Source organism: Lepisosteus platostomus, chromosome 3 (assembly GCF_059453375.1).
Source record: "Lepisosteus platostomus isolate fLepPlt1 chromosome 3, fLepPlt1.hap1, whole genome shotgun sequence".
Taxonomy (NCBI): Eukaryota; Metazoa; Chordata; class Actinopteri; order Semionotiformes; family Lepisosteidae; genus Lepisosteus; species Lepisosteus platostomus.
This window is the reverse complement of record NC_142613.1, coordinates 58,648,254-58,770,149: the sequence shown is the minus strand read 5'-3', so window position 1 is coordinate 58,770,149 and position 121,896 is coordinate 58,648,254. Positions and strand designations below refer to the sequence as shown.

General features: G+C 39.1%; 5 protein-coding genes across 13 annotated transcripts; 3 read left to right on the top strand and 2 right to left on the bottom strand.

Annotated features, from left to right (window-relative positions):
- The first annotated feature begins 2,449 nt into the window (after positions 1-2,449).
- Positions 2,450-76,202, top strand: rock2a (rho-associated, coiled-coil containing protein kinase 2a). Of its 6 annotated transcripts, none has more exons than XM_088626194.1 (35): positions 2,450-3,408; positions 31,530-31,611; positions 33,681-33,781; positions 34,485-34,622; positions 35,215-35,475; positions 36,865-37,009; positions 38,682-38,820; positions 45,140-45,231; positions 48,785-48,944; positions 49,611-49,674; positions 50,095-50,106; positions 50,781-50,869; positions 51,741-51,789; positions 52,930-53,065; positions 53,456-53,547; positions 54,139-54,385; positions 55,006-55,112; positions 55,450-55,609; positions 57,220-57,380; positions 58,228-58,412; positions 58,962-59,031; positions 60,705-60,808; positions 61,829-62,015; positions 62,475-62,568; positions 63,067-63,161; positions 64,157-64,348; positions 64,858-65,026; positions 65,625-65,807; positions 67,119-67,192; positions 67,283-67,371; positions 67,529-67,607; positions 68,060-68,327; positions 69,114-69,327; positions 72,730-72,819; positions 74,712-76,202. In XM_088626194.1, exons 1-34 carry the CDS (start codon positions 3,310-3,312, stop codon positions 72,803-72,805), a joined length of 4,413 nt encoding a protein of 1,470 aa, XP_088482320.1. In that variant the 5' UTR covers positions 2,450-3,309; the 3' UTR covers positions 72,806-72,819; positions 74,712-76,202. The 6 variants fall into 6 exon arrangements, with proteins under 6 accessions (XP_088482320.1, XP_088482321.1, XP_088482323.1 ...); XM_088626197.1 differs by lacking the exon at positions 72,730-72,819 and adding an exon at positions 72,189-72,252 and having other exon boundaries at positions 2,451-3,408; XM_088626199.1 differs by lacking the exon at positions 2,450-3,408 and adding an exon at positions 10,173-10,221.
- An 881-nt stretch (positions 76,203-77,083) lies between these two features.
- Positions 77,084-84,741, bottom strand: slc66a3 (solute carrier family 66 member 3). Its single transcript, XM_088626201.1, has 7 exons — positions 84,440-84,741; positions 80,857-80,939; positions 80,265-80,334; positions 79,846-79,903; positions 79,387-79,507; positions 79,125-79,166; positions 77,084-78,895 (listed from the first exon to the last, which is right to left on the bottom strand). The coding sequence occupies exons 1-7, from the start codon at positions 84,583-84,585 to the stop codon at positions 78,804-78,806; spliced, it is 612 nt and encodes a 203-aa protein (XP_088482327.1). The 5' UTR covers positions 84,586-84,741; the 3' UTR covers positions 77,084-78,803.
- Positions 84,742-94,255: 9,514 nt separating this feature from the next.
- Positions 94,256-95,249, top strand: LOC148675155 (delta-type opioid receptor-like). The gene is made up of 2 exons (XM_088623471.1): positions 94,256-94,669; positions 95,154-95,249. The coding sequence occupies exons 1-2, from the start codon at positions 94,256-94,258 to the stop codon at positions 95,247-95,249; spliced, it is 510 nt and encodes a 169-aa protein (XP_088479597.1).
- Positions 95,250-95,675: 426 nt separating this feature from the next.
- On the bottom strand, positions 95,676-111,019 carry cimip5 (ciliary microtubule inner protein 5). Of its 3 annotated transcripts, none has more exons than XM_088626193.1 (4): positions 110,856-111,019; positions 98,350-98,481; positions 97,657-97,696; positions 95,676-97,213 (listed from the first exon to the last, which is right to left on the bottom strand). In XM_088626193.1, the coding sequence occupies exons 1-4, from the start codon at positions 110,903-110,905 to the stop codon at positions 97,022-97,024; spliced, it is 414 nt and encodes a 137-aa protein (XP_088482319.1). In that variant the 5' UTR covers positions 110,906-111,019; the 3' UTR covers positions 95,676-97,021. The 3 variants fall into 3 exon arrangements, with proteins under 3 accessions (XP_088482319.1, XP_088482318.1, XP_088482317.1); XM_088626192.1 differs by lacking the exon at positions 110,856-111,019 and adding an exon at positions 99,112-99,247; XM_088626191.1 differs by lacking the exon at positions 110,856-111,019 and having other exon boundaries at positions 98,350-98,951.
- Positions 103,235-107,441, top strand: LOC148675154 (uncharacterized). 2 transcript variants are annotated; one of them, XR_015935458.1, is made up of 3 exons: positions 103,235-103,390; positions 103,773-104,827; positions 105,341-107,441. XR_015935458.1 is itself a non-coding variant. In XM_088626190.1 (2 exons), the coding sequence occupies exon 2, from the start codon at positions 103,775-103,777 to the stop codon at positions 104,774-104,776; it is 1,002 nt and encodes a 333-aa protein (XP_088482316.1). In that variant the 5' UTR covers positions 103,235-103,390; positions 103,773-103,774; the 3' UTR covers positions 104,777-107,441. The 2 variants fall into 2 exon arrangements, 1 of the variants encoding a protein (XP_088482316.1); XM_088626190.1 differs by having other exon boundaries at positions 103,773-107,441.
- Positions 111,020-121,896: the final 10,877 nt, after the last annotated feature.

Sequence of the window (121,896 nt, the reverse complement as noted above, 5' to 3'; positions counted from 1 at the left end):
TCTTTAATCTACATTAACACAACTGCTCAGGTTGTGTTACTTTCTTATTTACTCTCTTAGTTGAACTGGACAACTCTCGTATTCACCATTATGTCAATGACACCATTGTATACTCACCTGGACCTATGTTATAATGTGTAATGATTAGGTTTGCCAAAATTCATAAAGTTTTCTGTAAACATTTTTTTTTGCTCAATTCTGATTAAACTAAATGTTTTCTATTCAATAAAAATCATGCTAACCCCTCTTTTAGTAATGATATATATATCAGACTTATACAGACTACTGTATAAGTCTTTCCCAGTCTACATTGAGAAAGTTGAAATCTCAATTTAGCGGGGTGCCACAGGGATTTGTACTAGGACAAATTCTCTTCCCAATTTATATAAATGATCTAGATTCTGGTATAGTTAATAAACTAGTCAGTTTTGAAGATGACACAAAACGAGGCAGATTAACTTACACTTTAGTGGCAGCAAATAAAATAATTAAATAAAATTGAAGAGCGGGCAAACAGACGGTTATTCAATGTGAACACGGTTTCTGCATGGATGCTGATGACAAACTACTCTTGAAGTAGGATAGTTTTGAAACCATGAATCATTTGCAGACAGAGCTAAACAGGCGAATAGATCAATTTGCACCAGTGGTTGAAGAGCTGAGTTAGAATGAATACTAGTGAACACAACAGTCCCCCAGTACCAGACTGGGAACCACTGCCTTAGGGTCCCCCATCCCAGTACTTACCAGTCCAGCCTATACTCAGGGATTGGACACAATCACGTTACAAGGTGGTACGTCTGTGGTGAAATTATAGGATAAAATCAAACAAAATGTTAAGACACAGATCTTGTCTAAGTAACACCTTAAGAAATGGCTTGATGTGATTCATAAAGCTATGGTGCACCGCAGTACCGACCAGGCCCGGTTTGCATGTATGATCTGATAAGCCCAGGCTATGAGGTGGTAGCGCTGCACTCAAAACACAGCGGGACATAAAAAAGTAAAATTGTTATTATAATAATAACAACAACAACATTGCTTTATTAACCCTTTACAATTTCTTGCATTAGGAATTATCTTTTCACATACCCCAGCTTGCTCTCCATGAGACACACAGACAGGGAGAGAGCCTGGGGTCAGAGCGCAGGGTCAGCCATTGTACAGCGCCCCTGGAGTAGGTGGGGTTAAGGGCCTTGCTCAGGGGCCTAACGGAGTAGGATTCCTCTGCCAGCTGCGGAATATATATATATATTATAAACCTGCTTATAAAATCAATGGAAATGACACATCTTTTTATTTTTCCAGGGATTAGAAGTTGCATCATCGTTATTTTTAAAACTCAACAAAGTTTATCCTGCCTGCTTTGGGAGGACTAGTGACTAAACCTACATGTCCTATTATGGAGTGTCTAGAAGTTTGCTGATCGCCCTAGGACCTTAAGAACGTACACTTTCCTTCTTTCAATTTCTGTTACTATCTGTTATTATGAAGTATTCAGTGAGGGTGTGGGCTATCCTAAGGGTTACAATGAGGACCTGCTCTAATATCTTATATCTTGAGATCAGATTTAAAGATGCATACTGTACTGTCCATAACCATATAGCAATCAGAGTAGTCTGATCTCAGGATTTGAAATAGTCATTTTCCCATGGTGTTAAAAGACTTAGCCTTGAGATTGTTTGAGATGCCTTTAACTCAAAGCAGTGTTTATGATTGTAATGCATGTATAGTCTAGCAGTCATTTCTTCAAAGCACCAATGTGTTGGGAATAACCAGAAGCAGCAATTTTTCATTTTGTTTTTATTGTCAGATTTCTTTCGATTAGCTGTATAACTTGCAGTGCAATTTTATCAGTACAGCATATGACATATTTTTGCGCGTTTCTGCCCGTTAGGAATGAATTCCTGAACATTTTTACATAGTCTAGTTTTGTGAGAAAACTCGCGTTTTAAGTATAAAACGTCGGAAATAGACCCATCACATATCATAAAATGCTTATTCCTTCTCTTTGTGACGCAGCAAGCTGAGGTTTGTCCCGGACACAAAGAGCACAAAGCAGAACAACGCTTTGGGCAGGACACCAGGATATCATACGAACTCCACACAGAAGGCACCCTCTCATCGCTGTGAGATAGTCAACGGGCCACCTGTTTCATACAAATGAACAGGGCCAAAAAAAAAACCTCTGACGGCAGTTATCTGATACTTGTTTAAAAGATCCCGACACAATTTTTTTTAAAATAGGATCACCCCTCTCATGATTTTTGACAAATAAGGCTTTGCTTTATATAGACTGACGCATTGTATCGCGTATCTAGAGTTGGTAGCGGCGGTGGTATGGGAAAACGACGAGCCAGCACCACTAGCGAAGTTCATTATAAATATAGACGCCGCCGGAACATTAGCGATGCTCGGTTGCAGCTCAGGCACCGAAGTTTAGTGAATGAGTAAGGCGAGTGGCATTCTCGGTGCACAGCAGGAATGCCTTTCCATAGACGAGCCGTGTGAGCGCTGCATGGACAGAGGAGGGTTGTGGGTAAACGAGGCTGTCTGCGTGCGTGTTGATGTCAGAGGGGAGAGAGAGGGAGTACTTGGAATTGGAAAGAGTATGGAGGACAGGAGGAGGTAGTTACACCAACTGACATCATGTAGAAACAAATTACATTGAAAAGTTGAGAGGAAAAAAAAAGGGACTTTTCCTACAGTTGAGGCGCATCCGTCTGTGCCCGAAGGGATCGCGCTGAACTACAAGGAAGGCGATCGGCTTCTTGGACTGGTTTCTCTCTGCGAGGATGTGGACGGAGTTTGCACTTTATTCTGTGGAAAGGAAAGAGGGGTGGATTTTTAATGCTCCGGGTTGTTTTTGAACTGGAGAAATTTGAAATTGACGGGAGAGGCAGACCAGACCGCTCAAAAAGGGGGGTGGAGGTGGGGAGGGTGAAGAAAACGCCCTGTTTCTGATATTTTACTAAGTATTAAGTTACTTTATCGAGCCGGCATAGTAAATAACTCATTAAAAATGGAACGGGAACTTTTGCTTTCGTTGGGCTGAAGGACTTTCCGATACACGCTGCGGTGTTTGTGGAAGTATTACTTTATTTCTTCTTGGGATTTTTTTTCCCACCCTGTGCAGAGCGAGTCTGAAGTTTCCCAAGGCGGCCTCTCTGAGGCTTGCTTTTTAGGCCCACGGGCATTGCCCGAGAACAAAAAGACGGATCCGAGAGGATCTTCATGTAAACCGACTTTTTAAAGAAAACGGGCTCTCAACGTTTCTGCAAAGGGGCTGACTTTGAGAAAGCCGTAAAAATGTCGGCCGGGGCGGAAAGGCGGATGGAAAACCGGCTGAAAAAACTGGAAGCCATGATCAAAGATCCTAGATCTTTGATCAACTTGGAAAGTTTACTGGTAAGTTTGCTGTATTATCATATTAATATTTAATCGCTCCTCGACGTCTCGCGCGCGGTAGCGGGGCACGAGCACAATTAGATCAGCCAGCAGTGTTTTTTTCTACTGAAGCGATCGAGCTGTGAAACTGCGGAATGACACACCTCGTTAGAAAAAAAAATGTTACTCTTTAAATCCATTTTTACACAATGTGAATCTGAGCACCTTTAAATGCATGGTGCATATTTATCTGCCTTTAACAACGTTCCCATGTACACCTGTATTTGGATTATGTAAGGACTAAGTACTGTTCCAGATCTTTTTTTTTTTAAATATCACGATCGCAAGCAAGCATGTGTGCCGTAAATAATCGATAAATAATCACTAGTTTAGGCTGCTTTGCTAGATGTGTATTCAAATACTCCCTTTTGTGAAAACGTTATTTTCAGTGCGTACTTTTGCAAGCTACCTGCAATACTGCATGTAATCGTTCGCATATAAACAACGCCGTTAATGAGCACTGTTAGGTCAGTAGCATAAGATATTTGCTGTACATTTCCGCTTTACGTGTAAACCGTGTAGTTGACTGTGTATAGTGCCACTTTATTAGAAAGGCTGGTTTACCAGGAGCGAGAAATAAAACGCATAATAGCACCTTAGCACAGATAGAAGACCAGGTTTGGAAATCCTTGTTCAATTTCAGTAAGTGCACAACGATCTAGAAAAAGGGCACTCGGTGCACGCGCATGATCCTGTAATGTGAGGTCTTGAATTGCAGTGTATTGTGTTATACAGAGTTAACAGGCCTAATAAAAACGATTGGAGATAGTACGCTTCAGGTCAAGAGTGTTCCCGGGGTGAGGTGTGTGTATATATATGTACTTAGTCATCAAGGGAGAGCCGTCGTGATGGCAAGACTGTGCTGGGAAAGTTGGTTACCTCGGGGCATTGTCTGGTTTACTTGAGTTCATCATAATGCGACATTCGAGGACAGTGGCGCTTGTAGCATCGATACTCCGTGCGCCTAGACAGATGTGCCTGTCGTGCCCGCGTTTGTTTGGAAATGTGTGTTCGGCATAACACCGCACAACACGAAAATAGAGTGACAACCATATATTAAACCAATTCTGTAAAGATTTGTGAAATTTCGGTGGCGATAGAAGTCAACATCCTGAATGCGCTGACATACTAAGGCTTTTCGATGAAAGTGGCTGGAATTTGTCGGAATACACGGCAGCCTGTGGTTTATTTTGGAATGAAGTAGAAATTCAGGCATATGAAAATGCCGCTGATGAAGAATTTGAACCAAGAGTGAGTGGGAGTGAAGCAGAATGTCCGGTGTTGTTGGGTTTTCGATGATGCATCAGAGCGCTCAGTACTCCCACCCTTATCACAGGTACAGGAGTGGGTACCGCTAGTGCTGGTCAGCCCGTTGACTTTGTCCACTGAAGCTAGTAAATTTCGTAGTAAAAATTGCCTGCTGATGTGTCAAAGGTTAACGTCTCTCTTTTGTATGTCTTTGACGCCAAATTTAAATGTTGAAAAGTCTATAGAAATTGGGAGAGTGTATTCTCAATTGTCAACAGCTCGAACTAGTGACAGTGGTAATGTAGAAGAAGGCTTGTACCGGCAGTGAATTTTTCCACTGATGTTTCCACTTTAAGCTATAATGCCTTTTTAAAAAGACATTTATGGAGAAGAACTGCTTGCATTTGCTGAATATCCCTGAAAGAGCATTCCTCCTACAGCAGTCATAACATGGTTAAGTGGTAGGAACTATCTAGCAGCCATATCACCCTGCAACTCACAATTGGTAACCCACTGAAGCTAAGCGGATGTGAGCCTGGTCAGTACCTGGATAGGAGACCTCCTGGGAAAAACTAAGGTTGCTGCTGGAAGAGGTGTTAGTGGGGCCAGCAGGGGGCACTTACGCTGTGGTCCATGTGGGTCCTAATGCCCCAGTATAGTGATGGGGACACTTCGGATGAGACGTAAAACCGAGGTCCTGACTCTCTGTGGTCATTAAAAATCCCAGGGCGTTTCTCGAAAAGAGTAGGGGTGTAACCCCGGTGTTCTGGCCAAATTTCCCATTGGCCCTTACCAATCATGGCCTCCTAATAATCCCCCTCTATGAATTGGCTACATTACTCTGCTCTCCTCCCCACTGATAGCTGGTGTGTGGTGAGTGTTCTGGCTCACTATGGCTGCTGTCGCATCATCCAGGTGGATGCTGTACATTGGTGGTGGTGGAGGGGAGTCCCCATTACCTGTAAAGCGCTTTGAGTGGAGTGTCCAGAAACGCGCTATATAAGTGTAAGCAATTATTATTATTATTATTATTATTATCATCTAGTAAAACATTGTCCTTGAAAATGTTAAGTTATTATTTGGTCATCAGACTGTACGAAGGCAGTCAAATGGTGAAAATTATACACCAGCACTTTGTGTCAGTGCAGAACATCATGTAAAGTACAATTAGAACCATACCTTGACCTCACGTAGTGATTCCTTTACCTTTAACCAGGTTGAGAGCAGGAGTACATTCACCCTGATGCTCAGAAGTGCATCTAATTTCCAATAAATTCTCACTTAACTTCTGTTATCGTTTTTATGTTCTTTGGAAAATGCACCTCATTGCTCTTAGCTGCTTTGATGAAAGACAAATTTCTATGTTTTACACACAAACTTCAAAATCATAGAAACATTGCAAGTAAGCATTCTGTTAATTAATAAAAGGTTACATAACAGACATTAGTCCTTACATACTGTATTTCACACCACGCCTTTGGGAATCCACAAGTCTGCACTTGAATTCTGTGAATTTACTTCCCCCACAGCAGCCCCAGTTCACAATTGATTTCCTTTATGTTGTGCTTATCATCCTACAAAACCTAAAGTTCCTGATAGGAGGGGACCCCTACTGGTCAGCACCCAACTGGGTGTCGTGTGGCAGCCGTCATACACCAGCAGAACCACTACAGTTCTTATTAAGGGGGTGTTAACTGCAGGTAGGCCAGGTGGTGCAACTCCCTAGAATGGAAGCTAGCTAGGATGCCAGAGTTCATTCTTATCACCATTCTTATAAACCGTGCCAGAGGATCTTTAATGACCAACTAGTGTGGACCTCAGCTTAACGTCTCATCTGAAGGCTGGCACCTCTTTGCCCTCCTCTCTTGATGCAGTCGCATCAGTGGTCCAGAGAATGTGGTGGCCACCTTTTGGTCCATGGAGTGTGTGCCACTTGTAAAGGTCACAGGTGGCACAGTGGCACAGTGTTGAGCATTGCTGGCTCATGGTGCTGAGGCCCCCGGTTCAATTCAGTTCCAGACAACGGGGTGCTGTCCGCATGGAGTTTATCCGCGTGTTCAAGTGTGTTTCCTCCTACAGTTAAAAGGCATGCTGGTAGGTTAATTGGCTTCTGGGAAGCTTGGCCTTAGATGTAAGTGTGTGAATGTGCCGTCCAGAATTCCCCCACCTTGCGCCCGTTGCTTTATGGCACAGACTTTGGTTCCCCCACGACCCTGTATTAGATAAATAGGTGAGAAAATGGATAGATGTAAAATCCGTTAGTACACGAATGGAACATATTATTTTTTCTCCAGTTATTTTCTTTGCAGGGAATATACTTAAGTCGCCTTCAGCTGGCTGTAGGTGCTGAGGTGCTGTAGCAGCTTGTAGAGAAACGATTGCAAAAGAAGGTCTTGGAGAAAGCCTATGGATTCTTTTGGTCTCGCAATTAGGATGATTTGATGATTCAAATATTTTATTTTGTCATCTTAAAGGGATTACCAAATAGCCAACCATCCTTTTAGGCATTAAATAAACAAGGGGCATTAGTCAGCTGGTGAGAAGCAGCATTCCTACCTCAGTTGTTCATCTTCCTTATGACACAGGCCAGAGCATTCTTCATTCTTTGTGAAAAACCCTTCAGCCAAACTCCAGCGTACAGCTCTTCAGGAAGCAAGATGTCACAGTGGGGTAAAGGGGGTAAGAAATGTTTTCAGTCGAATGAGCCCGAAGCAGCTGATGGATGTCAAACCCTTTGGCCCAGTCGCAGATTCAGCTTTGGCTGCTTTTTGAAGTTGGAATTTTTATAGCTTTTTAATCAAAATATGTTATTTGTAGACCCCCCCCCCCCCCCCGGACAGCATGACAAGATTTTCAGTACATGTTGGAGGCGGGTTGAAAATTCCTCTGTCACGTTGCATTAGAATTCAAAAGTGAACATGAGAAATAAAATAAAATCAGTTTCTTTTCCAAGCACACCGTGGAGACAGATCCCAGGTTGGACCCATTTTGTAATTTTAATCATGTCAGAGAGCACTTGATGGCTAAGAGAACATGAGATTTGGAAGACTTGGATTTAATTCTGATCAAATCCTCCCTGTTTCTCAAGGCCCTGTTTCTTTAGTGCATCAATAGCTCTGTTTACTAGTGAACCAAAGCAGTTTTAGGAACGTCCGAGCATTTGCCTGTGTCCAAATCACCTTGTAAAGCACAGTTATAAGCCCTCATTCTTCACTAACACTAATTTCAAACAAAATTTTTAATCTAACGATTCCAGGGTTGGAGATCCAAGATAACAAGCATTAAGGTGGAGGTGGTGATTTGTGTTTTTTCTGTCTTCGTGGGAAATCCAGGACACAACAGCTATACACTGTTGTACTGACATAATTTAGGAACACTTTACACTTCTTGAGATGCAACTTTTAACCTCGCATACTGAAAGGGAAAAATAAGTGACTGCTCTGCATTTTCCAGCTCCTTTAGGATATAAGGGCGCAGAACTACATGTTAAACAAACAAAGCTACAGATGACATTTTCCTGCCTTTCTGTAAACGGGTTGATTGACATGATAATTTCTCATTGGAATTTTAAAAGGCATCCAAAGAGGCCATTGTCAGGAAAAAAACAGTTGTCAGTATTAAAAGTAGTACTTTACTGACTGCCTGTGGTTAGTAAATTTTACATTAGTAATGTACTCTGAATAGCTTTAAGGCCAAACATATTTCATTAATGTCAACGTGATTGACATGTGCTTTCTTTGTGGAACAAAGTGACATTTATAATTTAGTGAAAGGTAATACAATTTAAATAGAAATATAATGTAAATTGGTCATAATAAAATAGGCAGTATGGTGGCAGTGTGGTTAGCAATGCTGCCTCATAGTACTGGGGCCCTGGGTTCATTTTCTGGGGTGCTATCTGTGTGGAGCTTGTACGGTAGGTTCTCCCTGTGCTCTTCTGTGTTTCCTCCGGGTGCTTCAGTTTCCTCCCGTAATCCAAAGACATACTTTTTTTTTTTTTTTTTTTTCCGACATACTGGTGGGTTAATGGGCTTTTTGGAACATTGATATAGCACATAAAGATGTGAGTGTGTGTGCCCTGCAGTGGACTGGCATCTCATCCAGGGTGTGACCCACTTTGTGGCCATTTCTTGCCAGAATAAGCTTCAGCTCCCCCATGCCCCTGTATCAGATAAAGTGGTTAGAAGGGTGGATATGCTATAGCTTGTATGTTTCAGGTATAGCCTGAAAAAGAACAGTGACCACTTCTTTTCCAGGTGTTTCATGCTGGTGGCGTTTTCTTAATGCATTGCATTTCAAAAATCAATTAGCACATTTGACGGCTTTATACCAGAATGGCTGGCATCATGGCAGTGTCTCATATTTTATTTAATTGAATACAAAATGATTCTCCAGTATGCACTTTGGGTGGGGTGGGGGGGATCTCAAGTAACCTATCTGAAGGTTCTCATTTTAGTTTTGGGATTAAAAAAAAAGTTTTCTCAACAGATATTAAAATGTATGTTGCATTTGCAGTATATCTTTCTAGGTTATGGTTGTTTTAGATTGTTTGTATTGTTAATCAGATTTTGAAGAACCAAGGCACCATAATCTATCACAGCTGCTGCAATTAATTAGCAATTATTACATTAATTTGCATTGAAAGATTTCCACACATCATAATGAAATATTTCAAGACGAGAAGCCAAATTAATATAGGCCCCCTAGTTATGGAGACAAATTATGATTTCTTTTCATTGAATTAAGTTGTAGTACAACTTGGGACATTAAAAAGTTATGTTTCATGCAGACGTTACGCATGACTGCAGTCTAGCTGTGCTCGCTAAATTGCTTCCTTGAGAATGAAAGAACAGATGCAAACAAGAGGAGGGCATTTGGTAATTAGTAGCTAATTGATCCGTGGATCTCATGCAGCTGTTTCTCAAAATAAGTTGGAGTGTGGGTAGCCTGTCCTCTACTCCCACAACTGTTGGTGTAAAGAAACGCCTCCTGTTTTTAGTTTTTTAAAGGCACTTCCATGTAGTACCCAATGGTGTGACTGTCAGATCTTGTGTTCGCACTGATTCTCCATACTGCTCTCTGTAAAAGCAGAATGCCAGTCAGCGATGCGCATAGATGCCATCGGTGGAAGTACCTAGGGTACAGTTGTGGTTTGGCACAGATGGTAGTGGGATTAGTGCAGGCCAATAGCTCTGCTTCTGTCTGTGCTAGAGGGAAAAATGCCACACAGTCTCAGCCAATGTGTGTATGGCATATATACTGTGTCCTGTGCGGCCTGTAATTATTCATCAGTCCCAGCTCCCCCAGGATGAACCACAGCCTGGCCCAGCCAGGAGATATCACTTGTCCCATCGGTCTCCCACCACTGCCAAGCTGGAGGAGTGTAGAGTAGTGGAGGAGTTTATTGCCTGTGTACGTGTACATTGGAATCCTTATTTGTGCCATTGTCTCAGGGCATACACAGTCCAGCAGACGACAGAGAATGACGGACAATACCACACGATGTAGACAGGACATTACAAAACGGTATGTAATAAATAGTAACAGCCAGAACAATTAATACGTTGTAGAGTGAGGCACACCATCATCTCTGCAAACTCTGACTGAATGTGTTGGTGTGTAGCCAAATGTTATGTAATGCTTCTGTACCTATAATTTTAAAATTAAGTCATTTATACATAAATTGGTTTTTAATTATGTTCTGTGCTAAAAATAACAGTAATGCCATTACAGATACCCTAGTAAAGCCATCTTGTTGCTCTTATGTAAGAAATGGTACTCCTGGGAACACATTGAACCCAGGCTATAATTGCCTCTGTTAGTGCCAATTCCCACAGCACTCTTTTTCATAGTGCTGAGAGAGACATTGCTGTACTCATATTGGATCCCCTTTATAAAACACTGTTTTAAAAATCTTTTTCTTGATAAAATTACCATATTTTAAAACAAATGAAGTTAGTGGCCTGGTGTACAACCTGGTACAACCAGCTTGCCTGGAAAATGGTGCATATCTGTCTTATCTGTTTTATCAGTCGCACTGGGATTGAGTACATTCCAAAGGGTGATTTCCTCTCTGTCTTGAAAAACAAAAATGCAGCGTGGAGATTGTCTGAGACTTGTACTCATTTTCAGAAGATGATCACCCTCATGGACTGCATTTTTTTCTGCAGCTATCTCATTTTACTGGTGTATTAGGCTAATCAGCAGTAAGGAAAATAAATTCTGTTCATACTGAGAATCACAGCTCAGAATAATATGAAATCTCCAGTCTTTTCTCAGCATTTATAGTCTCTTTTGGCAGTCTTTTGGAATCCATTATGTGTTAAAGTTTTGAATAATTATTGCTGTGTCATGATACCTCCAGTGTAGTTTTTTTCTGATTTTATGCAAGGTAAAGTAATTTTCTTCTTGCACTTTGAACTCTTGAGCCTTGCTCTTACTTTAGGCTGCAAAAAGGATAGGTTGAATATATCTACTTATGTCTCAACAGGTGTGACTATGCTGTCTTGTTAAACATGGCTTCATCCATATTCACATTATCACAAAAACACTTCTGCTGTTTTAGTCTGGCCTATTTTTTCATGTTGCACAGTCTGATGGCTCTCTGTTTCAAAGATGTTACAAGTTAAATCTTTCACTCTAAATCTGGGGAAGAAAAAATTATTTGTACTATAGTAAAACTAAGAAATGTCAGGCTGGGTAGTGATTCATCAGGGGCTCTGATGTCCCTGAAAGATGGGACTTTCAGTCGCAAGGTGAATTGGGGATGTGTAGAAATCTTTATTAGGGATGTTTTAGGTAAAGACTGCTTGGTATATGTAATTGTTGTGGAAGCAGTGCTTTTACACTGAAATAAAATATGTTCTTAACAGCCTTGTGTACCGTGAGATCAAGCTTTTCACATCCCCATAATAAAGGGAACTGTCCACTTTGTCTTAAACAAGATCTGAATTCTACACAGGTCCCTCCTGCATGAATATTTTTAAGTTATGAAGTTGAGTTACCAATTTAAGAAAAAATATATTTATTTTGTACTAAGTTTAACCTAATGGGATACAAAGGGAGGATGGCATTTAAGACTGAGAGCAAGGGGTTCTTCTTTACACAAAGGGTTGTGGGAGTATGGCACAGGCTTCCTAGCTATGTTGGAGCTGATACTCTGACTTCTTCAAGAAACAGCTCATTGGGATTCTTGGGTCAATTAACTACTGACAAGCAGTTCATCTAGGTGTGTAATTGGGCTTTTGTGCATTTGTATGCTTTACAGTTTTTACTCTAACATCACAAAGTCCAGTTTCTGATAGTGTCTGTAGGGTCTGTGTCTTTAGTCTATCAGTTCTCAACCGTGTTGTATCATTTGTATGTTTTGTACTGTGTCAGGTTGTGCTACTACATGTATGCAGATACGATTTTTATCTTTTAAGTCTGGAACAAAGTGTCAGACCTACAATCTACATTTCACCTGTTCCTGCTGCAAAATAATTTTATAGCCATGTTCCCAGCGTTATTGAATTCTCTTTTTAAGTAGCCGAACAAGCCTGCTAAGCAGGCTCTTTACCCTTGACATTATCTTCCTACGCAGCCTCCCTGGATGCTGTCAAATGCCTGACAGGAAATTGAAATCACATCCTGAATTTAAGAGAAAAAAAACAACGAAAAATGCACCAGAAACACTCTTATCTATGTTTCTCCTGAGATGTGAGCAAGGAGGTTGCACAGGCCTTCAAATAAATTTGTTAATTTATTTGTCCAGTTTATTATTTTTGGCCATTTTAATTGTAATAGAAAATTTCTTTGGTTACACTGGAGCTGAGTTTATGAAAGGGGCAAGGGGAAGAAGTTTTATTTTTCCATTAAGGTTTTTAAAAGTCAAAACTTTTCTTCAGCAAAGTTAGGTTTACATTGAAGTGTCAACCTGAAAGGAATCTCTCAAGACACCAGAGAAGCCTTGTCTGGTAATCTACGCTTGAGGGAATTGGAGGTACTTACCAGGCTTCGGATTTATAGTGTTTTCTGTTCTGGAAACTATAAAAGCAGTTGCATTTTTTTTTGTGCATTCCAAATGCTGAAAGAAAAATATGACTGTTTCCCCATCCTTAACCTATAGGCCTGTTTATTGTATTTAATCAGGCTGCAGTGATGATGAGAAGCGGTGAAGGCTGTCTCAGAGTGTGGAGGTGTATGTGAACCTTCATAGGAGTTACAGCCCAGCATACTGTGTCTTTGGGAGGCTGTTAAAAATGAATGAACAATTAATGCCTGGATACAGCTGTGGCTTGTGCATTTATAGTACAAGATTTTGTCCCCCAACTGTGACGTGGTTGGGGTCTCTGCTCATTTGGGCTTCAGAAGAAGGATTTACAGTATGTTCCTGCAGGTAACTGGAGAACTTGTATGTCTTCCCTTGTGGAACAGCAGACCCTGGATGTTCAGCATGTGCTCCTTTTGAAGGGACTCTTTGATTGTTCGTAGGACGAGGAGCTTTAGTCGTATTGAGTTATTTGTGTGAGAAGCTCGAGGCCTTGTTTGGAGCGTGACTTGAATGGGTGAGAGTACAACACCCTCCCCACCACAAAGTGAAAAGAGCTGAGGAGCTCATGGCAGGGGTAGGCATAGAGGTGAGGGAGGGCTGGGAACAGGGGGAAAAGTATTTTTACCTGGGTGGTTATTGTGGGAGGGATAGGGATTAGGGTTTGGGGTTCGTCTACTCGTTATACCATGGTTAATGTTCTTTATTGTTTTCTTTTTTTTTTTGCTGGTGAAAGTAAAAAAGTGTGCACATAAAATTGGGTCGATATAGCGAAAAAGTGTTGTCCTCCCCTCTTGAATTTCTTTCAAGAGTCCTATTAAAATGACAAAAGGGAAATCATCTTGGGCCACATACTAATACAATTAACCACCAGGGTAAATTGCAGCACTTTGTTTCAGAAAAGGAAGAAAACTCTGTATGATATTCAAAAAGAAATACCTAAGGGGAGACCTAAATTGCTGTTACACCAAAAATGATTAATCTGTCACTTCTCACCTGCATTGTTTCATTTGAAAATACAGGTGTAAGATGAAACAGCTGACTAATGCCTCGTGAATACAGCTCTTTGACTTAAATAGAACAAAAATAACTAGGAACAAGAGCAGGGCACCTGTATGTAGGAGCTGAATTGCTGATGAATACATTATCTTGTACTTGACTGTTTTTTTTAAATAGGTCTATGCTTTATACTGTAGTCGGTGGCTGCTTTATCAGTTAATGTCAAAATACAAAGGCAAGTGGAATTAATGTGAAATAAAACCTATTAGGTTCCTGGAATGTACAGGGTTTAGAGGGGCTATTACTATTTTAGTTAAGGAAAATCTACTTTCAGCACATTCAAGCCCACTTTTAAAACTACAAAAGTCAGCTGAAGCAGAATGTTGGTTTGCAAAGGGGGAAGAGGTTTGGATTTTGTTTTTAAATGAGAGTCAGCCGGAAATGTGGGTATTTTACTTGCCCTTGATTTCTCCTATTTGTATTATTGAATGTTTCCGAGAACTGTAGGTCAGGAAAAATTGGGGAGTTCTTCATTAGCAGTGGTGTTCTTCCAATTCAGAGTTTTTAAATGCCTTTTGTCAATCAATTAAATGCCTTGGGGCAACCTTGTGAAAGGTGCTATATAAAAATTAAATTGAATTGAATTCAAGTTTTTTTTTCTCAAAGGTTTGTCCCACAACATGTGCAGGTTCTTGCCTGTCAGAAGACTAGTTTGTGGAAATTTGGATCATGTAGTTCATGTGGGATAGATGGAGTTTTCCCTGGGATGGGAAAGCAAGTTAAAACACTTCTAATATATTTTTAAGACGTGGCTGCTCTCATTAAAGGGGGATTTGGGGTTTAGAAAGAATCAGCATTGATGAGTGTATTTCAAACCACAATAGAAGTAAAATGTACAAAGTAACTTCTAAAACCTCCAATTTACATCTCAAAATAGACAACATTTCCAGATAGTGTGCAGCACCATGTTCTCCGAATCGGAACGAGACGGACAAACCTCCGTTGATGTGTTGCGGCTTTATTCCTTTGTAAACAAGCAGGGAATCTATCTTTTTTTAATCCAAAAGAAATATTGATTTTGAGGCGGTTTTGGAGATGGATACTACTTGTTAACTCTGCAATGCAGAGACATTTCGGCGGTGAAATGTCTGCTGCACAGCTTGTATTAAATCGCTCGTACATTCATTACATTAGTCATTAAGGTGACTAGAGAGCAGGAAGGGCTGCAAGTATCAATGAATTTGTTTTGTTACTGAAACTTAATAACCGGTCTGAAAAAGTGGGACTGCAGTTCCCCTTTAATAACAAAGCTTCCTTTCATTTGTGTCCCAAGTTTCATTCCCAAAGAATCCCAAAGTGTTTTACACATAAGAAAGGACCCACTTTACCCACTATTCAAGTGGGGCCCCACTACACTGCAGGTCAGATGGAGGGCTTCACAGGTTGAATGAATGGGGATGTTTAAAGAGGTCAGATTGTGCAAGCCCGGTGTGGAATTCAGCCAGAACTCCAGAGTAAACACCCCTGCTCTTAGACAAGGCCGTGTGACCCTTAATGGCTAAGTAACCAGGACCTTGGGTCTGAAAAATCCTTCCTTACCACCATGCTGGGACATTGGACTGGAATGTCATACCCAGAGGGGAGAGAGCCACCTGTTGGTCCACAAAAACTGCTTAAAGCAGCAGCCAGAATTTCCTTTTAAGTTAAAAATCTTTAGCTCACCATATGAGCGTTATACCTTTTATATTTGAAAGGATCTGAAAGTATTTGTATGTATGCATAGATACAAGATCCATCTTCTACTACTTTGGCCCCCCTGTGCAGTTTAATCTAAGATTTTAGCAGGGATATGAAACACACTGTAATGTTTTGCTCATTTGTATAAAGAAACTACTTTTGACTTACTCCAGTAGTTCTATGAATTTTGATTGTGTTTTCCAAGATCAGATTTCTTATTCTGAGAGAAGATTCTGTTATATCTTAGGAGGAGGTGAACAGAGTGATGAAACCAATTCATAGATGGGGATTATAAGGAGGCCATGATTGGTAAGGGCCAATGGGAAATTTGGCCAGGATGCTGTGGTTACACTCCTACTCTTTTCGAGAGACGCCCTGGGATTTTGAATGACCATAGAGTCAGGACCTCGGTTTTACGTGTCATCCGAAGGACAGTGCCTTTTTACAGTACAGTGTCCCTGTCATTATAAAGGAGCATTAGGACCCACACAGACTGCAGAGTGACGCCCCCCTACTGGGCAGTCTAACACCTCTTTCAGCAGTAACCTTAGTTTTTCCAGGAGGTCTGCTATACAGGTACTGGCTAGGCTCACACCTGTTAGCTTCAGGGGTTGCCAGATGGGAGCAGGATGATATAGCTGCTGGCTTCTTATGTATGAAGACTACTTGGGATCTGTTTTTGAAATTCCTATAAACTTTGAATTCGAACTCACTTACAAATACTATAGGTATTCTGCATATTTTGTGCACAGTACTACCTCGTTAGGCTTCAGAGACCCTGAGGTGTCTTTTGATTGCCTTTCCCTGAAGATGTGCACTGTTGGGGCTCTGTAGAAGCAACTATCTTTAAAATACTTGTGGCGTATAGTAACCATCTAACTGAAGTGAAGATGGGCCAATGTGTATTGCATTTCAGGGAAATGCAGTTTATATCTTAGGAAGTGACACAGCAGAAAAGGTCAGAAGACACCAGGGACTTTATTATTTCAGTGCTTAAAGCAGTTTGCTTTAACTCAGGGCTCTCAAAATAGGGCCTGATGCAAGAGGTATCTGGGGAGACAAGATATGCAGTCTGCTATTCTTACTGCTGCATCAGTTTTAGTGTTCATATACCTATTTTCAACAGAGTGCTATTGGAGTCTTCACTGCAGCAATATCTGTTTATATCACAGTGTTACTGAAAATTGTGCTAAAACACTGAACTTGTCTTGTACAGGACCTGGAAAAAATATGTGATGACTTCAGTTTTATCACCCATAAAGAAATAAAAGCCAGTTTCACGGGTTTTAACTCAACCTGAAGTCCTAGACTATGACCTGTGTCATAAAAATCACCATCTCGTATGATTATAACAGCGTTTCTACATTTACCCTGTACTTTTTTAGTTTGATTAGCCCTCCAGGAAGTTTAGCAATCATGTTTATGCTCCTTTTAAACCATTTTTAGAAGCCTTTTAAATTACAGTCTTAAAAATGTTAGTGAATTGTTTGAATTCATGTGGCAAATTCTTCAAAGTTGTGGATCTTAATTCATATAGGAGGCATAATACAACTGTCAGTCAAGCCTTTGAGGAAGAGGAAAAAACTGGCACTGAATGTGCTTCTCAGACACGAGAAACACCATTTATGTGGATCAAGCAGGAAAAGTCCTCCTTTTTTCTAGGTTTTTGTGAGTTCTCGGTACAATGTGCGGATTTCTCACATTTTGAAAGAATTTACACCACTATTTGGACAGCTCCGATACTCATCTCAGATCAACAACCGGTACAGAATTTAGCTACTGTCCCTTCGATGGCTTGGTTATCAGACACACAGAAGACACCCTGTTAATAATTAGGTTCTCTTCTCATACACAGAAGGATCAGCCTTGTGAAGCTTTGAGAATCACAAAGGATGACCTCAGTCTTTTTGCGTAAGCGGTACTCGTTTCCGATGAGCTGCAAACTGACTGAGGGGAGGGGAAGGAAACGGTTGCACTCAGACCCTTTTTAGGTTCCTTCACTGTAAACAGAAATATCCATTTAAAAAGTCTGTCCTTTTCCGCGTAGAAGGATAACTTGTGAAGAGTAAGACTACCACCACTTCTGTGCTCCATTTTGGAATCTTCTGTTTACAAAGGTTTAAAGACCTCCATCAGTCTACTTTGCAAATGCACTGTTCTAAACCAGTGTTTCCTCTGTAGCGTTTGTAAGATTACTGTTATACATATGATACAGTAGAAACCTTGTAAGAAGGAAAGCAGCCCTTGATACTCTGCCTGAACAATTTGAATATGGAGATGGAGAAACAGCTTCTTTTAGCAATTGATATCTGACTGCTTTACCCTTAGCTTTCACAAGTGTATCTTCTGATATATTATGCAAGACGATGGAGGACATTGGATGTCGGTGAAATGGCATTTGTGATCACCTTCCTGTAAGCATGCAGCTCGTGCATTGTTCCTTTTTTCTCAAACAGTCCTCGACTGCTTGTAAAAATAGGTTACCCATTATCATGATTTAGCCTGGATATGAAGACATTAGTTATTTACAGCAACTACTGTGCTAACTTTGGCACTGACGTATGAGCAGTTTTTAACCAATCCCACCAGAGTGTGGGATGGTGGTAAGATTATTTTTATGTGATTCTGACCACTAGGGCTGCCCTGCCAGGTAGTTTAGCTTTTCATGTTTACATTTTCCATTTGTCAGAACTCAGAATCCTGCTAAAGGCTTCATTAATGTCATAAGGAGAATGGGAGAAGTATTTCTCGACTAATGCGTGCGTTTAAACATGTAAAATGTTAAGAATGGACTGTTTTATCCTTCATTTAAAAATGTAAGTCTGTTGAGAACAAATTCTGATTTGCAGTGGTGGTCTGGAGAATATCTCTTTGTACATCTGCGCATTTACTGGACGAATCTGTGTGATGTGCTTTGCTCCAGGGTACCACAAGCATTTGAAACCACAGAGCTCTGATCTGGAGTCCCTAACCCCATCTCCATTCTGATGGGGCTGTTCTGCCATCGCTTTTTATTTTGTACAACAGAACCTCGTTTCAGCCTCGCATTCTTTTTGGAGTCTTAGCGCTATTGTAGAAGGTACGGCTGACAACTTATCATAAACTTAGCATCCGCCAATAATGGGCTGTATTACGTCTCTTGTTTTTTTTCAGGGTTTGATTAATCAGTGTAATACCGGGAGTGCAGAGAGGCTGTTGAATGCAAAGCTTGGCTACTTATTATAAGATAATGTCTTTTAGATGAATGCTGAAGGTGCACATTAGAATAATATTTCATGGAGTAAAAAATAAGAGGCCATTTCACGTTTTGGAGTTGGGGAAAAATCTACTGCCAGGCTGGAGCTCTCATGAATGTTTGGGTCAGCTAAACCTTTTTGTACCAGTGCGTTATAGGGATCCCTCAACACTCTTGAGTTTCTGATTTTGGTAAAACTACCTTGTATAGAAAAATGAGGGAAAATAGTGTAATCTGGTATGTGCTGAATATTTTCAGAAACCCAAGCCAGAAGCAACCGTTCGTTTTTTCTTATTAAAAGATCTACTTTTTTGCTTGCTTTTCGTCTGCTGGTTTCAAAACTAGAGATAAGCGATCTGTATCTTAATATTTTTACAACACGCATGCGCCTGAACTTTTGGTCCAATGTTGTGCATGTTCCTGCAGAAGCCAGAAAGTACCCGTTTTTAGTTATAAAGTGTGTTTGGGAGTTTTTGGTCATTGTCCAGAAGTGCCTTGTATACGAATGGGAAGCAACTCGTGCAATTAAGACTCCACGTCCAGGCAATCATTTATTATACTAAATGACAAGTCAAAAAGAGAGGAGGCGCATTATTTACTTTAGTGATTCAGTGAGTGTGAATACAATGCGTTTACACAAGTCAAAAACAAACACAGGATCATGTCTGGCAATAAAAGTTTGGTGGCTCCACATACCAATCATGCTGGTGCACAGGTTTCTTTTACTGACAGACTTGCAGCAGTTTCATAGAGTGTATTTCTCTTTCTCAAAAATGTTTTCGCTCTCAGGCATTCAAAAGGCTTGTGATAGCCATAGCGCCACTAATCAGAGTGGTCTCCTGAAATTCTTTGTCTCTTGTCTGCAGTGTGCACCTCGCCAGATAAGCTGAGACCGGGGCTCTTTGTAGGCCTGATCTCCACCAAGACACTGGAGCAATGTACATATACTGATACTCGTAGCAGGGAACAAACCAAACGAGCTAGATGGGACGGGCTCTCCCCACCTCATAAGTAAATCTTCTAGTTTGGTAATGTGTGATTCCTCCTGGGAGATGTTGTTCTTCTGACTCCTGCTGATTGAAGAACCATGACAATTCTACCAGAAATATTATACTAGCCGTAAGGTTTTTCACAGCTGTGGCTAAACAAGCCCCCTTTTCCAGCTTTGCTCCAGGTCCGGTAACACTGGACATGTGGCACCCTTTCTGTATCTTTTCTGCACTTTCATTGCATTAAACGTATTGCGTACACTTCCTTACTGGAGAGTGTTGTATTGTACTGCCGAGATCTGTTGGTGAAATGTTATTTTGTGTATCTTTCTTACCCCACTGTTGTTCAATAATTGTATTGTTATATGCAACATGAATAAATGCAATGAGAACTGTTATAAACAACAACGTTGGTTACACAATGGATGTGTAATTTCAGAAAAAATGTGTTTATGAGCATGGGACTGGGGGCCGTTTATGACAACCTCTTCCAGAGTGCTGTAATGTAGGCAGAACCAACACACAAAAACACCAGTGAAGCTGGTGTAACAAGAAAAAACAAGAATCGGAAAGGACTGATGAGAAACCTAGTGGTCAAACCTCTTCCAGATTGGGTAGTCATGAATGCAAGACTGTAGCAGCTGTGCGCTTTTAGTCCAGAAGTCAACTGCAGTTATGAGCAGTCTGTCATGAGATGTGGGGGCTGTTTCTGTGACCAAGGGAGTCCACAGCCATCTATTTCAGAACGTGCTATAGAAGGGTTCAGTGGAAGGTCAGATAGTTTTCCATTTAAATAATGAAGGGGTGTTAACGGTAGGCAAATCGAAATGTTTGTTTTGTTTCAGGCTCATTTCCATCTTACGGTTTTCTGGTGTTAATGTAATCCTTTATAGGGCTAAAAGCAAAACGGGAGCGCTATTCAGCTGTTGTGGAGTATTTTTTTTTTAGATAGCCATTATTTTGGACCCTCTGAAGGATTCTGTACGCCCTTTCAAGGACATGTCATGCCATAGCTATTGCTGTACAGCACCAGCTGGCAGAAGCTCAGGCGGTTATTTTTAGGACCTCGAACAACACCAAGCCCCTCAGCTGAGGAGCGGCTCGTGTGACCACAGCAGCCCCCCACAGCTTTGTGTTCCCGTGTCCCGCAAGAGGTGGCCTCGCTGGGCCCAGCCGCCCGAGAGCCAGCCTCGCGCATGGACAGCGCAGTCACTCGAGCTGCAAAGAGCACCAGCTGCTTAGGACTTTGAGTAGAAACAGATGTAAAAAAAACCCAATTATCTGATTTATTGCTGGGATTACATTTAGCGAAATAGAACTTGCTGGTGGTGTTACTGTGGTTACGCAACACAGGCGTTACCAGGGAAAACAAAGTGCGAATAATTCTAATGTTCTGTATTTAGTGCCCTAAGCGGTAATGGAGTACTTTTTGTTGTTATATTGAGAATATTGTAAATTCAGTCCGTGCTGAAGACAAAAATACAGAGCCCTGTATCAACTAAGCCCCCTTAAATCTGTGTGCAGAGAGAGCGTACAGATATTTCAAAGCCTCCAGATCAGGTGTGAGGAATTTGAGTAACTTGATGTTTAAATACTTCAGCCCCACAAGTTTGGCATATTTAGCTTATCAGCCACTGATTATTCCTCACAGCAGCCTGATAACCTGTTGTCAAGATGCGTGGTTGATAACACTCTTTCCACTGAACTGTCAAGATCTGAAACGGAACGTACAGTGCAGTGCTAGACAGTGATTTGGGAAGATGCTGACAATTCACGTCTAACCATTGGGTTAAAAATTAATATTTTATTTGAAGTGTTTGAGTTTAAAATCTTGTTCAATTTTTAGATAGAAGATTTTTGTTTTTGCCTCTGTGTCAGCGGGGTCCTACAGAGAGCCTTGGCTGAGTAATCTCAGCTAACACCTTTGGGGGGCACTGTCCCCATGGTGCCCTGCTGCTTGGGTAAGCCCGGTCACACGTCGGACTCAAGCCTGTGATCATGGGGCTCAGCCTGCTAATGGTTGGGCATCTTCAGCAGCTGAATCACTGAAAGGCACCAGTTTTATTTTTCTCTGTTTAGCTATACATTGTATCACACTGTTGCTGTATTTCAGTTTCATTTCAGCTACAGCAATGAGTATAGTCCATTTGCTTCTTCAAATTCTGAACATAAGAAAGGTTACAAAACGGTTTGGCTCTTTTAGGCCACCTCACAGCTAATTTGAGCATCTCATCCAGCCATTTTTGGGGAAAAAAAAGGAGTGTATTGGCTTTAGCAACATGGCTGGGTAGTTTGTCTCATACCTCCACAACTGTTTGGGTAAAGATAGGACTCCTGTTCTTGGATTTAAATGCACTTTCACAAATTTTCATTTGTGCCATCTGATTTCTGTCTCACTCTTCATCTTGAAGATGTCCACTGGGCTGGCTGTGACAGTGCCTTTGCAGATTTTGAATACTTGGATCAAGCCCCTCATTCTTTAGAAGATTAAAAAGGTTCAGTTTCTTCAACCTGTGAGTGTACTTAAACCCTGGATAATTTGCTTTATTTTCTCTGGATGGATTCCAGAACAGCAATGTCTTGCTTGTAACATGGTGACCAAATTTGAACACAGGATTCTAAATATTGTACATTGAACGTATATCATTCCATATTGACTTTTGGGTTAAGTAACTTTCTTCATCTTAAAATGCTGTCTTAACTCTTGGAACTGCCAAACAGGTGCCTGTGAGATTGTAGTGTGTAGTGTGATTGTAGAATGCCAATGAGAAGTATGTAATCTCTTAGGGACAGAAAAAGTGTATTCACAGTCATCGGTAGTGAAATTAATGGACGGATAAAATCTGTAATGACTGCAGATATGCATTAGAAAATGTGTTTAACGCAGTAACTTTTTTAAATGCCGTGATTTAAAAAAAATGATTAAGGGTTAATTTGATAATCCCTCATGCTGAAAAATGGTTAAGGATGATGTTTCCTATCTAAAACAAATTCTGGGAAGTGAAGGTTTCTGTTAATAGGCTGCAACAGGGTTCAGCACAGTGTAAGTAAAGGAGATAAACAAACATATTCTGATGTCACATTGTGAGCGTACAGTATGTAAGTAAGTGTTGTCCCTTTAAGGGTGACAGTTTTTCAGAAGATTTCTAGTTCAAATTAAGATGTTGTATGAGTCTTTTAATGTGATTGTCGTAGTTGCAGTTTCTAGGCAACATTATTCCAAAGTGGGAAAAAACTCCTCCCTTCTTTGCGACAGGGATGTGCTTAGCATACAGGAGAAGCTGCAGTGAAACGCTTTGAACGTTTTGTCTTAAAGCCAGTTATCCAGAAGCCACAAGATGTGGTTTAGAAATACTGAAGCACATTTTTCCTAATGTGACCAGATTCTATATTTTAATCGGCAAATGTCTGAATAGTCAGTTTTGTTTTCAGTACAACTCAGTAGTTAGGCTTTCTGACTGTGACGGTAATTGTGCCACTCTCACCACAGATGCAGATCCATGAAGACTTTGAATTCGTAGGCTGCTTCGATACGAACAAATATGTTTAATACTGCTTCTCTTAGTTTTTTAGAAGGCAATTTATTGTAGAATTTTGTTGTCTTGGCTTATAGTAAATTGTGAAATAGGTCTCCTTGTGTGAATAAAACACTTTGAACCTTGCTGCTGTAGTCAATGTACTGTAATTGTATACGGTCTAAGCACTGAAATAATTGTTATGTGGTCTTGAGCAGCAAATACATTTAAGCTCTAGTTCAAAAATAGAGCTTCTCTAATTGCTCTCATTGCATCTGTATTTGAAATGGAATAGCACTGTGTGTAGTTGTGCAAATTATAGTATTGCAGGGCTCAGTGTGCCTCAGCTTACTGTCCTGACACACTGGTACAGAGCAAATATGATTTCACTAACAGATTTTATTTATTTACATTATTTGATGAGAGTTATCTTAACGTGTAGAAATGCACATACATATTAATGTCTTTTTTCAAAATTAAAAGCATTCTTTTTGCCAACTGCGTGATGGATCACAGTGTTTTTGGTTCACTTTTAATTTATTCTCCTTGAAATGCAGCGGACTATATCACAAAGAAGTCGCAGTACACATTCTTCATGAGGTAGATACGAGCAGGTCTTAAATTTTGTTTAATACAGGGCTGTCTTCTGTCATTTCCAAAGTCTGGCTCTGTGTACTGTTTCCTTTGACCACATTGGGCAGTCTAATTATGCCTTCCTGTGTGGTTTAACATGGAAACATTGTTGCTCAAACCCTCCAAGCATTCTTTTTTATTGTACTTGGCTCTGAATTTCATGATAATGATTTGCATAGGAAGTTATTTACAATTTTTTAAGCTATTGCTAAGAATGTTTAAAGGCTGGATCTTTTGAGAAATATTTTCAGACAAAATGAAAATGACCATCTGATGCCAACATTCTTACAGTATCTGTTTTTGTTTCAGAATTGTTGTTATTCTAAGATAAGGAGTGTCTGATGGTACTGGTTAATAGGATTAAAAAGTAACTTTTGTTTGGTAAGCAGTTTAACAATGGGATATTTGGCAGGAGGTGTAATTAAAGGCAAGGAATTAAAAGTTGACTTCAAGATCTTCATCATGATCTTGAATATTATAGTGAACTCAGGACAGGCTACTGAGAGACACTTTGGTTTAATAACACCAAATAAGTTTTAAGTTGCTTTCGCATGTGCTTTGGTGCTCATCCAGTCATTGGAATATGTGAAGTGGAGTGATGATAATTCTTGTTACATTGCTTGGACTCTGAAAATGTTGTGCTATTTTTATGTCAAATTATCTTTCTAAATATTTTTGTAAATTTTTCCAAGTATTCAGCAAATTGTGCCATATCAAATTCCTCATGATTCAGAGAGCCAGCAACTCTGACTTATCTTTAGGATATCCTTTCTTGGTCTGAATAGTTGTTGTACAGTATGTTTGGGGAAAAAGACTTTTGGTATCTACTGTTAGAAAGAGCATCATACACAATTAGCAGCTTCCTTCAGTGGAGATTCGGATGCTGTGACTGAGTGGCCAGAGCTGAGGAATGCTGGAATCGCAGGCCTCCCTCACTCATCTAGTCTTCAGCTCACTTCGAGGGGAAAGGTCACAAGATTTGATGTCTGCTGGGAGAAGGGGGGACCCTGTGTCGTGTGTGTGCTTTACTTAAAATACCGTCATGGTTTGTTTTTAAATGTTCACACCTTAGTGTTTAAACAAGAAGGAGGGTATTTCTTTTTAGATACTTTATGGCATCTGGAAACCGCTAGTGATCAGTGGCCTGGCGTGTAGTTCTTTTATTTACCTTACAGTAGGCTGTGATGAAAGAAGGCAACAAAACGAAAAGGAAAGTATACAAGCCTAGGCAAAGTTCAGTAAATACTAGATCATGCTTTTGATTTCTCATAAACGCCTTATCTTTGCTGATAGAAACAGGTCTCAGAAGAGAAAAGCCTGTTGCGCTGTATACAGTTCCTTTCAGTCGCTCCTACTTGTGTGTAATGCAAGACTGTCATTGCTTGTCTTGGCTGTTCATGTTTATCCTTTACAAATCCAGACGTTTTAGGTAACCACAAGGCAGGTTTAGGGCGAGAGGCGGTTCTGCACCCTGGACAGGACGCCAGAGACCTGCGGGGTTCACACATAGTGTAGAGCTGCTGGATAACCTAGACAACATGGCTTTACTGTAGGAGGAAGACCACTTAGACTCAGTAGGAACCTGCAGACTGCACACAGAGCAGGTGCCCCAGTACAGAATCAGACCCAGGGCCCAAGAGCTGTGAGGCAGCAGCTCTAACGGCCATTCAGGAGCCATCCTCCTCATCGTCCTCAGGGGCGGAGAGGTGGCTCTGTGGCTAAGGATCTGCGCCTGTGACTGGAAGGTTGCCGGTTCAAATCCCGCGGCCGGCAGAGGAATCCTACTCCGTTGGGCCCCTGAGCAAGGCCCTTAACCCCAACTGCTCCAGGGGCACCGTACAATGGCAGACCCTGCGCTCTGACCCCAAGCTTCTCTCCCTGTCTGTGTGTCTCATGGAGAGCAAGCTGGGGTATGTGAAAAGACGAATTCCTAATGCAAGAAATTGTATAGGGCTAATAAAGAAACATTATTATTACATCATTATTTCCCCAGAATAAACATACAGTCAAGCCTTCGCTGCCATTTTTGCCTGATTTCTAGGGTTTTCTGTCGCTGAGCTAAATGTATCCAGTAGTACTATTCTACCTTTGTATGACCAAACATTGTTAGATTATGTATGGAAGAATGATTTCCACATCTGTTTTACAGTAAGAGCCACAACTGCCCAAAATAATGCATTTTATAATTTTTATATTTTATATTAATATGCAATTAAATGATGGTCTGTGTAATGATTTACGCTGTTTCAGTAATTTCATTGGGTTCATAAAAACATCAAATAGAGAATGCAAGTGTAGTGTCAGTCTTAATTTTTCTGTTGTATAAATTATGTTGGCTTTACACGTATGCATTTTCATTGTACTGTATATGGAATTGATTGTAAGTGGGGGGAAAAAAAGACAATGTATGGTCTATGGAACCAGATGTTCCCCCTTTGGGGATTTTATGTTTGTCAACACACAGACATCCTGACCTTATAAGTGATGATTTATTTGGAAAAAGTCTTATGCATTTTCAGTCGAGGATTTTTAATTCAAAGCTGTTCTCTATCATTTATTTCCTTGTTTTGCAATTGTGCCTGTATGCTTTTGACCTACGATTATCCAAAATATTTCTCCTAGCTTGGCATCGCTATTTCAACTCTCTGCTGTAGATGATGGGAAAACCTGGGCCTTTTCTCCTGGTCATAGTGTCTCTGTTATTGATGATATATACTGATGACAATGAAAATGTACCAGTTCTGATTTGCTCTCCGGAGCCCAGTAACAGAGGAACACGGAATCTGTTGTGTATTATAAATAACGAGCACTTTGGTTAGCTGTCTTGTTGTGGTGTTGATTTTCTGGAACAGACATCTATTTAGTAGAAATCACATGATAAGCAACATGTTTTGTATGCACTGAATGTTGAGCTGAGGACAGATTGCCAGGGCAGCTGTAGAGCAGTATGTGTGTAAACCCTCAGACAGAAGGCACGACAAGAAAATGCCTGGGCTGAGCAGTGAAGATGGCCTGGTTGCTGTGGGCCTTATTGAAAGTGGTCTGTGTGTGAGAACTCTGTTGTCCTGGCCAAATGAGCCCACTTGGGTCTTTACCAATCGTGGTCTCCTCATAACGCCCATCTATCAATTGGTTTCATTACTCTGTTCTCCTCCCTACTGATAGCTGGTTTGTGGTGAGAGAACTGGCACACTTTGACTGCCGTTAAAGAGCTTTGAGTGGACTCAAAATGAAAATGATGTTTTTTCCTCATGGGTCAGATTATATGTTTAATTTTAAAAATAGCTCTTTATATTTTTAAGGTGAAATAAATACTTTTCTTATAGTAAAACGTTCTCCAACTTCCTATCAGAGTCAGAGTGACCAAGTGGCTTTCGATATATAGCCTTTTAAAAATGTACCTGACATTCACCCATAAATTACCCATGTTAAAATGTTTTATTGTGCAACTTTTGCGGTGGCTGACTTAAGAAAGCATTGTTGTGAAAAGAATGAGGAAGGTTGGAGAACGCGGGCGCTCATGTAATTTGTGGTCTCCACCCAACGGAAATCCTCCTCTCTGTCTGGCCAGTGGAGCTGCAGCAAGCTCTCTCACTGTGGATGGAGCAGAACCTGGAGCAGAGGCTGCTGGAGTTACTGCACAGTCTTGTGCCCTGCCCTCTCTGCTCACACTTTCTCTCTGGGTTTAGTGCTTTCCAAGCTTTTGCTTAGCAGTTTTCTCCAGTTTGTTGTAATTACTGGAAGTTCAAACTGTTTTAAGATTCCCAGTGGGAGGGCATGAATAAGAACACACTCTCTATTACTAAACATCGACGTTTTAGAGATTTCACATTTCTGTAAAGACTAGACCTGGGCATATAATAACAATTCCTTTCACTTATACAGTACTTTTCTAGACAATACTCTCAAAGAGATTTAGAGGTAATGGGACTCCCCTCCACCCCCACTGATGTGTAGCCCCACCTGGATGATGAGAAGGCAGTCAAAGTATGGTAGTACACTCACCACTCTCCAGCTATCAGTGGGGAGAAGAACAGAGTGATGAAGCCACTTCAGAGATGGGATCATTAGGAGGCCATTATTGGTGAAAACTGAGGGAAAATTTGACAAGGACCCTGGGCTAACACCCCCTACTCTTCTCGAGAAATACCCTGGGAATTGTAATGACCACAGAGAGTCAGGACCTCGGTTTAACAGCCCATCTGAAGTACTGTGCCTTTTTTTTACAGCTGCTGGAAGAGGTGTTAGTAGGACCAGTAGGGAGCATTAACACATCTTCCAGCAGAAACCTTAGCTTTCCAAGCAGGTCTCGCATCCAGGTACTGGCCAGACTCACACCTGCTGAGCTTCAGTGGGTGAAAAGTGTGAGTTGCAGAGTGATATAGACCAGTAGCATATCCCCGGGTCCCAGTTTCTTGCACTAAAGAACATGTCTTCAATCACAGAGATGTCTTTTTTTAAAATGGGTGTGGTTCACAAAGATGGTTTGAGACGACGTGATTAGATTTGTAACGGTGTCACATGGCCCAGATACTGTCATGGTAAGGAGCACAATGTTTTGCTTCAGTGTGTAGAGTCGGAAATCTCCTATTTTGAAAATATTTTTGTTCCTTTGCCAAAATCAAATTGTTTCCATGAGTTAGCCCAATGCGCTTGATAATGTTTTTCTAATGGTTAGGCAGACCCAATAGCTATCAGGTAAACTACAGTGCTCTTAACCTATTATAAAAGAAGCAGTGGTCTCTGATGTACATTGCAGTCCGGGTTTTCCGGGTGCACACGTTTCCAGATTCATTTCCAAACCGTTCGTCTGGAAAGAGCTCCCAGTCACCGTTGTGATGTCACCCCAGGCCGCAAACCAATGGGGATCTCCACAACGGCACAGCTGAGCTTCCTTTCCTTCTTTGGGAGTTTCGCTCCTAGACGATGGCGCTGACAAATGAAGCGATGTGCTCGAGACCTCACGAAGTGTTTAGCCACAATAGCTTTTCACCCGTGGGGCAGAGCAACTCGCTGTGCTTTGACACAGTGGAAATCGTTTGTGTTGCTGTATCCCCCAGAGGCAGTCAAAGACAACAGGGCTGTTTAATGTTTTTTTCAGTCTGTTCCAAAGATATGACTTATGGGTCCCCGGACTGCGTCTAAACTTAGCTCTCTTCTGAACAAATACTTTTTGGACTACTGGAATTCCAAAAAACATCATGTTTAATTTAAGGTTGGGAGCACATAGCTTGTTTTTCACATTCCATTGAGGCTTCTTGAAGAGAGCGTGGGGGAGCTGGTGGGGTTTACCTTGTCCTGCGGCTCGGCAGCACGATTACAACTTCATTATTCGTGACGAGCTCTGTGGGCTCTTCAGTCACATTTCCCTTGCAACTTCTGAAGTCGTCAATCTCCATGCGCAGTCAGTTTCCACAGTAACATTTCATGTGCATTTTGCTTTTATTAGCTGGGCTCACAAAGGCAATTTAAATGGCCCCTGCAAAGCATTTCACAGGGCAGCCTGTTAAATTGGAGTTACCACTGAAATTTGGACCAACAGTTCATTTGGGGCCTAAGGTTGTGTGTTTGTGAGCCTTTCCTGACGTTTTGAATTAATGGACACCAATGGGTTTACATTAGTGGGGATGAATCCTTGGCACTTTGTTATTAACAAGAACTTAATCATAAAGGAAAGGAATTATATTCTGTCTGCATGCTGTCAAACATTAATGGGATGGGAGCTCAATAGCTGTTACCTATATTTTAAAGAAAATGTATAGCATTTCTATCAGACATTTTGATGCAGTGTGATCAAGAAAAGTCCAGAATAAAAGGTATTTACACAAAAAGATTGTGCAAAGAGAATTGCCTTACTCTTTAAAATGTATTTCCTGACAGTGGGATGTGTGGTTTATTTTGAGTTTACAGAATGTTGCAGATAACGTGTGCAGTTTGCTGTGTTTAAAGCTTTCTATACATGTACTGTAGAAACACTGAAACAGAGAGGAAATGACCAGCAAACTTGTTTCTGGACCGTGTTTCCTAGCTGAAGAAAGATAATTAAAAGTCCGAGACGGGATGGGTCATTTCCTGTATTGCTGAACTATGACACTGACATCAAACTTTTTTCCCTAAATAGTAGATTTTGCACGCTGGGAAGTTTAGAGAAAGTGTCAGTCGTCACATTTCCCTTTTAATGTACAGTATATACATTAGCATATTGTTAAGCAGTGTACAGACTGCAAACTAGCATGAATTAAATTTGATTTATTTCAGTCTAAAATGTGCACAGGTGAGAGTGTGTAATCGTTTTTTCTTTCTTTATTTTCTATACATTCCATTTCAGATCTTGTATTTCTAGTAATAACACCTCAGCCTTTTTAAAGTTTTGTTCTTAACACTTTGAAACTTATCACTTTGTTAACCTGGGCATTCTAAAGAATAATTATCATCAAAACCATGGGTATTCATTGTCATTTTTATAAAGCATTTTAACAACTGTAATCTATCCATTTAATCTTACATTTTCATACTGTAGGATTGCAGTTTGTCATAGCTACTTATATATATACTTGTATATACCTTTTAGGATGGCAAATCCACAGATGTTCCTCTACAGTCTAGTCTAATATTTAGGGAATACGTTTGAAAAAAATGTTACAATACTGTTAAATAACGCCTGTTTAATAATTTAATTGTTTAAAACAGCTCTACTATTGCAGCAACACATGCTAGCAGCAAAGCAGAAATAAGAGGCATCTTCTTACAAAAGAGTGGCCATCAAGCAGGTAATCTGCTTTAAGCTGAAGGTAGTGAGTGTGGATACTTATTTGAAAAGCTTACCCCCAAAAAAGTAAGTTTAAGTGAAAAATAGGTTGCTTTTAGTTGTCTTTAGCAATTTATACTGTCATTGAGTGGTATGAAGTATTTACATTTGTTTACTTGTAGAAACAGTCTCTTCTTTGATCCAAACATCAATACCCCTTCAGTGATTCTAGTTAAGATTATTTCTTAATCACCCTTTTGTTGTAAGAACATTTTTAGCTCTGGGGGAATATGTACACATTATGTGTACACAATTATGATTGTTCTTCGAGTCTCGTTTGCCAAACAGCCATCTCTCACCATTCCGTCAATTCTGAATGCAGTTCTAGTGGCTAGACAACAACCTCCAACATGCTGAAAACATATACAGTATGTGTGTGTGTAGTGTCATCATTTTGAGACCTAGAATTTTGTTTGTTTGGTCATTTTTTTGTATGTTTTCAACCATATGAGCAGGTCACCAGGAATGTGTGATAGGTTAGGAGAGGTGGGCAGTATGAAGCAGAAGCTTCAAGAAGCATTGAGACTGGGATGTGTGGACAATTACTGTTAAAGCCCAGAAATCCATCAGCTGGATTGAAGCCATTTGCTATGTGCGCTTGCTTAATTGGACAGGTTTTCTTGTGAGGTCTTGTTTACTTGTTTCACCTTGTAATTGCATCACACACTTTTTCAGAATTCAATTCAGGGTAAAACCATCCTGATTATCTCTCTCCCCGTGCCAAGCGAGCAGCGGTGAGGTGCATCCCTTCTAGTCCGAGTCTGTGAAGCCTCACAGTGCAGCTGGCTGGCCTTGCTTCGTGTGGAAACTCTTCGCGACACCGTAGCGAAGGCTGCTGCTGTTCTGAAAGTGGTGAAACTGAAAGTCTTGTCTTTTTTTTATCTTGCAGGATTCCATGAACGCCTTGGTTTTAGATTTGGACTTCCCTGCCCTTAGGAAAAACAAGAACATAGAAACATTTTTAAACAGATGTAAGTACTTAATTGAAACCTGAACAAGACTGGCTTTGTTACCGTCATACTGTTGACTATTATTAGGGTATTAACAGGTTTTTATCTACAAGATGCTGAACGTTTTTTCTTGACCTGCTTATGGTTATTAAACATGACATGAATGATAGGAAGGCGTCGTCTTATGTTGTTGCAGCAAAAATTAATTGAACGTTTTCAATCAGTTTTTGCTGCGAACGCCAATGCCTTCCACTAAGTTACAGGACCCCATTGGAAAAACGAGATGGTGCATTTCAGTATATGTGATGCATGTTTGCTGAGGGTGCCAATTAATGGCACATCATTTTGGGGCCTAATCTTCATGAACAAGCTACTGTAATTGTGCTCCTTGAGTGCGTTTGTGTGTGGCCTGCGGTGGACTGATGTCCCCTCCAGGGTGTGCCCTATCTCGCAACACCTGTTGCTTGCTAGCATAGGCTCTGGTTCCTCCGAGACCCCGCTCTGGATGAAGTGGTTAGAATATGGATGGATGGATGTTTTGACCTTTTTCTGTGGCTGAGAGTCTCAGAGGAAAGCAGTCGGGGGGGGGGAAGAAAAACAGTTTATGGAGCGATGAAGTGAAAGATTTATGAACGGGGAATCTTGTTTTCCAAAGAATGTGAAAATGTAATGCCATTACCTTTTGCTACAGCTACTCTCTGTTTTTTTTTATGTGAGAACATCATCAGCTGTACCTACATGCTCAGCATACTTTCACTTCTAAAAATGAGCTTCCCACTTTCCAGATATTAAATGCTCAAATGTATGCAAGTCAGTTCAGGGTAACGGCAATCTAGTTTTAAAGCATTTTTACTTGATAAGAAGGGTTACAAAGGAGAGGAAGCCTTTTAACCAATCTTAAATAATTTGGTAGTAAGTAGTTAATTGATGCAACATTCTTGTTCAGTTGTTTTTTGAAAGAAACCAAGCTGAATTTCAACAAGCTGAGTAGCCTATCCCATAATCCCACAGAAGGATGTGGCAGATGGAGCATTGCGTTCTTTGATTCTGTATTGTTAACTAACAAATTCAGGAAAAAAATGTTGTCTCAAGTGCAGTACTTTATTAAACTTGACTTCACTATCAAGTCCGTTTGCTTCAGATTCTCATTGTCTGTGTTTGTGTTATTGGAGTTGTTGGCATCATTACACTGGATGTTGAATCATTGGAAATAGGAAAGCACTTTTGCTGTCACTGTTACTGTCTTTGTGAGAGAGCAGCATTAATCCAGGCAAAGTGGGAGTAAAGGTGAGGGCTACAAGAAACAGAACAGTTTCATACCTGTACTGATTCTGAACAAGGGAAATGTGTAATTCCTGCCATGTAACAGGAGTATCCGCTCTGAAGATGACTGGTTACCAAAAAATAATTAATCGTGAAATTAACATTTAATTAAAAAGGATATTTGTGAGCACAATTGTATTCCACTTTAAAATGTTTGCTCACACTTATTTTATCTTTAGGTTTATCCAAATATTTTTTAATTTAATCATCTAGAAAAAACATACAAGGGTTGGTAGAAAAGTAACATCTTCAGCTGCTTAATGAGGAATTAAATAAGCTTTTGTAGTGATCCTTGTGTGCGCATATGTATATACTTTATTACATTATATGTAATGGCACTAAATTAAGATTTGTTTTTTAATAGATTGTGTGTTTATTGGTTAGGAGGCCAGGAAAACATGGACAGGGCCATAGTAAAAAGAAAAGTCAAATCTAAAGAGCACTTAGACCTATTAAGTAGTTGTGAGTGATCAATGCACCTGTTTTATCATGAATACCAATATAGTTTGCAAAACCACATTATCCCCGTGTTCGGCACAGAGGTGTTTTGTGAAAGCTGGCAGCATAGTTATTATAATTCTGTGACCATGGTGCATCATAAGGGATATATCCCTTTTTTCTGCGGTCATTCCTCTTGTCCGGTTTCTTGCCGCGCTGGTGCAGTGTTTCGGACGCGTGCCGGGAAGGATTCAGCAGGAGGACGTTGCCACGCAGTTGTCCTGCCAACCCTGCTGCCTGTTAGATGGGTTTTTGCTTGTGTCGCGCAGATGAGAAAGTCACGGGGAAGATACAGGACCTGCAGATGAAATCGGAGGATTACGAGGTGGTCAAGGTGATCGGAAGAGGCGCCTTTGGGGAGGTCCAGCTGGTGAGTCCACGTTCCCCCGTTTTACGGTGACCTTTATTCTCAGATTCAGCTGCCGGTTGACATGAGAGAATTGGCTGGGGGTTGGCCTTGCGCTGCTTGACAGCACTTTCAGAGCTAATAAGTTGAAACCTTGGGCTGCCTTCTTTTTAATCGCGCAAAGACTAGCCTCAAACAGCGAAGGTGTGTAAAATGATGCATTTTATCATCGGTAGGCCCTGCAGACGGTGTCGTGGCATAACGAATGGCGTTACATGTCACAGACGAGCAAAAGTGCATTCCCTTTGAAAGGAGCATAAATATTCATGGAGATATTTTTTAGGTACTTCATTTAAGTGTAAATGTCGGAATGTATTTTCAGAAAGAAGGCTTAGAGAACCAGCTTATGCTTTAAATATACATCTGTAAAATGCTTCTGGCCATTGTAGGAGGTTGTTCAAAATAAACTATATGACGTGGTTTTGTTTAATTTTGTTTTCATTTTATATGTTCAGTTCCTATTGTATAGCAAAAATCATTTTACTAAGAACTGTTTTTAGAAAGGGTGTTAGTCTTAATTGGAAAATAAAGCTTTTCTTGTGACTCATAAAGTCAGAACATGATTCTGCCTGTGAAGACAGGAAAGTTTTAGATGGATGCACATGATTTTGTGTGAATATATTGCCTCACTGCAATTGTGTAACACATTCTACACTGTTCATCACAGGTGCGCCATAAAGCGTCCCAGAAGGTTTATGCAATGAAGCTTCTTAGTAAATTTGAAATGATCAAGAGGTCAGATTCGGCTTTCTTCTGGGAAGAAAGAGATATCATGGCTTTTGCCAACAGTCCCTGGGTTGTCCAGGTAAGATTTCTGATTTTTCAAAGAGCTGTTGTGAGAAACCTTTACAATCCTAGGCTAACACTGTTTAGTTCATATTAAAGACACATCAGAGATGGGATATAATACCGAAGATGTTCACTTTGCTTCTGCCCAGAATATTTTTATATTTATATGTACACTTCATTTTCTGTTTCTGCGAAAGCTGTGAGTATACAAGGCTCCTTATTCCTCATCGTATACCAGATATAACAGGTAATTGTGAGTGATCGAGCACTCACGTGATTATGTGGCTTTGCACGAATGGGGCTTCCTGTTGTATTACTAATACCAATATAGTTTACAAAACCTCATTATAGCTGTGTTTTCATCACAAAATTGGCATTTTGTCTACAGGAACAAGTAAAGGTAATTCCAGACAAGAGAGAAGAAAATACAATGAGCCTTGGCTGAGCTTGTTATTTCAGTTATATTTTTCAGTGTTGGCATTAACCTTTGCAGCCAGCGCACACTGACACAGCTCCCCGCTTGGACGTTGTATTTAGCCAACCTATGCCGACTGTGCACTCAAAAAGTACAAGCTAGAATGTAACAGCGTGGGTTTTGTTTTGGGCAGCTGTGCTGTGCCTTTCAAGATGACCGGTATCTCTACATGGTGATGGAGTACATGCCAGGGGGAGACCTTGTGAACCTCACAAGCACCTACGACGTGCCCGAGAAGTGGGCCAAGTTCTACACGGCGGAAGTGGTGCTCGCCCTGGATGCCATTCACTCCATGGGCTTCATCCACAGAGACGTGAAGCCTGACAACATGCTGCTAGACCGCCACGGTCACCTCAAGCTCGCCGATTTTGGCACGTGTATGAAGATGGACAAAGTAAGCGTGGAGGCTGAAAACAAGTTTCAAAGCCGTTCATTCATGTTAATCAAGGGAACCTCAGTTTAAGTACCAGCAGCTAGAATCGGACATATTTTCAGGCACGTGTAGGGTGGTCTTTAATACACAGCCCCACCTAGTGGCACACCAGAGTTAGTCCTCCACCCTACACATGCTTAGAAAAATGTGCAGTTCTCAGGTAGTAAAAGCCTGCTCACTGGAAGAAATTATTGGTAGTGTATTATAAATGCCAGATGAGGTTAGATATCATCTGAAAAAATATTTATGGAGCATTATAAGCTAACCTTCTGTTAATTGTAGATGTTGTGTTAACTTCATTCACTTACACTACCTTCAGATAAACTTCAAATAAATATTCAGCTGTAGATATGTAATCCCTTTTTATGTTGATGTGGTCTGTACATTCTTACTTCATTAGACTCCATTTTGAATGTGATGGGTGTGCTTTAATAAACAGTCTCGAGTATTTGCACTGCTGTTGCTATGTTACCTCTGAATGTTTGTGAATTGAAAGCATGATTTAATTTACAAAAAAGAAATAATATGTTTACCTAGCTCATCAAGTTACAGATGTACTATAGACGATCACAGATGTTTGCACTCTTGCCATTTTCTAAAGATAATTGGACAAAAATATTTCTGTGGGCTATACAAAATTAATATAGATAGATAATACTTTATTAATCCCGTAGGGAAATTGATTAAATATATATATGAAATATTTATATTTCATATATATATGAAATAATATACAGTATGTATAAGATTTGTATTAAAATAGTCCATTGATATAAAGTTAGCTATATGAACTTTTAATTGTGAAGTGAATTTCATGACCCAGAATTAAAGACTGTTATTTACTTAGTTGGACAAGTATAATCCCCTGCTGCTTTACTTCAATGTTTATCATTGGTGTGTAGAAATAAGGTATTTCTATTTCAAAATGAAAGTTAATATATGATTGAACATTGACATTCACCTATTCATTTGTATTTTTTTTATTAAATGACTCCACCTATGGAGCCAAAGGTGCTGATTCTTTACAGATTTAAGCAGGCATTACCTCAATCTGACCTTAATTTGGAATTTAATGTTATAATGTGCTTCAGAAAATTGTGCCACTTGGTTTTACTGAAATTTGTGTTGTAGCACCACCTCGTGGTGTAAACAGGCTTAACGAGTTTGCTTGATTTCACTTCTTCTTGCCATGTTTTCCTGATAGTTACTTCACACAAACATTATTTGTTGAGTTTTCTGATGACACCATGGCCTGTGTAAATGCATAGTTTCATATTTAATAAAATATTTATGCGATGTTGGTGCCATTTATCATTGTATGTAGATGGAATTTATGTTCTGCCTCTACAGACAGGCATGGTGAGGTGTGATACTGCGGTGGGAACCCCTGACTACATATCTCCAGAAGTTTTGAAGTCCCAGGGAGGGGATGGATACTATGGCCGAGAGTGTGACTGGTGGTCTGTGGGAGTCTTTATCTTTGAAATGCTCGTTGGTGAGTACAGTATTTAAAGTTAGCCGTCATTTTAGAAGGAGATAAACAGACAGTCAATGGGTTATGTTGTAACCAACTTATGTATAATTGTACTTGCATACCAATCCCATTAAAACAGAAAAAGGAATCCTGGGTTGTGTATAATTGTTTACATTGCATACATAACCAGGAATGGTTGTTTGGGTATAGTTGTGTGGTGGAGGTGCACACAGCCTGTACTGTAATTGGCAGCATTTGCTTTTTGGGTCAGGGATTTTTTTTTTCCCATGATTTCCTTTAACCTCTGAGCCATGGTAGCTCAGACGACAGGAGAGGCTAGCTCCTGACCGGAAGGTCCCGGGTTCAGTCCCAGGTGGGGGCAAGCGATGTAGCTTTCTCTTATTCCTTCCAGATGGCTCCCAGGTCCACTCAGCCTGCTTTCCAAATGAGTACCGGGGGTTAGTCCTTCTGAGGGTGATAGGCCGGCCGGAGCGTGATGCTGACCACATCACTGCCACCTCCAGTGTCGGATGGTCAAAGCAAAATGGTGGCCCTTACCACCCATTCCCCCACGGGCCTTTATGGCCTGAAAAGGGACCTACCTACCTACTCTAACCTTGGCCAGCAAGCACAAATTTGATGTGTAAAGTGATACTGCTGCAGTGAAGAAGCAGCTTAAAGTGATTACTCTAGAAACAGAAAATGGATATATATATATTATCAAAGATTGCATGTGAACTCAGACCGGCATTGTCCATGGTGAATACCACTGTGGAAGACAGAGATTGAGCATTGGGATATTCGAAGGGATCTGCCCCCCATGAAGTCAACTATAACAAGCAAGCAAAGAGGAAATGTTAGTTAGGTAGTGGAAAAACTTTTAATTTTGTGGATAGAAGGTCAAACACAAAGACACGTGCCTCTGAGCTTTCCCACTCGTCATTTAAGGTACGTGCCAATTAAATATTTCCTTCAGTCTAAGGCTGTTTAATGTAATGCTTAGTTTTTGTCAAAGGTGTTATATTCACAACATACAAAGTGTTTCAAGCAGATTTGTTCCTATAATGATTACCTTGCTTTGTGCAGTTAACTTTTCTTTACTCAAACTGAGTCTTCGGTATATCTAATGGACAACAGGTAGAACTCTGAACAGCACTGACCAGTACTCTCTCCACCGTAGGTCCTGTGGGGAAACACCCAGTATAGGTACCTCCCATATTGCTACACACAATATTAGTCTCCTATGAAATGCAGCGATTATATATTTGTGTTTATTCTTTTTTATGTGAAAGTTTTTTTTATCTTATATGTAATACTGTAATTTTATGTAAAGTATAAAGACATTAAATTGTGTCTCTTAACGCATAGGTTTACTGTCGTAGGCTCAGTACGTAGAGAAATCCTTTATACTGTAAAAATATGGAAATGTGGTTAACGTCAATACTGAGTTATGTAGTCGGTTCAGGAACGTAACCCCTACGTAAGTCGATGACTGTTTTAGGTGAATATCAGACTGTGAAGAGTCGAGCAAAAAGGTTTCTTTTAATATCTCAGTGGTTACAGATGCACCGAAGCTTGAGTGATTTTTCAGTTCAACCTCAGTCTTTTTGTATTAATAATTTGAGATATTAATCAGAACATGTTGGTCACAGATGAAAAATGTCTAACATATTTCCCATATATTCTCCTGTAGGCGATACTCCATTTTATGCTGACTCTTTGGTGGGAACGTACAGTAAAATTATGGATCACAAGAACTCTTTGAACTTTCCGGATGATGTTGAAATCTCAGAAGATGCCAAAAATCTTATCTGTGCCTTCTTAACCGATAGGTGAGTCTTGTCTACTTCAGGACACTGTTCAAAAGCCCCTTTGCAAAATGTTTTGTTGTCCTGGTTTCGTCAGTTCATTAATGCCACCTCATACTGCATCCTCCAATAGTCTCCAGACACCAAAGTCAAAATTTCCTTTATAGTCAAGCAGTTAGTTTTGGTGATCGTGAAAATAATATGAAAGTACACAAAACTTCAATAGGGTGATGAGGACATGGAACAAGCTAACCGGGGATATTGTTGAATTCTCTGATTATTGCACTACTAACTACCAAACCGGCTAGATGGACCTTTCTTATATTCTTATGAATGAGTACTGTACCTGATCCGAAATGTGATTATATGTTTTATAATTCCATCCATATTTAAACAAAAATGTACTTTGTGTTCAGCCGTGTAACTTGTTTTTGGGGCGCATTGACTTCAAGTACAGTTGGGGCACATACATTCAGTTACAGCGTAAAAGTGGTACTTGGTATTGGGTTGCATTTCTCTTTGAGACAGCACTAATTCTTCAACCCTTTAAGTTCATCCTCCTTGTATAATCATTTGAGCTGCTTTTCCAAGCCTTTGCTGCAGGTACTTTTTCTTTCTTGTGGTATTTTGAATTTCTTCTTCAGCGTGTAAAAGGCATGTTGATTTTAATTTAAGTCTGGAGATTGGTTTGGCCAGTTTGAGATTCCACGCTTTTATTTTACTGATGAACATCTTGGTTGCATTGGTCATATATTTTGTGTCACTGCATGTTGATGCACCTCCCATTAAGTATAGACTCTTATACATAAGCCGAGAATGTTTCTCTTAATTTCGGAATTCTTCGGAGATTTCTGAGAACACTGGGGGTAAAGTCTTATTGATAGATGAGAAAGAATATCACTTTATTAAAGTGATGGAAAGGTCAAGAGTGAAAAAAGAAAAGAACTGCAGAACTTCCGGAGCTGGAATGTCTTGCTACAAAGAACACCACCTGGCCTGTGAAGCATTTCTTGGCCATGTGTGGCTGCCTCTGGAAGTGCTCAAGATGACTTGAGGTGCTATGGATCAGGCCCTGTCTCTGGGTGATGGATAAACCTAGGCTTGAATGTTATTGACCAAATCAGCGGGTCTACATAGCCAGTGTTGAGTTCTCATCTAATAAACAGCTCAGGTGCAGTGTAACCACCTACTCTTGTGTTGTGTAAGAGGTCATGTTATTTATGTTTTAACACAAGGGTGCTTTATTGTCCTAATGGAGCCTCTGAGTTAAGTGGATCTTTCAGTGCTCCTCTGGGATGATTAACAAAATCTCTCCACTTGTATATTCCCCTTATTTTGTCTTCCTCCCGCCAAATTTTGGCAGTCTAGCAAAACATGCTTTTAAGCAAATATACCTAGCTTAAGCAGTTGGAACTGTGTAGCACAAAACTGGCCACGTGGCCATTTGCTATTTAGCAGTGTTATTTTACCCCTGTCGTGGTCTCTGTCCAATTCCTGTGGCGGGGTTATAGACTGGGGATTGTAAGAGACTCTGCTCTTGTCAGACAGGCATGCTGTGTACAACACATGCTTTGCTATGAACATCTTCAGTATGCTTTGCCCAGATTTTTATTAGTTAACTCTGCATCGGCTTTCCCAGTAGCTTCTATCTTGTCTTGTGTTGCAGGACCAGCGTCTTGGCCCAAAAGAAAGCATGTTCTCAAATATTTTGGAAGAATAATGAAGAACATGTACCAGTGACTTTTACTTGACATAGTTTTGGGGCTTTGTTTTGGTGCTTTTAGTTTCTGTTTTCAGGTTATTCTCCTTTATAAACATCATTGCATGTTGATCTTAATACTTGGGAGTCTGGTTTTGTGAAGTGCATGATTGAGGCAAACCATATTAATTTATCCAGTGATGTCTGCTTTTTTATTTTGAATCACATTAAGGATCAAAAGACTTTTGCAATAAAAAGCCGATTTACTTGGTTTAAGTAGAAAACCGGAACATCTGAGCGGCCCAAGGTGTGAAGAACCTGCTTGGAATGCGGAATTGCTAATCCTAATGCAGGCCCACTTCAAGCTGTTGGGAGGGTGTAGCAGGATTGCATGATCCAACAGGCATGGTAGACCACTAAAAAACTAAAACTTTAAAAGTACTAAAAAACTTGTTGACCATTTTTTATTTGTATGATAAAAACTAAAATATCTGTTCTGGAATTAATTTAAATAGTAGGGATAGGCCATCTGAAAAGAAAATTAAATAAATTTTAAAGTAAAATTTACTCATAGATATCAATTCATCCATAAAAATGTCTCTACCAAAGAGCCTACAAAACCGTGCAAGCTAGAGAATTAAATGAGCGTCCACTCACTATATGTACTAAATGGGTAAGTACCACCTAATGCAGATGTGGGGTGCAAGTAGCAAGTACGATGAGATCAGGAATGTACGTAGCAAACATGACGTGATATAACAAGGAGATTTTAACATTCCACACACAAATTGGGGTGTTGTATTGGAGAACACAGAAGCTTGAAATGAAAAGGTTAATGGTTGCTTCTTTACACAGTTTTGTAAAGGCACCATGTTATTGAATAATGAACCCAGGATGAAGTTCATATTGACCTAAAAGTTCCAAACAGCCAGGATATAATTAAAGGAATAAACATGATAGAACCACTTGGAAATTGTGACCATAATATGGTATCTTGTGATATAAGTGTGTATCTAAAATTAGGGTTTATAATTTTAGAAAAACAAGCTATGAAGGAATGAGGCAGAGCTTACAAGCAGTGAACTGGAAACAGATGATACAGCATCAATAGAGAAAGATGGTTGTGCTTCAAAAACAATGTTGCAGGCTCAGAATGGACTTATTCCAAAGACATAGAAGTGGAGAGGAAAGAATATTGCAATAGTGGGAAACCAAAATGTGAAGCACCTTTTCCTTTATTACAGCAGTAAAAGAACACTAGGACTGAATACCAGTGATAGAGAAGGCTTTGGCATGAAGACTTGGGACAAAATGATGGATTGGGCTGACACTATGGCAAATGAAGATCAGCATCAATATGTGTGAAGTGATCCATACTGGTAGCTGGAACATACATGACACAATTTACATGGGTGCTTCTGAGCATCAGGGAGGTTACACACAAATGGGATCTGGCTGTTTAGACATTCTTGTATAACCTCATTCAGACAATGTGTGGACGCAGCACAAATGTGGAATTGAAACATAACTTTCCTGGATTTAAGCTCAACAATGCACTTATAGGACCTCATCTAGAACACTGTTCAGTTTTGGTTTAAGAAGGGCCTGTAATCCTGTAAAATGTTTTCTGGTCTCAGTCCCCTTGGAAAATACAGACAAGTTAAGGGAAATAAATCTCTTCAGTCTAGAACAAAGGGTTCAAATCAGGGGACTGTTTCACATTATTGTACTAGGGGGGTACAGCTGGCGACTTCATTGAGGTTAGAGAACAGGAAAGGCTTCTTTACTCAAAGAGTGGTGGTTGTCTAGCCAGGCGAGACCAAAAGCCTTAAAGAAATGTCTGGATGACATTTTAAATTCACTTAATTACCAAATGTGCTAGATGGGCCGAATGGCCTTCTGTGTTTTGCAGACCGGTCTTATGTGGATGTTTCTGGTGAGGAGTTGGATAGGGTGTCTTCAGTTTAAAGTGCAACAGGGACCCCTGGGACCTGTCCAGCGTCGGTGAGTTTGCAGTGCTTTTAGATGCATCGCTCCTCCAGTTTCATGCAAAACCCTGCATGGTTGCACACAATATTGCGGCACCCCGATGGGAGACTTGGTCTTGAGTTGTGCCATATGAGGAGGTGTAGCAGCAAGCAAAGCTGATTCCCAGTTAGTGATTCCTGATTTTGTAAGAATGCAATAGAAAACTGGAGGTATGAGCTTATAAAAACCTGGAATTTATGGCCTGTATTTGAAATTACTTCATAGAGACACTGAAAAGACCAGTCCTTTTTTAACATGAGTAAATGACATCCAAATAGCATTGCCAAGCAAGATTGGGAGGAAAATAAAAAATCTTCCATTGTAGTTGCCATGGTGAAGCAGACCCTATTGGATGGGGGAAAAAAACATTGTTGTCTTTTCTTCTCGGTTGCGTTTGAACCAGCTACAGAAAGCTAAAAGTAATTTGCAGTTCTTGGCATGGTTAAAGAATCGTATTTATCTTGCAATTGGTATTTCATGGTGGGTTCTTCTAACAGTCATTTAGATGGATGATTCTTGCTTCAAAGTGAGTTGAGAGCTTATGCTGCCATGATTGGGTAGGAGCAGTGTTCCAGCGGCTGGAATAATCGGTTAGTGCAGTTAAAAACTTTCCCGGATAGTCTTATAATATTGTTTAACACTTCATTAGGGAAACCTACAGTACATTAGAGGATGTCAAGTCATCTGAAATGAAGTGTGTTAACTTTGGATTCAAGATTTAATATGAATATGTATGATTTCATATATAAACCTTTTTAATTGTGTCTTTAACTGCCTTTAAAGTCAAAACTTATTTTTTTCTTCCAAAACTTATTTTGCTCTTAACATTTATATGGTGTCTATATAAGATATGAACATGCAAGCATAAAATATATATACAATATTCGGTTTTGTATTTTTATTTTAAACACACTATGGTATATCTGCACACTTTATTCTGGTGGACTATTAATGTACTCAGGTGATCTATATTACTTAAGGGGGTGGTGGGGTGGCTCTGTGGCTAAGATCTGCGCCTGTGGCTGGATGGTTGCCGGTTCAAATCCCGCAGCTGGCAGAGAAATCGTACTCTGTTGGGCCCCTGAGCAAGGCCCTTAAACCTTAGCTGCTCCAGGGGCGCTGTATAAATGTCTGGCCCCAAGCTTCTCTCCCTGTCTCTGTGTCCCATGGAGAACAAGTTGGGGTATGTGAAAAAGAAAAAAACTCCTAATGCAAGAAATTGTATATAGCCAGTAAAGTGATCTTATCTTATGTGTGTGTGATAGGTGTGATAAAAGCTCTGAGTTTATTAAGGATCTCTGGTTACTTAAAGCTGTGTTATATATATATACCGATGTTATATTAACCTTAAGGTTTGCCATAAAGCTTCATGGTTTCTCTAGCCTCATGAGCAGGGCTGCTTCGAGGAATGCAAATGAGTTCTCGCCAGCCCTAGATCAATGCAGTGTCTGTGGAAGCGCGTCATATTTGCACTGCGGTCTGCTGTAGGGGAGAGAGAAAGGTGGCTTTGTGCTGGTGAAGCCTTCGAGATAGGGGCCGTGCGTGATGGACTGCGTATTCCTGAGGAAATGCCATTCATGAAAGAGCTCCCTGTAGTGAGCTGTGAGGGCACACGAGCCCAAGCCGAGGCTTGGAGAGGAGAGAGGAGGGAAGAGCGAGGCGCCGTTTACGTGGGCTGCGAGCACATCTCCCACGTGTGGCTGTCTTCCTGTTTACATTAGCTTCAGTGCTCTGGGGATTTATTTAAAACAGATGCTCTCTTCACACACACACACACGTTGCGCATTCAGGCACTTAAATTGAGAGGGGAAGGAATAAGCTTCTGTGTTTTGTTTGCAGGCAGGGACGTGCCCAGACCTGTATCATCCTAACTTCTGAGTCCATAATGATCGAATAAGAAGTATGATTAGTTCTCTATTTAAAAAAAAGTAAACGGCCCTTCTTTTGTTACCATAGTCTTGCTGACTCAGACTAACTCCTTATTAGCTTGTCAAATTCTGAAGGTAATTCGTTTGAAGTGTTTCACAGTTTTGTTTTATTATGGGATGACAGGACTTGAATGAAGCCCTGCCAGCCTTCATGGTACACATCTTGAGCACCCCCCCAACTCCCACCCCCTGTAAACTGCGCCCTGCGGCAGTCATATGGTTTGGCCACTTTCTCAGATTCGCAGCTGATCCCTTGGCTTCTATTGGAGTGCTCCCTCCCTGTCTGTATTTAAGCTAAAATCTAGTTTTCACCACACGTGGCAGGCTCCGGAGCTCCATCCATTTTTTTTTTTCCTCCAGCGTAGAAAAGTCTGCGCTGGGTTTTAAAAGTCCTTGTAAATCAAGAGGAGGAGGGAAGGTGGGGAGCAAGGACTGTTCGGCAGCAGGAGAACAGCCCTTGTACTTGTGTCGTCCGGAGGGTCGTGCTCACACCACCTCTCCACACACGCACGTCGCTCCTCTGTCTCTTCCTTTCTCCCTGCACCCGGCTTGTCCCCTGGGAGAGTCAGGTGTGTGGAAAGCGAAGGCGCCGGGCCGGGCTGGTCGAAGCCGGTCGGTGGTGAGGGGGCGATGTGCTGTCGCAGAGGACGAGCTGCTTGATGATAACTGGACCTGTTGCTGTGTGCAGGGAGGTGCGGCTTGGACGCAGTGGAGTGGAAGAAATAAAACGCCACCCTTTCTTCAAGAACGACCAGTGGACCTTTGACACGATACGCGAGAGTAAGTGACACTGCTGGAGTTCTTGACTATTTTCCTTCAGAGTTTCATAACTTACTAAGCTACTGTGTGGTTTTCTGCCTTGCCTAATCTTTGGGGTTTGGACACAGCCAGATTAATTAACAAACGCAAGCGGTTTTGAAACATGGAATATTTATTTTTTCCCATATTCCGATTTTAAATTTCGGTCCATACTGATGTTTTGTTGTTGTTTTTTTCCCTCAAATCTTGCCTAAATATCCTCTGGTTTGGTTCTGCTTCATGGTAGTGTGCTATCGCAAGGAAATGCTTTTTTCCCCCCCAAACTCCCATATTTGTAAGACATCTGTACCTAAAGAGGGACAGACCACTTCAAAGCTTTGTGGAATCGTAGTTTGTGTGCACAGCATGCAGCATGCAGTCTTGTTAATAGGAACATGGTGCAGAGAAGCTCTAATGACAGGGTGACTGAAAATAGATTGCTGGGTATGAGAATTTTAATCAGTGCATCCCAGTCATTTTCAACCTCTGTGAAGCTCTTGCATCTTTTTATAAAACAAATGTGCAGGCAATCTGATGTGCGCCATGTTTTTATTAATCTGTATTTAACTGTAGTTCTAAAATGATTTTTTTAATTAATGAAGGATTGTAGATCACCACAGAGTTTTAGTATTTCTCATAGGAATAATTCAGAAGTAGAAGCATTTATTGTAAGAGGCATGGAAAATGAAAGAATTTTTAGTATGCCCAAACAATAACATGCTACAACACAACAAACGCAGTGCTAGTAAACAGCATATTATTGAGTTAAGTACAATTTCATCCATATCGAGATAAAAGTTTAATATTATACACGTTCCATATTACATCAGTTTCTACTATTATTCAGTGCAGTTGCACATGTGTAGAGCTTAAATCCAAGTTAAATACAAAGATTTGTATTGATTCAAGAGCAATTAATGATAAAGAAACCAAAGTCATTTGTAACTGAAAACATCAGCATATTGAGCTGTGAATAGTAATTCATCTTGAAGACAGTCTATTTATATGACAGTAATAGCAAAATGTATCTGTCAGGCATCCAAGACAAATAGAATTCCTCTGAAGCATTAACTAGTACTTCAAATTAAACATACTGCAAATAATGAAGCTTTTTGAAATCTGGCAAAGAGGCCAGTGTCAGTAGCTTACTTCTGATCTTTACAAAGACTTATTGCCACTGTGTTTGGAAATCTTAAATTGTTTTAAAATATTACTGTGTCAGAGGTGGTCAGAGTACTGTAGTATAGCTGTTTAAAAGCAATTAATCATAATATACTGTATGTACAGAACAATTTTTTAAATCATATTACTTGCTGTTATGGTAATGGTGAGTCATCAAAGTTGTTGTATAGATCACCAGGAATGTGTCTCTAGTTTCCTTTTTTTTATTTCAGCTGTGATGTGACAAGATCAGTTGTCTTTTTTTAATGTAGTGAAACTGAAATTTAATGTATTGCAACTGTAGCCCTCTCCAGTCTTCAATTTTCCACAAACAAGGTTTACATTTATGTTTTCTGTAGTTTTATTCAGTTTACTTAAATATATCAATGTTTGCTGCCACCAACAGGAAGGCATATGCTTAAAATTTTTATTTTTTTGGAACCTTTTAACATTGCAAAACTTATGTCACATATGAGTCGCACACTTTGGACACCTATTAATATGAAGTTCTGTGGTGTTTTTCTTTCTTCCACTTTGGGCATTTTGAGTTCCATTGTATGAATTAAATAATCTGCCACGAGAGACTAAATATTTTACGCATGCTACATTATTTTGAGCAGGTTTCGCCAATACAGTTACGTTTCCACCCTGACAGAGCTCCATCAGCAAGGATTTTATGAAGAGACCTGTCGTTGAACTAAAAATACTTGTTTTTAAAGGAATTTTTACAATTTTTAATGTAAGGATTTTTCTTGAAAAGCTTCACCCCACAGATATTAAGTGTAAATGAAGCTTTAAATGTAAAGCTTTGTATCATTTAAAAAAATACATTTTTGATTTTTTACAAGCACTATTCAAATACCACTGAACATTAGGCATAATTGTTAATAGAAAGCAAATCTTCAGCCCATTCAGATTAAAAAAATTACAAGCGAGTACTGACTCTTATAAAGATGCATGTCATAATCTGCTCAACTTATATTAACAATTCCAGTAGCAAGCAAGCACCATGTGTGAACAGTTTATTGGCTAAATCTTTAGAAATGTTTCTGTGCAATATAATAACAGACACCTTTCTGGAGAAAAAAAATCACATTTTTTAGTAAATGTTACCCAATTCTTACAACAGCATTTACAATTGCCATAGAAACATTGAAAACATTCTACACTAACAACTTTACTAGTTCTACACTATTCCTAGTGTGATTTTAATGAAAACTATATAGGGACAAATTAGTTACAATTAGCTCTTCAACCCTGTAATAGAAGACCTCATCTTTACTTCCAAAAATTCTTCTGGCTTGATGTCATGGTTGAGTTTGGTCAAAGAGTGGTTGTCTTCTTGAGGCCTTTGGTTCAGTTGCCACCATATACTACAATTTCATTACAAATGATGCAGTACCCAATTCCAGAGTGCCCAACTCTACCCATGGACTCTTCTTAGCCAAGCCAGATTCATCTCTATTTGTTCTTGACTGTGTTTTTACAGGCTGTCAACCACAATTTCTTACATATGTGGCACTTTTTTATTAGTATATCCAGTGTTAAAGGTCAGCACAGACAACGTAACACCACTGACGCCAAGGTGAAACATAAGTACCTCCGCACAACGGAACCTTTTAATAGATGGGATTAGATGCTAAACCCTCGTTTTTCCTTTGAACAATAAAATTTGACTTTTGATTGTATTTTAAAAAGTAGAACTAAAATACAGATACATTCTGAACAAGCAAAAGCTGTCATCTCTTCACTCTTGTGAGGTAGCGTAGAACCTGTTTTTATATTTTGTCTCAACCTGCATACAGTATGAACACTTCATCCTGGGCGTTTGCAGTGACATTGAACCTTTTAAGACCTCCTATAGGCATCTCTGTGACTCTAAATGTCTACACTAATTGTGGTTGTAGACATCAACTCAGTAGAAAAAAGACCCATTGTTGCTGTAATTCTTATGAGCAATTAAAATTGTAAACTATGATTTAAATATAGCATGGGCAGTCCAATAAATACACATTACTTTGTAACCGAGCTCATTTGGTATTTTCCCATGGCTGGAAGCCTGGCTTTTCAGAGCAGCAGAATTCTGAGCTGTGTGGCTCTGAAGCCAAAACTTATAGATTTATACGTTTTGTAACTTTGCAACGAAGCTTTCCCCCCATGAGTATCGGATGATACTTTGTTTGAAAATAATATACTTGCCATATTGCTTTTTTGCTTCATCCGTCCGTTTTTAATAATGGGTTGCAGATTCCAAAACCTGGCGTGGCTCAAACTGCTATGGAACAGGAGTTTGATTGCAAAACATGATGGCTGAAAAACATCCTAAGAGGCTCTAGTTCATTGGTGGTTAAATTATTGCCTGTGCTGCCCACAGCTGTAGCCCCTGTAGTGCCAGAGCTGAGTAGCGACATTGACACCAGCAACTTTGATGAAATTGAAGATGACAAGGGGGACGTGGAAACCTTCCCTGTCCCCAAAGCCTTTGTTGGGAACCAGCTGCCTTTCATAGGATTCACCTACTTCAGGGAAGATCAGTAAGTGTTCCTTCCTTCTTCTGACACATGACTTTTGTAGTAATATTCTTTTTGCATGCTGAAGGGATTTGCGGCCTTGCACAGATGTTTTTTGATGCAGAATTCCACAAAGCAAGGAAATCTCAAGATCATCTCCCACAAATAAGGCAGAGACCCACTTAAGACTTCAACTGATTGGATAGGGCCCTGGAGTTCTGCTTGGCGTGCACGAGATGCGCTTGGACTCTTGTGTCAAAAACCGATATTGGCGCTCCAGCTGTGATAGGCTGTCTGTGGTTTTTATGTCACGTTGTAGTTGTAAATACAGACAATATTTGACTCGATTTGTGGAACAAAGGTAGAACGGAGGGCAGTTCCTCATTTAGAGCACAGTTTTTGTTTTGAATAACTTTCCCTTGTCCAATAATATCTTGACAGAAGAGCGACAGAAGAAAAACACTGCATTGTAGGGGTTCATAAGACTTTGAGCTGGGAGCAAGTATGAAAAATTCAGTCATTGAAGGGAGCATTTGTCTTTGAATGAAAGACTGGGCTGATGCTGAATGGATTTGGCTTTATCCAGTGAAGGAGTCATTGGAGATTAAGATTTTGAGGGCATTGGAAAAGATTGGTATGGCTGGCACAGTGTTCCAGATTTTAAATAAAAGAGCTGTTTCTTTTCTGCAGGTTGCTAAGTGACTCAAATCCGTCCGCTGTAGAAAATGAGCATAGAACATCTATTAAAGGGGAGGTGGGTACCTTAAGTTTGAGACTTAAGTTCCGCTTAACCGCCTGTTAGCACATTTAGCCACATTTGCTAGATGGACTGCCTAATGCTGTATTCAGCTCAGGTTGTCTTTGAGTAGTCCCGTGAAAAATAAATTGCATGTGATGTAAAGAGTCAAGTAGTTAAATTGAGAGGTAATTGTAAAATTGCACATTCAATGAATTGTTCATTTCGGTGGGGCATCCTGATTTGGAAGATGACAAGTTCAGTCTTAGCACAGTACACTTTATCTGAGTAAAGGGGCGATTAGGATCATTTAAGTTTTAAAACGCTTTTCCTCTTGTTAGAAAATATGGTTCTAATCCTTTAAGGTTCAAATATTATGACCTTTTCATCTAGCAGTAAAACCTAACTGAATAATGCTTATTTTTCTCATTTTTACAGGACAGTGTAGCGGTAAGTAACTTTTTTTACTTGCCCTCTTTTTCGTACTTAATTTAAATATTTAAGAAAGATGGTGTAAACAAATACATATGGAAGCTCTTGCGACACCCTGGGCACTTCAGAGAGAGTTATTTTATTAACTGTGTCACTAGCTGAGCCGGTGGCTGAGTTGAAGGAATGTATGCATTTACAGCATGCACAGCATGGTCTCAACTGCAAAAATCAGTTGAATGACACATTTAACATGATATATTAGTGATGTAGAAAAGAAATTATACAATTTCCCAACAGGTAAAATTAATGAGTCTCAGAAGAAAAAGGAGGAATGTAGGCTTTTTTGCAAACTTTGCATTTGCCTCATTATGGGGGCGTACAGTTTCCTTAACAGGGATTTGCAGGGTTTAGTGTTTTTTTTGTTTTATTTCATTACTTGGTTCAGAAGGTGGGTATCTGGCTGCCTTTACAACCAGGAGTTATGTTGCCGTATGGAGAAAGCTCACCAGTAGTGTAAACTCTTGAGAATGGCAATATGTCCGTATTGTTCCAGCCTTGGGGGTATCAATGAAAAAAGATAAATAGGTTTCTTTGATTTGCCTTAGCAGTGTATATACTAAGTGAAAGTAGCTGAAGGCAGACCCATTATGTAGATCCTTAAAATACTTGTAATGCATTTTATATTGTTGCAGTCGGTCCAGCTACAGAAAAAGCTTCATCAGTTGGAGGAGCAGCTCAATAATGAAATGCAATCCAAAGATGAACTGGATCACAAGTGCAGGTAAATGTGCATAAAATTAAAAATGCAGGCAGAAATCATTGTGGTATTCATTGTTGCTGTATTTTGTATGTACTTTTCTAAGATACGTTATTTTATGGATCTGTGCGGTCAACATTAGATAAAAATGTCTAGTGGCTTGTATTCTTGTATTATTCAGCTCAGGAACTATACTGCTGAATTTCTATTTATGTTTATAGCTGTATTTATGTATTGGGGATCCAAATTCTATTCATGAAAAGTTATTGCACATTTCTGGCACATTTCTTGAGTCAGGGATGTAGTTTCAAAGATGGACCATAAAACCCTTTTTAGCAGGACCTAAATTATGAGTCAGTTTCTAAGCACTGAGTCCAATACTGAAGGAAATACCAAATTACTGCTATTGTGGCTAATAATCTACCACGCTACACTTTTTCTGTTGCTTGTGTGTTTCTTAATAATGCTTTTCTTTTCCAAATAGACCACAGTGGGCTCTGGAAATCAATTATGTTGCCAGCAGGTTTTTGATTTTTAGAAAGAGAGAGCCAAAGGGAAATGTATTAGTGAATGTAAAAAACATTCTTTGAAATCAAAATTTTAAAGACAGCATTTTTTTCTTTTGCTTCTCTGTCCCTAATGGTTTGCAAAAGACTTGGCATAAATAATGCACAAAGCAGTCCAGGAAATTGACTTGTAATTTTAAGTACTGTACATGGCAAGCACTATACTTGCAGCAAGCAGTGGCCCGTGGTGTTTCTTTTTCTAAACCTAATGATTGAGCTTAACTTTTCAATCTGTTTTCATGTTTTGATTTATTTCCACATTCAAGACAACTCAGCTACTCCAAGTTGATGTTCCATCCTTTAATGTGTGAATTCTTTTTATTCATCAGAGCTGCCTGTAGCCGCCTTGAAAAAGTCTCTAAAGAGCTGGATGAAGAGGTACATTTTTTTAACCCACTTAAAAACCTATTAGAAGTCATTAACATAATTAATATAGAGATAAAATGGATGTGCCCAGTGAACCCACTGTCAAAAGAATGTGCATTGTTGTCCTATATATATTTAGCAAAAATTGTATTGCATTTTCTGATGCTCCTTTTATTTAGTGAGTTGATGGGAGAAAAGAAAGACTAATTGGCTTCATTTTACAAAACCTTTATGGAAGTGGGTATTCATGACACTGCTTAGTTGTTGAAAACCGAGACTGAATCACAGTGGTTGTTCATGAGAAAAAGATGTCATTGAGTGTCAAATGCCAGAAACCTTTCACTGTCTCTTAGAAAATACTGCTACGTAATTCCACAAAGAGTGAAGACAGTCTGGGAAGCTCATCTGCGTGCTGCTTGAACAGTCATATCTTGATGAAGATTCTGGGTTCAGATTTGTATTAAGAAAATCGATTAACTTTCAGTCACAGTAATTCTTTGATCTACAGTTCTGAGGGGAGGTATTGATGGGTTTTATCCAGCTACTTATCAGTGATCCTATATCGGTGATAAGACTTAGTGTTAAAGGTGGCACTGTGGTGCAGTGTTTAGCATTGCTGCCTCAAAGCACTGGGGCCCTGGGTTCAATTCCGAATTAGGAGTGCTATCTGCATAGGGTGTGCATTTTCTCTCCTGGGTGCTCCGGCTTCCTCCCACAATCCAAATTCAAACTGGTAGCCTAATTGACTTCTGGGAAAATTGGCTCTGGTGTGAGTGTGTGTTTTTGTGTGTATGTGTGCCTTGCAATGTATTGGCATCTATTGGCACTGGTGTACCATGTCTTGCACCCAGTGCTTGCTGGGATAGGCTCTGGCTCCCCCACAAAGCTGAACTGGATTAAGTGGTTGGAAAATGGATGGATGAATGAATTGTTGTGCTTTACCAGGGCGAATTTCTGGTCTGGAAGATGAGCTCAAGCATGTTTAGAACGTCAAAGAAAAGTTATACTTCCAGCTTAATTGGGATGAGAGGCAGTGTTTGATTGAGGGATAATTTCCAGAAGTGTCTCTGGGAAATGTTTTCTTGACATACTTTATGGATTTGTATTAAGGTAATTTCTTAGCACTCTGTATTGCTGCCTTTTTTTCTTCAGATTACTTCCAGAAAACACCTGGAGTCCAGTCTGAGACAGCTAGAAAGGGAAAAGGCTCTGCTGCAACACAAGAATGTAGAATACCAAAGGAAAGCCGAGAATGAGGCAGACAAGAAACGATGTCTGGAAAACGACGGTATGAAGATGACATTTATGCGATTTTGTTTTTAGTGATGCCAAAATTCAAAGTGCAGGACTGGCATAATCTCCCTTTGTTTGTTTGCTTTTCAGGATGTTTGGAGTGTCATAGGCCATAATTCTTTGAGTCCCATTTTAATAATAATAGAGCAGTAAAATCGCGAATGACAAGAGACCTTTGAAACTCATCAGGCTTTAGGCATGTTGTTGGCGTTTTGTGGTACAACAAGGTTGTCAGTCCCAGAGTTCTGACATTCGCTTGTCAGACAGTTATGGATTCTAAAGGCTGAGAACAAAGGCAGTTGAACCAGTTAAGGATTTTGTAATGTGCACCTTTGATTTGTACTAGATAACTCTTGAAAAAGGTGTTTAATGGATTATTTTACAGTTAACAGCTTAAGGGATCAACTTGAAGATTTGAAAAAGAGGAACCAGAACTCGCAAATATCAAATGAAAAGAACATACAGCTACAAAGACAGGTGTGTAGCTCCAGAAGCTCATCCCCTACATAACGTCTAAATTTGTTTGGCTATAAATTATACAGTCATTATTTAATTTCAGTGCTTCCTTTGTATACTTGCAAATGCATGTACTATACTTACTATAGTGGTCAAAGAGAAAAATATCAAACTATTAAAGTAGGATGTGTAATAAAAATAATCAAAGATCATCTAATACTACTGTAGTTTTTCTGTTTTATAAGCCTTCTGAAATCTCGCTCTTGATCTTTTTTTTGTCATTGCCCAGTAAATAGATGAGTCAATACAGCTTTATGGGAAAACATCTTATTTGCATTTGTCATGCTTAAAGGCTGATCTTTGCGAAATGTTGATACAATAATGATCACTTTGTAAATATTTCAAAACAGTCTTTTATGCATGTACAGCTTGATATTCAAGTCTTTTTCGACATGGAAATAAAGCAATACACCCATGTATCATGTATGTGCCAAGAGAGAGACTGTGGTATCTGGTCTTTTTGCTTTAAGTCTGGTGAGTTTAGGCAGTTGGGAAAGCCGTGTGTGTCTCTGTCCGTGTCGCTGACGAGTGTACACTCCTGTCCCTGTTCAGCTGGATGAAGTGAATTCATTGTTGCGCACCGAGTCGGACACTGCAGCCAGACTCAGGAAGACCCAGACGGAGATGACTAAACAAACCCAGCAGCTGGAGTCAAACAACCGCGAGCTGCAGGACAAATGCTGCATGTTAGAAAACGCTAAACTAAAGCTCGAAAAGGACTTCATCAGCCTGCAGTCAGCCCTGGAGTCTGAGAAGCGGGATCGAAGCCACGGAACAGAGATCATAAGTGACTTACAAGGTATTTGCCACTGCTGCCTTAGTCCGGCCAGGATAGTTTTTAATCACATTAATTATGCAAAGTAAGTGTAAGCTGTATTTATCTAATGAGAAAGCAAAGTAGTTCAGCACTATTTTCGGCTGCAGAAAAGCAGCTATTTCACTTTCAGCCGGCTTCAGAGTGTCAGTGCTAAATGGAGATGTTTGATGTAATGCCTAAATATGAATTTTACATTTTTAATTTCTGGTAGAACATATCGGTACACTGTAGCCATCTACTGTTGGAAAATAATTTTACGACGCTGCACGTGTATAATTGGTTTTTGTTTTATGTTGGGGGGAAAAAAATGAGGTGTAATTTCTTGAAGGCACAATTGCATGGGCTAATGAAGCCTTTATTTGGTCAGAATAATCTAAAGTAATGTAAACCTGTTTCTGAATCCGAGGTTTTAGATGATCGCTTCAGATACGTAGATTCAGGTGATCTTTGCTTTACTTTCCCCATCCACCTTATAATGTTCATGGATGAAGCTTCTGCGGACAGTCTGTGACATGTGTTGTTCTTAAGCAACTTATTAAAACATTTTACTGCTATTAGAAGTGAAACAAATCTAATAGAAATGAATTGTTGTGCTTTACCAGGGCGAATTTCTGGTCTGGAAGATGAGCTCAAGCATGTGAAATGTTCGTTGTCCAAAGCAGAGATGGAGAAGAGACAACTGCATGAGAGGCTGACTGACTTTGAGAAGGTGACAATTTACTGTGCGACTTGCACAGCTCCTTGTGAACATGGTCCAGTGTTTCACTAGAGATTTGATAATTGGTTTATCTTAGTTTACTGGCATTGGAAAGCAGCAAATGAGTATTGTAATTGTTTTTTTCCTTTTTGCCTTTTTTAAATCTCCATCTGGAGAAACGTTTGATGCCTTCTAGTAGACTGTTCTGGGGGCACTTCTGCAATTGGAATGCTTTTCTAATGATAGAACTCGATGACCTTGGAAGACACCACACAGTGCTGTACGTTTTCACGGTAGTCTTTTCCATTTTCCTGGCCTGACATGTTATGCGTGATTTCTCCACATGCAGGAAAAGAGTAACATTGAGATCGACATGACCTACAAATTGAAAGTGCTACAGCAGAGCCTGGAACAAGAGGAGGCAGAGCACAAAGCTACAAAAGCTCGACTTGCTGACAAGAACAAGATTTACGAGTCCATAGAGGAAGCAAAGTCCGAGGCAATGAAAGGTAAATGAATAGGGCGCTCTGAAGTAAAACATATGCAGCTGACTCTGGTTTTGCAGAAAGTAGTGAAGTAATAACCAGTTGGATCTACCCTAAATTCTGAAACCTCTACTCGTCCTGTATTTCATTAATACAGGGGCTGGGTTGCAGGAAATTAGGTTGTATTTAATAAACCTCAAATGATAAAAAAGGTTCTACTGTTATTTTACATAACATGGGATAATGTGCTTTGGGTATCCTCCATTTTAAATAAAAATCTTTGTGAGGTCAGTTATCAGAGGAATCCCAGAAGCTTGAGTCTGTGACTCTTTTCAAGCTACTTCACTATAGCTCGGTTATTCAGTTTCCTCTGTGAACTTCAGCAAGTTCAAAATAAGCCAAATTCTTTGTCAGTTCAGTCTCTTGTTATTCGGCATGTTTGTGTCAATTGTTATTTATATACATATCAACTCATAATTCATTTGTGTGGTCTATCTGTGTCATTGCAGGAAAGGAGAAATAGGGTGTAGCTTAATTTACTTTTTTTTTTCTCCTAGCAGTTTTATTTTTTAAAAGAAATTGAGCTTCTCAGAGATGTTACACAGAAAGATATTGATTGGATCAAGTTTCAGTGTGATGTGGTAAAGATTAATACCTGGATATGCCAGTAGTTGAGAGTTATAGGCTAGAGTTTTAGAGGAAAGTCAGGAGAAAAACTGAGCTGTGCTGTGCTGAGATTTAGTCAAACAGAGAGGCAGTGTTTTAATCAATTCTGTTTTGAAATGCGATCCTGATATGCTGCAGGTAATTGTGGTATTGACCTAATATTACAGAATTACCTGATGGAAATTAATTAGGCCCCTATTAATGGTGACATATGGTGTTACTAATTATGCTCTTTGCATTAAGCATCACTTAACTAAATTGATGTGGTGTAAATTGTAGCTGAAATAAGGTTAATGCTATTGTGAACATTGCATCAAAGCTGGAACCCAAATATCACAGTTATGAGAAGGTCTGGTTACTCATGTGTAACAAAGTAAGAAAGATTCCTTTTTACAGCAAGGGTTTAATTATTGGCTCACAAACAGCACAGTTTTGGCCTTTTAATCAATTTTTATGATTTATAAATGGCTAACATGCTTCGTATACATCCCAACCACAGGAAAATGGAAAATTTTACCAGCTGTTCTGTATCAAATTAAAATTTGTAGTAAAGTCTGGCGTTCTTTCAGATGCTGTGCAGTGGTTGCCCATGTCATTCTTTATGGCTTCTTACTTCTGTCTTTAGTATAAGGTATTTTATTGGCTTACATTTTCAGTTTAATAAGGACTATTACTGAAATATTACACATATACCAAATACATGCATAGATCAGGTGTGTCTATCTGTATTTTGTAACTCAAGACTATAAATACAAAGTTGTCTTCTGATTAAGTGAGCCCAGATTAAACTAAATGGCCAGTTTCAAATGTTCAAATGTTATTTTTCTTTTGAGTCTCTGTCCATCAAAGACTGGGCAGTTGATGGTTGATGGGGGTTTGAAGTTAAAAGTTTATCTAGAATCCAAGCTCATTTCACCCCTTGCTTTACAATGAGAAATTTAGCTAGATGTCCCCCTTGTTTCATCCAGAGATGGAAAAGAAACTTCAGGAGGAAAGATCGTCGAAGATGAAGGTGGAGAACATCTTGCTGGAGGTGGAGAAACAGTGCTCCATGCTAGACTGCGATCTCAAGCAGTCTCACCAGAAACTGGAGGAGCTTCGGAGGCAGAAGGAGAAATTGACGGAAGAGGTTTGTCCTTTACTCCTCCAGGCTCTACTGAGCAGAGAGCGTTATGATCAAATGTACACCTCTTACTTGTCTCTTTGTAATTACTGTAACACTGTAGCACTGGCAGGTATTTGTGTTTTAAGCACATTTGGTGCTTCAATTTAGGTTGAAAAGTTGACAAAATCAACTATTTTCTTGGTCTGTCCCACGTAAACCTGAACAAAAGTCAGCCACACAATCCAGCGATAACTATATTTTCGCTTGAATGTAAAATGTTGTATAGGCCCTTCGGGAGATTGTTTTACAGATCACCTCTGTCAAAGGTAAGTCAGCTACCATAAATATTCTGTAATTTTTCCTTGAACTGTTGGAAGCATAGGATCTGAAATGGCAAAGATTTATATTTTGTAACGGCATTTTAGTAACGGTACTAGAATTATTCTCTCTCGATTTCTTGGGAAACCATATCAATATCAGAATCGATCGGTCTGGACCCAGAATGTTAGTGCAAAATCTATGCTAATTTAACTGATAACTGAATCCTACAAGGAAGTAACAAGCTTTATTTCACAGGCCAGAACTGAATTCAGGGTGAAATAAAGAATTACTGTCAGGTAGTAGGGATAGTGAAGTGAATGAATCCCATGCCTTGGACTCGTAGCACATTTTGAAATTGTTACTACTTATGGTATGTCCTGTTCTGCCATAAGGGAAACACATGAGATTCCATGGGATGCTGGTTTTAATTAACTGGGAAAGGCAGTTAAAATGATTAAAGTATCAGCCTAATATAAAGCACATAAAAAGTCTTTGTTTCTTTGGCACATTAAGTCTGTCTGTGTCCTAATCGGAAAAAGGTCTTCTGCAGGTGAAGAATTTGACTCTGAAGATCGAGCAGGAGACGCAAAAGCGCAGCTTGACCCAGAACGATCTTAAGATGCAAAGCCAGCAAGTCAATGCGCTGAAGATGTCCGAGAAGCAGCTGAAGCAGGAGATCAACCACCTCCTGGAAATCAAGCTGAGCCTGGAGAAACAGAACAGCGAGCTGCGCAAGTATGAAACCTCTTTTGAGACGTTACCACTTCAGGTTTTCTTTAATCAAGTACATTTTTTGACATGGGTGTTTTCATCATGTCTTGTTTCTCTAGATAAAGGAGGAACATGGTGTACGGTTGTTTCTAATTGATGCTTGAAGGATAAATGTAGTCATGTAATTTCTTTTCCTTCTTTGTAGAATACTTGTAGAAGGGCAAAAGGAATAATAGAAATACTTTTTTTGTAAGTGGATTGTACTACTGCCAGTTGTGGATGAGCTTTAAGACATGAACTAGCAAGTGTTTTGTATATTTTGCTTTTAGGGCGTTAGTTTAAGTGACTAGATTTGATCATTTTTTTCTGGATGGAAAGTTAGTATGAGATGGTCTTCCACCTTTATAAGAAAGAAGATGAAGGTATGATTTTAAAAGTGGAGATAATGTGTGCAGTCCCCATGCTGTAATATTGAAATATATAGGAAATCTTGTCCTTACCTGGTAAGTGTGACTGGATTTCGGTTGGTCGTGTAGCTCTTCTTCCTGAGTGGCGTTTGTTTTTTGTTTTAAGGGAGCGCCAGGATGCAGATGGGCAGATGAAAGAGCTGCAAGATCAGCTGGAAGCCGAGCAGTATTTTTCGGTACTTTCTCTTGTTGCTGACTGTCGTGCTTTATCCCACTTCAGCACACATCTGAACTCCATAACCCTCTACAGAACATCTGAACTCCATCACCGTATTTCATGTAAAGCCTAGGTGCAAAACTTCAGTCCTCAAGAGCCAGGCTCCAGCAGGGGCTCTAGGTCTCTTTCAGTCAACACAGCTGAAGATCTTTGATATCCGTTAAATTTAAAATTAGCTCAATTATGCTCAATAAAAAATTAGCACAAAGCTGGAGTGAAAACATGGTTATACACAGGCATTTTGGATTGACATTTTGTACCTGTAAAGACAGGTTAGTGATGTAACTTGCCATGATCTTAAGACCATGGGCAGGCAACTCAGTTCAATTTTCTTCTCTTTGTCATTCCACCTCTGTCCTTAATGCCTGATATAATTATGTGGATAAGAATCATATTGGATCATAATTGAAATCTGTCCCACAAACCTGCATAAACCTGGCATATTTACTCCTTCTCTATTTTATCCAATGGGACATGGTGACAGACTAGTTCCCAGTTCATATTTGAAGATCCAGAGCACTCTGTTTATAAGATTTGTTTTGATTTGTAAAGAATCTTATTCTTATAACCCAATATTCTGAGGAGTGGATGACATAATTAGACTTGTTCCTTTTATTTTGAAACTTCCCATTTGCCTAGCTAAATGCCTAAGACTTCAAACATTCAACATGGAAAAAAATTATAACAACATTTGAATTGAGCATGGCTGTTATTATTACTACTGTTATACATCGTAGAACATTACTGACTTTCATTGAGCTATGTACTGTACCTGTTTAAGGTAAAGATCCAAAGGTATGCTAACTTTATAAATTATAACTATAACAAACACATGCAAGTATGATGCATTGACTTTTAGAAAATAAGTAAAAAACAAAATGGATTATTTAGTCATTTTGATTCAATATTAATTATGTTGTAACGTCACTTTCCGAAAACCTTTTTCTTGCCACATCAGTCACTTATTGTTTATAATATGTAGTCCTAATAAGTAGTAATGAAATTTAGAACAGTGAAAGCAATTGATTTAATATCGTGTTACACTGTGTGTGCCACAAAATGATTCTTGTTGGTGAATTGTTACAAGCATTGTATATTGACATGGTATACATAGTGACAATTTTGTCCCTGAAGTCATTCTTATACACAAAGTGCTCTGTGTTTACAAATCTGTTTCCTGAAGTCATGTCGCTGTTTACCGTTGTGTGCCACTTCACACAGAACTATGATCTCAGCCAGAGATTTACATGGAGCACCGTGTTCAGAATTTAATTGGCCTGGAAACAAGAATTTCTGGGCTTTGCTAGTCTCTCCTAACTTCCTTTGTCCATGGTAGAACTGCTTCTCATTCAGATCCAGACTAAAAGTTTCAGTAAACTAAGAGCAACTTTCATTGAATGACAGCCAGCCAACTGCCTAAATGAGATTAGAGAAACCCATCTTTCACTGTTCCTGTTGACGTATGTCATGCCAAGGAAAACGTTTGAAAAGAACAGTTCAAACTGAGAAGAAAAATATTTTCTAAACAAGAACAGACACCATTGTTTGTTCAGATGAATAGTCAAAGGATCAAATATAGACTTTGAAACTCCTCATTTTCAGTAACAAAATATGGCTTCTTGTTTATTGTAGACCCTGTATAAGACCCAGGTTCGAGAGCTAAAGGAAGAATGTGAAGAAAAGAACAAACTGTGCAAAGAAATGCAACAGAAACTTCAGGAACTGCAGGACGAGAGGTAATAATTGTATGGGCTGAAGTCAAGTCTGCTTGCATTGGTCATGATTGCAGTGTCAGGAGTCTGTCTGGTTTATTCTCTGCCACAGGAGAGATGTAGGTCAAACTAATAAACAGTAGCAATTGTTTTTACTTTGATGAAACACTAGATTCCTGAACCAGGAAAACCCCCCACGCTTCTAGGAAAACTATGTACAGTGTCCTCAAAGTATTGGGACAGTGGAGTCTAAACTCAGATTTTTACAATGAGCTCTGATCATTTCCCATGAACATCTACTTAGTATAGTATGAATTTTATTAACAAAGGCAGTTCTGTGTGACCTTTTGGGCCAAGTAAACAGAGTGTGGACGCTATTGATGTTGAAAGAACAAAAGTATTTGAATACAACTTTTGATGATCAGAGATTTGTTGTTTGGTAATTAGGCTCATAAAATAGTTTCGTTGTGACAGAAGGAGTCTATAGTCAAAAATACAAATATAAAGCAAGTTTCTAGCGCCTGCCTCATAGCTCCTGGATCCTGAGTTTGATTCCAGAGTGGGGTGCTGTCTGTGTGCTGACAGCATGTTCTCTCCCATGTTCACATGGGTTTTCCTTAGGTAATCGTCTTTCCTCCCACCTCCCAAAAACATTCTGGTTACATTAATTGGCATTTCTAAATTGTCCCTTATGTGTGTGTCCTTCAGTGGACTGGTCTCATCCTGGATGTGGTCTCACCATGCGGCCTGTGCTTCTGAGATAGGCTCCAGGTTGTCCTGACCCCAATCTGGAATAAGCAATTTCCTGCTCATGGATGAGTAGAAACATGAGGGAAACTGAAGCACTGAAGGCACACGGTAGACAGTAATGCAGGTCATGTCCTCTATACCAGAGTTGGAACAGCACTAAAGAAAGGACAGTCGGATTGTTATGCCACTTCTTGGGAGATGTGTGCTTGTTTTTGTCGCATTTGGGATGATTCTTGGAAGTGTGGTCATGCTGCAGTTTTTCTGACCCGTGCAAACTGTCGGGCGTCCTCTCAGAGACTCGCTGGCGGCGCAGCTGGAGATCACGCTGACCAAGGCGGACTCGGAGCAGCTGGCTCGCTCCATCGCAGAGGAGCAGTACTCCGACCTGGAGAAGGAGAAGATCATGAAGGAGCTGGAGATTAAAGAGATGATGGCCCGGCATAAGCAGGAGCTGGCTGAAAAGGATGCTACCATAGGATCGGTGAGTAAGATGCTGATTACACAAACATTTCAGCTGGATCAACCCACTTTTTTCTTTAGTATTATGTGTAGGCACGGGAGAAGTCTGAAATATCTTGAGTCAGTGACCTGGTGTGTACATTGTCAAATAAGGAATCCATAATCTTTATTTGAGGTCCTTCTAAAAGTTTTTCCATCTGAAAATGTCTCCCATGTTTACTAGATTCAGCTGAGCCAACGTTTTTGCTTCACAAATACATGTACAGCGGTATCCTGATGGTTTCCTTTGTATGCAGACTGCTTTTCCTAAATCTGTTAAGGTCATTATAGCGTGCATTTTGCTCTTTGAGGATCTAGAGTGGATGAGGCTGATGTGAGCCTTTCAGGCATCCATACTTAACTTCTTCGAAATGTGGTGACATGCTTCCACAGCTGTTAAAGAAGAGGTTTCTGTTGCATTTCACTGCTTTTCTCCCTTTAGCTGGAGGAAGCAAACAGGACCTTAACCAGCGATGTGGCCAATCTGGCCAATGAGAAAGAAGAGCTGAACAACAGGCTGAAAGAAACTCAGGAACGTGAGTATTTCAAAGATAGTTGTAATTTTTCATTGGTCAGTGAAGTTCTCTGGCTTATACACTGACTTCAGAATGAATATTAAGTCTTTGAAAAATAAGATGTGCGAGGTGGCATGATAGCGTGGGTGTTGCTGCCACTTAACAGCTCCTGGGTCCTGGGTTCAAACCTGTCTGTCTCTGTGTTGAAGTTTCATTTTCTCCCTGTGTTATCATGGGTTTTCTACTGCTTGTCCGTTTTCCTCCTCCAGTCCAACAACTTGCTGTCCAGGATAACTGGCATGTCTAAACTGACTTCTGAGTATTTGTGTGTCTGCCCTGTTTTTGGCTGGTGTCTTTTTCAGGGTGCAGTCCTGCCTTGGCCTGCTTGCCAGGTTAGGCTCCAACTCAGCTTGATGTTGTAAGGTCACCACAGTGACTGAAAGTTTATGGGATGCATACGTAGTGTTTTTCTGGTGAAAGCTTAAGACCCTCCCCCCTTCCCCTTTGTGTTTTAAACAGAACTACAGAAGGCGAAGGAAGATGAGCATTCGATGGCACTGACGAAGGTTCAGTTTGAGAAGCAGCTACAGAGCGAGCGAACACTGAAGACGCAGGTGGGAGCAGATCGAAACTGCATTATTTTTAAAAGCGAAATTCATTTTATTTGTAACAGAAGATACTTCTTCTTTCCAAATTGTGAAGAATGTCAGATGCAGATATCCACTATTTATCACTGGTGTTAATGGTTTATTAATTTTAAAAAGATTTTAAAATTTTAAAACCATATCCTTTTGGTTATAAGATGACATTATTTAATAAAGGACACTTAGTGGTAGCTTCAGTTAAATTCAGTTCCTGGAGTTGGACAATAAAACAAATCTCAAGCCTTTCTTAAATGTTTTCATTCATCTGGATATTTGTTTTTCTGGACTGGCGGCTTCATCAGTCTCATCTGAGTGGAATTAAACAAAAGGTCACAGGCTTAGCAGTAATGAACGACTTTCCTGCAAAAATGTTCAAAGTAATGCAAAAAAATGTTCAAAGCAAAAGGTTGCCTTTTTGAAATAATGAGCTTTTCATGTGGTTTATGAGTCTGAGAAGTAGTTTAAGAAACATTCATGAGCATATAAACGGCACGTAAAGGTTCATGCTTCAGATTTCCTGGGTCTTACCCAGTTGATATCGGAAATATTTTTACAGAGGGGTGCCACGGTCGGGCCGTGGTCAGCATTGCTGCCTGGCAGTACTGGGGCCCTGGGTTTGATTCCTGAGGGGTACTGTCTGAGTGGAGTTTGTGTGTTCTCCCCATGTTCACATGGGTTTTCTCCGGGTGCTCCGGTTTCCTCCCACAGTTCAAATACATTGTGGTAGGTTAATTGGCTTCTGAGAAAACTGGCCATGTCGAGAGTGTGTTTGTCTGCCCTGTGATGGACTTGCATCTAGTCCAGTGTGACCCGGCCTTGTACCTGTTGATAGCCAGGTCTCCTGCAACCCAGTCTTGAATAAAGTGGCTAGAAAGCGGATAGATGGTTTGCAAGGTTCTTTTTACTCCCAGAATGCGCATGTATTGTCTGACCCCCGTGTTCGTGGGGACTTTCTGTTTTTGCAGGCTGTCAACAAGCTGGCGGAGATCATGAACCGTAAGGAAGTCCGGGGCGGAGCGAGCAGGCGAGGGAATGACACGGATGTGCGCAGGAAGGAGAAGGAAAACAGGAAGCTGCAGCTGGAGCTGCGCTCCGAGCGGGAAAAACTCAACGGCACCATCATTAAATACCAGAAGGAGATCAATGAGATGCAGGCGGTAAGGCATCTGAAGAAGGGAGTGGGCCATTGAAATTCCCCGAGTTGTTGAAGACACTCTTCTCCCTGACTTATTCCACTCGAGCAATATATTTTTGTAACGTCTTGGTCAAACTTTTACACATTGTTGTGATTGAGGCCTCATCAGTACATTTTTTAGCATAATATCTCACAATTTCTATTATTACATTTAAACACTGTGTTGTGTTTCTATATGTGCCTCTGCTGTTTCTGGTCAGCACATTTCACAGGCATTTTAATGAGCAGCCCTGGGCATTTCCCTATCATAGATTGTCTCAAACAAACATTTCTACCACAAGATCATGCCAGTATTTATTCTTTATGCATGGGATTTTCTCCAGCTCAAGCTGTCGTGTTACTTAATTTATGTAGATGTGCAGTTCTTCGCTTAGTTTTGCTGAAAATAAAGTTTAATTGTGTCAATTTTGTGCACAGAAATGTATATATAATATTCTGACAGATATTTTCATTTATTTTTTGTTTTTACAGCAAATAGCAGATGAGAGCCAGGTGCGCATTGAGCTGCAAATGGCTCTGGACAGCAAGGACAGTGATATCGAGCAGCTCCGCTCCCTGCTGAACTCCATGAATGTTCACGGTTTAGACTCGGCAAGCATTGGCAGTGGGCCGGATTTCGACTCCGATGAATCCTACCCCGGTAAAAGACCTCTTTCATCTCCCGAAAACAGCACACACAGCGCTTCCCCATACAGTACACTTGGAGCTTCTTCCCTGATTGTGTGTGACACTTGGTGCAGATGTTTCTTTTTGTTTATTTCTGCAGTGGTGCTTAAGATATTTGTGGTTTCTCTGTCGTCGCTGTTCCAGTTAGCAGGGTGACTTTCAAAGCTTTTCGGTTTGCTGCAAGACATTTCTGCTAAATTCAGAATAACTCCTGCCAGTTTTTCCAAAACAGTTTAAATTGCTAAAACTTTTTCTTATTTGCCCTCCCCCTGTATAGGCTTGCCATTTTAAATGTTTACAGTTACTTCCAGAAAATGCGGCGCAAGCTTCCAGCACCAACAATAATAAAACCATTGTCTAACTATAAATTGGTTCAAGTTTCTTTTCTAAAAAATGTGGAATTGAGTTTTGCACAATTGCTAAGTATTTGCTCCTGGAGTTTTGCTACTTCCTGTTTCTCTCTGCCTTGTTTTATAGTTTCTTTGTTCATATTAGGCCTCCTCACATCTCTGGTTCCTGACCCGTTCACTGTTCCCTTCTTTTGTCTTCCTTTCCTTGCTGCCAACCTGTAGTTCGCATCACTCATTCCCACACCTCGGAGTCCATGTCTTTCACCTACAAACGCACCTCTGCTTCTGTCAGCATTGACACTAAGCCTTCCCGGTCCCAAATGCTTTTTGACTCTGATTCTGACATAGAGGAAGATCCTGAACCCGAGGCTCTTACATACGTTCCATCAGAACCTGAGATAACAGGTGACCCGCATGGAGCACCAGAGCTGCACATGGCTTCCAGTTTCCCAGAAGGCCTTTCAGCTTTCCACACTAATGCTCTCACGGGTTGTGTGTTCAGTCTGCATTAACAGCGTGTGACAAGGAAATGCTGTGAAGGGAATCCACCTGCAGTGGTTGCATGGCAGTCACTGGCCTTAGGGTTTACCATAGCCCTGTGACATCAAAGGGGAATTAAATGTAGCTACAGACCGTAAATTAATGGTATATGAAGATATTTTTGGTCTAGTATTGCCGCACTTTTTTTCTCTTAATTAAAAAAAATATACGTCTTAAAAACAGCTACTTTTCCTACAGGTTGAATTTAGAAATTCTCCAAATGTTCTCCAAATTTCTAATGACTTTTCTGAGAACAAATCTGAAAGTGAAGTGCTTGTAATTTTGATATTCTGTAAGAAATGAGTTACGAGCTGGTGTTATTCCAGGGGACTCAGTTAAATTCCTTCAAATGTATTTTTTTATGTGGTTGTATGTGTGCTGAAGTGGCTATGATGTATATATTGATGCAAATGCATGTGAGATGAAACTTGAGACATGGTGTGTTTTCGGTTTGTAGCACCTTTAGATGCTACAATCACGTGCCAGCATTTGTACGCTTCCCTGTGCTTTATTTGCAAAATATTACTTATGCTATTACTGTTATCCCTTAGGAAATGTAGAAATTCTCTGTATAAAAAAATATATTTTACTCATTTTATCTTTCCTCCTGTTGCTCTAATTGAAATTAAGAAGATTGTGGTTAACAGGTGAAATATTTGTCATTGACATTGTTGTAATTTTAATCAACATTGTTTTTAATGTAAAACAGAATAGTGGATAATGCTAAAAAGTACGTTTTTGTAGTCAAGTTTTTATTTTTAGTTGTTTCACAAGTCCGTGGTCATAAATATCTACACAGTAGATATTTTAATGTCCAGCAGTCCAAACACAAAAGCATTTCCTGAGTGGTAATGATTAAAGCACTTTGGGTTACAAAAGGTAGGAGGGTATGAAGATGTGTCCATGGTTGTGTATAAGGTCACAAGATTAGAGGACTCCTTTTACCCTCTGACCTTTAAGAAAATCTCGCCTGCTTTAAAAAGAAACAAGTGTTTGAATACAATATGTTTGTTTGGCTGGGTTGCAGTGCGTTCTTTGCTTAATGCTTTCCATTGTTTATACTTTGGAAACATTGTAGCTGTTGTCTTGTACCATTGCCATCACATGTGCCAGTGTGTTAAACTTGAGGATAATTCACAACAAAAAATAACTTTTTCTCCCCCCCCTGTACTGTAGACACAGCGAGGCTAGAAGGCTGGCTCTCGTTACCAGTGAGGAACAACACCAAGAGATTTGGATGGGAGAAAAAGGTACATGGAATCAACTTGAGCTTACGTCAGAGATACCAACAAGTCGGAGTTGTTGCAGAGGCTGACTTTCCATTTTGTTTTCTAAAACAGTACGTTGTTGTGAGCAGTAAGAAGATCCTCTTCTACAACAATGAGCAGGACAAAGAGCAGTCGAACCCTTATATGGTATTAGATATCGAGTGAGTACCATCCATATTTCCTGTCATCTGTCTTCAAATTCACTTCCTCCTTTAAACGACCGAATAGTTTCCGAGTTACAATTTTAATGATGCCGCATGCAAGATTCTGATATTTCATCTTGAAAAAAAGATGCAATTTAAACCATTTTATTTTCAGCAAACTTTTCCATGTCCGACCTGTGACCCAGACAGATGTATACCGAGCAGATGCCAAAGAGATTCCAAGGATATTCCAGGTTAGCTGAATTGGCAACAATCATTTTGAGAATATGGGAATGTAATGTGAATTGACAAGACTTAGATATCTGGATATGGAGGTTTAATTGATGAAATTACTCTCTAAGTCATGAGTTTTTTACAGGCATCATTCTGTGAATTTGTCCGTTTTCTGTGATATAATGCCTGTAATGTTCTGATAATATGATAAGTAATACTGACAAGCTTTTGCTGTTTCCCGTGCTGACATTAAATAGCCATGATGAATTGAAAGACCTGACAAGTTCTGTAAAAAGGAAGCCTAACAGTACTGTTACAACAGATCATTTTTATTGCCTGTTGTATTGCCTGTGTCTGTATGTCTTTGATATACGTGTCCACTAATGTTTCACTAATGGTGCCAACAGAAAAGCGTTAGGAAAGGATAAATATGTGCTGTTTTAATCAACTATTGCCTTTTCTTGCATTTTAGATCCTGTATGCAAATGAGGGGGAGAGCAAGAAAGATCAGGAATTCCCCGTGGAGCCCTTGCCTATAGGAGAAAAGTCAAGTTACATCTGCCACAAAGGCCACGAGTTCATCCCCACCCTCTATCACTTTCCTACCAACTGCGAGGCTTGCACGAAGCCCCTGTGGAACATGTTCAAGCCGCCCCCTGCTCTGGAGTGCCGCCGCTGCCACATCAAGTGTCACAAGGATCACATGGACAAAAAGGAGGAGGTCATTGCACCTTGCAGAGGTACGAGTGTGAAGGGGGCGTGTGAATTGGTCTGGACTCCCGATGCAGTGATGCTATTCTTTGTTGCTTCAGGGCATCCTGTTTCAACCACTTTTTAAAACACGTTTAAAGAAAAAGTGCTGTTAAATAGGAAGGTGCCATAAAAATACATAAATAAACACGTAATAGGTTTATTCCATGCTGAAAAGAGAAGAGAGAAAACACAATGTTTCGGCTGTGGAGCCCGAAGAACATTGTGATTTCTCTCTTCTCTTTTCAGCATGGAATAATCCTATTACTTGTTCTTTTGCAGACTACGCATGCCAACACAGCTACCCGCCTGAACCATATAAATACGTATGCTATTTATTCTGTACGTAACAATCAGGGCTTAGGCTATGTAGTGTGGTTCCAAGCTTGTGTTTGAAATGTGGATACAGCTTGTCTCATTGTGAGGGCAGTTACTGTAAAGTGGGGCTGCAGTTAACACAGGTTTCCAGACGCATTGCAATTCGCATTTTTCCATGTGCTCAATAGAACACTTGATCAGTGTGAATTTCTGAAGATGCTCAGGTCTGTATGTTATCAACACTGTGGACACTCTGGGCTGGTGCCGTGGTTGCAGCGTTGAGCTAGCTTGAATTGCAGTTGCAAATTCAGGTTTTTTAAAAAATATAAGTGGGGGGGGAAATGAACCGGCCCTTAAGAATTCCGTTCAGTTAAGATATTTTGAATTTTTGGTTTATGTGCCGTTTACACGTTTTGCTTATTGCCGCGCTTTAACGTTTCCTGTTCTCCTGTTTGCAGTGAACTACGACGTCTCCACAGCGAAGAATCTGCTGCTGTTGGCCAACTCGCAAGAGGAACAGCAGAAGTGGGTCAGCCGGCTGGTGAAGAAGATTCCAAAGAAGCCGCCCGCGCCAGACCACTTCTCCAGGTCTTCACCCCGAGCTTCCATGAAGGTACAGCCAAACCAGTCCATCCGGCGGCCCAGCCGGCAGCTTCCCCCGAACAAACCAAGGTAACGTTTGGCGTTCTGTCTTTTTTTAACCCTTCCAGTCTGGTTTCAGGCAATTACACAGAACTTCCTTAACGATCTTTCTCACACACATACACCCAACGGGAGTCAAGGGTTTTCTTATTGTCTCCCCCTGAAAAACGTTCATCATTGCATAACAGTTTTTTTTCTTGTTTATTTTCATTTTTGCACGCTGTGGAGCTCACAAGCTCCACGTTATCACTGGTGTTAGAGTTATATGACTGGTGCATCGGCTGCCTAGATGCATTTCCATTTCAGTATCAGTTCATTTTTAGACTGAAGGCGCAGCATCTGGATCCAACCAAGAGCACTGCTGTGTTCGTGGTGATCATTAGTGTGGAGGGGTAACGGTAAACCTTCTAATGATTCCACTAAGACTAAAATATAGCTTATTTTACAAATGTGCCCTGTTCTGTTTTTCTTTCATACTGAAGCGTAACATTTATTTGCAGTAGGCACATTCAAATAAATCCATGATCATTTTTGTTTGTGCAATTTTATCCAGGCCTTCAAAGCATAAATGTAACGATTGTCCATAAAAAAATGTTACGGTTGCCACTGAGTTGGACGTATCAATAAAATATTTTAAAACCTAATTAGAAATAGCGGTTTATATTTCAGTCCTTTATTATCCCATGGAATGCGCCACTTTTAGTGTATTAATCTGTTTGTTTTTTTAATTAGAAAGAAAAGCTCTAATAATAATAGTAAAACATCTGTTTTGTAACTTGCTAACCTAATACACCGGTTAAATGTTGCATGTCATTTTCAAAATTCTCATGTCTCTGGTGTACATTTTAGCCACATACTGAATTAACAAACTAATGATAATATAAATGTCAAATCATAATATTAACATGATTTTCTTTGTCTATACATCTGAAAAAATGCCTTTTCTCATTTTAATATTTCCTGATAATAGCTGGTCACTGTTTCTGTATATGTCTTCCCAGGGATTCACCTAATTATATTACCATCAATCATTGCTAAAGCCCAATTTCTTTTTGCCCTACTACATTACCTGCCTCATCCCACCTTTGCAAAACTAACTCTCCTGTCTTGATACTTTTCTGTATCTGGGGTTTCTGACATCACTCCTAAATGGTTCAACTTGACTATATTAGTCATCGCTGACGCGTTTCTCTTGGGGGTTTTACTTATAAAGTTGGGTTCTTAAAGTCTGGTGTTCAATCCTGGCTTGCCTTTTGACCTTTATGTGCAAAATATTGCAAAAACATCATTCTTCCATCACCAGACTGCGTATCATGTTAACTTTGACTGTAACAGAATAGCCGGTCAACACATTTGTCTTTTCTAGAATTGATTTCAGTAACGTCTTTCACACTGGACAAAGTACATTATGTTCAGAATTCGGCAGCGAGAATACTGACCAGGTCACATGCAAGTGACCACTCCTGTTAGAATCCTTGCACTGGCCTCTTATTGGATTTTGAGTAAGCTTTAAAATCCTCAGCCTCACCTACTGTATAAGGCTTTACAAGGCCTGTCACCTCAGTACCTCTGTCTACTTCCTTCCTCACAACCTTTGTTTGTCTGACTCTGGTCTTCTAGATGTCCCTCAAGCTCCTTTTCACTTTATGGGTGACAGGGCCTTCTCTTGCAACGTTCCAGAGCTCTGGAATTCCACCCCTAGGGAAATCAGAGAATCACCATCTTTTCAGAAAGGCTTTTATTAATTAGTGCCTGTGTCTGCTCCACTTTCTAACATCTGCGCCTGTAACTTCTTATCATATATATAATAATTATTGTTGTTTTTGTTGTATTGGTTATGGAATAATTCAAAAACTGTCACTTAGGAACTTTTTTGAACAATTTGAACTGTTTTAGGATATATTTATGTGTTTCTAACTTTGGATATTAAGTACCATTTGTACGGCATTGCTAATTATTAATTTGTTTATGTCCATTAAAAAAAGGTATAGCATTATCAGTCACAACCAAATGTTAAAGTGTAACTATCTAAAGTAGGAGTTGCACCTACTATTGGATTTGCTCTTACATAAGGAGAATTAAATTTGATCTGAGGACCTCATCCAGCCATTTCTTAAAGGAAGCCATTGTACTGACTTCAACAGCATGGCTGTTTACTTTTTGACTCTCCCACAACCCATTGGGTAAAGAAGTGCCTCCTGTTCTCAGTTTTAAACTTGTGTCCTCTGTTTTGTGTTTCTCTGTTCAGTTTGTAGACATCCACTAGGTTGACTTTGTCAGTGCCCTTTTGGATTATGAATACCTGTATACCAGGTTCCCTTGTAATCTTATGTGTTTAAGACTAGAATGTTTTGGTTCCTTCAGCCCTAAATGTAGTACATTCCCTTATCCCAGCTTCATCTAATTATATTGGTTATGATCGCCAATATAACTACTTGCTGTATTATTTTATGTCTTGCTTGAATGTACGAATATATCGGATTGATCATTTTCTTGCTTCACCTTTACAGTGTAAGTAGCTTCTAAAAAGATATATGTAAGGAGACGGAGAGGGAGTGTATTGGTGTATTGTCAAGAATGTCAGTTCTTGTCAGTGTTTGAGCAGGTTGTGTCTCAGTTTTCTAGTTCCCATTTGCATCTTTCCCAGTTTTGGCTTTATTTAGGATGGTCACGTAGTGTGGAAAATAATAAAGAAAGAGAAACATAAGATTAATAAGATATGGCCCAAATATAAAATTAAATAACTAAAGAATTGGGGCTTATTGTGTTTTAGTAACAACTTCATATTAACATAAACATCTTCTGACAGCAGTGTTCCAACATTTCCCCTGAATGGGTTAACACGGGACCTAACTACATTTTCACATTTTTTTTGTTGCTAACTGTTTTAGCACTGGCCCCATGCTTCGAATCATTCTTCACTGATCTCTTATAAATGTTTTGCTCATACAAACAGTAAGTAATAGGGTGTTTCCATTTCTGCTTCATAATATTGGCATGTAGGCATTACTAATAGTATTTTTACTTTTTCACATGATGCACTGCATTTCACTAAACCTGTTATTACTTGGAATCAAAACTGTGCTGCATGTCATACTAATTCATTGCTAATTTTGTTTTTCACATGCCAGAAATGTATCTTATCCCTTTGTTTTTTCCTCAAGATAACTGACCTAGTGTAAAAATTAGGTTTTTGTGAGATTTGGGCAGTTTATGCGAGTGAAACACTGTGGCTGGACATTGAAGGTTTGGAGACTAGAAACAGACATACAGCTCACAAAGGATAAACCGTAGCTGATGACACACCGACAAAAACTAATTTGATGGCTTTGAGAAATCTTTGAAATTTGTGTCTGCGCTACCAAATTTGAGAACAGTTGTATTTTCTTCAGTGCTTGTTGAAGAGCTCTCAGATAACACTTCCTGTTACAGATTGCTTGATTTGGCCCTTAAAGACTGGGATTGGTCATTTGACGATGTTGATGATGATGATGTGTTTGATTTCTGAAGAAATTAGAAGGGGTAACAGAGCTGCCTTGCTGGTGAAGTTGCAGTGATTTGAGATGCATGCTGTTCTCTGAACCTGTGCAGGTGTGCCTGGATATGGAAGAGAAACAGTTCAGATTTGCTTTTGTGTCAGATATCTGTTTTGTTCATTCAGTTGGATTTAATTTCAAAATATATTTAAAACTTACAGAGAATTAAAATTAAAAAATAAAATTAATTACAACTATAAATTATACTGAACTCACATAGAGACACTGATCACTTCCAGGCACAACTGTACTTTTTCCTTTGTTGTGGAAAGCTTTATTATTACTCAATTGTATTTTTGAAGTTATCTTAAATTTTCTTTCTCTTCAGCAATTAACCACGAGCTTTCTGGCTTTCCATTGTCCTATCTCTTACTCTCATTTCTTTTTCAACTGTGTGACCTTAATTGGAAAGCAAACAAGCCTTGTGTACCTGCTGCTTTGTTTTGAACAGTGTGAAAGTTGCTTCTTCAGTGCCTACTTGCACAAGGCTATGGTTTTATTAACCTGCAGGCTCCAGCAAGTTTAGTTCCTTTTATAGTCGTTCTAGAAAACTTGCCTACCTGTACAAACACCAATAGCTTATAGAAACTTGTTGTGAACTAACTTAGGCCTTAATTAAACTTGCTAAAGCTTGCCAAGAAAAGGAATGTGCCACAAGCATTAACTGGTTTCTGTCTTAACTGGATAAGACAGACTTGTATGACATTCAAGTTGTGCTTCTGAGTGGCTTTTAAAAACCTTGCTGTGATTCCTAGGCGTTCAACATTTCCCGGTGTTAAAAGGTTTGAGTCACTTACGGTAAGTACAAAGTCAGTTAAAGATGATGTGTACACAACTCTCAAGATCCTGCTAGCCTGAGCCTTTTTGCTAATTAAGTGTTTGCAGATCTTAAATAGGGCTATGTTTCTAAGGGTCAGGCAGTAATGATTGGACCGTGGCAGTCCACTGTGTTGAGTTGCCATGGTCCAAAGGCATTAAACTGTAGGTCTGTGTTAAATCTCTATTGACACAGTGTTTTATGCTCATCACAGCCCTCCCAGGCCGGAACCTCCACGGATTAAAAGGGAAGAATCCAGCAGTGGAGACCTTATAAAATTCTGATTTTTTTTCCTATTAAGCAAATTAATGTTCTGTATTTTGTCTCCATTTTAAATGTAGTTTTACAATAAAACATGCAATAGAGAGGACTGTCTAGGTTCTTGTGGTGTGTACTTGCAGATGCATGATAGATGCATTAAGTGCATGTGAAAGAGAAGTCTGTGTGGCATTTGTTTGTGAATCCCTTTTTGCAGTAATCTGTGTGAGAAGCGTGCTAGGAGTTTTAGAGTAGTATAAAGTCTGTTTTTTGGAGGAGATGCGGGTTTTGCACATGCCGTACAATGAGATATAGGTAAAGATCACAGAAAACAGTGGATTATAGTAAAAGCAAAATATTAAAGGGTAAAGTAGATCCTGAAATAATTTCAGTTATCTTGCATCCCTTTTCACAGCAGAGCTGAGATTTTAAATAAACTATGATGTGCACCATTTTCCCTATTTGATTTCATTTTTGAGATATTCCTTATTAGGCCTTTAATCTGTAGTAGAGATTAATATATAGACACACCATAGTACCACATACTGTACATGCTTTAAATATACAATTCTTGGCATAGGGTTTTTCTTTTTTCATAAACACTTTAGAGTGTGACAGAAATGTTAGAAGTAATGACCTGCAGTGTACAGATCCAGGAAATGCACAGTTATAGATGAGACCTAAACAACAGACTTCAAAAATGGTTTTATATTCAACAGATGAAAATTTTAGGTGGCATGAGTGTTTGAGTAGAATTTTTCAGCACCCTAAAACTAACTCGCTATTCTCTCTTGTTTTTTCAGCTAACTCCTTTTTTAATGGAAAACGGTCACTCTTCAAGGTGATGGGTTTCTTCCTTACAAAAAAGACTGAAATCTTACTTGACATATCCCAAATGCACACTAGTATATATAACGTCTTTAGAAAGACATCTTTCTACTGTGGTTTACAGCACTATTCTACAATATAGAAAACTAATCTTCAAGCAAGTGGGTATGGTCTTTGGTCAGGTAACTGGGTCTCTGGTCTGTATGGGTGCTTTTCCTTTGTCTCCATCCTTTATCTGCACAAGTCTTGGGAAATGTATTGCACAGGATGAATGGTTTGGTGACTGTCGAAAAGAACATGCTTTGTTTCAGTCATGTTTTTTTCCCCATGACCAGACCCTCACAAAAGAGTTTCAGGCATGAACTGCAATAGCAGGGATCTGCAGTGGCCATTTCAGAGTGCTTAATCAGACTGGGGAAAACGCAGCAGAATGCCACATCTTCACGCCTTTGGATATACAGTTATCTCCCTTGACTCCACTACATAAAGAGGGAAAAACATAGGCAACAAAACTGTTTCAATAACTTTTTTCCCCACCCAAGAAATGCAGCTATTCACTCATAAAACCACAGTGGTCTATATGCAGGTTATATGGTATGCATTCAAAACTAGCCATCTGAAGCTGCACGTGAATATTTAGCAGCTTTGATTGTCAGGACATTACTCCATTAGGAAGTTAACTTTGTGAGATCTTGGTTGAAGTTCACTTGTGTAATGCCTTAATATGTACTTAAAGTGCTTGCTCATTCCCAAACAGTGATGTGTACTTGCAGTACTATCAGATAATTGGTGTGAAGTGGAGTTTGTGCACTATTTATATGCATCACTATTACATCGCTGTATTCCTATCTTTGAATGTATACCTGAATAACGGTTTTTAAGAGGATTGGAAATACTACAAAGAGCAATGTAAGAAGGAAAATGTACATTTTATATCTAAATTATAATATAAAGGAGTGACCTTATTGCCCAACAGAATCCATTGAATGCTATTGTGTATTGTCTTTATATTGCCCTCACTAAGTGCTGGTATTTTGTATCTGCCTTCCGTGTATTCTAGAATGTTATTTTATTATTCTTGAGAAAAAGAACATTTTGTGACTTTTTACTAAACCTTCACAGCACATATATATAAAATTCACGAACCCTAAAATATTTAATTATAACATACTGTAGATGCATTTTAAATGTTTTTTTTCTTGTATAGACTTATCTTTACCTATTCTAGTGATAGCTCTACAGAAGTGTGCTGTGAGGACATCCATATCAGTCAAAAACAGGCTTCAGAAATGGCACGCGATTCTATATATATTCTTTTACATGCCATCTTACGTAATGTATAATTTATATTGGCCTGTCCACTTTATATTTAAGAATGTTATGTTGGAAGTGCATGTTTTATACAGCCACCGTATGCTCAAGACAATGTAAACATATTTGACAATAAAACTGTAGCCTTCTGCTTTTGTCTGTTTTCATTTGCAGTTTCTCTTGCATTAGCTTATATAAAACACTGCAGTTCTGGATTTAAAGGTTTTCAAACTGAAAAACAGGAATTTCTCTCAAGTTCCACAATGTGTATCTGGAAGTTAAGTCATTATGAAACTGCTCCTATAAAGCAATCCTGCAAGATGTGTTTACGGCGTTCTAAGCCTGTTTATACTGTGGATATTGCAGTGCTGAGAACATCATGGGACTGCTGGCGCACAATGCCTGTTGTACATCACTCAGTGGTAGATGAAATGGGTTTATCTTATAGGTAAATGCACTATTGAATTCTATGGGCGGAAAGGACTAATCCTACTACTTGGGTAAATTTGTATGTACTGTATACATAGCAATGGGAATGTTACAAACCCATTCCCATGCACACACTCACCCACTTCAAATATATAGGTTCTGCTGGCACAGAGGAATGGGGGATTGGTGGGGGGAACGTGTTAGTCTCATGGCAATCTTAGGTGCTTGCAATCAGAAAAACATGATTAGAAAGAACTGCTAACATTTCAAAACCTTATGGGACGTGCCTTTTAGTTCCATGCACCTCCTTCTGCTCCCAGGGCCCAGATACTCTAATTTCCAGGGGGGTTGCTAATATTTTGATCAATAAGTGTGCATCTATCACATATTATTGATGAGCACTCCACATCAACATGTCTACATATTTCCCTTAGGAAATGGCCATAGATCAGCCTTTATGTATATTACAACCGTTGGAAGAATACTGCTCAGCTAACTTGGTGGACCCTGTTTAGCAGGCACAACGTATTGTATGTACTATACATCAGGGACTGCATGGAGAAAAGTTGTGTTCATGTGCATTCATTTCTGTGTAATAAAAATATAATTGTATCCAAATGACTCTTTTTTTTTATTCAGTGGCAATTCAGGTTTCCAATTAGTATTACAGAACCATGACAACATTTCTTTGTGATGCCAGAATTCAATACAGCATAATCTCAGATGTTTAAAAATACATTTTACTGGCAAATACCGTTGTTGGCTAACATTTCAGGACTAGTTTTCATATAAAACAATACAAATCTGTAAAATCATCCCTCAATATCTGATATACAGAAAGCTTGTGCTAGGTCTTATCTGTGGCTTTGAACACTTAACATGTTAGAATTGTGCTACCAATTGGACTCACAGAGCCATTCTGTTCCATGCAACAATGAATAAAGATTTTCAATGAGAGTTAAAATGTTAAATACAAAATTGAGTTACATTAAAGACAGTAAAAATTGCAGTTGACAACCTGTGGAAGTGTAAGAAGATACTACACATAATACCGTAGTCCTGAGTCAGAGAAGGCAGAAACTGGACTTCAGGAACCAGACACCCGGGAGTGAAAAGAACGCATTTATTCCTAAATCTCTTTAGAAAAAGGGAAAAGCCAGAAGGTCACTACCTTTGTGGATGAGATCAGTAGTCCCAACAGGCAGGAGTGCACCCCATTTATGCTGGGTATGAGGGAGTCCTGGCTGGTACTTTTTCTGGGACAATTCAACAAGGGTCAAGGTTAGGATGTGCTCCTTTGAGCTCATGTCCAGTAGTTGGCAAGAATGGTAGATTGAACTGTTGTCAGTTGTAATGTCCTAATGTTCAGGCTCAATGTAGGGTAGTGTGAGATATGTCATGATTATGCAACACAGGGCGTTCTAAACTGGCTCGAGCACTATACTGGCACTATATAAAGAAGTTGGATTCTTAACCCCTTTGCTATAGGAACCCTAAATTGTTTTAGGTGCAAAAGAGTAGTGTAATGAGCTCTATAATAAAATAGTTTAACGTGATTACAGACTAAATAAACCATTCTAAACTCTAGGTTTGATATTGAACTTTAAGAACCAGCACCCTGAATAACATGGCAAATGAATCATGAAGACTTAATGAGTTTTCAAAAGAAATAGGGATAAAGTAGTACAGAACATCGGCAGAAGGTTACAGGAAAAGTGAAAGTGAAATGCATGTGATATGACCAGCTACTACTCTCATCAGGCCGCACTTCCAATCAGAGCAGAGGGGAAAGCAGGAAACTAGCTAGGGATGCAACTGTGAACCCAATACTGCCTTTAAAAGACTGCAGTGTTCCGTATCCGAGATGGGAGTCGGTGTTCATTCATCGACTCCTTACAGAAAGCCTGTCTGCCTGGGTGATGGTCTAGAAACAAGCCATTGCTAAAACAAAAAGAGACTGAACCCAAGTTGTCACTGGTTCAAATGGTGGCGGCTCAATTTACCCAAAATGCCGCACAATAGCTCTTTCCTTTGGGCCAGCCTTGTATATGCACGTTGGCAGTGAGATCAGTAAGAGGTATGACACTGCTCCAGGTTTTACCTCTCCTGTAAGGCGCGGTGAAGCCTGCAGCATTGTCATGAGAGGTGAGTTGGAGGTGCTCAAAAAAATACATGATTACAGTCCTTATAAACTGTTCCTGTCATACAGAATGTACTACAGTCTTACTGAAAGGAAAGGTACTGGACAGTAGATAAGTGGCTGGTTACCCCACAGAAGAACTGTTTTATAAAGATCCAAACCAAGTTTTAATTCTTGAAGAAGTCACTCAGTCCATCTTCTTTCCAGATCTTCTATAGTACAGTACAGTTCCTGTAACCCAGCCATTCAGACCTGCCATCACTATAAAACGCACAAGAACTGTGGAAAGAAAGAGATTGGCTTAAAGATATAGGCTTAGTTTCCTTATGTCCTACACGCTTGAATTTGTTTCAAACGTTTTACTAGTAACCGCCTTTATAGAAACACGGTCTTGAAACCACATTTTAAATTTCCCAACAGGATGTACTTCTCTCACTACTGTGTCCTCATGCACTTTATTTAATTTGTCATGGCATCATTCAATTTAGAATAAATTTAGACAACTTACCTTGAGCATCTCCTGTTGTCATTACTGTGGTAAAAATCCTTGCTGGAAAAAAAAGATGGCTGATGTTAACAAACAACATTTAAAGCATATAAGTTCTAACTATTCTGTGAAACTGACAATGCCTGTGAAAAACTATATTTCTTGCAACAAAATGCAGTACATCCCTAACTATATAATGCTTCACTGAACACAAGCCAATAAATCCATCTGATCTTCCATTAAGTAACTGTATGGGTATGCTATACTGTTCCAGTGTACTTACTGAGGCAGGTGTAGGTGGCCAAACCCCAGGTCAGTGCACTCACTTGCCCAGAGTCTCTGGAAACCCACAAACACTGGAGCTGTGCAATTTTACTGGCAGCACTAATAAAGGTACACAGGCTCTAAAAAAAGAACACAGAACACAACATCCATTAATGAAGCTGCTCATGTCACAGGATGTCATGATGAACAAGTATTAGTTGATACTGTACTGATGTTTTTCTACATGCGCTACTTCATTCTTACGTACAGTATGAGTGTAATGATTGACAAGTTAATTAAATTTATGACAGTGAAAATATTTCTTCCTGCAAGTCTTCAAAAGGCTTCTTATGACCCTTATTCTTTAAAAAAAATTAGTTAACCAGAAGAATAAAAGTACCAAAATCTTTTGACTCCCTCAACTCATGTTTACAGCCCTGCAGTTCTGAAAAGAGAATTTAAGCAAATGCAACATTACCATGGCCACGTCTATTATCCACTTCTTGAGTGTGAGAAGATGCCATCCCCCAACAAACCTGTACAATTTCCAGCTAAGGTCCAATATTATTCTTAAAAATGTAAAAGACAACACTGAAAATGTCATCACTTACAACAGCATCAGGTTATATAAACACCAAGTGGCAAAACATACCATCGGACAATATGGTACAGTATATCACAATGCTTGATTCATTTTTGGCATTTAAATGCCTTCCTGTGTTGAATAAAATGAAGTACAGTACGCCAACGTTTTCTTTAAAAAGTATTCAATGTATTATCATAGAAACACTGCTAAGACCTTAAATGTCTTTAACTACAATTTCTCTTATTGAAAAAATGGACTGTACTGGGCTGTACAGCATCCCATCCAGTATGCTGAAGGTACATGGAGGATACAGTCCTGCATAGAGCAGACTCTGCTTCAGGTTTCCATTATAGTAGAAAATCATTAGCAGGAGGATCACATCTGAAAAACAAATCTCCATTATACAACAAGCAATCTGAAGGACATAGAACATAAAATACTAAAAACAAAACATATGTCAAAATAAAAGGTCATTCAGCCCATCTACCCATTTGTTCACTAGTAGCTAACTGATCTGAGGATCATCCCCCAGTGTACTTTGTTTCTTGTTTTTAAATGCCTGCACTTTTTCTAGGTTGCTCATGCCATCCTTAAACAGAATAGCGAGGCATACCAGAGTCAAGCATAGTGAATAATGAATTTCAAGACAACCAGAAAATGTCTATAAAATTAAAAAAACAAAATTATTAAGATTTCAGGTTTTTTGGAAAAAAATACTTAAATACTTATTTTATAAGGGAACATACTGTAAGTATTTAATATGCAATGTCTCTTTACTCTTTGGGATTAAAATGGCAATAAACTCAACCATTAACCCTCACACTAAACATGCCCATGTTTTTGGTAAAAACTGAACACTTCAACTTTAAGAACTATCAAGCAGACAGAGGTTTCAGACCATACCTTGAGCAATGAGAATTGGATATTCCAAGTATGTGGCTGGTGGATAGTCATAATACATCTGGTATAAGATAAACACAATGAATCTAAAATAATTTAAAAAAGAAAGTTTTACAAGTGAGGTAATTCTTTCACATTCAAGTGTTTACACTAGTGGTACCCCAGAGAACACAGACATAATCTACATTATTTTTAATATTCATTAATATAAGATAAATGCAGCTTTAAACTAACTGGCTGATGAATCAAGTTAGTTTGATGGGTGGTGTTTTGAAAATAAATATAAAATCCCTTCGTAACACAAACTCTACTATACATCAAAAGAAAATATCACTATGCATGTATGCTTTTAGAAAAGACTTTTGTGTTTGCTGCATGAGCACTAAACCTCATTAGTTAGAGAATGGGAGTTGGCTGGGCTTAGGTATTGAGGCGATTTAACCTACTGAAAGTCCAGGCTGGTAAAAACAAAATTTAAAAAAAAGGGTGGAAAAAAACAGATATGTTCTGCTTATCAAGAGAACAAACACCGACTGAATGGCCTCCTCTTGTTTGCGAGCATTGTTATGTTCTTATGCTTATTTAGAGGGTGGACTAAGCCTTCAACATCGTGCACACTGTTGCATGCTGGCTGTGAGCAACCCAGGCAGCATTTTCAAACGCGTCCATCACAGACAGGCTGTGATCACGGACCACCACACATCGACCAAGATCAACACATTCCATCTTTCAGACAGTTCCCACAGTGCTGCCCCCACAGACTCAGAACTGCCAGGCCACAGCACCACATGCATCAGCAGCTCAACTGAGAGGAAGCAGCCAGTCATCGCTGGCTGACCAGAGGACAGCGCTGGAGCCCAGTGCTCACTGGGAAGTTGCTGTGCGGCGCAAAAGAATGAGGTTTTGTGAGCAAGACCTCAGGTGGACTGGCCAGCAGTGACTAGATGTTCCCTTAAATGGAGGAGATGTGCAGAATGTGCTATTTATTGTAGAGAATAGAGCGGTCCTGTGTGATGGTTTGGGCAAGATTGTCTAGTAATCCATTTGCAAATTGATGGCAATCAAACCACATGATGCTACATCGATCAAGTATGGTCATCAATTGCTGCCCACCCTGCAGGAGTATAGACAGGTAACATCACCCCAGTAGGACAAACCACATCTTCATGGTTTGCTCAGAATGAGAATAATGCAGTAATACTCTGCATAGGCTGCGTGCCTTGATCCCCATTTGTGTGATAAGATGGGGTGATTTGTGGCATCTCGAGGTAACAGACCAGTGGTCAGAAACTCACAAGACTGAAGACAGCACCTGCAACCTGATGAAAAGCAGGCATCCCAGATGTATAGCTTCCAACAGTGCAACAGTGACCACACATGCTACTAGCTTGTGACTTTCACTGTAGACGCTCTGTTAATCAACGCTGTTAATGACTTATATTAATCAGCATCATGTGTTTGCCTGCCACACCTGTTCAATAAAAGGTAAGCGTTCCTGCTACAAAAAAGAGGAATTTTCCTAAAGAATTTCTTGCAATTCTAAGAAATATATTTCTTTTTATGTTCAGTACAGTTAGTTGTTGTAAAGTTATGTGCAGTCAGTTCAGTACTGGCAACAACGCAGAGCAATTCTATAGATAAGTGTTACAAATTACATTACAATTAAAGGAAACTACTACATTTTATATAAATAAAGGTTCTTGTAGAATATGCAACCACAACTATTTGAATGGACAGAAAATGCTACAAAATGGAATCTAATCACAGGAAGGCTAAACAAAACACATGCATAATCTTTATCAACTCAAGCAGCATGAAATGATTCCAATTTGAAGAAATGTTACTGAACTGTAAAGAAATGTATCCCTGCTCAGCCTATACAGAAGCTAAACCTAACTAGGCCAACAGATTTTAAAAACAAATAACACATATCAGGTGTTACAGATAATTCAGAGAAACAAGTGTGAAATTAATTTGTACAAAACACTGCATCCACATATCAGTGCTTTTTTCAAAGCAACATCCTCGTGCGATTGCATTTTGTAGTGTTTTGCTTAGCAATTTTTCAAAAACATGATGCTTTGGCAATCCCCATATATTCAGATTTAGAAATTCTGTATGCATGATCAATTATGTGATTAATGCTAAACTATTCCTATTTAAAACTGTTTCATTGCAAGATTTCTTCAGAACATTTGTGGGTTTTCTTGTACAAATAAGACAACACTATACACCTTTACCTTAACTTTAAACCTTTAAACAAGTCACTATATAAAAACAAACGGGTAAGGGGTTATTTACAATTTAATAAAGTGTTAAAAAGGGGGTCATTAAACACAACAGTACAATCTGAACACCAGAATTGGAAACCCAATTTTGTAATGCAGATTATGTCAATGGAGCTACAATAAATGGCAGGGCAATCACTGTTTTTGCCTTTTACTGCTCAACTACAAATTTTCACTTGTCTCGATCATTTTTTAACATGACCATTATGACTGAATAAACAAGCAGACAACTTTTGTTGAGTTTAACGGGGACTCTCAAAGCTTTGACAATAAAGCCCACCACTTCAGCACTACAAAGAATAAACAAAAGAGCACACAGAAAAAAAAACTTTGGGCAAAGGAATGTCTATTCACTCGACTCCACCGACACACATCAACTTCTAGCAATTTCAAGAAGCCGATTTCTGTTAGGGTCTGTGATGCAGTTTTATAATGTAACTTACTAAGGCATGTACGGTATGGTTAAAGAAAACAACAAAAAACTAGCAGGTCATTACTAAAAATTCATTGCATGCAAGTGCATCTAGGGCGGCAAGAACAAGGATTATTTTTATACATACTTTATGAACAACCTCCACGTGTCCTGCTTATTTTGGGATTAAACAGAAACAATTACACTTTGACTGGTATGAATGCAAAGTGACGTATCCTCACACATCTCGATTTCTGCATTACGGGTAACAAATGCGTTTAAATCTAAACTGTGACTAGGTGCATACTGTACTGATTGTTCTGTTCTGGAGTAAAGTCGCATTCGATTTAATTGAACCTAAATTATTGAACTCGTCTTAAATGAAACAAACCCACCTAATTAACTGGAACAAACAAAACAATTCAAAACTATTTTCCACCTAATACAAAAATACTTGGCGTTTCTGTCTATTTTGGTGATCGTCGATTAGCTCCTTAAAATTTAATAACGCAGGCTAGTTTAGTTTAATCCAATGCTGACCCATATTTCGTCTAAACATTATAATTTTTACAGGGCGGTTACTACACACCAGGAAATACGTGACTTAGGTAATTACACTACTTCTCTGGTGTTAATGCATGAAAAATAAAGTAACACAAATCTGAAATTCAAATACAGCAGCTCGTCGAACAGTTAAAAAAAAATATTAGCTAGCTAAATAACACCACTAGATCGAAGCCAAAGAGGACGAGGAAGTTTTTTTTTCTATATTTACACAGAAAACTGTTTCGCTGGAGAACCAACTCTCAAGATTAATCTTTATAAAATATATATTATTTTCTCCCAACAGCACTGCTAGACGTTCTGTAGAAAAGAGAAACCTTACCCTGTTAGTTCTAGTAGGAGGCTTTTCACGCTAATACCTTTGGTTGATTTTGATGAAATTAGCATAATAATTTGTGGGAATTTAAGTACCATACATACAAACAAAGTGCTAAAGTTCGCAAAATTAAGCATCATATCTGCACCCATTATTTAACGTATGGGAGCTGTCAGCAACTCTTTTGACTTGGCTGATCCCTCGGTACTGATGAAGCTATAATATAGTATAGTATTTCCCTTATCTGTTGTTGCAATGCTACCATACGACTTTAAGCAAACACCACTTCCCACCAACCGACCAATACCCAACAGCACTTTCAAATACGTGGCGGAATACCGTATAGTCGCACAGAAAAGCGACTTCTTTTTTTAAATGTGTCACTAAGATTCAGATATGAACGCACGACAATTGTATTTAGGAGATGTACAGTACAGGTACATGGTTTTAACTTACAGTATAAGGAAAGTCACCATTGAAAAAAAGGGAAATACAGCAAACGGGTCAATTACTAAACAAAATGACATATTTGTAAAGTGTTTTAAATTAAATTATTCGTATTAATAGTTTTATTATTATTTAAATGATAGTTATTATTCTATAGTTGATTATTCATGCTATATAATTTTTAGGATAGTTTCTGCCAAAAAATGACAGTACCAAAGGAAGTAAAACATCAAAGAATGGGATATTTGCAAATTTGCTACTGCTAGTATATCTGTCATGGATATGACTTTAACTTAACCTGTAGCTGACTACACCACCTAGCTATCTTAAGGGCTGTAGGACCCTTTTTCCTGGCAGCAGGTTCTTTATACTGTATATCTTCCACTAGACAGTTATCTTATAGTACATAGATAAGAGTATTGAGTAATCAGTTCGTATGGGTTAAATAACTGTCATGTATAACTGGTTCAAATGGGGATGGCTTTATTTCTTTTTGTTTACGCCCTTTACAGGAACATAATCTCCCTTCCACTCAAATGTCGCCACAGTGCCTTTACCTCTGACCCCCCCGTCAACAACAACAGCTCAACAGTTAGTATTAGGAATACTAACACATTTTAACCTAACACCACCAGAGGCACCTTCCAAGGGAGAGAGTGACTTGCGCTAAAGAAACAGAGAAACACCCATGAACCCTAGCAATCCAAAAACCAGTGTCCCACAGGATGAGTCCAGCATTACCATTCTCCAAAAACAGGTCCAGTCAGTGTCCTGGTGTGCCCCCTGCCCCACAGTACAGAAAGAGATGAAACTCGGTGTACAGTACTCCTTCAATGATCTTTGGCATCCTCTTCAGTCCCGGCCATTCTAAACAATGCTCCCCTCTATCCTGTTTTCTCTCAGTCTAATAGTGGGCAGGGTGGGAGTAAGACGATGCCTGAGCCTTTCGCTACCTCTCTAAAACATTACATGACCCTTTAAATGTATGGATGTACTTAGATATGGAGCTGTATACAAAAAAAACATTTTGCACTAAGTCTAACTTAATTCCTTTATTGTCCGAATTGGGAAATTTGTTTTGCAGGCAGAAAAAAGACAAAAAATACACAAGATATTTGACCTAACATGTACCCATTAACAACTAAGAAACACATGCATGAAATGAGAAAATCAAGTCTGCTCTGCCAAGTTTAAGGTCTCATTATGAGGGCTGGACGTGTCCCTGTGATGTCTTAAGCCAGGGGTTGGAACCTTTCAGAAGGTGCGTATGAAGAGTTAGCTCAGGCACCGGAATTTACAAATGTGCATGCCACTCATACTTATTTTAATGTCAATAATAGCCCTACTTCCATGTTCATTAATAAAAATGTAATATCAAAATATATTGTTATGAAGTGAATCTAGATAGAATGGGGACACCTGGCTATTGTCAACATTTCCAGCTTCACAGCATAGAGATGTTTTCTGAGATGGAGGGGTCCCAGAATCAGTGATCAAAGCAATCGTGAAGTTTACCTTGGTTTACCTTAGTTTAGAAGTTCTGGGTAACCAATTAAGTGACATTTAACAGTCCAGGAACGGAGCATAAAAAGGGAAGACAACTAGAAGTGGGAGGAAGAGAAGAGACAGAAGAGGAAGACATCGAAGGTGAGAGCTCCTTGTTCCAGATCATCACTCTCAAAAATCAGATTGGAACTAAATATTTCAACTTTGTCCAGAGAGCCATTTAGGGAGAGTGGTATTTAGGGAACTCTTGTCTCCTGTATGAAGAATCCATTGGTTCAAAATTGGCCTCTCTTGGTTATTGGGTGTATTTTTAGAATAGGAAAAATAGGTTCCCATTCGTTTTGTGGCATCTATGAATTGGCTTCATTACTCTGCTTTCCTCCCCACTGATAGCTGATTTGTGGTGAGCGTTCTTGCGCACTATGGCTGCTGTCGCATCATCCAGGTGGGGCTGCACATTGGTGGTGGTGGAGGGGTAGATAATGTAATTGAAAAAGCAGATATAATCAACCAATGTACTGTAACATTTTCTGAAAGGTACAATAATGTTACTTGAAACTTACCAGGATGAATATGTCAGAATGTTTATTAAAATTAAATTAACATTTGAAAAAATATTTTGTGACTGACACAAGACTTTATTTAAAAATAGAGATAGTACATCTCAAATTATGGTAGTGAATCCCAAAACACAAACGCATCTTTCCTCATTTAGTTTTTTTAGCTCAACCGTTGGGCCACAAAGTAGTGTAGGCCCCTGTCACCTGGCCTCAGTGTGCATGCTGGCTCACTAGCATAGAGCTACTGTACCATCTCAGTTACTGCAGGTAATCAGGGACCTTTCTGGTAAGTGCTTTACCAATTAAATTTGTAATGTAACAGCAGTGAAGCTTACAGTATTAAATTGTTTTTTATCTTTGATTTTGTTAACTCCCTTACAGCTGTATTATAAACTAACTGTAGACATGACTGGGCCTTGTGACACCAACAGAGAAAGGCAATGACTCACCAATCATTTCTGACCACCTAATGGTTTGATCTACAAGGCAAGAGAAAGGTTATTTTTTAAACTTTTTTGAATACTTAATTATAAGTATGTCATAGCCTTGCTGTTAGAAAGACACAGGTGTATTTATTGTAAAAACAATCTGAACCACTATTATTATGCACCAGCTGAGACACTTCAACTAACTGTGTAACTTGTCAATGTAATTCTGAGCACCTGGACCAATTTAGGTTTGCCGAAGCAAAGGGGTGAATATTTATGCAATCAGCTTATTTTAGTTTTTGAGTTTTCTTTCTATTTTTGCTGACATTTAAGAACATCAGAATGGTCATAAATGGAAGTAGACCGTTTCTTTACCTTTATATTAATGTTATCTACAAAAAAATGTCAATAATAACACTACTTCAGAGCCCAGTGCTTCATACGGTGTAAAATGTATTTTTACAACCCACATAAAAAACTGCTTTTGTCTACATTAAACTTGTCTACATAAAACATTATTTTTTAAGATGATCTTAATGAAAAGCCTTCTGAAAATCTAAATACAACAAATTATAAATTATTTGAGTATCCTTTACTGGTGTTGCTTGTTCAAATAATTTGAGAGATTAATTAAGCAAGACCTACCTTTTCTAAATCCATGCTAACTCTACCCTAGTGTCATATATGTTTAGTCCAAACAATATTTTCCATGATTATTCATGTAATAGGAGTTAGATGTATTGGCACCATGGATATTGTGTTGCTGTATTTTGTAGATCTCCTTGGGTGATGAGGCAAGAAAAGTGAAGGAACAGAAAAGGAAAAGGAGTCCTAATAATTTACATAGATTAGACAAAGTCATTGTTAGATCATTACGTTAGCTAAGGTCATTACACTGATCTCCTAAGGAAAGAACCATAGCATAAACACAGGAACAGACAAAAATGGAATAGTAAGAATGAAGACATGAAGAAGGACAGACATCATCATCATTCATTATCCTCATCTTCATCAAAGGCTTGTGCTGGGAGCGAGCACTTCTTAAAAATTAGACTTGAAACAAATGATGTCCAAGTAATGTGAACACTATGAGAGTATTGTACTCTGAGCTTTACTATGTAAGATGGCTTGCTGCTTTATTTATGTAACTAATAAAAATATCCAGATTTAGTATATGTGGAAATTCTGATTTCCTTTATTGTGGAATCAGCAAGTTAAAAACATCTCCCTAATTTGCTGATACCTTTGTTTAGCATAGGGAGGCTGCTTCCCATTCATTTCTGAGCATCTAAACAGAGAAGGATATTTAGTTCTGGGTAGGATCCATTTTATTAGGATGCAGGTTCTTGTAGCTTTGGCCTATTAAGGTCTTGTTGTCCTTCAACTATAAGAGTAGAATTCTGGAATTTCTGTGTCTCAAGAGAGTAGGGCTCTGATACTCACTGACCTGTAAAGCAAAGCATTATTTATTGTAAATATTTGTTTGTTCTGTCTAAATTTGGGAATTTTCATTATTCTGTTATCAAGTTAATGCCAGAGAATAAGAGAACACATGTGCTTAATAATGCTTGTTAATCCCTTGCCTTAGTTTTGTAAATATGAATCTTTATATATATTTGAATTTAGAATTTGCCTGTAGCAAGCTGATGTCAGAAAGTCATTTTAATATTGATCTAATAGCCTTCCTATTTTGTAATATTATCATACCTCTGAAATGTATCAACCTTCGTTTTAAAAATAAATATACATACTGTATATACAGTATTTCAATCATTTGTAATTCAACAAAATGAGAAAGATCATTGTAAGGGATTAAATATTTTTGCATGGAACTGTCTCTCTACTCCTTCACTCTCTCCTGTACACACTTGAACAAGACAAGACAAAACATTTTAATCTAAAAAGGATTAATTTAATGTTTTCGCACAAAATGAAACGCACACTGCCACTGCCCAACTGCTTAAATTTTAAGACTGTTTTTTCTGTAGTAGTAAGACAGAAAGATTTTTCGTACATGGGTATACTTTAAAGCATCCATCTTTTAATCCTGGGAAAACAGAGCAGATTTAAGTGAAGCATTAAAATGCTGAACGTGTCTGAAAGTCACATTACATAGCTACAGTACATCTAACTCAGCATAGCAACCAGCAGCAAAAGACGAACATAAACTTAAGATTTAGGACAGTGAGTGCTACAGGAGATTCTCAGTCTGTTGCAGGGAACAAACAGGCTGTGGATCTTGAACGTGTTTCTGAATCAATAAACTATTTTAATCCGGATGAGCAATGTGGGCCTTATATCCTTTCGTTTTTAACCTTTCTTATATTTGACTTTTAATCTGCTATGACAAGCAGTTTATTTTTTTAAATAAAACCAACACTCATAACTTCATAACTTAAAACACTCTTTAATAAACCATTTGATTGCATATTTCAAACATTAACAAGGCACATTCAAACTCTGTTTAAAAGAAGAAAAAAACAAGCACTGAAAATATGGTACAATTAAAAATACAAGCACAGAGTGACAATTTAAAACACAACTGGGAAATATAAGGATGTAGCTTGGAGAATACATAAAGAGATATGTAGTGATAGTTTACCATCTTGTCCCTCAAAGAGGGAATCATGATTTTGGGGTTTATGGGTCATTGTATGGAAAAGAGGAAATTATTTCATATTGGTTTAGGGTTCCAATCTGTCTAGTTTAAACTTAGTAGAACCAAAATCTGCAAAGTCAGTGCAGTCTGCCAGTTATGTTGGAGAAATAGTTCTCCTCCCATTCATATTTCATGAAAACACTCATTCCTAACAAACACAACACACAAGGCAACACAGGATAGCATCGTGCTTGAACACAATAACTCACACCAGAGAGAGGAGTTAATACACCTCTTCTAGCCTGCACCCAGTTTCATCCATTCTAAATTGTCCACTGAAGTAGAAAGGCAAGAAATTCACATCTTAGACACACATTTAACAGTATTTAACAGTTATTCAAGGCTAGACGAACCAACCTGCCTGCTTTTAATTGTAAACAATGGTGCATCCCACATGAATTTATCACTCTTCATAAACACCACCAACACACCACATGTTCAGCATGCACTCATGTATTCCTGGCATCTACTGTATGTCTCCCCAAGAAAACAGGACCATTAAAAAAAATGTATTTAAAATAGGCACATTACAATTTATTTGATTGGTGATGAAAAAAGTATGATTATACCCCAAAATGTAAACCTGTTTCTTGGAGCTGGACTGCCTTTGGGGGGTTCTGGCCCACCTCGACCTCTGACAAGGATCCTTTCACTTTTCCGAAGGCCCAACGTAGATGCTTAATACAGAGACCTACCACATGTGCCAGACTATGGGGACCACACTTGATTCTCCAACTCCCTGCACCAGTCTGATCCTGCCACTAAGGGACGTGCCAGTCAGCCAAGTGTGAGAGACGGGGAGCTGCATCCCACCAACCACTAGCTGCCAGATCCTACTACCTGAGCTGACGCCCTCTTGGGAAGAGAGGCTGGAGGCCAACCTGGAACTCAAGTTGGTTTATCAATGGGTGAGGGCTGGAAAACAACCTACAGTGGAAAACCTCTTCAAAAAAAGTTCTCTGGGCACAATGGCCAGGTCTGCAGATCATTCAAAGGGATAATGAAGTGGTACTGGGTTCATCCCACCTTCTACTAGAGGTTCATCCAGCGAAATGTAGACGTCTGCCATCGCTGTGATACTTTTACCACCCGGAAAGGATCTACAGAATTAGTCCCACTTCGGGGGGTGGGGAGGACAGGGGCTCCTTTATGACCTTCCACTTGTTACATTTAGCACAAGCTCAATATGTTCTCTCTTCCCACTATATAAAAGGGGGGAGGGCAGGTTTCTCATGTTCTCATGTTCTGCTAGCAGACGTTGCACGGTATTTCTACACCCTAGCTCCTCGGTGACTAGCGGTGACTAGTGACTCACCTCTAATCATTAAGAATTTAGGGCAAGAAACTCAACTGAGCCTGCAAGCCTGCTCTCCTGCTTTTCCTTCTGTCCTTGCAGTGTATTCTGTTACAGAAAAGAGGAGAATCACCGCAGTATGTAAAGAAATTTCCTTTGGCCAAGACGATCTCCGTAACCAAGTTGGTTTTAAATACCGTTTTTGAATTGGAGATTTGTACGTCTTTTCAAAAAGTCACCTCCCAGATACAAAATTCATAAGTCATACTTTTGTGTGGCAACAATGTAACATCAAATTAAGAAACAACTGTATATTACATTCATGTAAAATGCTACACAGTTTTCTTTCATTATTTTTTAATCAAAATAGACGCAGTTTCAGTTTCACCAAGGAAATTGCAATGCAAACAACTTTGAATGTTCAACTCCACCATCTATTAATTATTTTAGGGTGAAACAGCTTCTTCTAGTAATCATAGAATCAAAGCTCAACAGAATCTACTTGTCCTGAAACAAATGCATAGAAAACACAGTAATATCATTTATATCTGTTTTTTTATGATTATTAATATTTAGATTGTTAACATAACCATCTTGTCATTTGTGAAATTTTAAGTGAATTACAATTGCATATAAAATTAATATTAATACAAATTAATACTAAAATAACACAAAAATGAAGATTAACTTGTATTTAACCCTGGATATGATGTTTAAAATAGAGTAAAAGATTGACTGAAGGCAACTGTTAGATTTATTACTCTTAAAATCATATTATTCTTTCTTTTATCATTATGGAAAATGAGTTGCGTTCCTCAAAAATAAATATAGTTGCACTATTTGTGTGGGAAAAAAGAGAATTACCGGATGCCCTCTTTTACCTTGTCTGCTATGTACTATCACAAACAACTATTTCCCGGACTCAGAGTTCTCATCTGCGGAAGACAGATGTGATAAACTTTAATAGAGAGTGTTCTCTCAGGCATAACAAGTGATTGTTATTCTCTATCAGCAAAGTGTTTCAGGTGTCACGAAAGGTTAGCGCATGGGTGCTTTCCGAGAAATCACCTCTTTTCAGAAACGGATATAAACTCCCAGGGATACTGCCCTCCAGAAGCAGTGATTATTGAATAACCTTTGCCTTGCCTTGCCAAAACGACTCTTGATTTTCTCCTGATGTGTTCCTACCTGGAAGGCCACCGCAGTGGTGTTTCTGCCAATGAAAGCACGTGGGCAGCCACTGGCAATTTGTCCCATGAAGAGAACCTTGATTATACCACTTTTGATTCTGATGTTTTGAATGTCTTCATCTTGGTGGTCTATGCTGTGATCAGTGTCTTGGGGCTAGTCTGCAACACAGTAATTATTGCAGTTATGCCATTATGTGTTAAGATAAGGAGCGTGAATGATGTACTAATATGGAACCTTGCTGTGACAGATAGCATGTTACTGCTGGCTGTTCCTGTCCACCTAGTGGAGGTTCTTCTGTCAGGTTGGCCATTTGGGCAGGTGTTTTGTAAGATCCAACTGTCAGTGAGCTACTTTAATCACTTTGGAAGCAGCCTCACACTGGTTGTAATGAGCTTGGATAAGTGTTTAGTGGTGAAGCAACGTTTTTTACTAAAATGTCACAGAAGATCTGTTCTGGGCTGGAAACTCTGTTGCCTCATTTGGTAAGTATTTTGAATTTGTTCATATATACAGTATGGTTGCTTAAGGAGTGCTAAATATTTATTTTTATCAACAACATAGCCTGAAAGCAGAGTTTGTGACCATTTAAACTGGAGGTTGAACTGCACTCAGTGTAATTATAATTCTGATGGTGATTAAAAAAAATCAAATTAAAATTCCTGTTAAATGATGTACTAAAAGATTATTCTGTCTTGTGCTGCAGAAAGACAGCACAATTTATGTACTATTCAATGAATTAGAACTGTTCTGGTTAACAATAATATTTTATACCAATATTTACTATTCAGCTGTGTAATTGAAATGCAGAAATAAACTTTTTTTACACTGTAAAATTGTAGGAGAAGTACTGTATCTTGCATACATAAACAATTGACAGCTACATGTAAAGATAAATGTCATATCTTTTTCAGGTTTAATAGGGAAAAAAGGTTAATAGTTAATAGTGGTTTTCACTATACAGAGTTTAATCTTAATTAACAAGGAAATAAACAAGGAATGAAAGCCATCAGATGGAAACATGATTTGGCAAAATTAGGCTTTAAAACTCAAGGTCACTGAGGGCACTTAAAATTCTTCTTTCACAGCTGATTAAGAACAAAATATTAAATGGTATCGCTAACATTTCGGCTTCCTCGTTTACTGTATGCTCATAAACCATTTAAATTTTACAACATATTGCTTTCTGAAGTGAAGTGGATTTTTAAATGAGGAATAAACTGGACCCTGTGTCGGTCACGAGAGCGTTGCTTTGAACAGCTAACAATTAAAAAAGACCGGACTGACTTCAGATGAAAAGGGTTTTGGAGTCTAGAACAAGCTGCTCCGTCTTGCTTTTGAAGATACATTTGGCTTCTTTCAAGTAACAGCTAGATAAGGTCCTCAGATCAATTAGCTACTAGCAACCAAATTAGCTAGATGGGCCAAATAGCCTCCTCTTGAATGTAACCAGACATAAATGGAAGATGCAGAAACGCGCATTCATTTTCCTTTTTCTAAGCATTTGGGATTGGATGCCACAAACTCAGAAAATGAGGCAGTGCATATTCATATTCATATTCATGTGCGTAGCCACAGCTAAAGCTTCACAATATTTAACAACTGATCTACTGTCCAAAAGAGACCCCTGTTGTTTCTTAATGTCTACCTTTCTTGTGTAATACTTGCGTTCAATAATTTCTCCTTCTCCTCTCTTCCATGAGGATCCTTGCACTGCCGCTAGCAGCTCCTGTAGGCATCATGGCCACAGCGAGGCCTGCTCCTCCCGTGGGCAGTGCAGTGTGTTTGCTGGTGTTCCCAGACCCAGAGTGGTGGTGGGCAGCTCTGTGGAAATGGAGCACATGTGCGATGGCCTATATTCTCCCTGCCTGCATCATGGTCACCTGCTACTCCGTGCTGCTGCAGGCGCTGCATGCTGCAGGACGCAAGTTTCCTATCAGGAGGAAGGCCGTAGGCTGTGCTACCAGGAGAGTTGTTTACTTGGTGGGAGCTTTCATGGTTTGCTGGACACCATTCTATATGTTCACGGTTATAGACCTGACTATTCACCTGCAACCGAGCTACAGTGTGGAGACAGCCAGACGGCTTTTCATCATTCTCGGGACATTAAACAGCTTCATTAACCCAGTTTTGCATGGGTTCCTCAATGAAAGGGTTCGCAGCCATTTAAAATTACCGCTTTGTGTTTGAAATGGGAAAATGATTTTTCTGATGTGTTCGTTTAAATTGCATTTTTGTGTAACAGTTAGATTACAATGTAAGCTTTGATATGCGCCGTTTATGTTTTTAAATTGTACAGATGATAGAATATTGGATTTCATGGAACTGTATAGTAGAAACTGAAGAAAAATGCATAAGAGGTCTTGTGGTGAAGTGACAGGGAGTATGACTCTGAAGTAGAGCAACTTCGGTTTGATCGTTTTTACTTGTGAATCCTTGCTAAAACTGATTGAAGGTACACAGTATATCTATTGAGCTATTTTCAAAGCGCTTTCCTGCAGCTAAAGATGTGTTGCATATTTCTTTCTAAAAGAACAGCAGGTGTGAAGTTTAGAGGTGCAAGTGGGTTTAAAGTGGAAGAATGCTAAGACTGAGGCACAATACATTTTAAGAGTTGTCCTTTTATGTCTACCAACAGAGTTCCTTCCATCCCATCAACAAAAACCTCATTGTGAATGCGACATATTGTTGCGATCTGCTCTTCCCTGAAACGGACTGTTCTTCTGCCCTCTGACCTTTCCCTTCTGGCTCTCCCTTTCCTGCTTTTTGCCACTGAGAGACCCCTGCTTGTTCTCTTCCTGTCTGGAATCATCCAGGAGCAGCGTCTCTCTCTTTTCTTCTCCTCTTCATCTTGCTTTTCCTACCTCCTCACCAGTTCCTACTTTCCACTAGCTGCCAAAGCTCTATGTCACAATATTGTAAACAGAGAAGGAATACCTGTAACTTAGCATTTCTTAAAACATAAAGAACAGGAATCCTTACATTTATTCTGTTGGTTGTTAAAAATCATGGATAACAACAAACTATATATTTATGCACTATACCCTAGTAAATATTTTGTCTAATAATTAAGAAATGTATATTCTTGGCTTTCAGATTATTTTGTGATGTTTGTATTTATTTAGAATGCCAAAGTTAAAAAAAAAACCATTAGAAAACATTATTTTCATGCTAAGCAGCAGAAACAAATATTTATTTTGAATGCGGTTTATACCCAGTGATGAATTGTGAATTTTCCAGGGTGTGTAATAAAATTATCCTCTGTTGCATTATGTATTTTCCAAGTGTTTTTGGATTTTTTGAAAAAAAAAAAGGCTTTTACTTTTAAAAAATATAAAATGAAAAAAAACATGGTACATTTACATTTTCTTGCAGTATTTCAGCAGTCTACGGACCGGCAGTCTCTACAGCTCAAGTCAAAGGTAAAAGAATAGCATTTACAGTATCTCAGCTAAAAGGACCCATGGATGTTAGCACTTCTCCGGTGCAGCTGAGACAAGACAACATGGGCTGGTGGATCAACCAAAGTACTGTCTCATTCACACAATAAGAAGCATGCCATAAAACAGGCTTCAACATGTACAGTATGTGTTTGACGCCTGTAGCTTTATCCATTGATAGAAATGGCATTTTCACTACTATGTAGATGGCACTCTTTTCTTTGGTCAAGAAGGCCTCTTCCCTCGAAACACTTTGTGTGTATAGCACTGCACATAAAGGAACCCCAAACCCTGAAGTGCAACACTCACCTGGGTGAAAAAGACACTACAGTATGTGCCAGCTGTCCCACTATACAGACCTGGTGAAGAACTGAGAAATTGCTTCACTAATTAAATTAAGGAGTGATTTCTAAGAAACCAGCTCTGAGGGATATCTGTCTATCTTATGGACAGCTCCATGTCATATTGAATCAGGTATTAGCAGAAAATTCAAAAATAAATCCTTCACTTATTAAACGAATCCAAAACTTAAAATATATAAAACAATTCATATGAATTCTTTCAAAGATTAAATTGTATTTTTGTTCTTTATGCCCCAAAGAACTAATTGATATTTTAATGGTGAAGTGACCACATAAACTTTATAAGTTTAAACAGAAACAAAAGAATACAAATACCAAAACAAGAGGATATACAGTATGTTATCAGCAGCAGAATGGCAAATCATTTCAACTGGACTAAGATCATACAGTACATATTCTCTCAAAGCATATGAGCTTACACTGAATTACAAAAACAGAGGTATATACAGTACAGGGCTCTGCCTTTTTGTAAAGTGCAACCCTGACTTTGGAGTGATATAATTGCAAAAAAAGCAAAACAAATGAAATAAAAAATGTGTAAAAAGTCAGGTACCAGGCATTTGGCATACAGAAGAGTGTCGTGATGCGACAGATGGCCACATTTGTACCTTTCTTAGACATTCCATTATATCTGGGGCCACAAATGTTTACATAAAAAGACCCTGAGTGTCTTTTTATCCACTCTGAGATAAAAACAGACAATTCTAGCACGGTAGCATGTCCTGGCTGAGTTTTTTCTTGCGGTTGCCTCGGAGAAGAATGCTGTCCATGTGTATCAATGCCTGTCCGATGTCAGTGTTCATTCTGTTGCCGAAAGTCTGGTTCATCGTGTTTGGCACTTTATCTGAGAACACAGTCACATACGTAGGTAAGGCCTTCTCTTCTCTCAGCCTTCCCTGGAAGAAAGATAAGAAAGAGAAATGCCCTGCTGTGAGGCTGTGTGTTCAGTAATCCCAAGCAATTTCAAGTTTAGGGCTTGAGACAATCAAGTCTATCCATCTGGCCAATCATTCTCTGAACTGTTTCTGAGCTTTTCACCACACTGGGAAACAAATTTGTAGAGGATCAAGTGTAGCCAATAATTATTTCTAGACTTTTCTGAAAGCTTATTTCTGTTTCTGTAAATGGCAGTAAAGTTATAGTCATATTCATCTGGGTGTGATTGTGTAAATCATCCTAAATTTATGTTTTACGCCCATGTTTACCCATCTTTCAATATAAATTATTTCTATTATACTATCTTTACATATGTTTTAGACACATTATATGTACATTTTAAAAAGCAGAAAAGCTGAAATTGCAAGACAGAATGCCTACTGTATATTCTAAATGACCTTACCAGCTGGTCATAATTCTTAAGAAAACTCCAGTTCTTTTGCCTGTTGACAAGAAAAAAAGAAAATTAATAAAACACACATATGTATCATAAGATACAGAATAGCTTGTGTTGATGCTAGAAAGCCATGGTGCCTGGTCTTCTGGATTTTGTTCCAATCAAGTTCTTAATCACAAGCTAATTTAATTTTGATTTTCAAGTTGCGATGTATTTTAAAATGTGTTTTTCAGCTCTTAAAAAGTTGAATGAGATTTTGAATTCGTATCAGCCCCTCTTCAAATTCCTGGGTTACAGAACTGAAGAGGATATATTATGTAAAGGTTTTCTCAGCCAGTAGTAAAATAAAGCGCATGTTCTGTAACGGTGGGTATCTACTGTAAGTATTCTAGCAGAAAGCTTCCTTATGGCTGGGAACCCGGGTAAATTACAGTCTTAACGCATTAAACATGCATCACCACAACAAACAGTCTGGAAACGAAAGCAAACACAATATTGTTGAGTATACACCGTCACAGTAGAAAAGTGAATATACAAATACACTATAACGATATTTTAATTTGTAAAACATAGGAGCATTTTATGCTAATTAAACCTGTGTAATGTCTTTGTGATAGAATGTGCTTCGTTGAACGTTTTTTTCCGGGATTAAGAGTGAAGTATGCCTTTTTTCAGTGTGAGGAGTAGTATTTCACTTACCATTGTCTAGCTCCTTCCAATTCTGCGTGCACAAACTCCCTCCACACCTGGTCTTGTTTAACTGGGTCTTTGTAGTCGGGGTCCACAGCTGACTGAGACTTATTTCCAGACGACACTGCCCTGCTCTTTTGTCTGGAGACGGACACAGAAGAATTCGATGTCACAGCAGCGACTGGTCTGTCTGGCAAACGATACCCTGCCGACGTTGCTCGCCTAAAATTGGTCTGAGGGCTCGCCATCGTAAATCAAATGAGAGAGAGAAAACGGAGACTTGAACGCAGACGTCTTGTCTTCCAAATTGCTTGACTTTTATTCTCGGTTTTGAGCTGTTATTTCTACCGTATTGAGAACAAAGTAGTTGTTTTTTTCTGAAATAAATACAGACAGTCCTTGGCTGAGTGTTATTACTTTATTATACAGATGCGCATTTTCACTAGAGCCATCCGCACTGAAGGTATTCCAGTTTAAAAATTCAGAAACACGAGTTACTCGTCTAGCTGAAGTGAGTCTGGCCAGGCAAAAGCGCAACACCAAAGGCTGAACACTTGTTTACTCAGTGTTTCCCTTGGAGACGGATCTAAAGCCCAATTGTTTTTCATTACCCTGGAAAGATTTACTGGATTGTATAATAAATTGCATTTTTGTTCAAAAATAGAAACATAAATAAAAACTACACAGCATTTCGTTTTTAATATTTTAAATACCGTTCAATTTAAATCTGTGAGCGCAATTTTTCAAAATACTAATGTATCTTTGTGTTACCTACGGAATCCACATGGGATGTCTTCAGAGGAAATCGTGTAACGCAAGACACTCTTGACTAGACAGAATTTTCCAGTTTTAAATGTATTGTATCGTTCACAGTACATCTACACTCAAAAATACCTCTGTGCTCTTATGTTCATTTAGCGCTGCTTTTTTTCTCAGATGATGGCGAAAAACATTTAGCGTTTATCATCAACCATTTTACAACAAATAAATACGTATGTTTCAATTAATTTAATGCTGCCAACGGTGCTTTTATGAATAAAACTGCAATTAGTTGTTAATTATTCACCTTCAGAGAAGAAGGGAGAATACTAATCCATCATAAATATTTTACATAGTGTTTTTTTTTGCTTTCCTTGTGTTGTGTATAAGAACTGCAGCTAATAGAGTTTTAGCTGTATGTTTTATGAAACATCTTTTTCAAAGATGTAGAAGTCTGACAGAAGGAACTTACATATTACAGTATATATATATTAATCTAATACAATATAAATGATACATACAGTTAAGGATTAATGTTTTAGAGATTTTTCTAAGATCTCCTGAGGATATTTTATGCGTTTTGCACATTCACTTTTTGACTAAGTTGAAACACTGTTAATTCCATGGCAATTAAAAACAAACCACAGACTCCTTTTGAGACCTAATTTTATTGATGACTGGTAGGAAAATAGCACTTTTCCTACTCATTCACTCTATGTTTTATTAAAAAACTACACCAAAGAAAGACAATTCTGACAATGACAAAGAACATTTTTTTGGTGTCATGCCTGTACTGCAATACTACCTTGATGCAAAAGAAGTTAGAGGCATTAAAGGATGCTTTTCTGTTGGCCTTATGAAGGCTGTTTAGCCATCCATTATTTTATAAATGATTATATCTCTATTTAATACTTAAATTGCTTAAATTGAAGTTCATTGTGTTAATCATACTGTAACACCTCGAGGTTCATGTGGGCGCCCTCGCTGCTGCCACCTCAGGTCAGCCCTCCACCATCAGGGATTTGAACCCAGGCCTCTGGCATCACTAAACAGGGACCCAGCTTCTTGAGCCAAAGGGAAATCTCCCATTAGCTTGGCGGCTGCAGTCCCTGCTATTCACAGGGAAAGGTGGTGACGTCACCACGCTGGTAAGCCAGCTCTCACTGTCAGGCTGGGGCTGACTGTGGAGGATTGGGATCCAATGCAGTGCTCTATGAAGGGTAGGCGCAAGACGTAGGCGTAGTCAGAGTAAACAGGCAGGGGTCCGAGTTCGGAAAGGCATAGAAGAGGCGTTGTTGTAGAATCGGTAGGCGAAGGCGTAATCGGGGAAACAGGCTGGGGTCGGAGTCCAGGAAGGCGTTGAAGAGGCGTCGGAGTGCATTCAGAAGGCGGAGGCGTTATTGAGGAGACAGGCAGGGGTCAGGATCCGAGAGAGCGTTCTAGAGGCGAAGATACGAAATAGAGAGGCTAAGACGTTGTCGGAAAAAGCAGGGTCAAGGTCCAGGAGAGAAACAGTTGTATCGCGAAGGAGTTGGTCGAAGGTAAGCTCAGGGAGAGAATCTCAATCGTGAGCACTGACAGGGGGACTAATGAGGGTTTAAATAGAGGACTGATTGATGCGTGCACGTTTGGTACTGGGAGAGCTCGTGGGAATGAGGGAGCGCTTGCCTGCATGAGGGAGATTCGTGACACTCACAAGCAACGGAGGCCGTATGCGTTACACTCTCCCCCACTTAATTTGCCATCCTCGGTGAAGGGCTATCCCATCCCACTCTGACACCAATGTAACGCTCCAGGGTTCATGTGGGCCCCCTCGCCGCTGCCACATCAGGTCACCATCAGGGACTCAAACCCAGACCTCTGGCATCACTCAACAGGGACCCAGCCTCTTGAGGGAAATCTCCCTTCAGCCTGGCAGTTGCGGTCCCTGCTATTCACAGGGAAGGACGGTGACGTCACCGCTCTGGTAAGCCGGCTCTCACAACCAATGGTGGCCGTATGCGTTACAATACACTGGTATTATCCTTAACACAGCATCTTCAGGAGATCCTGGAGAGATGAGATGGTGCTGAAGGAGTGAGCAGGGAGTACAGAGAGGGAAAGACTGAGGTTATGGAGTGCTGTAGTTGGCAAGATGAGGACTATCTGTGGAGACCAGTGGGAAAGGAGTTGTCTGGAAAAGCAGGCAGCTGGATCACTGGAGGGCGTCCGCTGGGAGGATAAAGACAATGGGACTAGCAGTATCACAGATGTGGTTCAGCAATCCACCACATGGATTGTCCCAGGTTTGTTGTAAGACCCTATGCGAGGCGGTAGAATCCAGAGGAGACAGGAGGCAGACTTCAGGGAAGACACTGAAGGGTTTGTTGGTGATGGTAGTGAACAGTGACAGTACGTGAACAGGTGCACAAGGGAATAATCAAAGGCAACCAATTCCAGGCAGGTCCACACAAAGGTCAGGGCAACGTCCAAAACTCCTATACCAAGAGATCCATCCAGATCCAAAGGACAAGGCTAAAATCCCCGGAAACAAGGAACATCGAGGGATCATGTGGCGACGTCCTCCAGGCCCCTGGCTCAGAGATCAAGGATGTTGGGGATGAGGCCTATGCCCTCATGCGAGCCATAGCCTGGTAGTTGGGCCTCTAGACATCCGCAGTCCATTGCTGAGCCTTGAGCCCTGGAGGCTCTGGGGTTATATAGGGAGAGACAAACAAGGCACACCGGGAGAACATACAAACGATTACACAGAACTAATGACAAGAGAGCAGGGGAGCACCCTCTAGAGGAGGGATGACATTGGTGACAAGCAGAATGTGAAGAAGGGCTGGTGGAGGATCTCTTTTTTAGAAGGGTGTAAGTAGTAGCCTTACATCAATTTGATCTCAAACTCAGAGCCATTCTAGCCATTCTAGCAGAGAGTCCAGTATGCTCAATTTGATGATTGACCAGTAGATTTAATGTGTGATTGATAGGCAGCTGGTTTTATTGAGGGGCAATCTGATCTCGTTTGCACGGGGCTGGTGGAAGGCAAAGTCCCTGAGCGAAAGCACTGGTCACCCTGGCAATGACAGGACGCAAGCTACTCCCAGTCATGGTGTGACAGTTATTATCAGCAATGTCATCTTTCATGCTTTAGTTAATAGTGAATTTACTGGCAGCAGTAAAAACCTGTGTGCAAAGAAATCTGAATGGTGTTTTTAGATCAGCTGTAATTGATTTTTAAAGTTGGTGCCAATTACTGATTTGATGTGACTATGGTGACAAAATGGTGACATATGGCGAGCTGATCAATTCAGACTTTCTGTCCTTATTTTTATGTCAATAAAAAAGTTATGTGCTTCAGTGAAGTATTGTACTATTAAATGGTTGAAAAGCAGATGAAAACATTCTGGAAAATAATGTGTTTCCATGGCCAACTAGTTCAATCTTAAAGTATAAGTATGAGCATATATATATATAATTCCTTCAATCTTTAAATTCTGACAATATGCCTGGGTTTTAAAAAATATGCAAAGGGATGATATGCAGAAGTTGCACAGCCATATTGTTTGCCACAGTTATCTGCCAAGACATGCTGAATCTCTTATCAGTCATTTTGTAATGATGTACTTCTGCAATTGAGCAACCAAATTCCTGTTAAGTAAATCATTTGATATGCCTTTTTGTAAGAGATGCCTGTACATATGATTATTGGAACTTAAAAAAAATAAAACATTTCAATGTACTGTTTAACATATATTATCATTATTTGATTATACATTATCATATTTTTGAAGGGACCAATTAAGGATAGATTAGAAGCCTGGAATAGCATTATTCTTCACATCATTTTAGAACACAAATACACACAAACACACACACAGAGTATCAATTTAGTACAGTATATGCAGGGAAAACATTATGTATTAAATTAATTTTTTTTAATCTTCTTAACACTCAATACCGTTGACTACATTAAACATTTCCTCTTTAGACAGAATTTAAATTTGGACACTTTTAGTTTATTTAAAAGAGTGAAAGTAAACAGAAAAGAACAGCGTGTCTTTTAACTTTGAACACTGTGACCTGCTGCTATTTACTTTATAAGCAACTGAGCTAACCGGATTATGGGAAAGTAAATTAGCTTCTTTGATTTCCAGTCAAAATGTTGAAATACCAGGAGGGGGTTTATCTCAAAACAGTGCTCAGCCAGCCTTGCATAAGAGAGGCAGTGATCGAGGGTAACATATTCATAGGTGTCTATATTCAGATGAACTACACTTACAGACTGAAAAAAAGCAAATAGAGGGTAAGTAGTAAAAATATAGTTTGTCCTGTTGAGCATTTATATATAAAAACATAGTGAAAATGTTAATGTTACATGATTGATTTTTTTTTCTTAATAAATACATTATGAAGACTGAAATAGTCCATTAATGAGGAAACAGTAAAAGGTAGGTGAAAAGGTAGAGAACAATATCTATGGTAAGGGAATAATTTTACACAAATGATCTTTTACTGTATATAAATATTGTTGGTTATATTGAGAAATATACCAATTAAAGACAGAGTACTGTGAGTTAAACTGGAGAAAATTAAGTCTGTTTAATGGATAAAAAACACCTAGCATTTTTGTGAATTTTAAAAACAAAGAACTAAAATGTTTCCATTGAATGTTTCTTTTAACACAGGTATGATGATTTCCTGGGTCTGCCTTGTCATCTTTGCATGGTATTGTACCATTGCATTATCCTGTCCTGAACAATGCACTTGCTATTCATCTCCTAATGGCACTGCTGTTGTGTGTGTGTCTCTCACAAATTTTCCCAAAGCTATCCCCAGCGACACAGTATCTCTCTCCATTGAGTTCACCAACTTGACCAACATAGTCTCTGAAGATCTGAGGGGGTTTTCCAGCCTACAGGAGCTCCACCTGTCTGGGAACCAGATCAGAAAGCTGCCTGAGGACTTCCTCCGTCACCTCCCTCTGCTCCACACACTGGATCTCACTGGAAATCTTCTGCAGGATCTTCCGCCTGGAGTATTTTGCTGTTCTCCGCTGCAGAATTTGGTCCTTAAAGGCAACCGGCTCCTGTCTGTCAATCCTCTATGGTTCCAAGGGATGAGCAACTTGACCTGGCTGGACCTTTCAGACAACAAACTGAGTTCCCTCCCCTTGGCTGCTTTCCACAATCTGTCTTCCTTGAAAACCTTGAGCCTCGGCAACAACAAGCTGGAGAAGCTGCCAGAAGGTTGTTTAAATGTCCTGCCAAGCCTGGAGATCCTCCATCTTGATGACAATGAGCTCAGCTCCCTTGCTCCTAACACCTTTGACTTCACAGTAAGACTGACCCAGCTTAACCTCCAAGATAACAAACTGAAGAAGCTCCCACAAGGACTTTTTCAAAAGCTTCAAAGGCTGGAAATCCTGAGTTTAAATGACAACAGGCTGACTGCAGTTCCACTGGGGCTCTTTGACAAACTGGAGGTATTGGGTGTAGAAACAGGACAAGGTCTGGATCTTTCCGGAAACCCCTGGAAATGTGACTGCGAAGTGGCATACCTGTGGCAATGGCTGACCAACCACAAAGACAAAGTGTTCTTCCAAAACAAAACCCAGTGTGCAACACCAGATGAACTTAAAGGGAAACCTATCACATCCCTAACTGAGCAGGAGGTTGCTGGGTCTTGCTAAGAAGGTCTGCAAGATTATTGGACCTTTCAGATCAACATTTGACAACCTGAGGTAGAGCTTCTCCATTATAAATTACTTTATCAGGGGAGTTTAGTTTAGTTCCTACCAGTACAAAACTCATATATTGTATATAGGGGGTATGGAAGAATTCCTGTGTCTCAGAATCAAAACACTGAAAACTATATTCTTTCAAAAAATAATTTAAAAAATGGTAGGGGCCCCGTAGTATATGCAGGGAAATGAGGAATTCTGGGATTTTGGACATTTTGAAAATTATTCAACAGTTTATTATATGTGCACATTATATTTGGTGTTTAATTGTTATTTGTGAAACAAAATTGTACTTTGCTTACTATGGAAAATATTTCTTTATTTTCTCCTAGAATTATGTTCACAAACATAAAGTCTGGCTAAAGCAAGCTACAGGTATATGTCTACCCTTGATAAACATATCTGTTACTTTTTATTGTTACTTTTACCATACCCTGCCTCTAATTACTCTACTATCACTTTTGTCCTCTGTAAGTAAAGCCTGAAATGTGACCCAGTTTTCTTTTATTGCAGAATCCAGCACTATCCCAAAACCCTGATAAAAAATAACAGCTTTATCTGTTGCATCGTGTTTGCTTTTATTTGTTCACTCAGAGACATGTACTGTATAAAAACTGGTTCATATTAGAACAACATGACAGAAGGCCACAAGATGGCATCAAACTCACATCAGTTTGAGATTCCATTCAGCTGTAATTAAAGGACAGGCGAATAGCTTTAAAACATTAAAACATTACATGACAGTTATGTTTTGTATCTTGGTCAGAGGTAAGGAAAATAATTACACTATATACACAGATTAACAGGGTATTAAAAAAACCCAGATCACACACACTTTACCAAAAAAACACTTAAGACCTTCAGTTGTGAATACTGGAAAAAAGCAGTCCACTGAAAATGTTAATGTAAAAGCTGAGAACAAGTGTATGAAGTGAGTTCAAGAGGCCATCTGAGAACAGGTGTAGGACATCACTGGTCCAACTGATTGATTTGAGAATGCTGGGAATACTGATTCTTGACTGGTTGGTCAAACTGTCCTTTGTGTAACAATACCTCGGTAAGACTGACATTTATTTCTCTCCTTATTGCTGTCATGGTAGTTTTGCAATAGATTATCAATCTGGATATTGTGACAGTCCTGGAAAGAATTTCCTTTCTAATTAAGTAAAGTGTAAATAAAGCACTGTGTAGTTCTCATGTATTAAGGTCCCTGAGCCATATTACTTAAGAAAGAGAAATCTTTTACAATGTAGGAATACTTATTGTTGGTATGAATATAACTGGTGGTGATCTCTGGGGCTTTAAGAAAAGTTCACATTAATATTGGCATGGACTTGGCTGAAAACACTTCTGTGAGGTAGTGTAGATGACCTCAAACACATATTGAAATCAGTTTATTATATAGATTAATCAGAATAGTACTAGTTTGTAGAACTCTATATTGTGCAAATGTCTTATGGAAACATTTGAAAATACTCCTTAGCCTTTTAGACTGTTTTTTTTTTCTAAAAATGTTTTCCCCCCTTTGTTGTGCTGGGTGGTTTTCAGTGGGTCAGGCCATCATCTGGGAGTTTCGCAATGGTGTTTTTAAGATTAAAGACTGGCCTTGGGAAGTTCAATGATGACACTGGCAAAGAAACGACAGGCACGACGAATCAAAAGGCTACGGAGTTAATCTTGTGGCTGGGGCTTTGGGTGCCATATCAGATGTCATGTATTCTGCCACATCTACTCTCTACTTCATTTTGGACAGAGATATTATTTTGAGGTACTTAAACCGAGGCAAATTATTGGGATAACAGTGTATTTTCTTCTAGCCCTTTGGAATCAGTGCAGTCTTGTTCTACTGATTCTCACACCGCAGCTAAGATTCAAAGATTATATTATCCCTCCTACCTTCTGTAGTTTACTAAAGGCACAGATGTCTTGAGACAGATGAGCTTTCTCAAATTCCTTAAGAACCCAACTTTCAAAAGCTGCCTACTAGCCTTTTGACTTTGATGAATGAATAAACCTAACTTTTTTAAACTTTTAGGGACAGACAATTTGCATCCTTTATTAATAATTCATAATTCATCATTTAATGTGATTTTAGATAAGATGGAATGATACAATCTACTGCTTTATGTATGTATAAATCTATGTTTATACATATTTCCCCATAATATTTTTGATTAGTTTTAATTAAACCCACTCATGCCTTATTTGCCTGGCAATATGTGTCTTTAAACACTATACACTATACACTATGCATGGCTGGCTCATATTCAAGTCTACACACTGAACTGTGGCTAAATATAGAAGGATGTGCTCTTTCATGTGGCCTTTTCATGGAAGAACTCATGGCAGAGAAATGAAGTCATTAAATACACGCCAATTCAAGGTTACATTGTTTGTGGGTTTTTAAACTCCCCCCAAAATGAAAATGAATAAATATTTTGTTATTTTTAAGATATTCTGGTGTGATTTCAGGCTGTTCGGTGGGTGTTTTTGTTGTTACTTTATAGTGCTTAATGGAAAAAAATCATTTTAGGACTGGAATTTGAACACACTGTATATAAATTGTGTGTATAGTATAAATATATATAGTGTATTAAATGTGTTTCTAGCTTTTGAGAGGCCAAGTGATTTCTTTTGTAGAACAGCTCTAAGAAACACTGAACGTCAATTGCTTCAGAGCACAAATTGCACTTGTGAATCAGTGGTATGCACCTGGCCATAAGCAGTTTGTGCCTTCTGTACCATTTCTGCACCAAACAAGAAGAGGACACTGATAATGTGTCCGCATTGATGAAAACACAAATAAGATACAATTTAAACAAGTAAACATTTTAAATGAGCAAACATTTACTGTCATGATATATGCCTTCAGAATGTAATTTTCAAATTGACGACCATGATAATGTGCCCACTTTCAAACTGCCCTGAACTTTTGCTGATATGTACAATACAGTACATACACTCTTTTCCTATTTCCCTCACACCTGAAGAAGCAGCTGAAACTTGTCTTGTGTCTCTTCTCTTTCCAACATGGAATAACTTTAACTTTTCCTTTATAATCCCAAAATGTCCCATAATGTAAAAGACATTTACTTTTCATTACACATTAAGTGTTACAGTTACACTAAAGTGTCCACATGAATCTTTCAGTTACTGTAGAGAGTTAGGTACAGTATTTACATTAAAGAATTAATCAAATCCATTTCAAGCCAATGATAATACCGTAATAAAGTGAAAAGCCATGAGTCCAGCCCTTATTAAAGATTTGTGCAGAAAACAATGATATTTTAATTGTAGTGTGATGTTAAGCATACTGAAACAAAAACATGTCAGAGAATGAGAATGGGTTTGCTTTCTCAAGCATGAAACCATACAGGTAAATTAAGGAGAATAAAAAATAAAACAGAGACCTTTCTAAGGAGATCTATTGTGGTGAACATTTATAAGGGAAAGTTGCATTCTAACCAGAGAGCTTAGCTGCAATTGTAACTGGAGACGCTGCCTCTCAACTTAAAGCAAATCCAGCAACAAAGGACAGTATTATTACTCTTAAGTTCCTACAAGCTCTTTAATTTCAGGCCACAAAATGTACCTTCTCTATCTGCATGGAAGAATGAAAACGGCAACTTTTAGACGTGCAATTTAAAAATGCACAGTGTATACAGTAAAAACTGAGCATGTCTGTGAAAAGCATCGTCAATAAGAACACTTCAAAGTAACAAGAATCACACTTTCTTGCTAAGCATCCCTTTCTATACTTCAGACTGATCCAGCAAATTTGATTTTGGATTTAGGAAGATAGAGATCAATATACCTAGGTTCAATCTGACCTTGCAGGTTGTTGCTATGGTTTGCGGAATTTCAGTAAGGAATCAAGAAAACTAAGCCTTTTCCAAAACTATTTGCAATAACCACAATACAAGACTACCTGAATTGCACACAATCTCTTAAGATACGTCAGGCCCTCACTGAGAATCCACCTGCTTTTGCTTTTTTATCTGAAATCTTAATGTATCTGTAAGTAATTTAGTAAATAATAATTAAATAGAAGGTTCCTGATTCACAGGACATAAATTACATAATGCTCAGGATTAGAGAACATTGACATCTTGATTTATTTTGTAGACATCAAAGCAGTACATCACATTTTTAAAAGGTGATCACTATAAAAATCATCACAAAATATGATACAGCCATACATATATGTCTATGTACAGGGATACCTAGATTATTGCTTCTTTATTATAATTATTCGATACAATAACTCATTATGAAAGGTAAGCCAGACACTAATACTTTGATGTGATGGGTCTGGTCATTCCTTAAATTTGATTGTCCAAAGAAGAGAATATAGAAGAATTCTTGAGTATTTATACCATAAAAACTATGGAATTAAATCGAACAAAATTATACTTAAATTAAAGTAAACTTTACAAAACACTACTAAAACTTCATTTAGGAAATTGTCCATTTTGGTAACCATAACACAAAAGGTATTATATATAGCCTTAGAATATGTTCAAAGAAGAGCAACACAAATGATCCTTGGTCTCAAGGGACTGTTGAACATGAAACATTACATTTCTTCAGTCCAGGAAATTGAAGGGAGATTTGATCCCAGCATACTAAATCCTAAGAAATATAGAAATCTCCAACCCAGGGGACTGTTTTTAACTAAACAGAATTTATTGGAAACTTATGGGGAAATCATTGAGTTTGAATTCATTCAAAAGAGTAAACGCCCAGCTAAGGGGTTGAACTCTGAGTCCCTTTAATAAATAACGGTGTAAAATTTTAGATTCTCTTAGCTACTAAACCACAAGAATTAACAAGATGGGTTGAATGACCCGTGGCCTCATTCTGTTTGCAGATCTACAGTATGTCAAGTTCTTATGATATTTAGTGAGCTTTGTTATTTTGTTCCATGGAGGTCCTACATACTGAGGGAAACTATCATTTATATGACTATTGTATAACTGCATTGTTGAATTTTCTAATCCGCTCTCAGAAGCAAATCAAGGCTGGGCATGATTAGTATTGAACTGGGAGATCTCTAAGTGAAAACTGCTATGCTTCTGTAAGTGATACTGGTGGACACGTAAGTGGCAGCATTTGAAATTTTTAGACTAACGTCCCACCATGGTGACAGGAAACACTGTGTATTAGGAGGTGTTGTCCATTGAATAAGATGTTATATAATATATATAATGAGCAACTACTGTATGTGATCATAAATAATCTCCTGCTTTAGAAATATTTAATGTTTTCATTGAAGAAACAATTTCAAAATTGTAGTTAAAGACACTAAATTACCTTAATTTTAAAATAAAATTAAACATTTTGTGCAAACTTAGCATGGCTATTATTTCAATAAAATTGCTTTAGTGCACTTAACCACTCACATTAATTAGACCTGTCCACACAGACATCTCTGAAGGTATCAACAGAACACACAAATTAAAATACAGTACATATCTTATTTCTAAAATGGTAATATGACAACAGGAAACAAGCTATAATTCTACAGATAATTCCATTTGCATTATAAACTGGAAACTAACTACTGTACAGTATACTGTATGTCTTATCTTGAAAATAGAATTTGAAAGATGAGAATAAATATTGACCACACAAGAACCAAGCAAACAGAAGGTGCATTATGAATACAGAATTAATTTCATGTTACTGCTTGTTCCCACATCAATTTCCACATGGATGTTCAAAACATTTTTTCTTTCTTAGCTGATACGTCTAACAAAATAAATATTAAGATTTAAGAGCTTTTGATTACAAAAATGTGTAAAAAATCAGAATACCTGTAGATTGTACATAAAATAAAAATGTCTGAGTGATTAGTTATTCTGTATTCAAGTAAAAAAACAGATAAAGCTTATTTTAAAAAATTTCAGTCCTTAAAAACTGACAAACGTACTGTAAATATGATTCAAGTCTTTAAAAGATGGCAACAATTCAGATGTGCATGCTATAGTTCTTGAAAAAAAAATTGTAAATGACTTGATCTACTTACCCTTTAGCATCTTTGGATCCCAAGTTGAAATACGAATATGACAAAGCCATAGCTGCAGAGGAGACTATACAGTGTCAGAAACAAGTTCCTTAGAATGCCAGTCTGAGACACTGAGCCTGTTTTCACAGTAACTGTGAATTGTAAGTAAAATTCTTCCTCCATAGCAACACTAGTTGCTGTTTACAACTGAACAAAGGTACTTTTCACGATGGAGCTCTTAAACATATGTTTCCTGTACACTTCTAAAGCTAAATCTTAAAATTAAAGCATAACACTTGCGTAACACATTTGGGAATGTTTTTCATGTACAGTAAGTGTGCTTATCTGTTTTTGTAAGCCCATTGATCTTACTTTTGACTGGATACAATAAGCACTACACAGGGCCTTTAGGCTTTTTGAATCAAAATGAAATAAGTATGAACTTCTTCAGCCTTTTTATAAATTATGAAGGGTAAGGGCATGCTTCTGATTTATTCAACCGGCATCTTGAATGGTAAATAATCATTTCTAAACATGATGACAACGCACTGATTATCACACCACTACTATTTACCACAGAATTACTCTGGAATTCTGCAGCCTAGTTCTGGTAGAGGAGTTTCTAGTATCTTCTAACTAATCCATTGACTGAAAACATAATTGTTACCTGTGATCTCTTTAACATGATCTCTCACGAAAAATACAATACCTGTACCATTTCTACCAATACTGCCTTTTTCTGTTTTTCTGAAAATCCCTGCTGTAATAGGTTATTTCTGTTGCAACTTTGGTTAAAAAATGTATTTTAGGAAATTTAACACATTGTAAATATTTCAGATTTAAAGGTTGTTGAATTTTATTACTTGCCTATAATCTGTTTCATTTGCTTTATTTTTTTTTATCACAATTGCTATGCATGTGTTATGCATGGTCTGCTGTAGTTTCACTAAAGTATGTAATGTTTTGACTCATTGGATTGCTGTTTTTAATTAAAATCCATTCTTCATTTCCTAACTAGGAAAAAGACATATGGTTAAAAAGTGGGCAATGCTTTAAAGCATTTCTTAGCATGCAGTTTTTACAGATGAATTTCTGACCATATAAAGATTCGCTTCTTTACAAAGCTTTATTTTTTACCTAAAGAAAATGTCTGTATGGTACTTTTTCTATAGGCTATTAGGGTTCCTATTTTAATGTTCTTAAAGTTTAATTAAATTTGACCCTCTTTGGACCAAAACTGTATTTCACATGCTGAATAGAAATGTCTAATTTCAGACTATAATATAATAAAGAAGTGATGAGGTGTAATAGTAATAATTATAGTATTTGTAAGAGAGACCACACATTGAATGGCTCTTGCTTGATCTCCACAAGACTTGTAAGAAATATTGAAGGCACAAAAAAGGTGTTCTGAAGTAATTGCCCCCTTACTTCTGTGGTGTCCTTTTTCTCCACAAAAGTTTCATTATAAATGTATTACTTTCTGTTTTGATAAGAAAAAAAATGTGAAGCCAATCATCCAGAGCTTATTAGCACTGCAATTATTTAATGGTTGATGGGCATTCAATGAATTACATTATCTGCAAAACAATTCTACTAGGTTCAGCAACTGTAATTCTGCCATTTATCACATGGATTTAATAAACTAGCTACCCTTTTACAAACCCTTAATTTTCTGACATGTGAATGATGCATTTGTCATTTTCAAGAAATTAAGTACCAGATACAGTAAATAATACTAAGAATTTTACTATGTATATTTATGCAACAGTTATAGCTAGCAGAAAATTTAATGTTTCCCCTTTTCTTTAATTATAGCCAGGTTACGAAGCATCATACAATTTTACTATAAAAGAGTAATAAAAAACATTTAAATTGGTTAGCACATTTACTACAAATGTACTAAAAAGACTAGTTGCAGTGAATATATACTGCAGAGTAATCTTCAGCTGTGTTACATCAAATTACAAAGTGAATATTGCCTCAATGTATTAAGGTGAAGTTAATGAGAGATGCTGTATGTACTGGTTTGGATATCTCTTAGAACACTTTAGCGGGCGAAGCATTGCATGAGCTTTGAACCAGATTTCCAAATAGCAGTAAGGCACCCAATGAAATGTTATTAGTCATTTATCCACTATAGGCCCCCAACAATACTGAACGGAGTTCCTTTAGGGAAATGAGTGAAAATTGAATTTATATAGATTTAGAAAATTGAATTTAAATCAGGATATTAGATGGGCAGTAACTAAGTACCTGTAACTTTACTTGTCAGTTGAATATTAATAATTCATAAGTAACCTTTATGTAACTATAATGTTCCAGTGATGCAATTCATACCACCTTCATGAGATCAGCCTTTTATAAAAATCTAAGTGAGCCTGGATTAGTGCTGGAAAAGGTCAGGGAAATACCAGTAGTTACAGTATGAATTTGCTGTACCTATTTCCTATTACATGGCCAGCTTGTGATTTGTTAATGAAATCATGTAAATGGAATGACAAACCTTTGCTTGAAGTTTATCACAGCACTTTGAATGCAAGTGCATATGTAGGTAAGACTGCAAAGTCTTTTGAAAAATAAGTTCTGATGCCTGTGTTCATCGCAGAATGTTGCTGCTTTGTTTTCTTGGTTAGCTAATATTTATCCAACTTTATAAAAAGCTAAAAGTTGTTAAGCTATATTATTTGCCTCTGTTGTGCCTATTATGAAGACTACACAAAAGTTAATTTGTATGCTGACATTAATGTTTTCAAAACAAGAGCTGAATAAAAATATATTTTCACAGAGACACTCTCTTCTCATGGAGACAATGTACTACCTGCCCATAGTACATGTCGCTGCTCAAGACACAATGGATAATGGATAGCTTTTTCTTACACAGGGTGACACAGAGTTAGAGTGGCTAGCATTGTTGCCTTGCAGTGCTTGGATCCTTGTTTGTGTGGAGTTTGTATGTTCTCCCCATGTTCACATGGGCTCACATGGGTTTTTGCTGGGTGCTCTGCAACCTAATAATACACACTACTAGGTTTATTGACTTCTGGAAAAATTGGCCCTGGTGTGAGTACCTGTTTGTGACGTGTAATATACTGATGTCCCATCCTGCCTTGCGCCCATCACCTGCCAGGATAGACTCCATCTCCTCCATGACCCTGTAATGGACAAAGGGTCAGAAAGTGGATGGATGGATTTCTTAAACATAAAGCATTAACCAGAAAAAAGCATCCTTTCTTAATATAAAATGCCAATTGTAAAATATAGATTGTTGGCTAATTTCATTAGTTGATACCTGGACAGTGACAGACTCCACCCTTAATCAGAGTGACTCAAGGGACCTACAGTAAATATATTAAAACTCATGATGGATGTCAAATTAAATCTAATGGCTTGCATCGACTTTCAGGCTGCACATCAAAAAGACTTCTTCAGCAGTCTGTCCAGTCTGCTGTCAAACTCCCAACCCAATCACTAACAAACCCCATTGGGCTGTCACGCCCTCTGCAGCCAGAGGGCGCTCCTTCTCTGTCCTGTCCCTAGTTTCCGGTCTGCTGTCCTTCCTGTCCCTCTCTTTCCCTTGGGCTATATATTTCCGGGTCTTGCACTCTGTCCTCGCTCAGCATTGACGTTCGGATGTCCTGAGACCCGCCTAGCACCAGGGCGCCCCACGTCCTCTCCCTGAGGGCATAGGTTTCTATACGGCATTCCTGAACTCTTTGCACTAATGAGCCTGGGCCTTTTTCCCGTCTCGCCGCTACGCATATGGGTCTTTTTCCACTCTCCTGCTCCCCACGGTTAGTCCCTTTGGACGTCCATGACATGGGCTTTTTATTGACCCAAAATGGCTTATTACTTAACCACACCAAAAATACAATTATCACCCACTGTGTCTATTTACAAATACTAGAGTTCTTAATCGCCTCTAGTGTTGGGTTGTCTATTGAACAATCTCCTCAAAGACAGGCCTGTCACACCAACATTGTAAAAAAAAAACTATTTCTTTGCCATGCAGAGATGTCTAGGAGATGCTGCTTCAGATGTTGTTTCAAACGTCTTCGTTATTTTCTCTTTTTCTTGTGGTATTGTATCGCATTCTAGTTCCTTGCCTGCAGTTCATATCTATCAAGAAATGTGCCTTTCTTGCTCATCATATTTTAAGGACTGCTTGACTTCTTACTTACTTCCATTATTGTCCCAGATGAGAGAAATTTGCTTTTGCAGGCAGGTAGGAAGAATAAATTATACATTTAACACAAAATGTTGTTGCCTTACAGTGCTGGGGCTCTAGTTTTAATTCCTGGGGTATAATCTGAGTGGAGTTTATGGTATGCTAGAGATTGCGTGGGTTTCCTCTGGGTGATCTGGTTTCCTCCTGGAATTCAAAAACATTGTATTGATAGGTTAATGAATTGGGAAAATGTATCCTGAGGCGAGTGTGTGTGTCTGTGTATGTGTCTGTCCTGCAAAGACATTTTGGTTGTTGAGTCTTCTTCCAGTGACTGGGAGAATGAGGAAGGCACAATGAAACAATGGGGTAAGTAAAGAGGACAAAAGAAATAGAATGTGAGAATGGGTTCAGGAGATGAATAAGTGTGGCCAAAAACAAAGGAAATTTGAAGGTTCAAAATATGTAAATGAATTCTGATTACGATACAAGTAATAGGTTTATTCCATGCTGAAAAGAGAAGAAAGAAAACACAACGTTCTGGCCATGGAGCCCTCTTCAGGTGGGAGGAAGAAGGTTATGAAACCACATCTGAAGAAGACTCCACGGCAGAAACGTTGTGTTTTCTTTCTTCTTTTTTTCAGCATGGAATAAACCTATTCTTGTTCCTTTAGAGCCTGAGCATGCTGACGCAGCTACCCCCCTGAACTATGATTAAGATAGTTTGCTAATACAGATATCAGCCTATATCTGTCTATAAGGTTGCTATATTACAGATAGCAACCTTGTAGGTTACATGCAGGTCTAACCTAAATACATTTATCAGTTGAAAATGGGGGTGTATGCGCATGAAGTCAGCATACCTCCTGTACCTTACTTGTGTAATTAGTCTGTTAATTAGTTGATATTGGTCACAATATTATTATTTACCTGTTACATTCATTTAAGCATACCCCCAGTTATTGGCATGTTAAAAGCCAGTCCAAATCCTCTAAATAACAAAGGACGTTACTGGGCATGCTGTTTGGTCTCCAGAAGTAGAAAGGTGATATGATACAGTACCTCACATTATAGGGACTGCCAAAATGACTCAAGTAGTGACATTGATACCTAAAACCATAGGCATCTTGAGAGGGGCAAGCTACAAGTGAGTATGCCAGTTACTGGAGTCAGTAATGTACTGGCAGAGACTCCTGGGTTGCAGAGCCTCTGTGGAGGGAGAAATAGATGTTTACAATTGTACATCACATGAAATGATACTTGAAATTTTACTTAATGGTCAAGTGAATACCAAGATTATGAGTAGATTTTATGTTCCATAGTGATGAGAATTTGTGATTCTGAAATCCATGACAATTATATCACTGTTTTAGGGAACAGCTCCAGAAGACTCTAAGGTTAGCTAAAGGTAATGCTATGAAGTGTCGCAAGCAACAGGATAGTGTTATTTTTTAGAGTTGGTTGATTGGTACATATCATGGTCATCTGGATTAAAAGAGGTCTTCCAAAAAGAGATTTCCAGTGGGACTCCAGTCTCATTTTTAATCCTTATATCGATATTGGATCTTTTTGTCAATGGACTTGTTAGTATTCACATAAACATGATAGGTTTGAGAAGGTTACTGACCACAAACCAGAAAACAATGGAAGATTCTGCATCAAGACAGATTGGAGAACCCCTAAGAAGGAAGAGTAAACAGTGGGCCAGAGAATATATACCATAGTTGATGCAATTAAAAGTCAATGTAGCAATAAAACTGGGATATGAAAGGAAAGAAGCATAGACTAGTTGAGCGAGGAAAGGAAAGACAATATTAAGGACTTGGAGTTCTTAATTGTTTCCAGCATGCACTCACAGGCCTGTGGGATATGTGGGCCGATTGCCTGAAGCATGGGAAACTCAGCAAGGGAGATGAAAAGAATTAACAGGTGGTATACTGGAAAGCTACATCTCAATCATGAGGTGCTGAGGTGGGGAAACCGCCTGCATCTGAGCCCAAAGCTTTTCACTATGAAGCTGAGAGTGAGAAAGTGAGTCAGCAACTTGGGATTTCAACAACATGGAAGTGAGGAGCATTGCTGAATAACTGGGAGGCATGTTTTACTTAATCACCTCTAGAAAAAAAAAACATGTGAATAATTTATAAGAACTGTATAAACAGAAAAACACCTTTAAAAACTACAGTATTAAGAAACCAGCATTTTTCTTGGTGACTTATTGCTTGTTTTTCCAGCAATGCATTACATCAATGCTTGATGATTTATTTCTGTAAGATAAAATTTCTTAAGTATGCTGGCAATTCATAGAACATGTACAGTAGGAATACAGTTGTATAAATGAAGGTTCAAGGTCACATCACAACCCGAACAGGAATGCACAACTGCCTGTGGGCCATCAGCAGCACGGTGGAAAGAGTTGGTCAGGCCTCTCTCTGTATCTCAGGTGACTTCCAGTTGGTGCTGAGCCTCCTGCACAGGGCTGTGTAACCTGTGGTGTGTTAAAAGATGAGCTCAAAGGTGAGAGGGACAGAGGTGTCTGCCTGCAGCAATTTCAGCTGCAAGACAGCACGTCGCTCTGTGCAGCAGCCTCAGCTCCAACGTGACCCGGCACACCAGCCTGATCTCCTTGCCTGCTCTCCGCATCGCCTGACGCAACAGTCTCAGATTCAAGCCTGCACTCCATTTCACGCCTATTCTTTTCACTGGTCACCGTGTTGAACTTCGAGCTTGCCGACCTGCACCCCTGGCCCTCCTGAGGGCTGCCTGTTTGATTCCCTTTTCCGGGGTCGCGGTACTTGGTTTCTTTTTCCCAACCAACCAACTTTCTTTTCGCCAGGAATGCAGTTTGCTGGCTTCTCCTGGGACCATCAGGCCTCGACATTTCTTTTCTTTCTCATTGCTGACTGGCCTGGCCTGATTAAGCCCCACCAGCGAGTAATCATTTATTTCATTATGACTTTTCACTCTTCACTCTCCGGTAATGACAAATCACCACCCGCTTGGCTGTATTCAGCTGTGACATTACACACGATGGAACCTGAGCAGATCCCAGCAAGTAACAGGTGCAAGATGGAATACACATTCAGCAGGACACCAGTCAATTGCAGAGCACACACCTTTTTGCTTTGGCAAACCTAAATTAATTTATGTGTACAAACTTACCTTGTTGAGCCACACAATCAGTTGAGTGTCATCTGTGCGCAATCTTAACAGTTCAGATGATTTCAGAATAAATGTACTTATATCTATAATGTCAGGTAGTACATTTCAAGCGAAGATTCAACCAAAAAGGTGAAGGAAAATTCAAAACAACTTAGGAATAAAGTTCAAAAGAACAGATCAAAAGGAGGGTATAAAATATTTCAAAGACCCTTCATATCTTTTTGGACATGGAATCATTAAGAAGTGGAAGTCTGTCCCTCCAAACTGAGCACCTGGCTGAGATGGGAGAAAATGTCCAGAGAGACTGTTGCAACAATGTCCCAATTACAATTACAAAGATGACTTGAATAAAACTGAAAAAAGCAATGCATCACTGAGTCCGCACCATCTCTACTGACAAACAAGGTGGTGGCAGCATGATATTAGAGTTCTGCTTCTCATCAGCAGGAACTGTGTAGCTTGTCAAGACTGATAAGTTCTGGCAAGTGTTAAAGCAAAACCTACCACAGAATTAAAAGTGGGACAAAAATTCACCTTTCAGCAGGACAATGACCCAAAACGCAAGGCCAAAGCTACACTGGAATGGATTAAAAATAATAAAGCTGATGTCATTTAAAGTTAAAATCTTGACTTGAATCATTTTGAGTTTCTATAGAAAGAAAACTAAGAAGTCTTCAAGCAACTTGAGAGCCTGACAAAATCTGGCAAGAAGAATGGGTTAAAATTATACCAAGTCATCGGCAAGTTACCCCAAAGCACTTGTGGTTGTAATTGCTGCCAAAGGTGCTTCCACCAAAATTTGAGCTCACAGGTCGTAATCATGCATTAAAGAATTTATCGAAATGTTTTATTATTTTCTTTGCTTTTTGTTGACATTTGCTTGTGTAAATGGAACTTATTTTACCCTTAGTCTTCACTTTACACTTTCATTTCTTTGAATACTAAGATTAAACTATAAAATATAAATGTGTTTACATCCTTTTGTAATTTCAAAAAATAGGATACCATAGAAAGGGTTTGCATACTTCAAAGCACTGTATGTGCACACGGTATATATACTCTCTCTATATTCCGTGTGTTCAAATCTGAAAAAGCTTACAGAATGCCAAAACAAAAGTTTTGTTGATTTGTATTTCAAGGCTTTCTCTATGCTGCAATTCCCCCTTGTGAGTGTGTTTTCATTTTTCTCACAGCAGTTTGCAGATGTGATTTGGTTTCTGCATTCTTGAGTTAATCTTGTAATCCTTGCTGTGCAGATATTGTTTTCATTACTCATTCTGAAAATACATTCTGGTATCCTTGCAAGTGACATGTACTTGAAGCAATGTGAATAAAAAAGAAGGAAAAAGTGAACCTGTTTCCATCTATCCTTTAAAACATAAAAAATGAAGACTTTTGCTCTTATTAACAAAGTAGAATTTGTACGATTTAAAACCAAAAGTGGTTCAGTCAGTATTCATCATGAATTCAGGCCAATTAGTGATTTTTAGTGATCAGAAGCATGTGAATCTTTTCATAAATCGGAGGAAGTGCCAGAGATATTTCATTTTTAATCCTGTGAAACTAATCTTGTCAGAATTAGTCAGATAAAGTCAGAATTTATCAAGAATTTTGTAGCCATTATGTTACTGTATTAGGATAAAATAATAGTGTAATACTTGTGACATACCCGTCCGTGGGTGTCTCATAATGAGATCTTTAAAAATAATTGGGTTGAGGCCAACAAACATTCATGCGGCTGTGAGGTTCAATAAAATACTCTATTATCCTTATGTACAGTGTGGAGAAGCTGGAAACACCACAACTAAATAATCCATAACAAAAACCTAAGCTCTTTTGAGTCCCTGCCCATACTTCTTGAAGTCCCTAACTATCACGGCTAAGCAGCTACACTATTTACTGGCCTCGATGAACAATACCAATGTCTCCCCTGAGACTTTTCTCAGAACTTTCAATTGTTCATCATTCACAGTTCTTTTCCCAAAAACTCATAGATTCCTTTGGTCCTCGGTCAGTCTGTCTCTGGTGAGTGGTGTGCATTGGGGTTCTGCCCAGTGCTCCTTCAGACAACAAACATACACTTCCACTGAATGACCCTGGAAGCTTCCTCTTTCTGCTTTATAAAGAGTCACCTGACCAATTGGCTACTTGCAACTGGTCAGGTGATAGAGCAGCAGCTCATTCCCCCAGAGTAGTCTGGGGAATGCGGTCCCAACAGGTCTATGGCCTCACACACTAAACACCATTTTCTTGAGTTCTGACAACACATATGTACAGTAACAGCTTCGGTTCATAGAAGAATAAGCCCCCACATCCCCCATGCTATAATGGGCCCCAGGTCTCACACTGTTGCACAATACAGCCCCTGTCCCCAGGGACCCGGTGTTGGCAATTCACCTTTAGAGCTTTATTAGCTGCTACCCCTCCCCAGTCAATCTTGAAGGGCACACACGGGAACAAAAAGGACTCTGGATATACAGTGCCTTGCGAAAGTATTCAGCCCCCTTGAACTTTTCAACCTTTTGCCACATTTCAGGCTTCAAACATAAAGATATAAATTTTTTATTTTATGTGAAGAATCACCAACAAGTGGGACACAATTGTGAAGTGGAACGAAATCTATTGGATTTTTGAAACTTTTTTAACTAATAAAAAAATGAAAAGTGGGGCGTGCAAAATTATTCGGCCCCCTTGCGTTAATACTTTGTAGAGCCACCTTTTGCTGCGATTACAGCTGCAAGTCGCTTGGGGTATGTCTCTATCAGTTTTGCACATCGAGAGACTGAAATTCTTGCCCATTCTTCCTTGCAAAACAGCTCGAGCTCAGTGAGGTTGGATGGAGAGCGTTTGTGAACAGCAGTTTTCAGCTCTTTCCACAGATTCTCGATTGGATTCAGGTCTGGACTTTGACTTGGCCATTCAAACACCTGGATACGTTTATTTGTGAACCATTCCTTTGTAGATTTTGCTGTATGTTTGGGATCATTGTCTTGTTGGAAGATAAATCTCCGTCCCAGTTTCAGGTCTTTTGCAGACTCCAACAGGTTTTCATCCAGAATAGTCCTGTTTTTGGCTGGATCCATCTTCCCCTCAATTTTAACCATCTTCCCTGTCCCTGCTGAAGAAAAGCAGGCCCAAACCATGATGCTGCCACCACCATGTTTGACAGTGGGGATGGTGTGTTGAGGGTGATGAGCTGTGTTGCTTTTACGCCAAACATATCGTTTTGCATTGTGGCCAAAAAGTTCGATTTTGGTTTCATCTGACCAGAGCACCTTCTTCCACATGTTTGGGGTGTCTCCCAGGTGGCTTGTGGCAAACTTTAGACAAGACTTTTTATGGATATCTTTGAGAAATGGCTTTCTTCTTGCCACTCTTCCATAAAGGCCAGATTTGTGCAGTGTAAGACTGATTGTTGTCCTATGGACAGACTCTCCCACCTCAGCTGTAGTTCTCTGCAGTTCATCCAGAGTGATCATGGGCCTCTTGGCTGCATCTCTGATCAGTCTTCTCCTTGTCTGAGCTGAAAGTTTAGAGGGACGGCCAGGTCTTGGTAGATTTGCAGTGGTCTGATACTCCTTCCATTTCAAGATGATCGCTTGCACAGTGCTCCTTGGGATGTTTGAAGCTTGGGAAATCTTTTTGTATCCAAATCCGGCTTTACATTTCTCCACAACAGTATTACGGACCTGCCTGGTGTGTTCCTTGGTCTTCATGATGCTCTCTGCGCTTTCA

Bases quoted from the DNA above. Each gene is read 5' to 3' on its own strand.
- rock2a (XM_088626194.1), top strand. From the start codon at position 3,310: ATGTCGGCCGGGGCGGAAAGGCGGATGGAAAACCGGCTGAAAAAACTG. The intron at 35,476-36,864 runs GTAAGCGTGGAG...CTGCCTCTACAG, and splicing joins CGTGTATGAAGATGGACAAA to ACAGGCATGGTGAGGTGTGA. The intron at 51,790-52,929 runs GTACATTTTTTT...TTTTTTCTTCAG, and splicing joins CTAAAGAGCTGGATGAAGAG to ATTACTTCCAGAAAACACCT.
- cimip5 (XM_088626192.1), bottom strand. From the start codon at position 99,218: ATGTACTGTGAACGATACAATACATTTAAAACTGGAAAATTCTGTCTA. The intron at 97,697-98,349 runs GTAAGTGAAATA...TCTTGTCAACAG, and splicing joins TTGGAAGGAGCTAGACAATG to GCAAAAGAACTGGAGTTTTC. The intron at 97,214-97,656 runs GTAAGGTCATTT...TCTTTCTTCCAG, and splicing joins TTAAGAATTATGACCAGCTG to GGAAGGCTGAGAGAAGAGAA.
- slc66a3 (XM_088626201.1), bottom strand. From the start codon at position 84,585: ATGGGTGCAGATATGATGCTTAATTTTGCGAACTTTAGCACTTTGTTT. The intron at 80,940-84,439 runs GTAAGGTTTCTC...AAATTATTTTAG, and splicing joins CTCCTACTAGAACTAACAGG to ATTCATTGTGTTTATCTTAT. The intron at 79,167-79,386 runs GTAAGTACACTG...TTTTTTTTCCAG, and splicing joins GGCCACCTACACCTGCCTCA to CAAGGATTTTTACCACAGTA.
- LOC148675154 (XM_088626190.1), top strand. From the start codon at position 103,775: ATGATGATTTCCTGGGTCTGCCTTGTCATCTTTGCATGGTATTGTACC.
- LOC148675155 (XM_088623471.1), top strand. From the start codon at position 94,256: ATGGCCACAGCGAGGCCTGCTCCTCCCGTGGGCAGTGCAGTGTGTTTG. The intron at 94,670-95,153 runs GTTCGCAGCCAT...GTCTACCAACAG, and splicing joins ATGGGTTCCTCAATGAAAGG to AGTTCCTTCCATCCCATCAA.